This window comes from Cervus canadensis, chromosome 1, assembly GCF_019320065.1.
Source record: "Cervus canadensis isolate Bull #8, Minnesota chromosome 1, ASM1932006v1, whole genome shotgun sequence".
In the NCBI taxonomy this organism is placed as follows: domain Eukaryota; kingdom Metazoa; phylum Chordata; class Mammalia; order Artiodactyla; family Cervidae; genus Cervus; species Cervus canadensis.
This window is the reverse complement of record NC_057386.1, coordinates 71839854-71966105: the sequence shown is the minus strand read 5'-3', so window position 1 is coordinate 71966105 and position 126252 is coordinate 71839854. Positions and strand designations below refer to the sequence as shown.

Genomic DNA, 126252 nt, shown 5'->3' with positions numbered 1-126252 from the left:
TGCAACTTAACCTAATTTTACACCATAGCATCTTGAAGTCCAGTACCTTCTCTTGCCTACAAATTCAGTGTAGTTTGGTGTCTGACATGTAGTTTTGCCTACTGTATTGAAGGAATCAATCTACTCATCAGAGAAACTCTGTGTTTCTATAGGAAGACTAGGTAACTACTTACTTGGTTAAGTGATTTCACTCCCTCGTTAGTATTTCATGTACATATATGTCAAGCCCTCAACCCCACTGTCTGGTGAGATATGAGTACCACGTGGTTCTGAAGAGCGTTCTGGGTTGGAGGGTCAGAAAGGGCTACAATAGAGGCAGCTGCCAAGGAAATAGAACCTATAAAGATGCTAAAATAATCCACGTGAACCAGAAGACAATGTCAGATGTCGGGTATCAGCATGGGCACCCAAGAGCTTAGTGAGAGGAAAAGATAATGCAGGCAAGAGTGTAGTGAACTTTCAGTGCCTTCAAGATTTAAGGTAGAAGTTTTTACATGGTCTGAGTAGGAATAAATGAGAAAAGCAGTTGGAGAAACAGAATTATCAATCAGTTCAGCAGCTTATAATTCTTTAATTTTCATTTTATTATTGCTCACCAGTACCTCCTTCCTTGCCTAATTGGTAGGATAAGCAGTGTGCCCAGCTGCAGCCAGTGGATCGTAATTGGGCTAAGGCCATCATGACAGTTCTCTTCGTATATCCTAGTTGCTTGCAGCTCAGCATGCCATGTTGACCACTTCTAGCCAATAAGCTGAAAGAGAAGCCTCTTGGAGTTTCTGGAAGTCCTTTTGCTTTTCTAATAAGAGAGATGTATCTGGTGCACCTTTTTGTGGCTGTGTTGTGCCCACAAGGTGACGAAAGGGGACTGCTGAGAAAGTCACAAGGATCCTAGCCCTGCCGTCAAACACCACACAGTGCCAGCAGCCACATTCCTTCCAGATTTCTTAGAACAAATCCCTGAGTAAGCTGATAAAACTCACGGATTTCTCTTGAGGTCAGAACCTTGGCTCTGAGGTCTCTTCAAAGGCTTCCCATTTACTTGTGCCAGGGGACTGAATGACCAGCTCAGAACCACTTTTCATCTTAGCTTGCAGATTCCCGGACATCAAACCTAACTAAACAAGTATGACTACATTGTCAAGTGGGTTTTTGTTTTTTCCTTAAGAATCTGGAAACCAGGCAAGGAGAGGCTTGTCTATAGGAAATGTTTAGTTACCACTATTGCCCCTTTGACTGGGGTGCTCCTGGTGGTGGTGTAGCCAGTTGTGTCTGACTCCTGTGACCCCATGGATTGTAGTAACCGGCCAGGCTCTTCTGTCCATGGGATTCTCCAGGCAGGAATACTGGAGTGGGTTGCCATTTCCTTCTCCAGGGGTGCTCCTGATGTGAATGCAAATGTAGGAGTTCCAGCTCCCAACTGCACATGCCTTGAGTCTGCCTCCTGTATCTATACATCTTCACCTAATGAGACTGGCAACCATGTACATCTGTCCCCTCTTGGAGCAGAGCCTTGTGTCATTTCATGTCTGTACCTCTGGTTTCTAGTCTCCATTTTTGGCCCCCGACTTATGAACATATGAAAGTATAAAGGACTAAGTTACACTACTAGTAAGAGGTATATCCTAGGTAGGTACTAAAAACAGCATTACTTTCTTAGTCTAGCTGAAGGCATTTAATCCAAAGCCAAAGTTTTTCTTTTTAAAAAACTAGCTTACTACAAAGATTTTTTACTGGAATCCGTTAATAATTTCCTAGTTCAGTATTTATGTAACATTTGAAGAGATATGAGGCCCTAAGAACCACACTGTTTTCTGTACTTAATATCCCTAAGATTTTTTCTAAATGTGGAAAATAAATGTGATCATAGTAATGACATGTATTTTAGAAAGCTGATTTTTAAGCCTCAGTTTCATTAATGAACTCAAAGGATCAATCTAAAAAACTGACACTCATACCAACATCTGTAGCTTGACGATTCTGAGGAGTGCATGATTCACTTTTGGTAGAGCTTATCAATTAGTTAGGGTCTGTGAACAGAATTTGTACTTACTTCCTCTTTTGCAGTTTATTCACATTCTTGTATCATTCCCTAGAACTGCACTTAATTCAGTTAGGAGAAAAGTAGAAACTTGGGCTTCAAAGTAAGTATACTGGCTACATTTTCAAATAGAACTTTCAAACAATGCTTTATCTAACTTAAAAATTCATTTAACCTATAAATTATTCACAGATATTCTATACATTCCCATTTCATTTAATGACTGCTGAGAAAGAATAGGACTAGCTCTCAAACCAGTTGGTGCTAGGTTCAAACCTAAATTCTACCACTCCCTAGTCACATGACCCTAGCTTTATTATACATGTAATGTAAGGAAAAGAACAGTACTTACCCCAAAGATTATAAATCCCACGTGGTGTTTAATTGCACATACTATTTTCTGACTGGATTAAAAGTCATGTAAACTCTTAACTTCAGAATTTCACTTAAATTCCTCCTAAGATTTATATGCTATATTATATATTACTGCTTAAAACCCTAGAGCCAAAGAATCACAAGCAGAATCGAGAGACAAAATTTAATATATGCACACAGTTTTATATATAATGCAGCATCACACCATGTAGGGCATTTACTCTTATTTTATACATTCAGATATGTTTGAAACACTTCTTAAGGCTACAAAACAGAACATAGAAAAATAAACAGGAATATATTCAACACTTACAAAAAGTGATATGATAAAGAATATAAAGTACTATTTTCCTTTCAACACTTCAAAAGATGTATATATACTTTTTTTTTTTACAAGTAACATCACAAATAATCACATCTTCACATGCTTTAAGTATTATTTGTACTCAGTGTAAGGCTATTATCATTTTTCATACATAAATTTTTTTCTAGCTCTGTAACAATGCAATTTTTTATCCATTCAAGTAAATTCAACCCCAAAGTTGCTGTTTCCCAGCATTAAGACATGCACCCACCCCTCTTGTAGGATTTTCTAAAATTTGTATTTCAGGGGAGAAAAAAACCTAAATTAGTGGGAATTCCCAGTTAGTGGGAGAGTAAGTGGCTTACACTAACAGCAAAACCTTAGTTCTTTGAAACTGACATACTGGAACTGAGCCATTATTAAGATCTGAAACACAATAGCATTTAGACATTAAATAGGAAGCAAAATACAGTAAACAGAAATAGTGTAGCCAAATATGCATTCTTTTCAGCTACACTAAAATGGACCTTGCTTAGTACCCATAAGTGAAAGACTAAGGTAAAATAAATGAGGCATAAATAAATATTGCTAGTTCTAGGATGGCTGAATGTTTTCTAAACCAGAAATGGTTAGAAAGGAACTTTATTGCACCAAGTCAATCATAAGCAAGTTTGCAGTTCACAGGCATTATTCAACCTTGAGTCACAAAGGAAACGCACTGCAAGAATATAGAGTTGGCAGCAAATATGATGACATATCAGTAGGGAAAACCTACTCCGGCCAGGCCCCAGCAGGGTCTGAGCTTAGGTCAGCCGTGAAAACGCACACACAGGTTAACAGGGAACAACAGGATGAGAACTACCCAGATGCCAGCATCCTGCCGCCAAGGGGTATGTGGAACAAGAACTGAAGATCTATCTGAGAGGAGATGAAGAGAAGAAACACACACAATACTAAAAGGAAAGGGGCTGGAATCAAGTTTAGCAAAAGCCAACAAAAATGAGAAGTGAGCTTTGGTCATGCTAAACATTTGTTCTTCAAAATGTGTATGATCGTTAAGAGAGTAAGTTCCATAATTTCCAACTTGAAGTACAAATGATTCTCACTTCTAAGCTTTTGCTTTTCTCTGAAACATTTTTATCTTATGTCAACATACCATATAACTCAGTTAAAATGGAGGAGGACAAAGCTTGCTTGGCCCTAGTTTGACCTCAGCATAAGGCAAAACCCCTGGACTGATCCACCAAAATCAAACCCAAAGGAAAAACAGACCTTCCTGCAAAGACTGAGAATTTTAAAACCTAATAATCAAAAGTCAGAGTTCTTTCTTCTTATTCCAGAGGTCACTGACTAAAGTAGCAACTGCTCGAGTTCTCCCTCAGCACTGTTTCCACCACATCCTGGAGGTAAGGATGGCAAACAGGAAGCAACTCGGCATTTCCTTCAGGAACTACAGAGTATTCCATTACTCAACTGAGGTAAGACAGAATGACAGTGAAGAAACCAAACAGTATTCTTTCCTATCCAATTTTAAAACATTTCCAGAAGAAACTGAGATCAAATCCCAGTCAAGAAAACAAAGGACACAGGAACAGAATGAATTTTTTTTTTTTTTGGGACTCCTGAGATCAAACCTACACTGCCGAACTTTTAAATCTCGTCACTATAGCTAATGTAATTTTCATTAAAATGATCAGGTAAGCTAATCTTACATGTAAAAGCATGAGCTGAAAGTGGAGGACCCTCTCATCTTCTCATTCCATAACAAATGTTGATGGTGACCAAGAAAAAAAATTCTTAAGCAGTACCTTCCAGAGTTTTCTGGCTTAGAAGGTGACAACAGAAATTCCTTTCAACAGGTTCTCTCAAGAATCTTTTTCTTTTCCACACAACAATCCCAGTCTACAAATTTCTACCAAGCACCATCACAATAAAATGTTATCTTTCAAAGTGCTCTCTAAAATCCTATGTTACAAAATATCTACACACAAATCACTACTCAAATCAGCAGTTACACAGACATCAGGTAATTAAAACAAAGAGGTAAATAACCATTATTACAGTACAGCGGAGATTCACTGAGCCGAGCTGGCATCCAAACATTCCCGTAGGTTAGCAGAGAACCCAGAAAACTCATCTGCTTCAGCTTGTCAAATTCAAGTGAATTGTATCTGCTTTTAAAGTAATTTGCTTTTTAAAAAAAAAAAAAAATAAAGTAATTTGCTTTAAAAAAAAAAAACAAAACTACTTTTGGCTAGGTGTACTACACATGGCATGCAAAGAGAAATTAACTACATTATTTGCATAGCACTCAAACTTCCTGATCAAAGGAGAACATAAAAAAGGGTAGAATTTCACATTGATATGTACAAATAAGAAATACAAGCTACAGCAATTTTTTTACACAGTAACATAGATGAATGAATACTGTGTTAATTCAGAGACTCGAATCTCCCAATGGGAGCAGAGTGCACCATGCAGAGGGAACTTCTAAATGAATACTGCAGAGACAGGAAGGAAGTGGGATCAAGGACGTATTACCAAGGGGCAACAAGCTACACGATGCAAAGCAAATCCACAGTCTAGCAGCATCCTCTAGAAAAAGAACTCAAAGTCACAATCATCCTTTTTTGTACAATAGTTCCAGCCGAGACAAATTGAACATGCAAGTGTCAAGTGGTACGCATAAACTGATGGTGCAAAAGAGAAAAACGAAACACAGTAACTCTATAGAAACCTGTCAGGCTAAAAATTTTTTTAACATTTCTTCTCACAAAATATTTAAATCTGTCAGTGCATTAGTGTTAAAGTGGCATTAAAAAACTTCTGCAGTTTTAACAGATGCAGATTATTTTCAAAATGCATAGCATCTACATTTCTTTCGAGTAGGCACCATGATATTTACACCAGTGCTAAGAATTCTTGGTGGGAACAGCCATTTCATTAGATTTCCTATGATTTCTTAAACATCTATTCTTGTATGCAATCTCAAGTTCAACAAATACTCACCAAAATTCAAAAATATACCCTATGAATATTAAAAGAACTATATACAACATTTCTAAGACACAGGTTAATAGGCTGCCTTATGTGTAATATTAAAGAGAAGACATCATTCAAGTTTGACAGATATTGAGATGAAAGGCCTTTGGGTTGGAAGCGTTTCAAAAGACAACAGTGTTTTAGGCTAAGACCTGTTTGAGCCCAGTTTATGACTAAGGCATTGCATAATAAAATATACGTTTCTATTTGGTGCGATGTTATGTTTTGGAATCTATAGTGTGTCGAATGGTGTATTTTGTCACTTTAGTAAACACTACAAAGCACACGTTTCCAACATCTGAAATTAAACTTATATAAGGAAAAACAAAAATCAAACACTAAATCTATAATGGTTCATATTAAGCTGTTTATAAAAAATACTTTTACTTTTTATAGGGGCAGTCACCTGATAAATAGACAGGTTTTGAACACAGAAAAATGGCAACACCAGGAATTCACCTGCCCCCTGAACACATATCCAAAATCTCCTGTCCAGAATGAGAGTAAAGGTAAGGGGGGAGGGGAGGAGAGCGTTCCAATTTGGGTTTTTATTGGTTTTTTTTGTTTTTTTAAAGCCTTCAGACATTCCACCTAAGCAATGGCTTCCACTCTAAAGTACGGCAGCAACACATCAGGTGTGCTGTCCCCGATGGCCGTCCCCCATCCCCGACCTCCTCCTGTCCCCCCGGTAGGGCCGGCCGCGGACGTTCCGGTGGTACTGGTAGCCCTCGTCACGGCTCCTGCTCGGCTGCCCCTTCCAGGACTCCTCGCCTCGGGCGTGCGGGTACCCTCCGCGGCCCGAATAGCCCCAGTCGCTCTTGTACTTCCTCCCCCCGAAAGTCTGGTTATAGAACTGCTTGGATCGCCCGCTCCTCAGAATGTGCGACACCTCGTTTTCGTCCTCTGAGCTCTCTTCTTTTGGTCTCTGCACCCTGCTATCCACAGAGTTGGCCCCGCTGACCGCATCAGCAGCAGTCTTCGGCTCTTTCCCTTTTTCTGGTTTTTCTTTCAGACTTGGAATGGTCCTTTTGGGCTCCAGGCCCGCAGGCGCAGCTTCCCTCTCTCTGTTTAGAAGCTGAGTGGGGCCATGCGCCTCGCCCTCAGCGACAGGAGGCCCGGGAGCCGAGCCCGGCTCCGCCTTCGGTGTCTGCGAGGAGCGCTCGGCGCGGCCGGCAGGCTTGCTGGCGCCGGCTTCAGCGGGAGCATGGGGGTCCTCGCGCCCGGCCTCGGGAAACTCCTCTGCTGCTGGTACGGAAGCACACTCTTTAGAGAGATCGAGGTTTTCCAGGGGCAGATCCAATTCTCCTTTCTCATCAGAGGGCAGAACGATATTCTGCCTCATGACTGGATTCTCGATGAATCCCTGAAAAGGGTAGCCATACCAAACGTGAGGAAAGAAAGGCGGTGCGATGGGGACCGGGCCCAAGAACGGGTTCGGGCCAAAGGACGGCTGCGGGAACATGTTCTTGCCACTCAGCGACTCCTCATAGTCGGCGTGAAGGAGCTGCCCTGTGTTCTCCGATTGTAGGTCCGCCTGGTAGGACAACTGTCCGTGACTGTCAGACACCTGAGACGGAGGGATGACCAGGGGTGAGGAAAACGCGGGCGGGCCCATCTCTGCCTGTGGCATCTGGCCGTTCACGCTGCCCTCGGGCTCCATGGGGAAGTGTGCATCTGGACACGTACAATCACTCTCGTTCTGAGCAGAAGGAGCTTCTTGGAACCACGGGTTCTGAGGATACATAGGGACAGGGACCTTTGGGTACATCCTGCAGGCTGCCAGGTAGGCCTGATGCAGAGGGTACAGGTAAGAGTGTGGGGCCCACATAGGACAACTATATGCCTAGAAGAGACAAAAAAACACAAAAAACAGTAAGGTAAACTACATTGGGGGGTTGCGGGGGAAGAAGTTTGAGCGGGCTCAAGCGAAGTTTCTTGCGTCTGAAAAGACCATAAACTGCAGCCCAAAGACAAGACCCCTCTAACACACAACATGGAGAGGAATCATAAAATTAAGTCACTGCCAAGACTCCATTCCTTGTTCCTAGCCTGAAACCAACTCACAGCCCTGTTACAGAGGCTTGACAGGAGACAGTAATGAGCCTCCCTACAGACCATTGTGATCAATATTCCATCCTGTAGATCTAACTGCACAGAAGGAATCTGGGGTGACAGAGATCTCAAAAACCACCAGCAGCAATCAAGCCTCTAACTTCCAACATCTCAATCGCTGGCTGTTTGGAATGACCTCTGCTCATGTTCTGGCTCTACCACTAACTCAGTATACGACCCCGTTAGCCCACTAGCTACCTAGACTAGACAGGTTCTGTCATTAAAAATGCTGGCACAGAAGTAGGTGATCCCCAACATTTGGACACCATGGTTACAGAAGCCCCCAGAGCAATCCAATTGCAAGGATTAAATTTAGACCTCTAGTCAGGTAAGGCTAAATAATGAAATGAAATACTCCAAATTGTTGCCCCGCAAAAGGTTCAGCCTAAACAACAAAACAAAGAAAAATTTACCAGATTACTGGCTAATTAATCAGTTGTACAACCAACATTAACTAGAGAAATATAAACTAGGCAATGAATTAGTAGATGGAGAAATTAAATCAAGCCTGTTTTTATGAACTGGTCTGTAGGCCATGGTAACACTTGGTGTTTTAACAGTCCAGAACCCACAGAAACGAATCCGGACAGGAGACAACGCAACACTGACAAGAACAGAGCTCTCCAGCTCTTTCTAAGACAAGCCATCTCCAGGCTGACCACCTCCCGCAGGAAGCTCTGCTCTGCCAGGGAGCCCTGCCTTCCAAGGCTGGCCTCCTCTCAGCCTTTCAACAACGGAGGCAGGGAGAAGATCACCGCCCCGTTCCATGACCGGAAACAGGCAGTTTCCGACACACTCCGGAACTCGCCCAGGGCCCACAGTACAGACCTTTCACCCGACTCAAGGAGCACTTTACCAGGCTGTTCCCCTAAATAAACTCACAGGGTTAAATCACTGTCAATTAACAGGAAAAGCAGGCAAATGGTGGAGCCTCAATCACCACCAAAAACAAACTGTAAGGCACTGAAAATGCTAGTTCTTAAAATAAGATTAGCCTTAGGTTACTGACCAATAGGTTAGAATTAGTAATTTAAAACAGTATTAAAAAAAAAAAAAACAGTATTAACTTAAAATAACTTTAAAATGATAAAATGTAAATACCTTTACACCAAGATTGAAGAAGAATCGAAGAATGTTCTTATCTGAAAATAAGTAACATCAACACTAAAATTACACATTCACAAAAAGCTTTTTCTCATTACCCTCAAATGATACACAGTTCTAAGGACAATTTGGCCTACTTGAACTGTTTTCTCTAGCCTGTAATACAAAACATGGATTAAAAATTATAACATAACCAAAACCAGGTTCCATTACTGTAGGGTGATTCCGGGTTCAACACACTTTTTCTACTCTAACATCCAACTCCCAAAATGGCTTAAACTGAGATTTTTATGACTAAAAGCAAATCTGTACGAAGAAAACCCACATGTTCACTGCATTTTTTTTTTCAACTTCTCTGTGGGGTTTAAAACATTATAAAATGAAAAATTGGGGGATAAGAGTAAAAATCAACATAAAACTCAGGAATGAGATTAGCAGGACAATACTAGCTCAGGTATTCATTTAACATTAGCCAGTTACCCACAGACTCAAACATCAAACCGCTAATAAAATTATCTACAAATATCCAGGTAAAGAGCAGTCACTGCATTACTCTTTCAGTTTTACAGATAGGAAAGTTCACAAACATAAACTAAAATCTCTTCAGGACAAATTTAAAAGGAGCTCCTTTAAAATATATATACATATATGTATATACACGACAGCTATCACGTGTTATACTCATTTCTTTATAATCTTTTCACGGACATGAAAAGAGTAGTTCCAAACACCAAACCACTGGTATGAAAAACTCAGCAATGTTTAGTTGTGTGGTTAGTAACACTAGTAAAGCTTAATTCAAAATGGATTCAGGCTTTTTGCAGACATGACGGGGGATGCTACAGCTACTAAATGTATAAAAACATATCCCATCATAGAGAAGCTGAAACAAGAATGAGAGACGGACAGACAGCCGCACCTCTGTTGTCCTCCCCAAGCAAGTCCTCCAACTTACTCGGCAACCTGACCTCTGCCCTCTACTTACAATTCTCACTCAACTCCCAGCAGGACCTGATAAAATTAACCTGAACTTGGAGGAGGAGCTCACCTTTAGGCAGGTCCTCCCCCGTGTGACACAGTGAGTAAGGTGGTGCAATGGCTCGATCTCCCTTTTCGTTACAAGGAAACCCAGGATACAGTGGGTCCTGGTAAAGGCTCAATGTCTGAGGCAAAGGCATCAAGGGCTGGTTCACGGCCTGTATTGACACAGGAACTGGAGAGGGTGTCAAATGAGCTTGGGACACAGCAGAATCAGGTCCGGTAGTCAGAGTCTGTGTCACTGACAAGACAGGAATTTGGGCAGGGACACCTACAAAAGAAAGGGAAAGGAATCAGAAGCTCTGAAGAGGTAAAGATAATTCTCCTCCACAAATAAAAGGTAACATTAGGCTAAACAGTAAGGAATGCTATACATTACACAGCTGGGAAAACAGCGTGCGCTTAAGCAATCTAAAGTACTTATGTCAACCACGCACCCTCCTGGCCATGCAGGAGGAAACAAGGCCAAAAAACAGGCTCTAAGCCAGTGACAGCTCTTACAGACGCACGTAAGACACAGAGCCCGTGTCTCATGGGGCCGTAAAGAGCTGAGGGGGTTGCAGGGGACTGAAAACTGCACTGCCAGAGCCGGGCAACCAGAGCTCACACATCTTGCTCCCGAGACTGTGAGGGCGGATCTCAAATGAGCACCACGTGAACCTGGCCCTCCACCATGGGAAGCAGAGCAGTACAGAGGATCACAGAAGCTCTGAAGCTCCATGCACCTGACCCCGCTCTGAGGTCAAGCTCATACTCAAGAATGTCAAGACTTGGAGGACTTCTGCTGGTTGGTTCAATGAACTTTAAAAAATTTTATCTAACCTGTTGGTCCAAACGTTGTAGGTTCGCTCGGCCAGGCGGGCACAGTGGCTGGTAAGGAAGGCACCGCGGGAGTTAGATGTACCTCTGGAGAAACTAGAAGGGGAGCTGGATTTGACAGAGACACATGTTCTGCTGGCTTCTTCAAGAAGAAGGGGTGCAAAAAAGACAAGAGTTCATTGTGCTTAACACTAATTCAACCACCGAATGCATCATGAGTTACCTGCCTCTTACACAACTGCAGTTTCTACATAAATGGTCTGTCTTCTGGTCTTCGAAATGAAAGAAGAAACACAGGAGTTAAAAATCCCATACTAACAAATTCAATCCAGTGATTGCCCACCAAAAGTCACAGAAGTCACCAGTGGGGTTAGAAACAAACTATAAAGCAATTTGAACCATATGCTTTAAGGCAAAGAACCAAAGTCACTGAAATCACCCTGAAATTCACAAGTCTAGAACAGCTCCTCACACAAAGAGCTAACATAAAATCATACACTTTCTACCTGACATGAAGGATGTTAACTAAAAGACAAAGGATAAGAACTTTCTCTACTCCTGTATTAGACCAAGAAGCAAAACAATCTGCTAGAACTCAGGTTCTTTCATCATTACATCTGGAAGCTGGCAGTACTGCTCTTTAGACATACATCCTTTCTAATCTCTTCAATCATTACATTCCTTCTCTTCTATGAAACAATTGATAAGCATGCAGAGTTGTTCTGAAAGAAAACAAATTTCCTTTCAAAAATCTTATTTTCAAGTCAACTCATCACAAAGGCAACATAAAGTACCAGATAAAAACTTATTCAACTTCAATTCAGAAGAATGGTTTCTATGTCCAGAAAACATTCCATTGAGACCATTCCAGATTAACCAAGAACAGAATTAGAGAAAAATTGTAATTGCATTCCAAATTATGATCTATTAATAAATTCTCCCATTTCCTATTATTTTCTGTTTTTAAGTAGCATTCAATGTCAAATGCGACAATGTACTTACTTGCTCTGTAGGAGGTGGGCACTCTAATTTCTTTGATTTTGATGGTGATGAAATTCTTACACACTTATCATTGCTAATATTCTTTGGAAGCAAAAAGAAAAGGGGGGGGTCATTTTCTATTTCAAAGACCCACATTCTGGGATAACCGTGCTACTTTTATAGCTCACCTATCTGTATCTGACTGAATCCTCTAACAACTGAGTATTTTTTTCAATTATATCTGGCCTTTAACAGGTAGGTAATTTTGCCTGCATGTCTTAATCACATCAAACTATAGGGCAGTTTTTACTAGGGGCATGGTTCCAAAACAGCATTTTTCCCTTAAAAATCTCAATCTGTAACACTATGGAGTAATGGAAAGTAAAGGTCACCATAGCAGTTGAAGTACTGCACCCTAGAAGAAATGGTTATAATTTGTGAGTGCATCAATTTTCCTCAATTGTAACTTTCTCCCAATTTTCTTCTGCTTTTCTATTTCCATAACACTTTGTTACAGCTTCCCTGATGGCTCAGTAGTAGAGAATCTGCTTGTTGATATGGGTTCGACCCCTGGGTTTGGAAGATCCCCCAGAGAAGGAAACGGGAACCCACTCCAGTATTCTTGCCTGGAAAATCCCATGGACAGAGGAGCCTGGCAGGCTACAGTCCGTGGGGTCACAAAAGAGCTGGACACAACTTAGTGACTAAACACCACTTGTTATAAAATGCTGAAGTCATCTCCATCTTTTTCTGCACTACCACAGTGTTAAGGAAAAAGAAAAAGACGCGATTAGTATTCAAAACATTTACCTCCAATGTGCCTGGCTCAGGTTTTTTATCCAAGGGAGTATGTCCATGGACAGAGTCTATAACAGATCAAGATAAAAAAGCCAGCATCAGCCACTAGTCAGGTGTGAAGACAGAACAACAAAACATGAAGACAGAAAGCTGGAAGTACCATGTTAACCCTGCTCAGTCAGTGAGTAACAGTTTTCACAATTACACACCACGCTTTATTTAGCTTGAGTCAAGGCTTCTCTGCAACAGTGAGATGTGACAGTACATTGCTCAATCATTAAAAAGTAAGAGTTCTTCTCCCCATGGCTGACTTTAGGCCAGAAACAGATCTCTAGCATCTGCTTTCAAATGATTAAATAACACACCTTTATCTTTCCGTTCTTCAGTGTCCATTCTCCGCCTGCTTCCTTTTCGATCGCTTCCATGGGATGATTTTCTCTGGATGCCTGGGTTGCTACTCTGAGAAGCTGACTGGCTGACTGATGAACTCTTAAACAAAACCCAACACTTGGTGTTAAAAAATTTACTCACAAGTATATGAACAGAAGTCTTTTAATTAATCTTACTGTTCACACATCTGACTAAAAATCTCAAAATTCATCACCTTGTATCTGTAAACTTCCCAGCCTACAAAAAAAAATACAACCTAGGGTTCACATTAAATACTCTACAGTAACTGGCTTATTAATAAGCCAAAGGATGAGGCAATCAGACACTTAGCCTAGTAGTTAAGACTTCTTCATATGCCAACATTTCAAGAAGCCACTGTGACCGAACCTCTACTATGCAACTTACATTTCCATTCTTTGCACAGAGAATAGCACCCTTCATACCAACCTTCAAAAGCAGCCTCTGCAGAGCCACAGTCCTCTGGGGAAGTGGGAAGGCGGCCCCAAGGACAAGGGGCAGATACAGTCACTAGGACTCTTCCCACTAAAATACCACTGACTGTCAGCAAAGCCCCCCCAAGTTCTGCATGAGCTCCAGCTTCTAACTGGTGAAGCACGGGGACTGGAGTAAGTCTGGCTTTTCAGCTAAATGACCACTGAAGGCCTCTGCTCTCCTAGGATCTGTGAGGAAACGCTGCACACAGCTGAGAAGAGATCTCAGCCCTCAGTGGCAGGCCTTTTCTAGAAGACAAACCTGAGTCACTATCAAGTCCAAGACAGGCTCAAAAGCCTGTTTAAACACAATGAGTATGAAAACCTCATTTTAACAATCAAAACATTTCACTGTCTATTCCCACATTACAGTAGTAGTTTCTCACCATTCAATAACTGAAAAAAAGATAAAAAACTGTGAGTAGAAGCTTAAAAGATCAGTAGTTTTTTATTATCTAAATATTATGGAAAAATAACATATCACAGAGATAAACTACACTCAGAATAGAGACTATGCCTAATTCACACATGAATTTGGGCATGTCTTCCAACAATTCCTGAACTCCAATCCCTGGGCCAGCCTGAACTATACTACTCCAGGTGAGCTGGTCTCAGCTCAGCCTCTCCACCTCTTAAGAATTCCACAGAGGCCAGAAAACAATGTGTGGAGCTTTAATGTTTTATATTGATATACATACACATATACACATACATATATGTATTATAAGGTAGCTTCTGTAACATTGCATCCTGCCTATTCACTCCACTATTAAGAAAGTGTTCCGACCACCGCTCACGCCTCACAGGTGCTCACAGCTGCGTCACAAGCCATTTAGTGCCACTCACCGCAGGCTCAGGGAGCCCAGTGACCGCACTCGAGCAGCTACCCTGTCCCTGTGTGCCAATGACCCTCCTCACACAGCATTTACTGCTTCCCCGTCTGCCTCCCTCAAAAGAATTAAGACACTCAAAGGCAGAGAACGTTTGTCTCGTCCCATCAAGGCACACCCGTCACTGCTCAGCATCTGACACAGGGCAAGGGCAAAGCCCAGCCTGCACCCACCGCCGTCTCCAGCAGTGACTGCTCTGAACCACAGCTCCCGCTTGTATGTACCAGGTTTCTCTTAATAGGTCCTGGGTATGTTTGACAAGGAACACTGAAAAGAATGTCCCAATTTCACAGAAGTATCTTTTAACTAAATTGTACACCTCCACTGCTTAGGGTAAGTCACTGGCTCTGGCTAGCAAAAACAAGCTTCAGTTCAAAACAAAATACTCAACTTGAAGTTAGATAAACAATCAGCTCGCCTCAACTCTGCCACCAACTAGAAATATCTTTAGACCTCATTTGCCTCATGAACATGAAAAGGAGGGGCAGCTGCGTCATCCCCAAGGTAACCTTCGGTGTAAAAATGATTCGTCTGCCACTAGAATCAATGGTTGAGTACAAAAACCATATAAAGGGGAGACTTCTGAAGGGTAACTTTTCCAATTCCTTTTTATATACATACAGAAAGGGCTGGGAAAGCCTGTTCATCTCTGTTCTGAATCTCATAGAGCAAACGAGACTCTTCTATAGCTTGCTTCTCTCTGCGCTCTTCTGGAGAGAGGCCGAAATAGTTAGGTTCTCGAGTCGTGGCATCAAAATCCTCAGCTCTTTCACGATCAGGTTTTCTGTCAAATAAGACATTCTTGGATGAAAAAAAGACAATGTACTGCGTACCTAAACTAATCTAAAATAACACTTTCAGCAATACAAGTATTTGCTATCTTAGCTACACCTAAACTAATCTAAAATAACACTTTCAGCAATACAAGTATTTGCTATCTTAGCTACACTGTGACATTATAGAACTTTTAGCTGCCCGATTAACAAACGTTTAGCAAGAGGAAGCACCTGAATTATTGGGATTTCAGAGTCAAGACGACAAATTTACAATACAGGAAAAGAAAAATATAACTCACTTCCAAATGATACACATTATCACAGATTTTTCTTCTCATTGGAGCACAAATATAAGCATTCTATCTTTTCTTTATGCCATATTCCAATATTTTCATAAGACTTCTCTTTCAAAGGAAAGGGAAAGTTACTAGTTTAGGCCTCAAAAGCATTCTCATTGTCTATTCTAAGTAAAGGACAATGTTAGAAGAAACACCAGGACTACCTTCCTGCTTTTTAACAACACTATCAAGGGAACAAGAAAGCTGGGGGGGCGGAGGGTGGGGAAATGCACAAGGTGAGATACTAACTGTACTGCTGTCATCTCAACATAATTTTGGTCAAAGGAGGAGACAACAAAATTCATGAATAGAGTCAAGTAGCCCATAACATAACCCTAACATTTTATGTAACTATTACAGGCAATATGAGTACTATTTCTTCCATACCTAACAGTTTTACAACAGTGGGAAATGAAAATCCAAAGCCTGCAAGAAAAATATGTGAAGAGACACCATCTCCCTAAAAAGAGCGGGAAGGACACAACTGATATCATCTGATTCTTTTCCCTCTGAAAGAAAGAATGGCCGTTTCATGTCCTCAGTCCCACTTAAAACCACATCCTAACTCCAACGGGGTGGATGTCAACCCCGGAGTCTTAGGGGAAAGAAGACCCTCCATCTTAGACCGGTCCTTCTCAAACCCCTGTGGTGAAAGACTCTGAAGATAGCTCAGCAGCAGCCACGAGTCTCTGCACAATCAACACTTGCTAACCACCTGAAGGCGCCAGCCTACCCCGCCCACCAGCCACAGAGCACCAAACCCTTCCTGTCTGGGCTGAGCTGGAGGGGAGCGTCCAGCCCAGCAGGTCGGTCGCTCTCCGCATCTGCGAACTGAAGGACACCGGGCAATCCCGCTGGTTCTTGTTATTCTCCGTTATTTTCTCAGAAGGAAGAGACAATGTCCATGAGAAAGAGATTTCAGAAGAGTGAGAGGTCACAAGGTCTCACGCCCAACACCACTGATCTTTTATTCTATAACGAGAATCCCAAATTAATGTGCTAAATATTAGAAATAAAGCCAAGATGAATTCTATGAACATTAAATCAATTGAGTATTTAGCTAAAAAATTCTAAATTTTGACTATAATTTTTTAAAGTCTTACTTTATTCAATCATCTGCAGTCTCTAAATTTAATACATTAGCAGAATTTATTCTCACACCTACATCCCTGAAGCCTTACTCACTGCAAATACAAGTGGGTTCCTACGTCATCAATCACAATGTCAAAAATTCTCTGAAATTTCTTATCTATGCACTATCCACTGCCTTCTGCCATCAAGTGTTTTTATATACCAAGTAATATATGCCTAACACAAACAAGAAAACAACATCTATATGATCATTCAAATTCCTGTCAGACTGGAAAAACCACTAGAAGACACACTGGATAAAAATGTAGTTTGTGGGAAACAAAAGTGCATGTAAGTCAGCCATTTGGTCCTCTTAGGTATTCTGCCTATAGTGAGTAAGACTTCAGATGCTAGTGGAGTCTGGCCAGTGTCCGCATGTCAGACTTAAGCCACAACTAGGCGATTAAGGGCATCAGTTCCATCTTTTGGGGGAGGTAACCAACCCACCACGGGCCCCCATCGCCCCTGCCCACCATCACTGGATGTGCCAGGAACACAAGGCCCTGATTACTCTGTAATTAGGCCATTTCTCAGGGCTGTGTATGTACTGACCACCCTTGAGACATGAGGTAATTCTTTCTTATGATTGATTTTTAATCATTTATCATTAAAATTTCTGGACAGTTAGATTATGAATACATACATACTTTTTACACATGTTAAAATATCCCTGCCCTTAGGATACACAAGAATCTGTTAACATTGCCTCTGCAGAAAGAGAAGGAGAAGACTCTTAAGAGTCCCTAGGACTGCAAGAAGACCAAACCAGTCAATCCTAAAGGAGATCAACCCTGAATATTCATTGGAAGGACTGACGTTGAAGCTGAAACTCCAATACTCTGGCCACGCGATTCAAAGAACTGACTCACTGAAAAAGATCCTGATGCTGGCACAGAGTGAGGACAGGAGCAGCAGGGGACGACAGAAGATAAGATGGTTAGATGGCATCACCGACTCAACTGACATGAGTCTGAGCAAACTCCAGGAAATGGTGAAGGACACGGAAGCCTTGTGTGCCCAGTCCATGAGGTCACAAAGAGTTGGACACAACCTAGTGACTGAACAACAACTGCAGAAGGAAGCTAGACCATTTGGATTAATGGGGATGGCAAGGAGAATTATCAAACAAATTTTTGAGTGTTTTGGATTTTGAACGATGTCAATTTTCTATCCTAAATAGTTTGTTCAAGTAAAAAGAAGAATGTAATGGGTGTGAGGTGTCGGTGTGAGTTATGAATTGGAGCTGTCTCTCCCAAAAAGGCATGTTCAAGTCCCGCCCCTTGGGGCCTGTGCATGCGACTTTATAAACAGGGTCTCTGCAGCAAGAGTGATCACACCAAAATGAAGTCACTGTGGGGCAGGGTAGGCCCGAAACCCACTATAACCGGTTCCTTACCAGAAGAGAGACATCCAGGGAGAACACGTGATGATGGCGGCAGAGACTTACATCCACAAGCCAAGGACTGCCAAGGACTGTGGACACCACCAAAAGTAGGCGACACCTGGAACAGATTCTCCCCAGAACCTTCAGAGGGCAGGCCCTACCACACCGTGACTTCAGACTTCCAGCCTCCAGAACTGTAACTCATTCTGTGGTTTTAAGCCTGTCTGGGGTACCAGGCTACCAGAGTCTCAGAAAATGACACAGTATTGGCATCATGTCAGCCTAAGAACCTACAACTCTGTCTTAAAGATGGTACATGAACTATCTTCAATGACAAAGTGTTAAGGACGCTCCCAAGAAACGGGAATGCCCGAAAGCCAAAAATAAAGAAACTGAAGACCAGAGCCTGGCAAGAGCATAGCCAGCCCTACAGACGCTCAGGTAACTGGGGAGGTCGACCTCGGATGGGGAAGGTATCAGCCACAAGCACCCACAGGGGACACGGCCAAGGCTGCAGAAGAGGGCGGCCTCCACCTAAGACACACTTTCTCAAATGACGCTCCTCCGAAGAACATAAACTAACCTACTGCTCCATAAGCTACTCGGAGGAAAAGCAGGTTAGGGAAAATTTAAGATCAACACCACAGGAAACCATGACCCGGAAGCATATTCAGAAGCACGTGCCTCTGCACATTCAGTCAGAATGCTGGTATCTCATGGTCACAACAACCTGTTCAGTATTAGACACATGACCGCAAACAGTCGTAACCTACCAGAACAAAGCAAGCTGACTGTTTTGGCTGATTTAAGTTCATATGTAAAAGAAACTAACCTCACCCTGCAGGGAACTAGGAGTGCAAGCTAGAATTCAATGTTTAACACATTACAGACTACCAGAAAACTATGCAGCGCCAGGAAAAGATCTGTCTAGGATAAGATCTAAATCACTGAAAAAAAGTTATTCAAAAATAAAGATGTCTAATTTCTAATCCAATCCTGAGAATATAAAGAAATACTATATTGTTAAAAAAAAATTTAACATGATACAGTATTATTAACTATAGTACAGATTTTGTTCAAATTTCAGAAAATTTATGTTAGTGTCCATTATTTGTTTTCATACTTTATTCAAGATTCCACATTGTATATAGCTGCACTGAGCAGCTTCAGCTGCATGCAACCAATTCTGGTAAATTCTTTCCATTTTTATTCTGCTACAAATATTTTCTAATTTTCCTTCTTTTAGCTTCTTAGCTACACCCATCATTTGAAAGTGGACATTTAGTTTCCAAATACATGGGGCTTTAAAAGTGTCATTGAAATTGAGTTCTCATTCTGATATTAATTTTTCATTTAAATGCTTTCTTCTCTGCAATCACCCTCTGTGTTTTTCAGTCTTTTAACTCTACTGAGGCCTTCAATGGCTAAGTCAAAGATCTCTCATAGTAAATGTCACACTGCACTTGAAGTATGTGATGCCGTCAGTCACTAAGTTGTGTCCAACTTTGCAACCCCATGAACTGCAGCACACCAGGCTTCCCTGTTCTTCACGGTCTCCCAGAGCTTGCTCAAATTCACGCCCATTGTGTCAAGGATGCCATCCAACCATCCCATTCTCTGAAAATACGTGGGTTATTTTCAAACATCTTTTGATGTTGATTTCCAATAGAATTCCACCATGATAAGAGAACAGACTATGATTTCAATACCTTTAGACCATGACATTTCTGCACCTCACTGTATGTCCCCAGATATGTTCCCGTGACTCCTGGTTTACAATCTATGGTAACTCGAATACAATTTGTATCCTGCTGTCGTGTGAAAAATAAATCAAAATGTCTTAAACTACAAAATTACTTTGATTTGTGTGATGACAGTAATAAAGAACTGAAATTCTCACATTATTTTATCAACAATACTCTTACTATTAAGGCTTTAGACAAGTATATGAACAAAAAATTGTAATTTTCTAAGTGCATGTAACACAGCAAATAAGAAATGCTGGCTCACTTAACTTCCAGCTCTCTTGTATTCAGGAAGGTTACCTTATGATCTGTGAGGGTGTTCTGCTAAGATTTTTGTGCTCGCTGGAGGTTTTCTGAGACTGTGACGCAGCAGAATGACTGGAGAATGCATGCTGTCTCACTCCCGAAGGGTGCTGGAGGCGAGGAGGTAGAGCTGACGGGGCTTTTATTGGCTTGTTTGAGTTCTTTGGCCCTCTGTAATCCATGTCTATGACACGAAGCCAAAAATACTTCGTAACTCTCCTCCTATTGTCAACAACTCCAAGTACCATCCCCTCCCCCAAAGGAAGACTAACTTGATGAGCTCCTACCAGAATGGAAATTCTGTCCCGAAGGAGGTTTTTTCATCTTCTTCCCTGACACTGTGTTCCAGCTTTCTGAGGGAGGCGGTTTGAGGTTCTTCGGTGAGTATCTTTAAAGAGAAGAAAAAGACTTGAAGTAACCCGAAGTACTCTACTGAGACTGGGCATTAAGTAGTCTACATAAATCTTTTATGTTCAATTTACCTAAGAATCTCCAGTCTTAGTTCGTATAGTAAAAACACACTATAAAGTACAAAGCATTCAGCAATCCACATGTAATTACAATCAAATGACAAAGGTCAAAAACATATTTTCTAACCTAAAAGAACAGAAGATTGAGGGGTCTTAATCACAATCTAAGCAAAAGATTAGAGAAGGAAGGAAAGAAAACCATTCTGTGAGGTGTGATGACAGCACTGTAGCTAAGGATGGGGAATGGAGAAGCCTTTACTGTGTTAGAGACGCACACAGACACACAAGCATCTATGAGCAATGGTGTGACGTCTGGGATTGACTCCCGAATATTCAGATTCTGCTCCTTTCTTCTGCTTTAAGGGGTTAGGGAGAAGAGATCAGAAAAGATGCCCAACCTGCTGTTAGCTATGAAACTAGGGTGACAGTTATCTTGGGGTTCACTTGACTACCCTCCTCAGTTGTGTATGTTTGAAATTCTCCATGGTAAAGTCTAGATGGAGCTTACTACCTTTCCATCAAATAAAGGCTGCAGCAGCTGAAACAGAAGTTGTTTTAAAGTAACACTGTATCATAGCAAGTGTTTCACTCCACCAGCTAATCATTTACTGAAAACTACGCAAGGGAGCAATGAATGAAATCAGAAATGAATACTGTCCCTGTCCTCCAAAGCTTCAGTTACAATAGACTGAGTTTTCCAAACTGCCTTAGTGAAAAATGGCACATTTTAAACAGTAAGCAATGAAATAAATATCTTTTATTTAAAATACCTTAACACACAAACACTTAATTTGAACACAAACTATTTTTCTAAGAGATCTAAAAAACCCTATTTCTGTATACACCCGCAACACATTTAACTGAATTCGCAAATACACAGGGACATTTAGAAATGCTCATGATTACATCAGGCTAAGTGGAAGAGAAAGTGAATTAACACCTTAGCTGCGAACAGTACATACTTCTTTCCAAGTTCTTCGACCGAAACTGGCCCATTCTCAGAGTGAACCCCTTGAAAGTCTGCATGAGAAAATTTTCCATTGTGATCCAACCTAACCTGTTGAACAAATTTGCAAAGAAAAATCAATCACCTGATGCTTTAGCATCAATGATTCATTTTTAAACTGCCATTTCATTTTCAACTGAAGCATCGAGGAACACACATAGTTAAAAACAAAACTAGGTTCAAAAGAGTACACCATAATGCCTCTGATCTCCCAGACCTGTGCATCTCTTTCCAAAATACTTTCCTTTGCTTACTTTTCCGTTTTTTCTACACTGTCAAGGTTCTGAAGGCAGGGCTGTGGCACCACACACAAACCAGGATTCCAGGTCCCACTTTTCTACTCAGCAGCAACATGACCTCGGGCAAGTAACTTATCTTGTGCTTCACTGCGCTCATATGCAAGACGGGGCTAATTATAGTCTGGACATCACAGGCACCACGGAGGTGCAATGAGGTACACATGATACATATAAAGGACACCAGTCTGCACACAGCAACCGCTCAACAAAGGGGAGCACCTGTTATGAAAATTACATTATCTTCTCACTTTTCCAATATTTGAAACATTGTAATATGTAAATGTGACCTTTTTGCTCCCTAAAAATAGATGCATCGTCTCTTCTCTAACACACAGCTGGTTATTACACAACAGCACAACTCGACAGGAGTCAGCCTCTTGCTTTCCTTCTGTCAGAGGGCACCCCCAACCCTGCTCCAGCAGCCGGATGGACACAGCCCTGCTCACAGCCACCCCCTCCCGTGATCAGCACCACTGGCCCTCAGCATCCGCAGGGGGACGGGTCCAGAACTCGAGAACACCAGAACCCCTGAATGGGTACTAAAATGGCGCCCAACAGTCACCCTCCCCAGCCAGAGGCGGAGGGACAGCAGCCGCCCGTTCCCGTTCGTTCGAAGGCCTCAAGCTGAGGCTTCATTCTTTGGTCACAGCAGGATACTGCTTCCCTCTCTCCTCAAGAGTTTAACAATAAAAAAGATTTTCTGAAGCTAATTTTTATTTCAAATTGAAACTACATTTACATGTTTACTTGAGTAAATGAAAGTCATCTTTGAGTCAGAGACCCTCGTGGCTCAGACGGTAAAGAGTCCACCTGCCAATGCAGGAGACCTGGGCTTGATCCCTGGGTCGGGAAGATCCCCTGGAGGAGGAAATGGCGACCCACTCCAGTATTCCTGCCTGGAGAATCCCATGGACAGAGGAGCCTGGCAGGCTACAGTCAGTCCATGGGGTTGCAAAGAGTCAGACATAACTGAATGACTAACACTTTTTTATGGAACAAAATTTTAATTAAATTTTATCCAAGTGAAGTAAGTCAAGTAGTAGAAAAAGAAAATACTCTAAAAAGGAAAAAATTATAACAAGTACCTGCTTTTACCTTCTGCTTTATCAAGAGCATCTACTTTACGAAAGAAACCAAAATCTCAAATGAAATATGCTCGGTTTAAAATAATGACTAGAACAATTTTAGCGATAAGAGTACAAAATAAATACTTTCTCTTCGCTACTAAGAAGGATGAGGAGGGAGGGCCCTTGTCTCTTTTGTTCTCTGCCAAGTTCCCCAAATCACTATAGTAAGAGACTCCCAGACTCGGCTCTGTGCTTGGAGCACGTTTCTGACAACCCTCAAAGAGTCACATCCTCTTCCTCGACTTTAAAACACCCTCAAATCAGCACACTACTGAAAGTCCTTCAGGTGAAGTCTGTCACTGACACCCAGAAACAATCCTGGTCCCCCAGACAGCTTTCACAAACCACTTTATCATGAAGGAATGACTATTTCCTCCACAAGTCAAGAAGAAATGTCTGTCAATGGCTATTTCAAAATAGTTTTAATTTAAAAGGTAACACTTTTTGATGAGAATCATTCTTGATGACAATTATCTTCCAAATAACAGTATTTTTGGTGTATGGGGGCTGTTTTTGTTTTAGAGTCACATTTTTCCACAGAAGTGTCTCCAGCCTTGGCATTAGTAACACTGTGGACAAATGAGTCCTTGCTGTGTGTGTGCTGGGGGGCGGGGGGTGTCCTGTGTATTCTAGGATGTCTGGCACCATGCCTGGCCTCACTGCCCTCATACCTACCCACTAGGTATCAGTAGCACCTTCCCAGGTGTAATGACCAAAAGTGTCTGCAGACACTGCGAGAGGGGAGGCAGGGGTGCAGTATCACTCCATGTAAGAAACGCTGACATAACTCAACTTTCCCCTTTAACAGTCAGCTGCAGTTAAGCCCAGAGCAGTAGCTTATTCAAAGTAAAAGGCAAAACTTCTCTAACTGTTCCCTTTCTTTTCTCAATCCAACAAAAGAACTATGTGTTGTATCAAAATTTCTCAGGATGACTTTCATAAACCAAACTGACCTGTAGTGTCAAGTCTGAATCAATTTCAGTACATTATCTGCCAACTCTAACAAAAATATCTAAAATCTAAAATGTTACTGTTATGGCTTTGAAGTATGCTGCTAAGTTGCTTCAGTTGTGTCCAACTCTTTGCAACTCCATGGACTGTGGCTCGCCAGGCCCCTCTGCCCATGGGACTCTCCAGGCAAGAACACTGGAGTGGGTTGCCAAGCCCTTGTCCAGGGGATCTTCCCAACCCAAGGATCGAACCCAGATCTCTTAGGTCCCCTGTACTGGCAGGCGGGTTCTACCACCAGCGCCACCCAGGAAGCCCAGCTATAATGAAAATATCTAAAAATCTAAAATGTTACTGCTACATCTTTGCAGCAAGTACTATCAGAGACTGAACTGCTTTAAAGATCATGTGCAGGGTCGCACAGTTTTAGATATACATGACTTTGGTAATGTATTCAAAAGCTAAATATGTTTAACTATTAAAATGTAAACATGATAAAATATATTCTGAAATCTCAAATTAACAACACATCCAAACTTAGCTGTTTTTTAGTTCCTATTAGAATAAATAAGATTTCAAGTAAAATCTTTTCTTCCTCTACATAATCACTTACCTGGCATTTATCTCCAACTTCATACTGTAAGCCAGCAGCAATGGAATAATCATGCTTTTGTTGAGCTGTAAAGAATATCAGCATAATATCAAGTTGATGCAATTATTTTCAAGGGCCTGAAAGCAAATTTTTGGAAAATATAGATTTTTTTTTTTTAAACTCACCTTGTTTAGACTTTAGCCAAATTTCATATTCCACATTTCTATAGACTGCTGGACTGAGTGACTTAAGAACCTTTCTAGACAAAGGAAGGCTAGGAGAGTTTCCATTGCTTTTCGGGTGCTAAGTAAACAAAGCCAAGAAGCCCAATCAACACAGAAATGCTTTTAAAATGTGTCTGAGATATGTATAAGAGAAAAATCAAAAGAAGAAAGCTTTAAAAATTAGGAAGTCACCAAAAAAATGTCTTATGAGATGATCCTGACTCTACTGAAAATGTACCAGAAAAGACAAAAAAAATCAAGGCTATAAACTTGTAGGTTTTCTTATATTGAAGAAATAGTTAAAAAGCATTAAATAAAAATACCTGATCACCGGACAAAGTTTTAAATCCATTCACATCATGAACAGTGGTAGGTTTACTCCTACAAAGGAAGAAATACAGATATCATCAGGAGCACAAAAACATTCACACACAATCACTTACTCTAACCTCACAGAAAAATCTCAGCTATAGTCCACACAGTCAAAACTATATTCCAAGGAGCTCAAACAAACTGAAGTATGCATATGTATATGTAAACACATATGCAATATACATGCATGTGTCTGTGCATATAAGTCAAAGATTTTTTTTTTTAAGTTTACCAGTTTATTGCTACCAACCCATCTCCTCCACCCTCCTCATGCATGCATGCTCAGTCATATAACCCCAAGGACTGCAGCCTACCAGACTCCTCTGTCCATGGACTTTTCCAGGCAAGAATACTGGAGTGGGTTGCCATTTCCTTCTCCAGTCAAAGATTTTTATCAGTAATTCGTACTGACTTAATCAACAAGAGAAAAACAGAAATAAACTGTGAAATGTGGCATGATAGTGTAACTGAGTTTATAAGAATATTTAATGTAAAAACCTCCTTTCAAAAATATATCAATAGATATGTGTGTATGTAAGTGTGTGCACTCAGTCATGTCCAACTCTTTGTGATCCCATGGACTTGTGACAGTGTTCCTGGGGACTCTCTGGAGTTCCATCAAGGAAGTCAAGGCTCCTTTCGTGTTTGATGTGGAACACGGAATTGCTCTGCATGCAGCTTGCTAGACTATTCTCTGTCCATGGGATTTCCAGGCAAGAATACAGGGCTGGGTTGCCAGTTCCTTCTCCAGAGGACCTTTCAGACCCAGGGATCGAACCTGTGTCTCTTGTGTCTCCTGCACTGGCAGGTGGGTTCTTTACCTGTTGAGCCACCAGGAAAGTCCATCAACAGATGAGGCTCCATTAAACAAAATACTCCACTACAAGATATACAGTCTGGTGAAAGTAGATACAAGCTAAATAAGTAATTAGTAATCAGTAATGCTGGTAAGTGCTTTGGGGGAAAAAAAGGTAGAAAAACTACAGTGTTGAGGCCTAGCTCAAATAATAAAAAATGGGATAAAAAAAATATCTTTTTGAATAAAGAATTAAAGGTGATGAGAGAGCAAACGGTATGGCTGTTCAGTACTGCAGGCGGATGGGAAGCAAGTGCAAAGACCCTGGGGCAGCCAAGAGGCTGGTGAGGCTGGACAGAGTGAGGGCAGCTGACTGGGTGGTAAGGTGAGAAGCTACCTGTATTCTTCTGTCATACAATTCCTCCTCCTTAAGGAATCAATCTCTAGTCCTTAGGAGTCACAACCCTAAATGCAGCAATATTTAAGAGACTCCAACTATCTAGAGCCTGGATTAAAAAGCACCCTAATTTCTAATACTTCCAGATTCATCAATACGAATGTGAAAAGAATCCAGGCACAGAAATACAGTGACATCCTTGCTCTCTCCTCATTACCATACCATGCCTATCTATCTTGCCATGATTACGGAGCAGTCTCCCCTAAATGAACCTTTGTCTTCCCTAAGCCAGACATGACACTAGTAAAGGAAACCTTAATAACGCAACAAAAAATTAATCAGAAAGGTTTCCATGGTCCCAGGGCTACAGTAATGCAGTATAAAAAGGAAAACTGATCATGACAATGTATACACACCATCCCTGGTGAACTTCTACAAGCTTACTAGCCTCTATCCACACTTCACCTGCCAGGTGCCATCCCAGACCCAGTTCTGCTAAAGCCAGCAGCAGCACCAACCACAGGGCATGTGCTGAAGTCCCCCCACATCAACTCATGGTGAGAAGTGAAACAAGCGAGTCATTCATTCTCCAGCCCAACTTCCCGTATGTTCCATAACATGCCTTCATCATACTGGGCACCTGCAGAAAACCATGGAGCACAATTTCCATCTGTGCAAAGTCAATCAATTCTAGGATTAATTTACAATGGTAGACCCAGATTTTAATCTGACTCATTTCTTTCTTAAGTAGAAATAGTAGTCAATCAAACTTTCAATCAGGATCAACCATTTAATTTAAGAAATGCCTGGAGTCACAGATACAAGGAGATATATTTTCTAAGTCTTTAATAAAGAATTAGATATCCTGAGGCTTAATTTCATCTTCCTCTAGTTTCACAGTATGTAACATCACAGGATACTTTCATACTCTCATACAAAAAGAATAATACAACTTTCAGCTTCACTGAGGATGAAATCAGTTGGTTCTTAGAACATACAAAGTACATTCCTTAATATCACTGATAAAAACTCATACACATTGGACACTATACCTAGGAACTGGGCTGTGCATTGTACATGTACATCTCATTTAATTCTTATACATTATCTACTTTAAAGAAATACTGACATATCCTCATTTATATCTAAGGGATTGAGGCTTTAAGCAACTTGTCCTAAGTTCAGTTAGTTGGCAGGAACCCAGGAGTGAAACCAGGTCAGAATGTCCACAACCCAAGCTCTTAGCCATTACCCTGTATGTCTTAAGTGGAAAAGAAAAATAAGTTTCAGACTCTAAGTTAAAAGGTGTTTATTCACACCATAAACAAAGATAAATAAATAACACTACTATCCAGAGCTGTTCACATATACTTATATTCCAACTTGGGATTTGTATTATATAAAAAGAAGAGGAGGCATTATCTAAGAAAGAAAACAATAAAAGAAAGTCAAGGAAATCCAAATGGCCATTTTTCATCACTGGTTACTTAAGCAATTGACAGCCTAACCTGAAAACTTTAGAATATTCATACATAAGAAGTGAAAGTCGCTTAGTTGTGTCCAACTCTTGGCGACCCTGCAATTCTCTAGGCCAGAATACTGGAGTGGGTAGCCTTTCCCTTTTCCAGGGGATCTTCCCGACCCACGGATCAAACCCAGGTCTCCCACATTGCAGGCGGATTCTTTACCAACTGAGCTATGAGGGAAGCCCCCCCTCCCCACACACATAGGTAGAACCAAATCTACTTCAGAGATATACGCATCATGATTACACAGAAACAGATGCTTAGCAAAAACAAAGTTAAACAAACAAAAAATCAAATTCCGAAAGAAACAGTCCCATAATAGAAATGAGGTAATAGTAGTGGCAGGAAAAAAGAAACTTCTACTGCAGATTGCTGGACTTTAGAAATACCATTAATACCTCACTAAGTGAGGCAACTCCATACAAAAACATTTACCGCGCTGTTTCCTCGTATGGCACTACAAAGGTACTTTAGGACAAAGTCACTCTTACTTGCAACTGTCATCCTCGGAATCTGATATTTCACTGTTCTCTTCATCTGCTACTTCAGAGCTCTCCAGGCCCATCAAGATCTTACTGACGTCAGTTTTAAACACCTTCTCATATAGCAATTCATAAAGCAGAGCTGCAGTTAACGAGAAAGAGATGTTACACAGCGTTAATTTTACGTTCTAACATAAAACCAAGACACCCAGGCTTCTAAAACCTTAACTAAATACCTTGTAACACCTTATGACCAATAACACAATTTAATCAGAAAATTACCTAGAGAGCAGCTAGACTTGTCTTTGCAGTTAGTTAGTTCAAAATTATCGCTGCCTGTTGTCTGGATGATACTGAGGGAGATACAGATGGTGAGAAAGGGGGTCTCTTAGGGGCTCGTTTGAGGGGTAGACACCACTGTGATGAATTCTTAGTGCACTTGTTTTGGTAAGGTTTCCTAATTAAAACAAATGGGAGTCCTGAACTTCATGCAGAGGTTCTGAGCATTTGGCAACATATTTCTACGTTTTCTGGAGTGTGGGTCTGTTTTTGTTTTCCTCTTTCTGTAAAGCAGAAACGTTGTCTCAATATGCTTCCGTGGTTGCTGAGAATACATTTTACAAAGGTTTCTTTTTAGTCCATTATGAAAAGGCATCTTCTTTCTAGCAAACTTAGTGTTCCCTAAGTTTTCCATGCAAGCCTCTTCAGCCTGGGTAGGTTGTGTGACCGCTCCAGTTGTTTCCTCCTGTGTGCGGCTGGAATGAGGGCTGGAATGAGGGCACTTCGCTGTGCCAGGATGAAATATGAAAGCAGTATGCAGAGGCTGAGCACAGCGTGCGCCATAGCTGGTCACTGCTCGCTGTGTGTGTTTAATTTTATCAGCCTTGGCTCACAGCTGTGATACCTTTTTGTATTACTGTTAGCTTTAAATACGTCAATACATTAAATGCAAGTAATATAAAATTGTAAATTGATCTGTTTTGAGACGTGAAGTTTGGCTGTCTGCATCCTGGGCTATGTTCTCTGCCTCTCCCAGTCAATCAAAAGCTGGACATTCCAGCTTTGAAAAGGCAGGCATCATGTGCTGTCTTCACTGGGCCCCCTTAGCTAGAGAACAGGGGGAAAAGGCTGTCATATGCCCAGCACAGTGCTTCGTATGAGTCACATGCACTTTGTCAGAACAGATGATAAAGCAGATAAAGAAGGGAGGAAGGCGCTGCCACGGCAGTAATTCTCAACTGGGAGAGATGGAGAGGTTTTATCCTCCCAGGGAACACCTGGCGAAGTCTGGAGACATCTGTGGTTGTCACACGGGAGAGAGAGAGCTCTACTGGCACGGCAGAAGGTCAGGCACTTAGTTGTGTCCAGCTCTGCGACTTCACAGATGCCCCTTCCATGGAATTCTCTAGGCAAGAATACTGCAGTGTGTTGCTATTCCCTTCTCTAAGGGATCTTCCTGATCCAGGAATCAAACCCAGGTCTCCAGCATTGCAGGCAGATTCTTTACCATCTGAGCCACCAGGGAAGCCCCACTATTGGCATAATAGATGCTAAACTTTCTACAATGCGCACAACCACCCCCCAAACAATGAAGTATGTGCCCTAAGTATTAATAGTGCCAAGGTCAAGAAACCCTGGTCAAGTGACAAATACAATCAAATACTGATTTCCTAAATCATTTGGATTTTCAAGCTATGCACTAAAAGCTTTAAAAACATACAAATCTTTATTAACGATATTACCACAGGAAAATATAACTTAGTATTTACAAGCCAAACTCTAATCTACTAGCACCTTTTTTCTATTGAAACAAGTTTTTACTAGAGTATTAAGATTTTTGGTAACCTAAATATATTTTTAGGTTGTCAGAAATGTATTTTTACGCAACAAAACAGGGTATATCTGCCCTGAGTTGTTTGCTCAAGACCACAAAGCTTAGGAAGAAAATGTCTAAACCAACACGAGGGTGATACTTACACTGACACACAGCAGAGGTCTCTTTATACTTTATGGGGTAGACAATGTCATAATGATTTCCATTTGAAAAACACAGCAACACCTGAAAGGGGAAAACAGAATTCATCTTCCAGCCCTTCACATACAACATTTACACAGCTACTTACACCTTTAATATCTCTGAGTTACCAGTAAATAAATTTCCCAGTAGAATGTTTTAGAAGTAACCTAAAGCTGTAATGTGGTCATGATACATCCATATGTTGAAATGTTACAAAGCCAATGAATCAGAAATTCCTAATGACTTGGGGAAACGCTTACTGCATCACAAAAATCACACACAATCTGTAAGAACAAATGATTTCAACTATTGAAACAGAAGGGTTAGAAGACCGTAAGAAGAAGAAAAAAAAAAAAAAAGAAGACTGTAAGAAAATATTCTAAAACTTTAATAATACTTACCCCTAAGGAGCAGAATCAAAAGTACATTTTTTTTTTCTGCTTTACAGCTTTATGTACCTTCTAAATAATCGATCACTTATGCAAAGAGCAACACACATTGACTTTGCTTAGACTACATCATATTCCAAAAATTACACTGTAAAGGCCAGATCCAGAGCCAGGCACCTCGGACACCCACAAGTCCTTACAAAGGCATATTTACCCCAGTTCCTTCCCCCTGACACCATAAACGTGGTGACGAGACACTTCAACTTGGCCTGGATAACCCAATGCAGATCATGAAAACAAAACTCTCTAGTAATGAATCATGGTGCTTTTTTTCCCCGCTTTCTAGGCTTTACATCATTTTTCAGTTGTTTCTGCTTTGTGACTTAGCCAGTAAACTACCTCTGTAATGTAATGGGAAATATATCACAGTTAAGTATTTCTGGATGCAACAGTGGAACCTATTTTCACAAGTTATTTTTCTATCTAATATATATATTGATGTAAAACAGTATTAGTAGAGTTCATTGGAAGGACTGACGCTGAAGCTGAAACTCCAATCTTTGGCCACCTCATTCGAGGAGTTGATTCATTGGAAAAGACCCTGATGCTGGGAGGGACTGGGGGCAGGAGGAGAAGGGGACGATACAGGATGAGATGGCTGGATGGCCATGACCGACTCGATGGACATGAATTTGAGTAAACTCCGGGAGTTGGTGATGGACAGGGAGGCCTGGCGTGCTGCAATTCATGGGGTCACAAAGAGTCAGACATGACTGAGCGACTGAACTGAACTGAACTGAATGGGAAATATATCACAGTTAAGTGTTTCTGGATGCAACAGTAGAACCTATTTTCACAAGTCATTTTTCTATCTAATGTATATAGTGATGTAAAACAGTAATAGTCGAGTTAATCACATATACTGGCATATCAATTATTTTTCTCTAATAAAATGTCACAATAGAGTTCAACATTTGTGCAGAAAAACAAATACAAAATAATAAAACTTGTGAATGATTAATAAGAACTTTAAAAACTCCAAAAGTCACTTAAAAATTATAGCTCAGGCAGTCAAGATGGCAAGCGAGTGGTTCCTTTAATTAAATCCTTTAGAAAAACTTAGAACAATTCTTACCTTTTCAGGAAAATTATTTTCAGTTACTTGTGAAGGAGAAACATTTGGTTTCTGGTAAATTATAAAATCTTTCCTGAAAATAACATTTAGAAATTATTTCTGATGAAACACACTTCAGAAATTGAGATTTAACCATCCATTCATTCATTCACTCAAGAGTCAGGCACACCAAGCAACGTTCCAGGCACTGGAGAAAGAGCAGCGGACAAAAGGCAGTAAGGGATAACTAGGCTGTAACACACTTATGCAAAAAGTATCCTTTTAAAAAGCAAAATTTTAAATGCAATTTTACATATAACTTCAGATAGAATTCTAAAAGTAGACCTCAAAACCACAGAAGTCGTGGAGATGAAATCTATAAAGACATTTTGAAAAGAAAAAATAAAGTAGTCACCTGATCTGCTAACAGACAAGAAGTTGCAGAATTGACAATATGGTGCTTTGCCTTTCTTCTACTAGCCATTCAATGCTACCAGCCTTGAGAAAGTAGGAAATCGTTTCTCTAGAAGGTTTGTAAGTGATTTTGCTATTTTTAACAACTTCGTTACTATGGAACATGTTAATTTCCCACTGGCTTTATTTTTGTTTACCTGTTATTATAGGGCTTACCTGTACATAAGAGAAAGGGCACTTATTTCCACTTGTCCAACCCATTCCTGTATTGAAGAAAACAAGTTGGCCCGTAAGTGTCTACTTTTTACAATACCTTAATACACACCTTTATATAATATATCTAATTAGCTAGAGGAGCTCATTAATATTTTTTTAATTTATTTAATTTCAGGATAATTGCTTTACAATATTGTGTTGCTTTCTGCCATATGTCAACATGAATCAATCACAGGTATATTTATGTCCCCTCCCTCTTGAAACTCCCTCCCACCTCCCACCCCAGCCCACCCTTCTAAGTGGTGACAGAGCACCAGTCTGAGCTCCCTGCATCACACAGTAAATTCCCACTGGCTATCTACTTTACATACAGTAATAAAAATATGCTTCCACTCTACTCTCTCAATTCGTCCCACCCTCTCCTTTCCCCACTGTGTCCACAAATCTTTCGTCTCTGTCTGCATCTCCACTGCTGCCCTGCAAACAGGTTCATCAGTACCATCTTTCTAGGTTGCATATGTATGTATTAATATATGGTATTTGTTTCTCTCTTTCTGACTCACTTGGCTCTAGGTTCATCCTGGAACTGACTCAAATGCATTTTCTCTAATGGCCCGAAAAGCTCATTATTAGTACTACTGAGAATACTATAAAAATATTTTTATAAAACGAGCTATAATGTACACTAAAAAGCAGCCCAAGTCTTGGTAACAAATATCCTCAGTAATACGGCTGGAATAAGAATTCCTATTGGTGTGGCAGGACGACATAGTATCTCTAAGTTGAGAACTTATAGGAGGCAGAGATTCCAGCTGAGCACTCAGGACTGAGCCCACACACAGTATGTGCCCAGAAAGCAGGACCCTGACTAGAGGCAGCTCGAGGATCAGAAAGGGTGAGAAAGCGCAGGTCTGGTCTCTTCAGAATAATCGAAGGCACAAAAGAAAGCAGTGTACCAGGAGTCATTTTAACATGTGGGAGAAGTTCTCGTACTAAAGGAGTCACTTTAAGTCCTTAAGCTTTTCAGAAGCAAATGGCCAGTATATATCAAAAATTTAAATACTCTTTAAGCTAGCAATTCAACTTTCTATAAAACTATCCTAAAGAAATATTTCATATGGCCACAAGACTATATATAAACAAGGATAGCCACTACAGCTATCTGTAATAATTTAAAAAAATTTTTTTAAGATAGCCCGAAGATTCCACTAATAGATAAGGAACAATTAAATAATTTATCATTCACCCAAACTATGTATGGAAATATCATGCAATCACCAAAAAGAATGAGCTATACTCCTATGAAATGGCCAAGATCACTCAGACTGTTAAGTGGAAAAAGTCAGTCAGTAAAATAACCCTACTGTGCAAAACAAAATAAATATATATCGACACATACACATAGAAAGAGAACAAAGACACATCCTAAATTGACAGTGGAAACAGGAATTTAAAGATGAGGGGAAAGTAAGGATTTTCACTCTTCATTCTGTAATAAATCTTTGACCATGAGAATGTATTCCTAAACTATCTGTGAAATTAGTAATGACTTAATATCAAGAGGTACTAAAAATAAGAACTATAGTAAATGAATGCTGCCACTTTCACCTTCAAAGAAGAGAGATTTGAGATAAGGATTTTGGATGATGGTTTGAAATCCTCTAAGAGAAGGATCATCTTTCCCCACAGACTTTGCACCTCAATAAATCTTAAAAGTTGGCTCTGTTTTTCAAAATGAAATAGGTGCCATACATTAAAATAGATTTATTAAAATAGGCCTCTGCCTAACAATCACAGCCTCTCATAAACTCCACAAGCAATACCTTCTGGTATAGAGGAAATCCTTCCCTGAAACCATCTGCTGAGATCATAAACCCAAGCCTATTCCATTTTGTGCAGAATGATGGCATCACTTCTTGTGTCAACAAGACACTACATCTCAAATAAGGTACCATTTTGTAAGTATTTAATCTTCAGAATAAATTCTGTTGTAGTCTGGCTAAGTAGACAATGGCCATTATATTTTGCCTTCTCTAACAATTTTGATTTTTTTTTAAACTTATGTTCTATCATTGTCTTCTACCTGAAAGCTATGTATTTTACTTACTCAACACTCTGTATGTTTAGTCTACTTTCTCATTGTGGGTAAGAGCCCAGCATTTCTACAAAATCTATTTTAACTGAAGAACTATACTGTATCAAAAACACTAATTTAAATGTTCTTAGATAGTCATCAAAACCAAACTTTTGTTCCTCAAAAGACACTACTAAAAACACTAAAAGATAAGATACAAACAGGAAGAAAGTACTGGAAAATATATGCCCAGTACAGAATTTATTATACTTGGTATAAAATACTCTTATAATTGAACAAAAGCAAAATAATAAAGGACAGAATCTATGAGCAAGACATTTCACCAACAAAGAGATACGGACGGCAAATAAGCACATGGAAAGACTCTCAACATGACTAGAGAAATGCAAGTTAAGATCACAGCGAGACACCACCACACAGCCACTAACACAGGCCAACAATACTGAGCGTTGATGAAGATGCAGAGGGGCTGGAATTCTCACTCGCTGCTAATGACAAAGCAAAGCGGCCCAGCCACCTTGGGAAACAGATTAGCAATTTCTCACTAAGTGAAACGTGCATTGACCATATGACCCAGGAATTCCACTCTCAATAATATTAACAATATTAATTAAGAGAAAAGAAAACATACGTCCACAGAAAGACTTGCAACCAAATACTCTTAGCAGCTTTAATAACAGCAGCAAACTGGGAAGAAATCGTATATCCATCAACTTGTAAATTGCTAAAACAAGCTGCAGTACATCCATACAATGAATGGCCACTCCGCAATAAAAATGAACTATCACACAAAGGACAACATAGATGAATCTCAAAATGCTTCCATTATGCTAAGTGAAAGCAGCCAGACACATAAGACTACAAACCATATCATTCTATTTGTTCGAGTCTCGAAAAGGCAAAACTTCGCACATGGGTGGGTGCAGGGGGAGAGTCAAGACCAACTGCCAAAAGGTATGAGAGACTCTCTGGAGAGACGGAAATGCCCTGTGTGGTTTGTGGTGGGGATCACACAGCTGTATGATTCTGTCAGATTTCATCAAATTACAAACTTAAAACATCTATCATATGTCAACTTTACCTCTGTAAAGCTGACAAAAATATATTCTTCTTGAGGCATTTTTCAAAATGCTCCACTGATATTTTTAAGAAAAAAGGAGAAAGCTCTCTTTCTCTGAGAACTGGGTGACGCACTGGAGCTTATCAATTGATGACATTTCTCTTCATTTCATACATTCCATGTATCAGGGAGGAGGAGAACCAAGGCAGAAGCGTTTACTGCTAGTAAGAACAAGCACCTGTTCTGTCAGCAGGTACCGACAACATCTGGAGGAGGTCTGCCCAGACTGCGGAGGGGAGTGTCCTGGGAATAACACACCTGGCGGGCCCGCACCCTGGGAAGGAGACACCTGTTCCCAGGTGCTCAAAACTGCAGCAACCCGCCCGCCCCTCCCCTGCAGATCCCCAAACCAATCTCCAGTCCGTTCACACAGCTTCACTCCCCTCCCTGTCCCCTTCTCTCTCAGGAAGTCTCTTCTATCCTTTCTCAGACCCTCACAGCCCAAGAGCCTGAACTGTTCACAAAGATTACCATAAAGTCATATTGTGGGGTTTTTCTCTGACTAAAAATTAATAAATGCCCTTTGTTGTTCCCTTCATCTTCTACAAAGGAAATAAAAATCACCAGGAATAGCTGGAGAGAACTGTTAACGTTCTGGTGTTTAATCTTTCCTATCTGTGACGGAGGCCAATGCGGGAGACTCAGGTTCAATCCCTGGGTCAAGAAGACCCCCTGGAGAGAATGGCACCCCACTCCAGCGTTCCTGACTGGGAAATCCCACGGACAGAGAGGACTAGCGGGCTCACAGTCCGCAGGGTCACAAGAAGTCAGACTGTGACTGGAGTGACGGAACGGCAGCAGCACTGCAGCATCACACCTGTACCTCTCAGGACACATGCGCCTTCCCACTGGCACCGCACACCCCTCCCTGCTGCAGGGGCATTCCCGAGAAGGGCATCCAGAGCCCAGGGCCTCTGCGTCCCCGGGGCCCGGCCGTTCGCAGCCCACAACAAGCACTCAAATTAGGGTCAGGGAATCGAAGAGAACCCGCACGTTGGCAAAACACCTTCCTCCGGTTAGTATACCGTCTCCTCCCCAAGTGACTCCTCTTGGCGGCGTCTTTGTTGTCGTTTTAAATCTAACAGTGATCATCTCTGGGGATGAGGGAACATTCTACAGGCCATTCCGTTAACATCTGGATTTTTACACAAAGAGCATTAGGTTTCTCAGCAGGAGAAGAGAAAATAACAAACAGAAAACTTCTTTTAATTTCCAAGTGACTGAGAAAGTGCTGGCAATGGGAGTCGGTGGGGAAGGGCTGTCCTTCAACCCTCAGCAGTCTCTTCCCACTTCTCTCGCTGACCATGTTAAGGGGAATGGACCCTGTCTTGTCAGCTGCCTAAGGAAGCAATCGAATACTGCCCTGTCCACCAAGCCCCACGAACACACCAACACCACACTCTGGAAATCCTCGGCGGTGCTATTTCAGGTCTTTATACTACATTCACGAGTCGTCATGACAGATCAAGAAGGCATGACTCTGCCCCGAGTGAGGCAACGCTCATGGCACATACGCAGCGCCAGCTGTCTTCCAATTAAACGTGCACCGAAGACAGGAACTGTGCCTAAGGAAACCCCTCCAGACACTGTAATACTCACCTCACACTGTAATGAATTTGGAATACATTATTTAACATACAAAAAAAAAGAAGTATATTACAAGATTACTACATACCTGTGGATTTTCCAAACGTTTTAAATATTCTTCAAATGACCCTTCTATAAACTGCAAAAAGGGAAAAAGGCCTATTAGAAATCCATCAAAAGTTACTTTCTTCACTGTGAAGTACTGAATTCTTACACAAACCTTGGATACAACAGTAAGATATATATACATACACACACAAACACACAGAAAAAAATCTAATTACGAAAATATGTACAAATTATTAAGAAAACATTATAAAGGTCCAACAGAATTTTAAGAAGGAAACACGGCAGGCACCACTTCCTGGACAGGATCTGGGGGGGCGCTGGGACAGCACCCGTGAGGCGGCGGCAGTGGGGGGATCACCTGCACAGCAAGAGGGGGGCCGCTTCGCGGGGTGAGCACAGTGAGAGGGGAGCTCACCTGCTCACCTGCCTGTGCCAGGAGCAGGGGCAGGACTGTCAGACCGAGGGAGGAGGCAGGGCAAGGGACATCGACAGGGAATTCACGTGACTAAAGCAGCACTTAAAGACTAACTGGGTAATGGCCAGTGCTTGGAAGAGCGCTAAAGACAGATGCAAGAGCTAAGAAATATTAGTTCCCTAACAGACAGGAACAGTCATTGTCTCTTAGATCAGTTACACTAAAAACAAACAAGAACTAATAATGCTAAAGATATTTTGAAGAATCAACATTTTTCTAATCCAGCTTGTCTGTTATTTAAAAAAGAAAATCTGATTTGATTCAAGCTATATGATTACATTTTTTGCTTTTCTCATAGCAATTGCACTAATTTAATTAAGAAAACTCTAAAAGACACTCATCTGAAACACCAAATTCAATTTTATTTCAATTAAAGTCTCAGTTAATTTAGCAAAGTGATATACTTAAAAACATTAAAATATATTGCTTGGTCTATAAAAAACTTTTAAATGCCCTTTTTTTAAGACAGATTAATTCTTTTATTGATGAAATACTCTAATTTCCAAAAGTATCCTAAGTTTAAATACATACTTGCGCTGAAACAGCCAATTATTTGAAATATTCCACCAATCAGAGGCTACTTTTCTCTATTAGTTTATTATTCATAGAATTTAAAGAAATAAAACAACCCCACAGAACCATTCAAAGTTGCAAGAGACTTAAGCTGTGGTCTGACACAGCCTGCACCCAACTGATTCTTCTTAATAATCAGGAAGTACTTACCTAGGCCCTGACTTAACATTTTCAATAAAAAAGCACATCCCTCTACCCTAGACAGTCTTTCCCAATTCTGGTAAATAGAAACTGGTAGAGGTATTCACTGTAAAGAAAGTGAATTTCCCCCTCAGAATTTTCAGCCTCAGATCATACCCCCCAAGACTGTAAGAGCTGAGTGAATATATGCAAAGTGCTTAAAACAATGCCTGCTGACACAAACGCTCAACAAATGCTAGCAATTTCCATGACTGTCAACAGAACTTACCCTCTGGAGCCAATATTAACTAAATCACTTGTAGTTTCTTCAAACAGTTAAAGACCACCTCTCTACCCTACCTTCCTCTCCGCCATAACACCCTCTTATCTAGCCTCCACATAACCAGCTTTTTAAAATAAGACAAGTTTTCAAATCTTCTAATCAAGCACCTTCCTGGAATATATTACTGTTCATCTTAAAACATGGCATCCAGAAAAATGTCACCAGTAATAAAATTTTGCTTAAAAATAGCAATTCCAACCCAAGAGCACCTTTAAACACTATTTACCTATTAAGTCTTAGAATTGGGTTACATGCAAAGTGTCAATGTTCTTTTGGCAGTCAACGGGGAGAAAATACCACTGAAGGTTGTCAGATGATAATTCTACATCATAAAACCAATAACCAGTAAATCTTACAAGGCTTTCAATGTAAAATGAAAATAGGTCACTGTGGCATCTACTACAGCCTACTACTAAGAAAATTACAGTCAGTTGATAAGACATTCTGTTAGGTACTAATTAAACTATACTACATTCTATTAACTACTAATCATTATTTATATAATTACAACGTTCTGATATGTGGTTCATAATGATGAACCCTGTAAATTAAAAACCTATAAATACCTCCCGATAAAATCAGAGGCTCAACATTAGCTGTGCTCAGTGTATTTCTTATACGCCAAGGTCTGCGATTTTTTACAGTTCACAGGGGGTCACCAATCCCTGATCATGTCAGACACGGCTCACTAGTAATATGCTCAGGTCCCGCCCAAGTCACCCTTCCAGCCTCCACAGATGTGATCCATCTGTCACAGCAGCTGTCTCAATGTCTGAATAAATGAACACCACAAGATGGCCTTTAAAACAAACAAAAAAATCACAGCTGACTGTGGATCTGAATTCAAAAAAGCAGTTTGTCTTTATAAGGTTTATCTTCATAACCTACAATCAGATCCAACCTGTGAAATTCCCACTGGGCCACTCGAAAGGCTACCATGTACCTATAACAAGGCACCGTTACACGTTTAAAATGATCAGTCACCTCTTCAAACTTCTCTCGGTTCTCCCGAAGGTAATGGATGCAGGCCATCCTGACTTCGACGTGGCGAGACTGGGAGTGTAGCACCTGTGGAGGAAAGAGCAGCAGTCTCAAGCCCTGCTAGAGGCCGCCGTGAAGCTGTGACCGAGTGCCTTCCTTCTCACCCAGCGCACCCTCACCGCCAGCACGCGTCCGTCTCCATTTCCCTGTCATTTCTAACTCTGCGTTCACTCTCACCTCTTCCAGGAACCTGGGAGCTGACGTACCACATACCGTTGACAGCAGTACTTCTTAAGCCAGATGTCACTCGATGGACAGCCTGGTAGCATTTCTCCTGTAGGGCACTGAGACCATCCCTTTGGGGAAATTTTTGTAAACTTACACTTTCCTCTCCTGGCCACCCCTCTACTATTACTTTGCTCCTCACAAAGCAGAGCTGACAGAATCCCTGCTACGTAGTGCTCAGCTTCATCCTCAGCTTGTTGGAAAAGAGAATGAAGGGGTGACTTCAACAAAAAAATAAGTCTTTGAGGCTTTCTGCCCGTAATAGAGAAATTGCTTTTTCCCAGTAACTTTGAATTACTTGCCTTATGTATAAATGTTAGTCCACCGTGGTTTGAGGAAAAATTAAGGCACTCATTCTTAAATCCTCAGCTGTCAGGCTTACAGGATTCTGGAAAGAGCATCCAGGGAGCAGCACACAGGATGCAATCGTGTCTCTGTGTGTTATCATCCCAATGGCTTTCAGACGTGCTCTTCTGCCCCAAACCTTAAAGCACCACCTGAAATGAGCCATACTACGGAGATGATCCACACCCTCTCACCCTGCAGCCTCTTCTGTTTAACAACTAGTTCAACAAAAGAATAACTGACTGGCATTTCGTCTCTTAATAAAAGTCTAAACCCTTTGGCCAGTCCCTAATACTTTACCATGCTAAAAAAAGGAGATTAAAATTGTTTTGTACTACTAGGTGTCTCAAACAAAGGTGTTCCTGCTACCCTACAAGGTCAAGGTAGGAGGGGAAAAAACCAACATTTAAAATAACATCTCAAAACTACTATCAGGGGCTCTTGAGAATTTCTATTATTATAAAGTAGCTTTAAGAGTTAACAGTTTCAACTGAGTGAGTCTCCCTTATGTTCAGGGTGAGCAGAGAATTCAGGAAAAGGGAGGCTCCAGTTGCACCTGTTACAGGTCTCTCTGGCTAACAGCCAAGGCTCACTTATACCCATGGAACCAAGAGGCACAACCGCCTGGAGGGCTAGCAGGTCCCTTTTACATTCAGATACTCTGACGCTGCGCTAACTGAGGTTAGCAATGCGATGGTCTTCAGCATACTAGCTGCTTTTCAGCTTAACAAGTATGCGAACACTGCTGTCTTTAGGAACTACAGAAAAGCATCCATCCTTACATACTCTAAGCCTCCAGTACTGGAAGGACTATCCAAATGCAAAAATAACCACCACACAATTTTTTTGCCCATTCAACAAATGACATTTAGTAACGCTTCCTTCACAGAAGCTACGCTAGACGCTATTATGAATCAACATGTTAGTCTGAATAAACCAGTGTCATCCGATAGGGCATTTCTGCCATTAGCAGAGTGAAGCTAGTCTTATAGCCATTTACCTAGCAACAGGCGGCAGACATAAGTGAATAAAGCTTATGATTTTACATCAAACACAATGACAGGCATTTTTTTTCTCCTTTAACAAACATTTCATTAGCACATGAAATCTGAACCTGTTACTCAGAAGCAAAATTCTCAGTGCGAGGTGCCCAGGGTGCTGGGGCTTTACAGAGCAAAGGAATGTTAAGAGAAAGGAGGCTAAATCACAACTGTTGAAAAGCAAGTTCAAGGGCACTCAGGAAGAATTCAAATGGTATGACAAATATCTTTGCAAATCATTATATACATGAAAATAACCTAGAAATAGAAGGCTTTCCAACCTTAGGGCAGACAGAGATAAACACAGAGAAAGGCTGAGACACTCTGCTTTCACCAAGCCCTCTAAGAGGGCCCTATTTTTAGCTCCAGGGCCACAGAGCTGATTCAGGTCAGGCCTCCTGCAGGCCCCAGGCCAGAAGCGTAAAAAGGGAAGGGGTTATTTAAATCAGGTAATTTGGAGAGGAAGGCTCTGGCTAAATCAAGTCTCTCTCCCTGCATTTCCCCTGCCAAAGGCTGCCATTGAGATCACTTACTGTGACTCCCTGGTAGAAATGGTAGTTACTTTAATATTACTGGAGAAATTGTTGGCAAAAAGTAAGTCCTTTGTGCACATTATTAAAGGGCAGCCTGAGGATGCCGTTACTCCCCTCCCCACCACCAGCACACACGCCACCTTTGGCCATGAAGACACCACCTGTGGTCCATGTCTACCAAGAACAGAGTTTGCCCCAAGAGTCACCATAGCAAACTTTCTACAAGCTCAGGATACTAAAAGGCAGCGTCCCATAAATGGAAGGGACATTCCCTCATGCCTAATTTAAATCCCATCACAGTGAGATATAATAAAATGCATTAGCTACTGCTAGCAATGAGCTAGCTATTGTTCCTTTCTACTAAAAAGGAGTCTATACAATGAAGTCTGCCAATTATCTACAGCATGTAGTTCTGAAACCAGCCACACCTTTCTACTTCAATATAAATTAAGATGTGGATAATCCAACTCCAAACAAGCACCATACTTCTCGTATTTCTATTTGCTTCCACCTCTTTCCTTACCAAACTCTTGCTAGAGCCAATTAATATGTTTCAACAGGGGTTGAATTCACTTCCACATCTTCCCTCTGCTTCTGGAGGTGATGAGGAGACTCAGGAGGCTGAGACGGACGAAGCAGGACAGATGGTGATCCGGAAAACTCACGAATGGGACAGAGTGTTTACCTACTAATAGTTAAGACTGGGATCTGTTTGTGTGAACATCTCCCAAGGCAACATTAGAACATCTTAAAATTCTAAAAATAAGAGAAATCAATTGAACTGAAAAAGACACAGCTCAGTTTGGGGAGCTTTGTGAAAATGTGTGAATGACAATGCCAGCCACAAAATGCAAAGGTTTGGACCAGCTACATCAATTTCTTGTTTCCAAAAAAAAAAAAAAAAAAGGATCTTATGCTACTGATGTGAAAACAAGGGCCTTTGGAAAATAAGTGGCTGGCCTTTGGACTTCGGAAAAAAATAAGAATAGACTGGTCTATAGATATTTAGGAAAACATTTACTCACAAAAAGAAATTCCGAAAGCTACTTAGCATTAAAAAAGGTGAGAGAAAGACAAACAGAAAAACTCCAAAGGCAGGCAGGAGAGGGAAGGGGTAGATCTAAGACCAAAGGAAAGCAAACTGAACGGTAGGATATACACACCAGGACAGTAATGTGAAACTTATGTCCAACTAATTCAGCAGCTATTTTTCAATACAGGATGGGTCTGGGTGACTGCACACCTACCAACTACAGTGTTACATAATAGGGAAGAAGCTCTCTTACCAGAAAAATAAATCAGAAACATCCTCCCAAGAACTGTATTACAAAGTGATTTTAACCAGTAAGGGGGAAGAATTATGCCAAGAACCTAAAGGACCCCAGATACAGTCTTCCTTCCTACTACCAACTTTAAAACACTTTTTCTCAGTCAATTATTTTTTAGTTCACCTACACTGCCTTGCAGAGCATTAAAAGACGGTGGAATCCACTCAAAGACAATTCTGTGCAAACATTCTACATTTTCTGAAGTCTGGTTTTCCCAAACTGCATATTTCCCCCACTCCTGACTCAGGTGGACATCCGCGGGCTTGGCTACCCCACGTTCCAAAGTCCAGTAACTGGGGCGGGGAGGGAATCATGATCCCACGAGTCGAGTCTGGTGCACCACCTCCTCTAGTAAACATTCTGCTTACTGGTGTGAACGCTGAGCTTGTAAAGCCAAAAGGGGAGGCGAAAAACTGCATTTCGCCAAGTTCCCACCCCTCCAGCAAGGGTGCAGACTCTCCGGCAGGCCTCACGGGCTAGCTTCAACTCATTACCTCTTCGCCAGGAGGGACGACACCCAGATAATTTACAGGTTTTTAAGTTTCGATTCGGAGCTCCCAGTCCCAGGGCAGCGTCCGGTTCCGGGGCGACAATGGGCCGCTGTGACGCCTGCGGGGCCACGCGCAGCCCGGGTTGGGGGGAGGGGGGTGGGCAGCCCTGCCCGCCCGCCGTTTCCCACCCGGCCCCCCGCCGATCGCCCCCTCCGGCCCCCGCCCCGTTACCTGCTCCGCCACGGCTCGGAACAAGCACGACCCGTCCTTGGCGACCAGTTTCCGATACAAGCCCAGGGTCCGCAGATAGGCGTCCATGGGCGTCGCGTCCTCGCGGGGCGCCGCGCCGCCGCGGTCGCCGCCGTCGGGGGCGCCGACGGCCGCCTCCATGTTGCCGGTCGCGCAGCAGGCCCGGCGGGGCGCGGGCTAGCCCCACATGGCCGCGCCGCCGGCTCCTGGACGCCCCGGCCGGGGGCGGGCAGCGGCTGGGGCTCGGGCTCGGGCTCGGGCTCCGGCTCGCGCTGGGCGGGCGGCGGCAGGCGGCGGCGGCGGCCCGAGGCGGCGGTCCGCGCGCATAGGGAGCCCTGCCTAGTGCATGGCCGGGCGCACGCGGCCGCCTCCCGCGGGGCCACGCGCTCGGGGGGAACGAGGCGGGGAATTCACCAAAACCCGCAAGCGAGCAGTCACTTGACGCGGGCCTCGCCGCCCGGCTCAGCCACTGGGGCCCTGGGGTCCCGCCCCCCACACACAAGTTTCCTCGCCAGACCCGGCGGAGGCGAGGAAACCCCCGCAACCCGAGCGCGCCGGCCCGGACGCTTGATGAAAGCGAGGCCTGCGGGCCCCCACACCGGGAGCCGAGGAAGCCGAGAGAGAAAGGCGCGGCCTTAACGTCTCCCCACCTCGCAGGAGGGCGCCGGAGGGGCGGGGAGCGGGCGGGGGCGCCCGGCGGGAGGGCAGCACCCTCGCAGCCCAGAATGTGTTTTCGCTTTCGGCCCCGACCGCGGAGAGGACGGCGGGAGGTGTAGTTTGGGCAGCGGCAGGAAGTCGGCCTGCGGCGGGCGGGGACGCGCGGCCGGCCTACCCGGTGGGGGGAGGCGCGCGGACTACAAGTCCCTACAGCGCGGCCGCCGCCGCCTCCACCCAGAGCCGGCTTCTCGCTTCCCGGGCACCGCGCGTCCTCGAGCAGGCCGAGGGTCTCCGCCTGCAGACGCGCGGAGACCTGCGCGCGCCGCCCCGCCCGGCCGGCCGCCCGCCCTCCCTCTGCGCCGCGGGCCTGCGGGATGTGCGCGCGCCCTGCGTGCGTGGAGTTGCCAGGGACACGGAGGCCGCTGGGTCGGCCCTTTGTGTATTTCCAAACAGAGGGCGCACCTGTCTGCTCCCCTCCCCCCCGGCCCTTCCCCTGACGTTTCCATGGAGGTGGCTTTAACGGCTTAAGCAGAAAATAGACCTAATTGGCGAAGGCTCCTGGAACACTCATCGTGCGGGGCGATACTGGCTGTCCATAAATCAGCGGTGGACTGCTAATTCCTATTAGAGATTAGAAATACAGCTCTGGCGGTATATAGCAAGATGATGCCTTTGCCACAGACATTTTGGTTCACCCTGCCACTGTAGCTGCCCACCCCAGCACAAAGGGATGTCGCTGGTCGGAAAAACTTAAGATTTTTTTCTTTTTTTCCTTTTTAAAAAACCATCTTGTAATTGTCTGATAGCGTGCTGGACGTGCCCTGGTTTCCAGCGGTGCTTGCTGGAGAATTCCTGTTCTCCTTCCCACCCTGCGAAGTTGAATGACAGTGTATACCTTTAGAACCTAGAATTTATCCAGCCTGTTTTTGTGACACCAGAATTTTATTTTTATTCAAGTACAACAGCATCTGGTATCCCAATCTTTTAAATACACGGTTAATCATAAAATCTACTCTCCAAGCCATGGTGCGGCAGGGCGGGGCTGGGGAGACTGAAGAGTTACTGTAGGTTTAGACATGTGGTCAAACAGACTCTTTGGAATGGGGGGCAAGGCAGGCCAGATGGTGAGAGTCCAGTGCAAATTACTGAAAATTCTATTTGAGAAATCTGTTCTCAGTACTTGGTGCAAACAATGACTCGTGTGTTCACTCTCCTTGGAACGTTTAGATTTGATTTCTTAAGGTTTAAAGATTCAAATATCCAATAGTGCTGTTTTTAGAGAAGGCAAAAAAAGGATTCTGACTTAAATGAATTTTCTTGTCCCACTATTGAATTTTGTACATTTTGTAGAGAAATACACTTCACAATCCCTTCTAGAAAAATCTAGTTTCAAGTCAAACCTGTTGCTTTTCATTCTTTAAAAATACGTAATTTAAAATATGTGATTGCACTCATTCCACTCAAAAAGAACTGCCCAGTTTTGCCACTACTTACAATATGGCAGTTTCTTTTTATAAATATGACTTGCCTTTTAAACCCACAGAGGAATTGAAAGTAAAGTAATATCTAAACAATAGATTAAATATTGAATTCTTAAAATGAGTAGATTCTGTAGTATTAATAAGCAACAGACTTTCTTATATGCCAAAAGAAAAACATGCCTTTCCTAACATTTATGTAATTTAGAAATAAGTGTTCTGAAGCTAATCTCCAAATCAATAGGTATTTATGGAAAATCTACTGTGTCTAGCATGCTAGACAACTGCATTGCTAATTATCTTGAGAACATATTAGAAACATTTCCAGGGGCCTCACGTTTGAAAATTTATCAAAACTTATTTTGTAATTGAAATGTTCAAGACTACATTGTTTGTGATTACATTAATTTTTAGAAGTCATTAAAAAGCTTTGCTCACTTTTTATATGTGCAATAATTTCATTTTGAGTGGCTAATAGTGTTTCAAGCATATTTTTTATTTTAGGCCTTTATTTCAATCTTATTTGAATGTGCTTACATACATACATTTTTTAAAATGGAATATCACTATTTTTTAAAGCCCCCAGATTCCTTTGAAACACTTTGAAAAGGAAACCAAATACATCATTAACACTACCATGTCTTTATTTTCCATTACAAAAAATGTAATTCACTCACAAATGTACAAATAAATGAATACGATCATCTAAATAAGTAGTTGACACTACAGTTGACTTAATATTTTTTAAATGAATCATTAAATACTAAGAAAACAGAGGCTCTAATCCAAATTCATCACCATTCTATGTAATCTTATAAAAATGTGATTTGTTGTCAGAGTACTAGAAGAATAACGCATTTCTACACTTGATGTAGACATTTCTATACTTGATGTCCTGACAAAATTACTTCCTATCCTCATTCCTGCTAAATGGGTGTAGATCAGCCTCACTCTAAACTGCCTGTTTCTGCTTCCAAAATTAGAAGTAAAACACCTGTTGTATCTGACCAGGGGCCTGTTTAAGGAAATCCTTTAGGTATTTTGAGACCTGATCCAAGACAGACCCTCTGTATGCCAAATCCCCAAATATAGCTCCCTGTTTAGGCAACATTAAAGGATCCTATGACTTTAAACTGAACCAATGCTTATAGAAATTCACTTGCTAACATTAACCTCTGAAAGTTTTCAAGAAACTACATCTGACTGATCATGTTCACTCTGAGGAAGCCATTTCTGATTAGCAAAAGTGAAGAGCAGACATTTTAATCAAATATAATCTGAAGGATTCAGTGCTCCTGAGAAGTTAATGAAATTAGTCATCCCAGGCAAATGTGTCAACTGTTTTTCTTGTGCACAGTTAAATACCTCAAATCTGTTTGCCCTGGCAAACTTTGGAGCTAATAATTGTATCTGGTGGAATTTTGTTGTTTTAAAAATGATAGATTTTCTGCAGCTTTTTTCCCAATAAAAAGTTAGGTGTTATGGTGGTGGTGTTCAGTCACTCAGTTGTGTCCAACTCTGCAACCCATAGACTGTAGCCCACCAGGCTCCTTTGTCCATGAATGTATTTCCCAGGTAAGAATGCTTCAGTGGGTTGACATTTCCTTCTCCAAGTAGGCATTCTCCAGTATTCATTTACGGTAGGCATTCTCAAAGATGGCCCCCAATGATTCCTGCCTCCTGGTATTTACTCTCCTGTATAATCGTCTCCACTTTATAGCAGGATTGGTCTCTGTGATCAATAGACTAGAGCAAAAGTGATGACATTAATATATTGCTGCTGAGATCAGGTTGTAAGAGATGTTTTTGGTTGTTCTCTTATATTTCCTGACTGTGGGTGACTCACTCTCGCAAAAGCTGGCTGCTATGGGGAAAACTTAGACAGAAGTTCTGCTGGTGGGGAACTGGAGCCTCAGCCAACAGCCATGTAAGTCAGCTTTGAAGTGAGTTCTCCAACCCAGTCAAGCTTTCAGATGACTGCAACTCCATGAGAAATCCCTCATCCAGCCAAGGTCTGAGATTATTTTTTTCTTTGAATTCAACCCCCTCCCCACAACCAAGGAGCCAACCCAAGCCCTGCCAGTGAAAGCACAGAGTCCTAACCACTGGACCACCGGGGAATTCCCCAGGTCTGAGCTTCTTAATTCTAAGATTCTTGATCTCACAACCTATGTGAGTTAATACATTTTTCTTGTGTTAAACTCCTAAATGTTGGAATATCATTCCAAAAGTAAATAAGACAAACATAACACTCCATTCCACTGAAGTGTGTGTGTCACTTCAGTTGTGTCCAACTCTTTGTGACCCCATGGACTGTAACTCACCAGGCTCCTCTGTTCATGGGATTTCCCAGCAAGAATCCTGGGATGGGTTGCCATTCCCTTCTCCAGGAGATCTTCCCAACCCAGGAGTCAAACACATTGCAGGTAGATTCTTTACCCACTGAGCCACCTGGGAAGCCCCTTTTCTAGGTAGACATAGAATATATGTCAATAATTCATGAAAATAATCACTAACTTAATATCCTTTGTGCTAAGCAAAGTTGCCAGTAGTGGATTTTTTTTTTAATTCATAAAATCCTTTAAAAAAATACAAAATCATAAGAATGTCTGGGCTTTATTGCCACATAACATTTCGATTTGTTTTCTATAAAAATTCAAGTAATTAAATCCTACAAAAAAACCTGTTTTCAAAGAAAGAACTATTTCTCTCAGACCCTATGTGCTAGACTAATAACTGTCCTCCAGTTTACATTTTTTTTCCTCCTGAATATTACCTGCATGCACACATTTCCTACCTTGGAACTAAATGTGACCATGTCACTACTGTAGGCCAATGAGATGCGAACAGAATTGATGAGTTTACCTTTCAGTCTATTTGTGTTAGTTGCTCAGTCATGTCTGAGCATGTTTGTGACCCCATGTATTTGTAGCCCACCAGACTCCTCTATCCATGAGACTCTCCAGGCAAGAATACTGGAGTGGGTAGCCATTCCCTTCTCCAGGGGATCTTCCTGACCCAGGGACTGAACCCTGGTCTTCTGCATTGCAGGCAGATTCTTTACCAGCTGAGCCACCAGGGAAGCCCTTAACTTCTAGTTCATTTCCTTAAAGATGAAGCCTCCTGACCTCCACAGACTTTCCTGCTTTCCTTCTGCTCATTTGAAAACATGGTTGAAGCAAAGCCAGCACTAACTACAAAGACAATACTCTAAGAGAACAGATGAAGGAGCTGAAAGAAAAGAGAGTCCCTCAATGCTGCAAGGCCGGAAGGCGGGGACTGTTTTATGAGAGAAAAATAAGCTTACTTAATCAAGCATTTTTTGTTGTTGTTCTTGTTACAACTACTTAGCCTATGTATCCTGGCGTATTTTTCTTTCAATATTAAATAATGGTGAGTGAAAGTCACTCAGTCTTGTCTAACTCTTTGTGACCCCATGGACTATACAGTCCATGGAATTCTCCAGGCCAGAATACTGGAGTGGGTAGCCTTTCTCTTCTTCAGGGGATCTTCCCAACCCAGGGATCAAACCCAGGTCTCCCATATTACAGGCAATTCTTTGCCAGCTGAACCACCAGGGAAGCCCACGAATACTGGAGTGGGTAGCCTATCCCTTCTCCAGGGGATCTTCCTGACCCAGGAATTGAACCCAGGGTCTCCTGCTTTGCAAATTCTTTACCAGCTGAGCTATTTGGGGCCAAATAGAATTTATTTACAAGAGTTACTCCCTTAGTTGCACAGAACATTTTTTTTTTAGCAAGTTTGGAAATTTTTCTTTTTCTGAATATTTGGGAATCCCAAATGTTAAAGGACTTCCAAAAAGGTTTTCTGATGTTATTTCTTCATCACCAATCCATATTCTCCTTCAGACGCCACGTTGCCATTGTTGGCTACCTCCTCATTGTGAAACGGAATGAACTGAGTCAATTCCAAACCCCAGAGCTCAGACTGTAGTCCTGACACCCTATTTCCAGTGCGATTGGAGGAGTCAAAGTATGGTTTAGTTTCTCTAAGCAGCTGTCACTTCCTTATGAGGTCAGCACATTGCTATGCTCAAGTTGGGAAGACAAAAATCTCACAATAGACTGAGGCTCTTATACAAACAGCTAGTCTGAGTCCACCGCCTCTGTAAATAAACCCCACCTATTTTCAGACTTTCACCTCTCCTTTAACTCATCTCACAGCATGCGTGCTCAGTCGTGTCTGACTCTTTGTGACTCCATGGACAGTAGCTGCCAGGCTCCTCTGTCCATGGGATTCTCTAGGCAAGGATACTGGAGTGGGTCAATCTTCCCCACCCAGGGGTCATACCTGTGTCTCTTGTGTCTCCTGAATTGGCAGGTCACCACTGTACCACCTGGGAAGGCCCTCCTTTCACTCCTGCTTCTCAATTCTCACTCTTACCCAAGCAAATGTACATAGTCACCTTACAAGGAATTTACTATAGCTCCCCAGAGTGGGATTGTAAATTCTTGGTAGGCTTGCAGAATTTATGATTCTTTTGTATTTCCCACATGTCTAAGAGTATATTTGCTTTTATATATTCAGATCAGCAGTTTAATAAATATTCATTAAATATTTTCCTGTGTTTCCAATAAATCTCTCAATGAGAAAAACATTTTAAATGAAAGTGTAGGGATTTCTCTGGTGGTCCAGTGGTTCCATGCTCCCAATGCAGAGGGTCTGGGTTCAATCCCCAGTCAGGGAACCAGATCCCACATGCCACAACTAAAAATCACACATGCTGCAATGAAGATCAAAGATCCCGAGTGCCTCAATTAAGGTGGGTACAGACAAATAAATAAATAAATATTTTTTTTAAAGAAAAGAAAATGTATAATTCTGGAACCTGTAGTTGAGACCTAAGTATTTTGCCAAGACTGTGTGTTGTACATATTTTTCTTTATAAACAAAGAATTGAAGATAATCTAAATGTTAGACAATAGAAAATTGATTACATTTTAATATGCACAACTAGAATACTATTGAGCCTCTCAACTATGTGTGCAGGTCTATGTGTTGATCACAATCACCCAGAGAAATTCTGAAAAACAACAGATCAATGGTACTAAAGGGAGAAGGTGGGGATAAAGACTGGGTCATGGAGATAATTATTGTTGAAATTAAGTGACATGTGTATGGGTGTTCGTTATAGTATTCCTTCCACTCTGTACGTGTTTGAAATGTTCTATAATAAAAAGTGGCTAGGGACTTCCCTAGTGGTCCAGTGGCTAAGACTCCCACTCCCAATGCAGGGGGCCTGGGTTCAATCCCTGGTCAGGAAAGTAGATCCCACATGCTACAATGAAGAGCGAAGATCCTGCATGCCACAACTAAGAAGTAGCCCAGCCAAATAAATAAATAAATACATTTTTTAAAGGTTAATTTTGTGAATCCTACTCCAGGTTTCTTGAATCAGAATAGCAACACATAGGACAGAGGAATCTATGTTTTATGAATTTCCCCGGGTGATTCTGAAGATCATCCAGCATTTCGGGAACATCTGAAAATTCAGATGGCAGCAGAGAGGCAGTGACTATTACACTTGAAAAAGGAAATTATGGATCTTTAAATTAACAAGAGAGGAGGAAATAGACAGCTGACCTGTATTCAAGCCCACAATCCCTGTTCTAAATCACCACAAAACATTCTTAAAGATTCCAATCTTTAGGTTGTACTGCCTACTTATGTAGATAAATGGACCTCAGAGATATTGCGGGTTTGCTTCCAGACCTTCACCATAAAGTAAGTCACATGAATTTTTTGGCCTCCTAGTGCATATAAGTTATGCTTATACAATACAGTAGTTTATCAAGTGTGCAATAACATTATGTCTAAAAAAAAATCAATGTATGTACCTTAGTTTAAAAGTACTTTATTGCTAAAAACTGTTAACCATCATCTGTGCCTTTGGTCAGTGGTAATCTTTTTTGCTGGAGGGCCATGTCTCAAAAATGTTTGCAATATTGTGAGAACTGTGAAAATGTGACACAGAGACATGAAGTGAGCCACCGTTCTTGGAAAAATGATGCCAAAAGACTTGTTCAACATAGGGCTGCCATGAGTTTTTGATTTGTAAGAAACACAGTATCTGTAAAATGCAGTAAAGGAAAATACAATAAAATGAGGTATGCCTATCACACCATTAGACAAAGACATAGAAAAATAAAATTGTATTGCTTAAGATTATTGCAACATAAAAATACCAAGATGTTAAAATTAAAGTTATAATAAGGAATTATTCATAAAAATATAAAAGTGTACCATCATAATTAAAACTAGCAAAGATATGGAACATACTACTGCAAAAAGCAGTGTGAAAGTTAACTAAAATCATTTTAATAGCTTTCTTGAGAATGTAAATCACACAATAAAAAATATATATTTACAGTATACAATTCAAGAAGCCTTGATATATGTCTATATCTGTGAAGCCATCACCAAAATCCAGATAAAGAACATACCCATGACCCCACTGAGTATCCTAGCCCCCTGTGTAATCTGTTAACCCCAGCCTTTCCCAGTCCTCAGCTCTCCATACTACTCTGTTTTCTGTCGCTGCCTTAGTTTGCTGAAAGTGAAAAGTTAAAGTGTTAGTTGCTCAGTCCTTTCGGACTCTTGGCGACCCCATGGACTGTAGCCCACCAAGCTTCTCTGTCCATGGCAAGAATACCGGAGTAGCCATTCCCTTCTCCAAGGGATCTTTCCAACCCAGGGATTGAACCCCAGTTTCCTGCTTTGCAGGCAGATTTTCTAGGACTGCTATAATAAAATACCACAGACTGGGTGACTTAAGACAGGGTTTCCCAGGTGGTGCTAGTGGTAAGGAATCTACCTGCCAATACAGGTTAGACATAAGAGATGCAGGTTTGATCCCTGGGTGAGAAAGATTCCCTGGAGCAGGGCACGGCAACCCACTCCAGTATTCTCCCTCAGAGAATCCCGTGCACAGAGGAGCCTGGCAGGCTGCACTCCGCAGGGTCTCAGAGTCAGACGTGACTGAAGCAGCTTAACACACACAGCTGACTTAGAAATTTATTTTAGCACAATTCTGAAGGGGAGAAGTTTGAGATCCAAGTATTCTCAGAGTTGATTTGAGTACTGTTTCCTCAGCTTGTAGATGGACATTTTTTCCACGTGACTTCGCATGATTTTTTTCCTCTGCATCCATCCGGCTAAAAATGTCCTCTTAAAAGGATGCCAGTTAGATTGGATTAGAGCTAATTCAAATGGTCTCATTTTAAATGGGTCGAAAAGAGTTGACTCGACTGAGACACTGAACAACAACAAGCCCTTTAAAGTACTGAAAACGTTAGTCTCTGTCACGTCTGACTTCTTGGCAACCGCACGGACTGTAGTGACCCCACGGACTGCAGCCCACCAGGCTCCCCTGTCCCTGGGATTCTCCAGGCAAGAATACTGGAGTGGGTTACCATTGTCTTCTCCAGGGGATCTTCCCAACCCAGGGATCAAACCCGGGTCTCCTGCATTGCAGGCAGACCATCTGAGCCACCAGGGAAGCCCAAAATACTATCTCCTTAAATAGTTATATCCTGAGGTACTGAGTGTTAGAACTTCAACAGGTAAGTTTTTGGGTCCAGTTCCATTTATAACAGAAACTGTAGATTAGTTTGCAGTTTCTACAGTTTTATATGAATTAAACTCTTTCAAAATGAACCCTCTTTTTGCCTGACTTCATTTGCTAGGCAAATTCATCTTGAGATTGATCCATTCATGTATCAGTAGTTCATTTCTTTTCATTATTGAGTAATATTCCATTCTCTGAACACACTACACATTGTTTATCCATTCACCTGTTGATGGGCATTTGGGTTATTTCCAGTTTGAAGCTATTAAAAATAAAGCTGCTGTGAACTCTTTATTTCTCTTGGGCAAATTACCTAAGAATGTAGTGGCTAGGTCATTTGGTAGGCATGTATATAACCTCATAAGAAACTGCCAGTGAAATTGAGACTTATAATAAGAAATATATATATGGTCTTTGTTCCTCTCAGCTGCTGGAACAGAGCTCCTAAACTCGGAATTTCCTAAATGAAGAGATTGATAGAGGTGTCTTTGTTAACAGGCAGCTTTTATGGAAAAACCCTAGGTAACCTAAGGATGGGCTGGTTGCCTGGGGAACCAGTTATGAATAAAGGGTTGGGACTTTTAGTCCTACCCCAACTTCCTGGGAGGAGAGAAGAGCTGCAGGTTGAGTTCAATCACAGATGGCCAGTGATTTAATCAACTGTGCCTATGTACTCTAGCCTCCATAAAATCCCACAAGGACAAGATCTGGAGAGCCTCTGGGTTGATTAACACTTGAAGATTCAGGGAGAATGGAGCTCTCAGTGGAGGTCGGAACTCCACGCTCCACTTCCCATACCTTGTCTTTTGCAAGACTTTGCCTGGGTTCTCTCTGTGTGTGCAAGCGTACTCAGTCACGTCTGACTCCTGGCGACCCCATGGACTGTATCCCACCTGGCTCCTCTGTCCATGGCATTTCCCAAGCAAGAATACGGGAGCAGGTTGCCATGTCTTCCTCCAGGGGATCTTCCGGACCCAGGGATCAAACCCGACACTCCTGTGTTGGCAGGCGAATTCTTTACCAGTGAGCCACCTGGGAAGCAACCATGGCCTAAAACCTCTCTCCAGACATGAAGCTGGGGTGATCGCAGAACTCACAACATCTGTTTCTCATCTCTCAGCCATCACTGTCCTTTGTTTTCTAACATCCATTGTCTTGAAAACCATTGTTTCATATATTTCGCCTGCACTTTTGGTTATTTCAGGAAAGAAGGTAAATAAACTCCCTGTTATTCCCTCTTGAGTGGAATAACAGAAGTCTGAAGTAATGCTTTAAAAATAAATACAGAACAACATAATGATTGTTTTCACAGGTTTTTTTCAATTAGGGTCACAAAATAAGTCTAAATTTCTCTGATTTTGACTCCAGGGCTGCTGTACTATCTTGACTCCTGCTGGAGAGTCTTTGATCCAGTCAACTATGTATCTTTATCTCTCCTGTCTTACTGAGATGTTGTTCCTCAGCCACTAAGTCATGTCCGACTCTTTGTAACCCCATGGACTGCAGCACACCAAGCTTCCCTGTCCTTCACCATCTCCCGGAATTTGCTCAAATTCATGTCTATTGAGTCAGTGATGTCATCCAACTATCTCATCCTCTGCTGCCCCCTTCTCCTCCTGCCCTCAATCCTTCCCAGCATCAGGGTCTTTTCCAATGAATCGGCTCTTCGCATCAGATGGCCAAAGTAATGGAGCTTCAGCTTCAGCATCAGTCCTTCCAATGAATATTGATGATTAATTTCCTTTAGGATGGACTGGTTTGATCTCCTTGCTGTCCAAGGGACTCTCAAGAGTTTTCTCCAGCACCACAATTTGAAATTATCAATTATATGGTGCTCAGCCTTCTTCATGGACCAATCTCACATCCATATATGACTATTGGAAAAATCATATCTTTGACTAGATGGATTTTTGTCAACAAAGTAATGTCTCTGCTTTTTAATACTCTGTCTAGGTTTTTCATAGCTTTTCTTCCAAGGATCAAGCATCTTTTAATTTCATGGCTGCAGTCACCATCCAGAGTGATTTTGGAGCCCAAGAAAATAAAGTCTCTCACTGTTTTCACATTTTCCCCTTCTATTTGCCATGAAGTGATAGGACTGAATGGCACAATCTTGGTTTTTTGAATGTTGAGTTTTAAGCTTTTTCACTCTCCTCTTTCACTCTCATCAAGACATTCTTCAGTTCCTCTTTGCTTTCTGTCATCAGAGTGGTATCATCTGCATATCTGAGGTTGTTGATGCTTCTTCTGGCAATCTTGATTCCAGCTTGTGATTCATCTAGTCCAGCATTTCACATGAAGTGTTGTGCATGTAAGTTAAAGAAGCAGGGTGACAATATATAGCCTTGACATACTCCTTTCCCAATTTTGAACAAGTCTGCTGTTCCATGCCTCCTTCTAATTGTGATCTAGCTTTCAGAAGATGCCCTGTGCCTTCTTCCCACCATGTGGCAAGGGACAACCACAAACTGTTATACACAAAGATCATTCTTCATAAACAGCATAACTCTGAGAAATTGTTTATCTCATTACTTTTATATACTGATCTATGTTTGTGAATCTGCTTGTGTGGATATACTTTTATTTGAAAATGTGTTCAGCAAATCTTTGCAGTGGCTGAATTTACAAGCTACACAAATACAGCAGTACTATCAGAGGAGCAAGAGCTTAAACAAATTTGACAGTAGAATTATAAGTGAAGAGAAAGTTTTTCTAAAAGTAAAGGCAGTATATATATGTGACACATACCAGAGATATATTTTTACTCTGAAAAAATACAACAGAATTCACCAGAAAACTTTAAGAATTAAGAAACAATTCAGCAAGTTTGCAGGATACAAGATCAATAAAAAAAAATCAATTGTATTTCTGCACATTAGCAATGGACAATCTAAAAATGACATTAAGTAAACAACTCTATTTACAATGACATCAAAAAATAAAATCTTAGTAATAAATTAACAAAAGAAGCTCAAGAACTTGTGCAAAACTATATTGTTTGTTGAAAGAAATTAAAGACATAAATACACAGGAAAACATCACATATTTATCGATCAGAAAACTTAATATTGTTAAGAAGGCAATTCTCCTCAAATTGATCTACAGATTCAATACACCCTACTTGTTTCTCCAAAAAGATATACAAATGGCCAATAGGCACATGAAAAAAATGTTCTTTATTAATCATGGGTATGTAAATCATACCTATGCAATCATGTCCTGACTCAATGGACGTGAACTTGAGCAAACTCCTGAAGACAGTGGAAAACAGGGAAGCCTGGCATGCTACAATCCACTGGGTCACAAAGAGTTGGACACAACTTAGTGATTGAACAACAACACAAATCAAAAGAACAATGAGATGCTCAGTACAAACCCACTAGGATGGTTACAATTAAAGAGACAGACAACAAATTTTGGTGAGGATGTAAAGAAAGTGAGACCCTCACACACTGATGAAGGGACTGTAAAATAGTGCAGCCACTTTGGGAAAACAGTTTGCCAGTTTCTCAAAATGTTAAGCTTGGAGTTACCATATTATCTAGCAATTCCACTCTACTCTAAAGGTATATGCTCAAGAAAATCAAAAACACATGTCCACACAAAATCTTGTAGAACTAATGTTCAAAAACAAGCCAAAAGGTGGAAATAACTCAAATGATGGATGGGTAAATAAAATATGGTAGAGCCCTTTAATGGAATATCATTCAGCAATAAAAATGAAAAAAATACTGATATATGCTACAAAATAAATGAACCTTGAAAACATGCTAAATGAAAAAAGCCTGTCACAAAAGTGCACGTGTGTAATTCCATTCATATGAAATGTTCAGAATAAGCAAATCCATAGAGACAGAGAGCAGATTTATGGGTGCCACAGGCTGCAGTGGGGGAAAAAATGGGAGTAAAAAAAGTACAGTTCTTGAGAGATGGAGGTGTCTAAAATTAGATCATGGTAATGGTTTCAGAGATTTCTGACTATACTAAAAATCATGAAATTGTGCACTTTAAAAGGGTGAATTACACTTCAACGCAACTGAACCTTGTAGTTGATTTGAAGGCAAAGAGTAAAATGCATTTGTTTGGGGGTTTTTAAGTTTATTTTAGATACTTGCACTCCATTTTATTTAAATAAAAACAAATGCAGTTTACTCTTTGCCTTCAAATCAACCACAAGGTTCAGTTCTATAAAGTGAGGAACATTTTCTTGGGCCAAAATCTACTATGTGTTCAGTCAATTCAATTAGTGTCGGTTTCCTTTTCCTCAATTAGCAAAAGCAGTTGAAATACTTAGACTGAAAAGTTTGGTAATATAATAAGCTTATTGGGTATTATTTCTCTCAGAAAAATATCTGTAACTTTACTAATAACACGTTCAGTCTTCTAATTAGCCATTTTAAAGAAAATCTTATCCACAGTTAATCTAAGATGCAGAACAGGAATATAGAGTGCCAAGAAAAATTAAAACGTAATGCCAATAGAATGAGAAAAATGTAACAGGGTATGAACTTCCTACTTGTTTTAATATGTTTTCTTTCTTTGCAACAAACACATTCCAGGAAGAAGGTACTTTCACTGCCACTGCTGGGAACAAATAGAACACGGTATTTCCCTAATCTGTGAAAAAACTCATCAGAGGCCCACGGGCTATGGATCTAAGCATGGGGCTTTTTGTTGTTGTTGTTAAATATTTGATTTATTTATATGGCTGTGCGGGTCCATCTTGCGGCAGGCAGAATCTTAGTTGTGGCAGGTGGGATCTAATCTAGTTCCTTAACCAGGGATTGAACCCTGGCACCCTGCCTTGGCAGTATGGAATCCTAGCTGCTGGACCACCAGAGAAGTCCTCAAGCATGGGTTTTAACAGGTCATCAAGGTCTGCTGTGAAAGAAATTTAGGAAAAGGACATTTGATTTGTGTGACTATATAAGTAAATATATGTGGGTTTCCCGGATGGCTCAGCGGGTAAAGACCCCCCCACTTACCAATGCAGGAGACACAGGAGATGTGGGTTCAATCCCTAGGTCAGGAAGATCCCCTGGAGTAGGAAATGACAACCCACTCCAGTATTCTCACCGGAGAATCCCATGGACAGAGGAGCCTGGTGGGCTACAGTCTATAGCAACCCTATATCAGACACAACTGCGCATCTAAGCACATGGAAATAAATATATAGAGAAAGCTGAAAACATGTAGGGAGAGGTGAGATAGGGGCTGATTCTTGGGATACAAACATAGAAAAAAAAGTCATAGAAAGTAGGATTCTTCTGCCCAAAAATGCCAGATGAATGGACTAAGGATTCCTGGGAGGCCTTATGGCCAGCCAGCTCCCCAAGCCTTCAAAGAGGTAAACTTCAGGCCCCTACACACACAGATTCCCTTGGCAGGCATGCTGGCAGTACCCCAGCTTGACAGCTGACTACTAACTGCATGCAGAGGTTTCACTCCATGCGTAAGTTTTGTCAAGGTCCCAGTAGGGCCTTTGGCCACCACCCAGAGTAATGAGGGTGCTAGCTTAAGACAAAGCCACATTCCGTGCTCTACTCTGACATGTAGTGATGGCTACACTTTCCTTTCCCAAAACCTGAAAAGACAAAACAAAAAAGAAGAAAAAAAAATCTTAAATGATGCATTTTAGCTACCTTACTGGATTGACTACTTACCCATAGTCTCTCAATCCCAACCTGGCCCTTTCATAGCTTCTGTAACAATGCCAGGACTAGAACTTTGTGAATTCCATTTCCCAGACTCCTTTGCCAGCCGGCTGCTAAATTCTGCCAATAGGAGGCGCTAGAACGAGACTAGAAGGTGGGAGAAAGAAAAAGAGACTGCTTTCCTGACTTTTTTTCCCCTGTTCTTGGCTGTGTTGACCTAGCTTCTTTCAGCACCCTCAGCTTTACCATCCCCTCAAAGGTGGCCAGGCTTCCCAAGTGGCTCCGTGGTAAAGAAGCTGCCTGCCAATGCAGGAGACACAAGAGACGCGGGTTCAATCCCTGAGTTGGGAAGAGAAGGAAATGGCAACCTACTCCAGCATTCTTGCCTGGAGAACCCCATGGACAGAGGAGCTTGGCGGGCTGCAGTCTGTAGGGTCACAAAGAGCTGGACACGTGAGAGATTGCGTGTGCACACACACACACATTTACAGAGGTAGCCAGGTAGCATGCACTTCTCAGATGCTGGGTCCCCAGTCCTAGAGGGACCCTTTCTCCCGGGAGGTGAATGGTAACCCCAATAACCTCCCTTCTGTTTCCCCTGACCTATAGGCAGCTGCTGCTTCTACTGTCAGCTCTGGGTATCGCCCTCTGTTAAATTTCCTAGTGTTTTTCTTTCATCTTTCCCTGACTGGACTCTGACTGATACAATACCAAGCTCTGCTAGCTGGAACATGAAGAGCCACCCAAAGATATGGGAAGACTGAACTGAAAAAGAAAAGGAAAACTGGCGAGTTTCGTCCCTTCACTAGCTCAACCCACATCATCCTCCTCATTAAATGTTGAATTCATCTCAGTTTGAATGTGCCCTATTTGTTCTTTCAACATGTATACCACCTAAACAGCTTCCACTGCTAGTGAATGAATTCCCACATAAACATTTGAGCTTCTTTCCTTAGAGTACGTCACACATTCTTATAAAAAATAAAATGTACTTTAGCTGTACGTCATTTCCATTGCATCTGTAGAGCTAAAGGTCACTTAGTAATACATTTCCATGCGATTCCCCAGATCAAAGCAAGAGACTACCAAACTCTTATCATCAGTCATCTGTTCTAAACCAAAACAGCTCTTTTCATGGCAAGACTTTCAACCCTTCCTCTTACACTTTAGAGTAGTCTCCTTTCACCTGGAGACTTGGTAGAATTTCCTTGGGACATTATCTGCCCTCCTCCTTCTCTGGCTAAGGTGTACTGGAGAAGAGCAGAATAAAGCTGACGGAGAGTATTTCTTCAAAATTGGGGACCTAAGAAAATGCCGTAGATAGTTTGTGCCAGTCACAGATTCACTGCCTCTCAGCTCCAAATTCACACTTCACTGCTTGTGATCGGTCCTGTCCGACTCTTGGTAACCCCATGGACTGCAGCCCACCAGGCTCCTCTGTTCATGTGATTAACAGAGGCAAGGATGCTGGAGTGGGTTGTCATAGGCTCCTCTGTGATAAGGAAGCTGGACTTCCTCCTTTGTCAGCAGGGGGGGCTGGAAGAACACTGGCGCAGAAAAGAGTTTCTCTTGCTGGTTGCAGCACACTCACTCTTGTCCTCGGCCTCCCAAAGTGGTCATCAGCACCCAGGACCATTAGCATTTGGCACCTCCCGAGGAGCGGCTTCTCACGGTACCTCTTGGGTGACCTTGCAGCAGAGTACTGAAGGCAAGGAATTTCCCCATGAAGAAGTTCTCCTGGAAATTCCAGGGGTAGGTTTCTAACAAGTTTCACCACTGTGGCACTCTTGTTAACTTTGCCATCTGATGAGCAAAGGCCATGCCATTTCCCAAGAAGTCTGGATGTCAGTGGCTTCCGTGGTGGCTCAGCAGTGGAAAATCACCTGCCAATACAGGAGACGTCGGTTCCATCTCTGCATCAGGAAGATCCCCTGGAGAAGGAAACGGCAAACCACTCTAGTATTCTTGCCTGGGGAGTCCCGTGGGCAGTGGAGCCTGGTGGGCTACAGTCCATGCAAAGAGACAGACACAACTGAAGTGGCTGAGTATGCACACATATATATTAGAGGGGGGAGTGAAATGTTTAAAAGACTTGATTCATGTTAGTGTAGATTTTTAGCCATTGTCCTATCCCATTCCTGCTTCAACCTGACACAGACTTAGCTAGTTTTTTTGTTTTTTTTTTTTAATTTTTAAAAATCCCTAACCAGGGACCAAACCCACATCCCCTGCATTGGAAGGTAGATTCTTAATCACTGGACCGCTAGGGAGGTCCCTTTAGCTAGCATTTAAACACCAGCTTTTGTGCTGCACACTGCAGTTTTCTGTCTGTCCTGCCCTGCTGCTCTCTGCTATTGGAAAATTAAGTTATTTCTTTGGTGAGTCTGCTCCCTCCCATTTCTATCCACTGTTCTAAATGTATGATTCTAAGGAGGCAGGCAGTATCCACCCTGTTAGAGGACTGGGTACAGAACACAAACCAGAGACTTTGCTTAGTATTTTCCTGAATTAGAAGTTAAGGAAGAGGGACTTCCCTAGTGGTCCAGTGGTTAAGAGTCTGCCTGCCAATGCAGCAGACGCAGGATCGATCCCTAGTTGGGGAACTAAGATTCCCACATGCTGTGGGGCAACCAAGCCCGTTTATCACAACTATTGAGCATGTATGTCACCACTACTGAGCCCAAATTCTGCAACTAGCGAAGCCCATGTGCTGCAGTGAAGACTCGAAGCAGCCAAATAAATATTTAGGAAAGAAGCAGCAGCAGTTAGAGAAGAGAGTCACTTTCTCTTCGGCCAAGGTGGGAAGATGTAAACCGGTAGCTAGCGGTAACTGTGGGGCCAGCCTTATGGAAAAAGTCAGTCTGAGAAAATGAAGTTGATATACAGAAAAAAAAAAAACAACAATAGACAGAGAAAAAAATGTATTGGATTTTGAGTGCTTGGTTTTTGTATTATCAGAGGCACAAATGTGCCCATGTCCTTCCCGCCGTTCAGTTAGTTTTCCCTAAGCTATTTTGAGTTAGGTTTTTATCACTTATAATTGAGTTCTAAAGTACGATCTTTTCTTAAGACCTCTGATCACATTCTTACTTCCATTCCTTAATTCCTCAGTGCACTTTATCTGTACTATTTACTGTACTACCTTATATGGTGCTTTCCCCCTCACTACCCATATGGTACAACTTAATATTTAGCTCATAGTACATTAGACCCTATTTGTGTGTATATGTTCTACTCTGACCAGTTAGATGGTAATCTTCATGTGTTTTACAGTGCCATGCACACTGGTTTTCTAATTAGTTGATGGATGGGAATTCCCTGGAGCTATACATGCAGTTATGTGTTTCCCTTTGGGGATCTTGTTTAACTGCATATGTAACTGTATATGTACCATATGTAAATGGTCCCTGGTGGCTCAGATAGTAAGGAATCTGCCATTAGTGCAGGAGACTTGGGTTCGATCCCCAGGTCAGGAAGATTCCCTGGAGAAGGGAATGGCAACCCACTCCAGTATTCCTGCCTGGAGAATTCCATGGGCAGAGGAGTCTGGTGGGCTACAATCAATAGGGTTGCAAAGAGTCAGATATGACTGAACGACTAACACTTCCACTTTTCATGGTAAATGGTGCCTAGGATATATTCAGATAGCATACTGTGATAACAGTAATCTCTCGTTTATTTATTTTTTAAATTTACATATTTATATATATTTTTGAGATATAATTTATTTATGATATTAGCTTCAGGTGTACAATATATTGATTCAAAATTTTTATAGATTCTATTCCATTTACAGTTACAATAAAATATTGGCTATATTCCTTGTGTTGTACAATATATGCTTTTAGGTTATTTATTTTATACTAGTAGTTTTTACCTCTTAATCCTCTAGTGAGTTCATGCATGCATGCTAAGTCGCTTCGGTCATTCCCAACTCTTTACGACCCTATGAACTCTGGTCCACCAGGCTCCTCTGTCCATGGGATTCTCCAGGCAAAAATATTGCAGTGGGTTGCCATGCCCTCCTCCAAGGAATTTTCCCAACCCAGAGATCGAATCCGTGTCTCTTATGTCTCCTACACTGGCAGGCAGGTTCTTTATCACTAGTGCCATCTGGGAAGCCCTAATCCCTTCTCTACGGCATCTTCTAAAAGATGATCCTTAAAGATGATGCTGTGAAAGTCCTGCACTCAATATGCCAGCAAATTTGGAAAACTCAGCAGTAGCCACAGGACTGGAAAAGGTCAGTTTTCATTCCAATCCCTAAGAAAGGCAATCCCAAAGAATGCTCAAACTACTGCACAATTGCACTCATCTCACATGCTAGTAAAGTAATGCTCAAAATTCTCCAAGCCAGGCTTCAACAATATGTGAACCGTGAACTTCCAGTTGTTCAAACTGGTGTTAGAAAAGGCAGAGGAACCAGAGATCAAATTGCCAACATCCGTTGGATCATTGAAAAAGCAAGAGAGTTCTAGAAAAACATCTATTTCTGCTTTATTGACTATGCCAAAGCCTTTGACTGTCTGGATCACAATAAACTGTGGAAAATTCTGAAAGAGACAGTAATTCCAGACCACCTGACCTGCCTCTTGAGAAATCTGTATGCAGATTAGGAAGCAACGGTTAGAACTGGACATGGAACAACAGACTGCTTCCAAATAGGAAAAGGAGTATGTCAAGGCTGTATATTGTCACCCTGCTTATTTAACTTCTATGCAGAGTACATCATGAGAAATGCTGGGCTGGAGGAAGCACAAGCTGGAATCAAGATTGCCAGGAGAAATATCAATCACCTCAGATATGCAGATGACGCCACCCTCATGGCAGAAAGTGAAGAACTAAAGAGCCTCTCGATGAAAGTGAAAGAGGAGAGTGAAAAAGTTGGCTTAAAGCTCAACATTCAGAAAACTAAGATCATGGCATCCGGTCCCATCACTTCATGGCAAATAGATGGGGAAATAGTGGAAACAGTGGCAGACCTTATTTGGGGGGCTCCAAAATCACTGCAGATGCTGACTGCAGCCATGAAATTAAAAGACGCTTATTCCTTGGAAGGAAAGTTATGACCAATCTAGATAGCATATTAAAAAGCAGAGACATTACTTTGCCAACAAAGTTCCGTCTAGTCAAGGCTACCGTTTTTTCAGTAGTCATATATGTCTGTGAGAGTTGGACTATGAAGAAAGCTGAGCGCCGACGAACTGATGCTTTTGAACTGTGGTGTTGGAGAAGACTCGTGAGAGTCCCTTGGACTGCAAGGAGATCCAAGCAGTCCATCCTAAAGGAGATCAGTCCTGGGTGTTCATTGGAAGGACTGATGTTGAAGCTGAAACTCCAATACTTTGGCCACCTGATGCGGAGAGGTGACTCAATGGAAAAGACCCTGATGCTGGGAAAGATTGAGGGCAGGAGGAGAAGGGGGCAACAGAGGATGAGATGGTTGGATGGCATCACCAACTTGATGGACATGAGTTTGGGTAAACTCCGGGAGTTGGTGGTGGACAGGGAGGCCTGGCGTGCCGCAGCCCATGGGGTTGCAAAGAATCAGACACGACTGAGCAACTGAACTGAATTGAGGGGATCTTCCCGACCCAGGGATCAAACCCTGGTCCCCACGTTGCAGATGGAACCTTCACTGTCTGAGCCACCAGGGAAGCCAATCCCCTAGTATTTGTTATCAAATGAAATTTTGCCATTTGCAGCAACACAGATGGATCTGGAGAGTATCATGCATAGTGAAGTAAGTGAGACAGAGAAAGACAAGTGCATTATGTTAGCCTTTATTAAAGCTTTGTTATAGTATACAACTGCTTTGTAATGTGATCTCATTTAGTTGTAACAAGTTGAAGTATTATTTTTTCCATTTTAACTCTGAGAATGTTGAAGGTAAATTAACTTGACAGAATTTGAACCAAGACTTAACTGACTCCAAATTTCATCCATTCTGCTATGCTGCTTCACCTGTAATATACACAATCTTTTATTTTATGTATTGATACCATATTTTATTTTTTTTCAAAAAGTTCACTTTAATATGTGTATCATTTGGCCTGGCACCATGATGAATTGTCGACATAGCATGTTAGAGAACAGAGTCAGCAGCACCACATACCATGTGTTTCTTACTTTAAAAGAATCTTTTTTGGATATAGTTGATTTACAGTAGTGTGTTCGTTTCAGCGTACAGCAAAATGAGTCAGTTACACATAGACACATATCCACTGTTTTTAGATTCGATTCCCATAGAGGTCATTGCAGAGTATTGAATAGAGCTCCCTGTACCATTCAGTACATTATTATGTCTTTATTTTATGTATAGTAGGGGGTATATGTCTATTCCAGTCTCCCAATTTATGCCCCTCCCTTTCCCCCTGGTAACTTCAAGTCTGTCTTCTACGTCTGTGACTCAGCTTCTATTTTGTAAATAGGTTCATTGGTACCATTTCTTTTTTTTTTTTTTATGCATTTATTACTATAGTATAATGACATATAACATCATGTTAGTTTCAGGTGTGTATGTGTGTGTGCGCTCAGTTGCTCAGTTGTGTCCGAGTCTTTGTGACCCCATGGACGGTAGCCTGCCAGGTTCCTTGGTCCATGGGATTATCCTGGCAAGACTACTGGAGTGGGTTGCCATTTCCTTCTCCAGGAAACCTTCCCGATCCAGGGATTGAACCTGTGTCTCCTGCGCCTCCTGCATTGGAAGGCGAATTCTTTACCACTTGAGCCATCTAGGAAGCCCTAGTTTCAAGTATGTAACACAATTATTTAGTATTTGATATATGTTGTGATTTTGTGATATCATATGGCATTTGTTTTTCTCGATCTGACTTACTTCACTCAGTATAACAATCTTTAGGTCCATCCATGTCACTGAAAATGACTTTACTTCACTCTTTTTTATGGCTGAGTTATATTCCATGGTATATATGTACCACATCTTCTTTATGCGTTTCTCTTGATGGACATGTAGGTTGCTTCCATGCCCTGGCTATTGTAAATAGTGCTGCAACGAACACTAGGGCGCATGTATCCTTTCAAATTATGGTTTTCTCTGGATATAAGCCCAGGAGTGGGATTGCTGGATCATATGGTAACTCAAACTCTAGTTTTGTACGAATCTCCATACTGTTCTCCATAGCAGCTGCACCAACTTACGTTCCCACCAACAGTGGAGGAGGGTTCTCTTTCTCCATACCCTCTCCAGCATTTATTGTTTATAGATTTTTTTTTAACAATGGCCATTCTAACTAGTGTGAGGTGGTACCTCACTGCAATTTTGATTTGCATTTCTCTAATTATTAGTGATGTTGAGGACCTTTCCATGGGCCTCTTGCCTACCCGTATGTCTTCTTCAGAGAAATATCTCTTTAGATTTTCCATCTACATTTTAATTGGGTTGTTTTTGAGCTACATGAGTTACTTGCATATTTTAGAGATTAATCCTTCATCCATTGCTTCATATGCAAATATTTTCTCCCATTCTGGGGGTTTTCTTTTTGTTTTTTTGATGGTTTCCCTTGCTATGCAAAAGCTTTTAAGTTTAATTAGGTCCTCGATTTGTTTGTTTTTGTTTTTATTTTTATTACTCTCGGAAGTGCATCAAAAGATCTTGCTGTGATTTATATCAGAGAGTGTTCTGCCTATGTTTTTGGTTGTTTTTTTTTTTTTAATTTTATTTATTCATTTCTTCTCTGTTTGCTGTGGTAGGACTTCCAAACCTATGTTGATTAAAAGTGGAGAGAGTGGAATGATCTTAGAAGAAACGCTTTCTGTGTTACACTATATTTTAAAAGAAAGATCTTTAAAGGCATATTGAATATATTTTTACCTTTAGTTTTAGGAAATGGTTTAGGAAGAATAATGGTTTAGGTGGAGTTCAATGTACCAAATAATCATTACTAAACATTGGACAACATAAAGACAACTTTTATTTTTCCTTTAAAAGTTCCAAATCTACTCAAGACAGAGATTCTCTTTACTGGCCTATTTAATGACATATACATAATGAGATGGGGGCATTGTTAGGAATGTGGTCTTATCAGCCTGATTTGCCCTGAATGTTGCTCTGTTTTGCAGTAAAGAGAAGCCCTGATTACAGTCTTCAAATAATACTAGTGACCATTTAAAGCTAATTTTATTCTTCTGAGAAATATAAAACGGATACACACAAATAGACCTGTAGTTGGCCTAGTCTTAATATCCACTGATCAAATTGCCTTCTTTTATTTTTGTTTAAATTTTTCTTCATATATAGAAGGAGATCACTTCAAGTATAGAAAATGTATATACCTCAAATTTTATATCAAATTAAGTTTATACATTGACTAAGATAAACAGAGCAGCATTTTCTCATGTAATTAGCACATTTTTGGGGTGTGGGGTTATTAGAGTTTAAGTCATAAGTCAAAATTGCTTTCAATTTCAAGAATTTTTTTTTTTGGTGAGTTGACCCAGCTAATTCCCTTTTTTCCTAAGCTACTTTGAGTGATTATTCACAATAATGTATTAATACTTGCTGGAGTTTTTATTGCTAGTATTTTTTTTAAAGGACTATTGTTGATATAAATAAAGTAATTGCAATTCATTTGCTGTAGTTCACATTTCAGCTCTACATCTGTTGCCTGGGAGAAGCCTGAAAAGATTGGTGGAGCGGTATTGACTACTTGCAGTCAGAACATGTTTCAGTAGCTCTATTTACAATGTCAAAACAGAAGGAAAGCAAGACATTTGTTATATCAGTCACGTTTTTGTTCTCAAGTGTGGCTGGCAAATAACAACTTTGTGTTATTATCACACAATAGACTACGTTTTGCTTTTATTTTTCTCTTTTTTAACTGAAACTACAAGTCATCCAGAGTTCAGAGGCTAATTTTGTACCAATTAAGAAGCAGCAAGGATAAAAGTTTCCCTCTGAAAGGCATCATAAAGCTGGGTGGGTTAAATCAGGCCTCACTTAATACTGAATCTGACTTTAGAAACAACACGGTTAAAGGCAATTCTAGTGAAAGCGTAAAGTCTTAGAAGACTTTTGTTTCAGATACAATCCTATGGTTTGGCCTGTATGCAGAAGACGGTTCGTCTACAGACAGGCACACATTCGTGAATGGACTGCTCAGGGTTGCAAACACACACATTCAATCAAAACCTTTCTGCAAATGGGTAGATTTTCACATGTGAACTCCAAGTGACAGGAACACACACTTAACATGCCTCTCTGATGCTTCTGAAAGGACATTTTAAGGGACTTTTCCCCCGTGACTAATAACACTCAGGAATTGTACATGGGTTTCCTTCTGCCCTGTGAGATTTTCCAATGGCTCAAAAGTTGAATTCTTTTTTTTCCCGATCATTGCTGAAATTAAAAAGAAATTCAGATAAGCAGACAGACTTTTGTCCTTGAAAAACACTCTTTATTACAATCTTAACTCTTAAAAAGAAAAGTATTTAAGTCATGAGGGCCACACCAGAAAACAGAGAACTTTTCTGCTCAGAGGGCCTGAAAATTAAGGTCAAATCTCTAAGTTCCCCACTCCCACCTTCCATGTTCTGCCAATAAAGAAAACAAATCAGTCTCTTTCTCAAAAGCTGGAGGGCAGCACTGAAGAGAGCCTCAGAGAGCAGAAAAACACCTGCCAACAGACACTTAATGTCCAAAGTGAACAAATCCCCAGGCCTATGGAGCAGTGTGTGTTCTGCTGTTTCCTTACGTGGATGTTTCTTATCTCTTTCCTATTTAAAACATGGAGTGGGAAGACTGTTTTAATCGAGTTTTTACTGTTGTAACCTAGGAACAATAATTTGAGGTTTCTAAGTCTGTAAGTGTCACCATGGAGACAAAAGGAAACCTCTCTGAGATACACTCTGCCTGGAGCTTATCTCTTTAAAAAAAAAAAAGAAAGAAAGGACATCAAACTTGTGGACTGTTGAGCTAGGTGAACCTTTGATCTTTTACTAGTCCTGACGATGGATTTTTAGATTTTTATTTATTGAAGTAACACTGGTTTATGGGTTTCCCAGATGGCGCTAGTGGTAAAGAAGCTGCCTGCCAATGCAGGAGATGTAAGAGACACGGGTTCAGTCCCTGGGTGGGGAAGATCCCCTGAAGGAGGGCACTGAAACCCACTGCAGAATCCCATGGACAGAGGAACCCAGTGGTCCACAGGGCTGCAAGGAGTTGGACGTGACTAGAGTGACTTAGCACACACACAGCACACAACACTAGTTTATAATGAAAACAGATTTTTAAAAAATGTCCAGATACATTGTTAGTTGGTTACAAAGTGCTATAACCTCTATTGGGAACAATTTACAAATGATCCTCAAAATTACAATTACACATACTCTTCGACCCAGCAGGTCTTCTTCTAGGAATTTATCCTACAGATATATTATAGTATATACACATATGCTAAAAATGCATACATGAGGTTATTTATAGTGACATTATTTGTAATAGCAAAAGCCTGGAAACAGATGACATTCCTATTAATAGAGCACTGGTTAAAATAAAGTATGGAATACTATGCAGACATACTGATATGGAATCATATATAAGCTATACTGTGAAAGATTGAAAGCAAAAGGAGAAGGGGACAGCAGAGGATGAGATGATTAGATAGCATCACCAACTCAGTGGACATGAATTTGAGCAAACTCCGGGAGATGGTGAGGGACAAGGAAGCCTAGTGTGCTGTCGTCCACAGCATTGCAAGGAGCTGGACATGACTTAGCGACTGAACAACTATAACAACACACTATGAAGCAAAACTAGCAGGTACAGGGGATTTCCCTGGCGGCTAAGACTATGCTCCCAACATAGGCGGAGGCTTGGCTTAGATCCCTGGTCAGGGAATTGAAACCCACATGCTGCAACTAAGTTCACAAGCTGCAGCTGAATTCGAATGCCACAATTAAGACCCAGCACAGTCAAATAAACAAATATTTGAAAATAAACAAAAATAGCAAGTACAGTGTACAGTACATTACTGTTTATGTGTAGGGGAGGGATAACTTTGTTATTCGTTTGTACATGTATAACACATGTTTGTACAGATTCCCCAGAGAGTGCTAATATTGGTTTCCTCATGATGCATGGAGCTTAGCAACTGGGGGTGCAGGTACTGGGAGGGAGTCCCTCCACTTTATACCTTTTAGTACCTTTGAAATTTGAACCATGAAAAATGTACTATTTGAAAAAAAAGTAAATGTAAACTGGTGTGTGTGTGTTTGTAATTTTTACTTTATATAAAACAATAAATTTAAACAATGTGTATGTGTATGTCGCTTCAGTCGTGTCTGACTCTTTGCAGCCCTATGGACTGTAGCCCACCAGGCTCCTCTGTCCATGGGATTCTCCAGGCAATAACACCGGAGTGAACTGCTATGCCCTCCTCCAGGATCTCCCGACCCAGGGATCGAACCTGAGTCAGGTGAAACAAAACTGTTCGCTGACCTACAGAAGTTTCATTGGTTCTACCCACATTCAGAAATGTCTTAACATTTCTGTTTTTCATCTTGTATAAAAAGATTTTCTCTCGTGGAAAAAGTGTGTCTGGAAAATGTATTAAAATAGTCATAGCTAATTGAACATATGCTATGTGCCAGGCAGAGTACTCATCCCCTCACATATGTGTTCTCAATTTTCTCAACTCCATGAGACGGCCACCCTTCTTCCCTTCACATTACAGAAAAGGACATTGATACATCACAGCTGCAATTCACACCCAGTTCTTACTCACTCAAAAGCTTGTGTTTAGTCATTCTGCCATGCTATTGATGTTAACTTCTTTCAATATACTTAAATTCGTCAAGGACCTTTGGCTGTATATCAACTCACTAAAACTGGATAAGTAGAAAAAAATGTCTATGTATTATCTGGCAACTGGTTATCTCATTTGATCAGTAAAAAAAAGAAAAAAATTGTTCCAGAATAAGGCCAAATATGTTGGCTTCATTCTTGCATGCCGATGTGGTGTAATCTTGAGGCCATCTGGTCAAAATCTTAAGTCATTAAATATAATTTGTGATTAAATAGGAACTTTCAACAAGGATAGAACAAACCATTAAAAAAAAGAAACCACCCTTCTTTGGTGGCTTGGTATCAAGAGCCAGATGTGAAAACATCAGTTAGCTTTGGGTTGGTGCAGATTTAAAATTTCTTAGATTCACTGGACTTTAGTCTTGTGTGGTTCAAGTTTCACTTAGCATTGGAAGTATGCAATTTCCATCTTCAAAGGATAAAGATATTTGAAAAGCATCACAGGATTTCAAAAGTTTTATACTAAACAATGCTGATTACTTAAATATAAACTAATCAGTACCATCTGGATTATCTGCAACTTCACATACAATTTTAAAGGGAAAAAATTAAACACCTGGAAGAATACACCGAGGGCTTGGTCAAATGTAAAATTTGGGAGATAGATTTCTCTGGGTAGCTTTGTGGACTCTCCTCCACTCAAAAAATTATCTATATTCATTGTGTAAATCAGAAGACTAAAATTTAAAAGGTCATTTCTTTGCCATATAACAACAAAAAAAATTCAACAATATTCAAATGTTCATGTAAAAAAATAACACCACCTACCTTTAAGAGCTTTTTTGTTTACAAAAGGACAAAGCTTTTTTCTTTTACATGGATAACTGTGACTTTTGAAAGAGATCATTGTGATACATTTTCAAGTACTTAGATGGCACAATATCTTTTTTTAAACTCTTATTTACATCCCTAAAAGCTTGAGATAGTTTCTAATGAAATATATATATTGTTTCTATCAGAGTACAGGCAAGAAAACAGAAACCATTCAAAGTCTTTCACAGAGGGAATTTTAATTCAGCGAAAGACATGGTCACAAAAAAGTGATGGAAAAGCTGAGAAGGTAAGCATACAACACTGAGGCAACCCAGGTATGAGCACCACAGGACCCTATAACCACCCTAGATCAGGCAACCAGAGGAGGCAGATTGATCAAATCTAGAAAACAGGCTAGAGTGGGCAGCCCATCCCCACTGAACTGTCATTAGCCAGTGTCTGCCAGCCAGGAGGTGCTGCCTGGCAGAAACTGAAACCAAAAATGTGATACAGCCACTCCTGCAGGAGCTGCCGGAGGCAGAGTTGCAAATAACTTGCCTTCTCCTCTACTCCAGTCTTCTGCCAGTGCCTCTCATCAACTGAACCTACTTGGAAGCCAGGGAAAGAAGGAACTGGGAGAATAATTCCCTTTGATGTAGAGAAGCGCATAGGAAGGGCAGAGAACGGATCCCAGAGTTTAGCCTTTTTGCTATTCAGCATCCATTAGACCAACTCAAGAGCGACTTCCTGATTCTACCTAATGTGAGGGCACTTCCATCACGCAAGCAAGGATACTGACATCTTCAGGAGACCCAAAGTCCTAGCAGCCATTGTGTCCATCTCAAGGTTCTCGGGGTGATACATAATCCTCCCTGGGTGTTCTCGGGGTGATACGTAATCCTCCCTGGGTGTGGCTCCTTCTGGTCCTGGTGACCTATGAGCTCAATTGCAAAATTAAGCACTACCAACTCTCATTTGGGCTTCCCAGGTGGTGCCCGTAGTAAAAAACCTGCTGGCCAATGCAGGAGACGTGAGAGACTGGAGCTTGATCCCTGGGTCAGGAAGATCCCCTGGAGGAGGGCATGGCAACCCACTCCAGGGTTCTCGCCCGGAGAATCCCATGGACAGAGGAGCTTGGCGGGCTACAGTCCATGGGGTCAAAAAAACTGAAGCAACTTAGCACAAAACTCTCAATGTAATGGGGAAGAGAAAGGGGAAAAAATCTGAAAGATAGAGAAAATAGATGGTGTATGTATATACGAATTTTGTATACATAAATATAACTTAGGCGTGTGTGTGTGTATTTTTTAAAGGCATAGCTGCTACAGTCACTGTTTCTGTTAACTATTACAAGGTCAAGGGTGGTATTTATTGCTTCCTTCACCACCCATTTTATAATCCTCTTGTTCGCATCCCTCACTTTGACTGGTTGGGATTCTTGATTGGGGGACTAAAACCTTTATTCCGCGATAGTCCAGCCTTTATTGGGTTGTTTTGGCTTAGAGCTGTCTCCTCCTGGATCACACCTTGCTATTTCCTCCCTTGGGCATGATGACATCTGCTTCCAGTTATGGACCAGGAAGCAAAGCTAGATGAACGACAGGAAAAGACTGGTAATTAAGCCATGTAGCATGGCTGTTCCTTCTCCAGCTAACAGTTCCTCTCTTTGTTGCTGGAAGACTTGAGAGCAAGGTCTTAGGTCTTGTTTGGCTGTTTCCTCTACCCCTCAACTATAGCCACAACTGCTGGCCTTATTTTATATTCCACACCAGGCAATCCTAAAGGAAATCAACCCTCAATATTCATTGGAAGGACTGATACTGAAGCTAATGCTTCAATACTTTGGGCACTTGATGTGAAGAGCCGACTCATTGGAAAAGCCCCTGATGCTGGGAAAGATTGAGGGCAGGAGGAGAAGGGGATGACAGAGGATGAGATGGTTGGATGGCATCATCGACTCAATGGACATGAGTTTGAGCAAACGCCAGGAGATAGTGAAGGACAGAGAAGCCTGGTGTGCTGCAGTCCATGGGGTTGCAAAGAGTCGGAGATGACTCAGCAACTGGAAAACAACAACTGAACAACTAACTGGATCTGGTATGCCTCTCAGGCTATTCTCACAAACGACCTCCTCTTTCTACTTTGAGAACATATCACCTGTACACTGAGGTTCACACTAGGACATTTTAGTTACCTCAAGTGTCTCCTACAAAGTCAATGACCAGCCTTACTACCTCTGTGGCTGAGACAGAGTGTTGACAAAATGAAGCACGGAAGTCAAATTCGGGAAGCATAATTGTTGGCGGTAGGCACAAAGAGGCAAGGGTTAACCTGTAGAAGACAGATCCCCTTGCAGAACGGTCTTCCAGAAAGAGTTGGCTTTCTGCAAAGTTCCACTGAAACTGATTACAGTTTTTTCATAAAGACACTGGCTATTGACAAGTGTTGGACCCAGACTCCCTCATCCTGATCATACCACGGAATGGAATGGTGCTTCTTCAACAGTAAATGCAAAGGAGCTGAGTCATGCAACCAACTCACCACATTCAAGGCTTGAACTTTACTCCCCATTTCACGGCAGGAGATAAGGGAACTATGCTGAACTAGCAGGATAGAGCTAGAACTAAGTTTCATTTTGCTGTGTTATCCCAGGCTCTGATCATGCCCAGTGATTGAGTAAGAAGGTTGATGCATTTCTAATAATGCAGCTTGAAAGTTTCATAACCCAAGATGGGAGTCCATCTCCCACAGGCTAATTCAACTGGAAGTCTCTGTGCTGCCCGAGAACAGATGGGCTAAGAGAGGATCTGTAGTCCTAAGACTTCTGGTTTCTCAGCTCTTCCCTTGTAAATGCAACTATTTGTGTGTGCTGTGTGGTCAATTTCCTTGTTTGCTCCACACCCATCTGGAGGCCTCTGTTCTGATTTGCATATTGCTTCATTAGGGTTATTTCTCAAGTATTTTTCTCAGATTCAATACAGGAGTGATATACTCCTGGAATTTTTGATTATAACTTTCTTTCTCAGTTGGCTGATTTTTTTTTAATCTATGTAAAGTATTGCAGAATTTTAGTTCTTTTTATAATAATGGGTAGATGTTATTCTACTAATTTCTAGCTTTTGATATTTCAGATTTGAAGTCAGATAGCAGTTTGTCTTTCTTTGTAAGTAAAATCTTTCTTCTGGGCTTCCCTGGTGGCTCAGCAGTAAAGAATCTGCCTGCAATGCAGAAGAGGCAGGAGACATGGATTCGATCCCCGGGTAGGGAAGATGCCCTGGAGGAGGCCGTAGCAACCTAATCCAATATTCTTGCTTGGTGAATCCCATGGACAGAGGAGCCTGGTGGGCTATAGTCCGCAGTGTCGCAAAAAGTCAGACACGACTGAACATGCAGGCACATAAAATCTTTCTTCTACCTGGCAGCTTTTATGATTTTCTTAAAATCTTTGGAGTTTCATGTTTACCAAAATATGCCTAGGAGTGTATCTTTTCTTATTAAAACCATCTGGAATTCAACAAGCCAGTTCAGTTTGCAAGTTTTCGGCTCAAGGAAATTGTTCTCGTTAGGTTTAATTATTCCCTTTTTTCTCTTTACCCTGTTATTTCTTTTTATTCCACTATGGAATGCCTATTTTTCATAAACTGGGTCTTCTGGACCTAACTTTCAAATCTCTTATCATTTCCCTAATGATTTTCATCTCTTTTATTTTTGTTCTATGTTTTGAAATCTTTTCCTTGAACTTTAGACTAGTAGTTACTGTCGTCATTTGCTCAGTTGTGTCTGACTCTTTGTGACGCCATGAACTGCAGCACACCAGGTTTCCCTGTCCTTCACCATCTCTCCGAGTTTGCCCAAGTTTCTTTCCATTGAATCAGTGATGCCTTCCAACCACTGCATCCTCTGTTGCCCTCTTCTTCTTCCTTCAATCTTTCCCAGTATCAGGGTCTTTTCCAATGAGTTGGCTGTAGACCAGTAATTTGGGTCTTAACTGCAAACACTTTCTCTTTGTATTAGTGTGTTGATTCCCAGTTACTTTGTGCAGTTCATGAAACTCTTTTGAAGAGTTTTCATTATACTTTTAATTCTCTCCTGGTTCTCTTTGAATAAGGAATTATTCTGAGTATCCTGTTTATTCATCTTCTCTTTGGCTGCTGGACCTAGTTATATTGACCTTCTCCCCTTTAAGAATTGGAACTACAGATTTCAGATGCTAGCATCAGTATTCTCTAGTGCTGGGCTTTAACCTCTCATCTGGCTCAGAAAGGAGAAGGGCCTGAAGCCACACCCTCCCAACCAGAGGTTATGTTCATTATTGGCTCCATTCCTCCACTCCCCCCTATGTGACCTTGTCACATGGAGGTCGGAGAAGGAAATGGCCACTCACTCCAGTATTCTTGCCTAGAGAATCCTGTGAACAGAGGAGCCCGGTGGGCTGCCATCTATGGGGTTGCCCAGAGTCGGAAGCGACTGAAGCGACCTAGCAGCAGCAGCAGCAGCAACATGGTGGTACCGCTCCATCCTGGATGGGATTTTCTGCCTAAGTCATGTGACTTGATGTGACCAATGGGATGTTTGTAAGCAGAGGCTTGAAAAAGTACGAGCACATTTCCATTCGCTGTGTGTTTGCTTTGCCTTCACCGCAGGAATGCCTCTGGGCTAACCTGTAGAAGGATGAGACACACTAACAGAGTTATATCATCCAGTTGACCCTCCAAACACTGCCTCATCTCATTCTGGTCTGCTTATAAAACCCGAATAGGCTCATAAAGATAATGCTATCAAGGATATCTTTAAATTGTAAAAAATAAAATAATAGTTATTTATGTTTCCAGGCTTCACAGGCTTTTTTGTCCATTAGAAGTCAAAGTTCTTATAATGATATCCAAGGAGGCCTTAGACGAGTGTCTACTTTCTCCACCTCCCTGATCTGTGAAAATCTCTGATTTCCCTTCTTGTTCCTTCTGCTCCAGGCACACTGGCCTCCTTGCTTTTCTTCCTTGGGTGAGGGTGGGGGGTGGGGGTGCTCTCTTGCCTCAGGGCCTTTGCATGTGTCTGGAATGCCCTCCACCTTTTTACCCAAATAGCCAAATGCATGGCTTACTCTCTGACCTTCCTATCTCCTCTGAGGTCACCTTCCCTCATTGCCCATTGGTTCCCCCCACCCACCCCCCGCTCTCTATTTTTTTTCTGTTTATTTTTCTCCATAGCACTTGTCATAATCTAACATACACTATGTTTTACTTATTTTGGTGGTTTGCTCCCTTCCTCGCTAGATTGAGGGCAAGGATTTTTGTTTTGTTTTGTTCTCTGCCACATCTAATATCTAGGGAATGCTTAGTAAATACTCATTGAATTGAATAAAGCAATCAGTACTTTAAAACATTATCTTTGGGAACTTCCCTGGTGGTCCAGTGGCTAAGACCCCATGCTCCCAATACAGGGACTCTTGTCAAGGAACTAGATTCACATGCCACAACCAAAGATCCCACATGCTGCAACAATGAAGATTTAAGATTCTGTGTGTCACAACTAAAACCTGGTACATCCAAATAAAAATGAATACAAACCATTTCTTTTTAAAGAAAAGAAAAAGCAGTGGGTAAAATTAACAAAAATAAATAAATAAAACATTATCTTTGGCCTAGAGTCAAATGCTTATTTTTATTGTAACAGAACAAGCATTCTGTTAATCGAAAAGTGGCATCAAGTCATTTAAGTTCAAGCAAAATCTAATGGTGGCTGAAGAGAGATGGTCATTTTAGATACAATTTATTTAATCTATTAAGGGCCTATCACTGTTATCATTGTGGTAGATATGATATGAATTTTTAATAAATTTGAATGTCCAGATAATTTTTTTCTCTGAAATAAAGGACTAATTATGTTTCTACAAAAGCCTTAAAAATTCTTAAACACTCTCAACAGATTTCTCATCAAGTTAAAACAGAATATAGTTTGGTCATTAGTGAAATGTGACACGAGTTATGCAGAAGCTTGGCTTAGATAAGTGAAAGTCTCTCAGTCATGTCCAATTCTTTGCAACCCCATGGACTATACAGTCCATGGAATTCTCCAGGCCAGAATACTGGAATGGGTAGCTGTTCCCTTCTCCAGGGGATCTTCCCAATCCAGGGATCAAATCCAGGTCTCCCGCTTTGCAGGCAGATTCTTTACCAGCTGAACCACCAGGGAAGCTTAGATAAAATAACCTCATAATGTATTTCAAATAGAGAATTAATTCAGCTTTTCCATCTTCACAAACTGTTGACACACAGGCTTTTTCTCCAATAGTGAAAAATGCTTGTAATAGAATACTTATAAAATACACAAAAATAAATAAGAATCTCCCTTTTTCCATTTAATTCTGCATGTTATTATGTATTTTTCATAAATGTAGTTATAATTGCAACACCCCAATCTATATGCTGCTGCTGCTGCTGCTAAGTCACTTCAGTCGTGTCCGACTCTGTGCAACCCCATAGACGGCAGCCCACCAGGTTCCCCTGCCCCTGGGATTCTCCAGGCAAAAACACTGGAGTGGGTTGCCATTTCCTTCTCCAATGCATGAAAGTGAGAAGTGAAAGTGAAGTCGCTCAGTCGTGTCTGACTCTTCACGATCCCATAGACTGCAGCCTACCAGGCTCCTCCATCCATGGGATTTTCCAGGCAAGAGTACTGGAGTGGGTTGCCATTGCCTTCTCCGAAATCTATACGGGTCCTCCATAATTTATCTATTACTCTGTTATAGAATTTGTAAGCTGTTTCCTATTTTTCTTTATTATAAATAAAGCCTTGATGATCATCCTTGTACATAATTCTTTGAATGTATCTGTTACATGTATTTTGGATAAAGTCACAGATATAGAACTAATAAATCAACATTTAAAAATTTGTTGCTACATATTGTCTCATTATTTTCCAGAAATACTACATCACTTTTTACTTCCATCAGCAGTGTGTTAATGCATCTCATCCCTCTCCCACCAGCACTGAGTATTTTTCTATTGTGGTAAAATATATATAACATAAAATTGACCATTTCAACCATTTTTAAAGTGTACAGTTCTGTGGCAATCAATATTCTTACATTGCTATGCAAACATTACCACATTCCTTTTCAAAATTTTCATCTTCCCAAAATGAAATTCTGTACCAAATAAACAATAATTTCCTCTCTCCCCTCTGCTCAGCCCCTAGCCACCTCCATTCTATTTTCTATATCTCTGAATTTAACTACTCTAGGTACATCATATAAGTAAAATCACAGAATATTGTCCTAATGTGACTGGCTTATTTTGCTTAACATAATGTCCTCAAAGGTCATTCATGTTGTAGCATGCATCAGAATTTCCTTCATTTTTAAAGCTGAATAATATCCCATCGCAAAGCTCAGTTCAGTTCAGTTCAGTCGCTCAGTCGTGTCCGACTCTTTGCGACCCCATGAGTCGCAGCACGACAGGCCTCCCTGTCCATCACCAACTCCCGGAGTTTACTCAAACTCATGCCCATCGAGTTGGTGATGCCATCCAGCCATCTCATCTTCTGTTGTCCCCTTCTCCTCCTGCCCCCAATCCCTCCCAGCATCAGGGTCTTTTCCAATGAGTCAACTCTTCGCATGAGGTGGCCAAAGTACTGGAGTTTCAGCTTCAGCATCAGTCCTTTCAATGAACACCCAGGACGGATCTCCTTCAGGATGGACTGGTTGGATCTCCTTGCAGTCCAAGGGACTCTCAAGAGTCTTCTCCAACACCACAGTTCAAAAGCATCAATTTTTCAGTGCTCAGCTTTCTTTATAGTCCAACTCTCACATCCATACATGACCACTGGAAAAACCATAGCCTTGACCAGACGGACCTTTGTTGGCAAAGTAATGTCTCTGTTTTTAATATGTTATCTAGGTTGGTCATAACTTTCCTTCCAAGGAGTAATCGCAAAGCTAACCATGGATAAACATTATCCATTCATGTCAATGGATAGTTGGGTTCCTTCCATCTTTTGTCTATACAGCATTATATTTTAAAGACTTCTCCCTATGTAGTTTTAATTATATTTATTTACTTTATTGTGATGCTAAATGTCATACTCTGTGTGCAATTTGGAAAAGAATTTCCAGACATGAGGCAGAATAGAGTTTACTAGAGTGGGAGATGCTGTTAGCACTGCAGGCCAGGTAGTAGCCAATTTTGAGGAAGGTAAAACAGGAGAGTGAAAAAGCTGGCTTAAAACTCAACATTCAAAAAACTAAGACCATGGCTGGAGAAGGCAATGGCACCCCACTCCTGTACTCTTGCCTGGAAAATCCCATGGGTGGAGGAGCCTGGTGGGCTGCAGTCCATGGGGTTGCAAAGAGTCAGACACGACTGAGGTACTTCACTTTCACTTTTCACGAATTGGAGAAGGAAATGGCAGCCCACTCCAGCGTTCTTGCCTGGAGAATCCCAGGGACAGGGGAGCCTGATGGGCTGCCATCTATTGGGTCTCACAGAGTCGGACACGACTGAAGAGACTTAGCAGCAACAGCAGCAAGACCATGGCATCTGGTCCCATCACTTCAAGGCAAATAGATGGGAAAACAATGGAAACAGTGACAGACTTTATTTTCTTGGGCTACAAAAGAAATTTCGTGGTTGTCCATGAAATTAAAAGATGCTTGCTTCTTGGAAGGAAAGCTATGACAAACATAGACAGCGCATTAAAAAGCAGAGACATCATTTTGCCAACAAAGATCTATGTAGTAAAAGCTGTGGTTTTCCCAGTAGTCATGTATGGATGTGACAATTGGACCAAAAAGAAGGCTAAGCACCAAAAAATTGATGCTTTCGAATTGTGGTACTGGAGAAGACTCTTTAGAGTTTCTTGGACAGCAAGGAGATCAAACCAATCAATCCTAAAGGAAATCAACCCTGAATATTCTTTGGAAGGACTGATGCTGAAGCTCCATTATTTTGTCCACATGATGCAAAAAGCCTACTCGTTGAAAAAGACCCTGATGCTGGGAAAGACTGAGGGCAGGAGGAGAAGAGGGTGGCAAAGGATGAGATGGTTGGATGGCATCATCAACTCAATACACAAGAGTTTTGAGCAAACTCTGGGAGACGGTGAAGGACAGGGAAGCCTGTATGCTGCAGTCCATGGGGTCACACAGAGTCAGATATGACTTAGTGACAGAACAACAACAGCAGCCAATTTTTATAACCTCAAGAGAGAGAAAATTCCTTCTGGAAGGGTGGCATTAGGTGATTGATTAGGATGCTATAGAGTGGGTAACAGGGTGGGTATTTTACCCGGAGACAGGGCACTGGCCAGTTTAGATTCAGAGGCTCACAGCAACAGTTGCTATAGGGCTTGATTTGTTCCAGAGATTTTTGTCCTGTGACCTTGGTACGGGAGTCTGCTCTGAACACACAGACATTTTTTTTCCCCTCTTGATTAGTTTCCTGGATTTTAATTTTGCTTATGCTGGATTTTGGGGGAAGAGCTTCACGCACTTTAATAAGTATTACAAAAAATCAACACAGGAATATATTAAGTTAAGAACATCTCATGTATGTTTGTATCCAGAGTGAAAAGTTCTAATATTTAATCATGTGGGGTTTTTTGGTTTTTGTTTTGTTTTGTTTTGTTTTTTCTTTTTTTTGCAATTTGCCATAGCTGCCTTTAGATGGCATTAGATCCTTGGGGATGTGTTGTGGAGGTTTTTGGATACTGTACGGAAATGGGTATGTTTTGACAAGCATGATGGATTTTAAATCTGGCCCAAATGTTATTTGGGGCCTAGAATGCAGGAGAAATCAACAGAAGTTGGACATCCTGAGGCCATATTCTTGCTATATTCTAACCAAGTCCTGGCTTTTTGCTTTTTCCTAACAGCAGATTTGTCTAGGTCTTCGCCTTGGATTAGTTTTAGAACAAACATCTTAAAAATGTTTTAAACTTTTATTTTTTTCAATGTGAGTTCCCAAACAAAGCGGAGACTATCCTCTCTCCCACACATGGTACAAGTTTGGGCAGAAAGGGTTTTTTTTTTTTATACATGTAAGTGTTAGGGGAAGCACACTGACTGAAACCACGCTGGCCAGGGACCATAGTAACCATTTGCATGAATTGTTTGAGGACAGGAGATCCCGGTAAGGAACCAGGAACTAATAAGCCACCACCAACTGGAAGAGTTTGGGAAAGGTCAAAAGGAGACATCATGTGTCCGACCATCTCCCAGAATCCAGTTCACTGGCATCCATCTTGGCTGAGTGATGCATGCATCACCAGGAGGGACTCTGAGTCAGAATGACCGGTTAAAGACAACCCAGAAACTAATCCCATCACCATAAAACCCGAGAATGTGAGCCATGTGACAGAGCAGTTCTCCTGGGTTCCCTCACCCTCCTGCCCTCCACCTGGGTGCTTTGTCAGCACATGAGTCTCTTCAGACAATTCATTTCCAAATTCTGTTAGAATTCAGATTCAATTCTGTTACACAAGAGCCTGCTTTTGGGCCCTGGAAGGGGTCCCCCTTCTTGCAACAAAAGGAATCACTAACATTCATTTTTCTGAATCAGCACTTCAGACTATCAGAGGTTCTCCTTGGTAGAATAGGATCTTAAACCAAATACCTTGCAATGAAGGATGAAGGGAGCTGCCATGTCCATGATTCTGATTTTTTAGATTTGATATGATTAGATTAGATTTTGATATGAAATAATGATGTTTGTATTCCTACTTTCTGCTACTACTTTCAGAGCATGTTTTGCTGAAAGAGACTTTTTATTTTAATTTTCAAGTTGCTGTAGTTTCCTGAAAAGATGCTTTACTCTCAGCAAAAGGGAACCTGGCTGTAACATATTTCCCTTTTTTGGCATGGATTTGAAGAGCCAGTGGTAAAGAACCACCTGCCAATGCAGGAGACTAAGAGATGTGGGTTTGATCCCTGGGTCTGGAAGATCCCCTGGAGGAGGGCCTGGCAATTCACTCCAGTATTCTTGTCTGGAGAAAGAACCCCAAGAACAGAGGAGCCTGGCGGGCTATAGTTCATGGTGCCTCAGAGTTGGACACGACTGAGCGACTGAGCGTGCATGCATGCACACATGCACGAGATCAAGGGACTCATCCAGGGCCTCAGGTTGGTGGCTCTGTGGCAAGCCCTTCCTCCAGTGTGGAAACTGGCTGTCTCCAAGATCTTGGTTAGTAGAGCCCCTAAACCATACTATCTTCCAAATGAAACCAAAGTGCTGCTGAAAGCCGGAAGGAAACCTTTCAAACACACTAGATTGTTTGCACAAAGACTTATTTTAAGGCAAGGGGGTGAGTGGAGACAATAAGAACACGCAACAATATGCTGCTTTTTCGTAAGCAAGCACCATGGTTCATCTCTACCTCTTGAACCATTAGCTGATTCTTTAGTAAATTATCACTAATGACACAGGGCCTGTTTGTGTTATTAGCAACAACCTACATCATATATGTGATAGTACTTTGAACCCTTTTAAAGAAAAAGGGTATTTCCATTATAAATATGGTGGAAAGCTAACAAATTTTGAAAACCTATTATGTACCAAGTGCCTCATATTTCTTAGCTAAAATAATATGTACAATAACCCACAATAACTTCACAATAAGTATGATTGTCTCCATTTTATTAAAAAAGAACTGAAAGTCGGAGAGCTTAAAGAAAAAAATATGCTCACAGCCACTATGGAAAACACCACAGAGGTTCCTCAAAAAACTGGAAATAGAGTTGACATGTGATCCAGAAATTTCATTGTTGGGTATACACTCAGACAAGACTATAAAGCAAAAAGAGACATGCACCCTGATGTTCATAGCAGCACTGTTTACAATAACCAGGGCATGAAAGTGAATTAAATGTTCAATGAATGGATAAAGAAGATGTAGTACATATATACAATGGAATATTACTGAGCTATAAAAAGAATGGAATAATGCTATTTGCAGCAACATAGATAGACTAGAGATTATCATATTAAGTGAAGTAAGTCAGAAGGAGAAAGACAAATATCATTTGATATCACTTATATGTGAAATCTAAAATATGACACAAATGAAATTATCTATGGAACCATAAACAGACTCACAGTCAAAGAGAACAGATAAATGGTTGCTAAACAGAAGGAGAGGTAAGGAAGAGAAGGATTTGGGATTCAGTTCAGTCCAGTTCAGTCACTCAGTCGTGTCTGACTCTTTGCAACCCCATGGACTGCAGCACGCCAGGCTTCCCTATGCATCACCAACTCCTGGAGCTTACTTAAACTCATGTCCATTGAGTCAGTGATGCCATCCAACCATCTCATTCTCTGTGGTTCCCTTCTCCCACCTTCAATCTTTCCCCGCATCAGGGTCTTTTCAAATGAGTCAGTTCTTCACATCAGATGGCCAAATTATTGGAGTTTCAGCTTCAGCATCAGTCCTTCCAATGAATATTCAGGACTGATTTCCTTTAGGATGGACTGGTTGGATCTCCTTGCAGTCCAAGGGACTCTCAAGAGTCTTCTCCAAACAGCACAGTTCAAAAGCATCAATTCTTTGGCGCTCAGCTTTCTTTATAGTCCAACTCTCACATCCATACATGACTACTAGAAAAACCATAGCTTTGACTAGACGGACCTTTGTTGGCAAAGTAATGTCTCTGCTTTTTAATATGCTGTCTAGGTTGGTCATAGCTTTTCTTCCAAGGAGCAAGCATCTTTTAATTTCATGGCTGCAATCATCATCTGCAGTGATTTTGGAGCCCAAGAAAATAAAGTCTCTCACTGTTTCCATTGTTTCCCCATCTATTTGCCAGGAAGGGATGGGACCAGATGCCATGATCTCAGTGTTTTGAATGTTGAGTTTTAAGCCAACTTATTCACTCTCCTCTTTCACTTTCATCAAGAGGCTCAACTATACGTCAATAAAATTACAAAAAAAAACTTGCTCAAGTTCACATAACTATCAATGACAAAACCAAGATCATGGTTCACTCAGACTGAATATATGGTGGATACAGAAACAATTTATTTAAACTTGAAACATAATTGGCTGTGTCGACTGAAAAAAAATGCACAGCCTAAAAGTTGGGAATTATGTTTTATTCAGCAGACTTCCTGAGGACTATAGCCCAGGATGGCAGCCTCTCAGATATCTCTGAGGGACTGTTTCAGAGAGGTAAGGTAGGAGTCACGACATATAGAAGTTTTTGCAACAAAGACCAGACAGTTGGAACTTCAAAGAGTACTGTTAATTAAAGAGAACTAGACATCTCAAGTTAAGTAATTTAGTGCTTTTCTATCCATTGGAAGGTGCAAGAGTCTGGGCTCACTGACAGTATCCCTTTGATAAGCATCTTAACTATCTAGGGCCAGTATCCTGTTTTTTTTTTCCATCCTGAATTCCCCTCAGGGTGTACCGACAGGGGCCAGTACAGTGGCTGATGGCTTTATGGTCACAATATCCTTTGTTTACTGAAGCAGCGGTTGACATTTTTTGTCCACACCTGCTTAGCCCGAATTGACACCTTTTGAATCTTTGCAAAATTTTCATACCTTTTCTCTCTTTAATAATCTCTGATTATGATAAACTTTAGATGTATTTCACAATTCTTCTTTCTGTAGTTATATCTTAACCATAATTGACAGCATTTTACCTTTTATTCATTGAGTTTGTAGTTAGTCTGGTCGAGGTTTGAAAGATGTGGGGGCTGATCAAGGGAAAGGATGACCAAGACAGACAGCAACACACACGTTTTCCTGGATAGTGTTTGAATGAGGATCCAAGAGAGGGGACATTTATTGAAGCACGTGACCATCCAGAGGCTGACCACAAGGGGCCATCAGCTGGAAGAGGAAGGGTAGTTAGGAAAGGGGACTCCCAGGGAAGGGAGGGATGAAGGAAGGAGCTTACATGGAGCCTCTGGTGAGACAGCTTCAAGGGCAGCATCAGCTTTGGGTCTTTTTATTGCAAGGCTCCGACTTATCAATAGGTAACAAGAGTTGGGTGATGTTTTAGAGGTATATGTAAAGCAAGTAGGCACTGAGTTGCTAACATTTGAATTGTTTAGGCTATTTTAAAAATAACTGGGGACTTGCCTACTAGTACAGTGGGTAAGAATCCACCTGCTAATGTAGGAGACATGGGTTTGATCCCTGGTCTGCAAGATTCAACATGCCGCAGAGAAGCTAAGTCCATGTGCCACAACTACTGAAGTCTGTGCTCTGCAACAAGATAAGTCACCACAATGAGAAACCCACTCACCACAACAAAGAGCAGCCCCCGCTTGCTGCAACTAGAGAAAGTGCATGCACAGCAAACGAAGACCCAGCGCAACTAAGAATAAATAAAGAAAACAATTTTTTAAATAATTGGAAGTGTAAGAATTTGAGTTTGGTGCCAAAGGGCTTTTTTTTTTTTAAAGAAGTTTAATTAATTAATTTATTTGACTGGGCCAGGTCTTAGTTGTGGCATGCAGGATCTTTAGTTGCAGCATGCAAACTCCTAGTTGCCGCCTGCGGGATCTAGTTCCCTAACCAGGGATGGAACCCAGGTCCCCTGCATTGGGAGCCCAGAGTCCTGCCAATGGGCTTTTGAGCTAATGGAGCTCAGCGGGCAGGGAAGAAATAAAGAACTTGGGGGCCAGTTTGCAGAGGCCATCTTTGCTTTGTTTATGTAACAATCTATCCCAAGGCACCAGAAGCTCTTATTGTTCTGGGAACAGAGAATAGCTTCTTTTGATCATAGAAAGTATCTGATCCAACTAAACTAACAGTTTATGAGTTCAATGATATTACCTATGGCTTTATTTACCTATACTTGTATAGAGAAAAAACATTATTTGTGCTAAGTAAAGATAGGTGACTCTACCTTCAAATATGGTTGTACTTTGAATTTGAATTTCTTAAGATTACAAAGGACTTCCCTGGTGGCTCAAATGGTAAAGAATCTGCCTGCAGTGCAGGAGACCCAGGTTCGATCCCTGGGGGAAGATCCTCTGGAGAAGCAAATGGCTACCCACTCCAGTATTCTTGCCTGGAAAATTCCATGGACAGAGGAGCCTGGTGGGCTACAATCCATAGGATTGCAAAAAGTTGGGCACTCCTGAGCTTTCTTTCACTTTCTTTCACAATTACAAACTTTGGTATCACTTTGTAACATATTCAAACATTTCTGCCTCCAGCTAGAACCGCCTAAGGATTTATTTATGCTTAATTGCTTCTTATCCATATATATAAACTACATACACATGGATGAGCAGTCCAATGAAACCCTAAACTCCCCTTCCATCTTGTAGATGCATGTGTATTTATCTTTAGTTTGTAAGGCAGTTCTTATTCTGATATGTTACTAGCTTTACTGTATCTCAAAATATTTACAACTGGAGTATACATTGACTGCAGGTTTTCTCCTGTCTTACCTCTTGGCCTTGGCATTGCTGGCAGCTCCAGCCAGCCTCCTCTGCTCAAGTTCATTAAAAAGTATACACCTTAAAATATTCAATTTATCATAGGTCAATTATATCTATGATTGACCAGCACCAGCACCATTCTTTGCCCTCAACTCCAGGGGACACATGACGAGCCTTCCTAAGAATTCTTAGTCTCTATACGTTGTATCGAAGCCCTGGGTCTACGCAACTGCAGCACTATCTGCTCTCAAGATTTCCATGAAGGGAAATCTCAACAGAATCCCTAGGCTCTTAGTTGATGCTGGATGTTGGATGAGCTTAGTGATGTTGAACTAGACAGTTCCTTATTAGTGGCGAGCACCTTGTTTAGGACAACAGATCTTAATTGCGCCCTTTTCTGGGCTTCCCTGGTGGCTCAGTGGTAAAGAATCCAGTTGCCAATGCAGGAGATATGAATTTAATCCCTGACCAGGGCAGAGCCCACATGCCTCGGAGCAACTAAGCCTGTATCACACAACTACTGAGCCTGTACTCTGGAGCCCACATGCCGCAACTACTGAAGCCCAAGCTCCTAGAGCCCGTGCTCCACAACAAGAGAAGTCACCGCAACGAGAAGCCTGCACAACTCGAGAGGAGCTGCTCACCACTGCAACGAGAGGAAAGCCCACCCAGCAACAAAGACTCAGCACAGCCAAAAGACAAACACAAATAAACTACAAAAAATGGTGACTCCACTTCCTGTATATCCATACACATATGTTCAGTGAAAGCCATCAATCGCAAAGTTGTATGTCTTGCATTGTCTACATTTTTAAGCTGCTTTATTCAGATATAATTGACCTATGGTAAAATGCATATTTTAAGGTGCATACTTTGGTAAGTTTTAAAAATTTTTTTATTTTATATTGGAGTACAGTGGATTTACAATCTTGTATTAGTTTCAGACGTACAGCAAAGTGATTCAGTTATCCATATACATGAATCTCTTCTTTTTCAAATTCTTTTCCCATTTAGGTTTTACAGAATATTGAGCTGAGTTCCCTGTGCTATACAGTAGGTCCTTGTTGGTCATACTCTTTGATAAATTTTATACCTATGAACTCATCGCCACAATCAAGACAATGAAAATATCCATCACCTTCAAACGTTTCCCTGTATTCCATGATAATATTTCTCTTGCCTCTCTCTCCCACTCAATCACCGATCGGCTTTATGTCACTAGAGATTAGTTTATATTTTCTAGGGCTTTAAGAAAATCAAAACTTTTAATATATTCTCTTTTTGTCTGGCTTCTTTTACTCAGCATTTTATTCATCTCTGTTGTTGACTGTATCAGTAAATCATTCCTTTCTATTATTGAGTAGTATTGTTGTAGAGATACAGTACATTTTGTTTATCCATTCACTTCTTGATGGACATTTGGATTGCTTCCAGTTTTAGGTTATTAAAATAATCTTCTATGAACATCTGTCTTTGTTTGAACATGTGTTTTCATTTCTTTTGGGTAAACACTCAAGGGTGGAATGATTGGATCACAGGGCAGGTGTATGTTTAACTTTATAAGGAACTGTCAAATTGTTTTCCAAAGTGACTGTACCATTTTACATTCCATCAGAAGTCTATGAGAGTTTCAATTTTTTTATCATTTTTGGCCCACACTTTGCATGGTCAGCATTTTAATTTTAATCATTCTAGTAGGTATGTGGTAGTATCTCCTTAGTAGTTTTAATTTCCTTTTCCCTAATGACTAATGCTATTGAGCATCTTTTCATATGCTTGTTTGCCATCCATATCTGTTCAAATCTTTTGCTCATTAAAAAAAAATGTAGTACTTGTTTTTCAAAAATAAAAAGAAATAAAATAATATTGGTTAGAAGACTATTCCCTGAAGCAAAAAAGTAGATATCTGTGGATATCAGAATCAAAGGAAAATTTTAAAGTTATGCATTTCTGAAATTTTTTTTGTGGTGAACATGTATTACTTATTAGCAAAAATGATTTATCTTTCTTTCTTTTGCAAATGTACATTTAAGACAATCTTTATAGATTTGATCATTTGGTGAAGAGGATCCAGAGAATCACCTTGGAATAATGAGAACTGAGTTATATACAGCTGCTGTTACCTCCTCTCAGATAGCATTATAATGAACAGAGCATCTGGGAACAGCTGGTGGAAGAAGGGTATCACTAGAGACAGTGCTAGAAAGGAAGTGCTTTGATTAGTCTTTGTTTTGTTCTGCAAGCATGGGGGGATTGGGAAAGAGGCTGAGCTAAGCCTCTAGAAAGACAGGTGAGTTCTGGAGAAAGATGTGTGCTCAGATGTTCCGTCGCATCTGACTCTTTGGGAGGGTGAGCAGTCTGCCCCCAGGGAAGAACTTTGGGAAGAGATGTCAAAGGAGGAGTATTTAGGTGAAATTGTCCTGTGCAAGGGTGATATAACCTTCTTCTTCATCTGTCCAGGAAAACATCTTGCAAACCAACATTATTCATTAATGCTTTCTGGAGCTCAACTTATATTTTCTGGGGAGTCTCCAGGTTGATACAGAAAGAGAGCCGGGGTGGACTAAGGAGTGACGTTATGACATTCAGCTCACAAAACAGACTGAGAAGAGGAAGTGGTCCAAGAAAATAGAAATGGTGAACAAGTACAAATTAAGTCTTTTCTTTTTTAAGATTTATTTATTTTATTTTTGGCTGCACTGGATCTTCATTGTTGCACACGGGCTTTCTCTAGTTGCAGCAGGTGGGGCCTACTCTTCGTGGTGGGGCACAGGCTTCTCATTGTAGGCGGCTTCTCTTGTTGTGGAGCATGGGCTCTAGGGCCCAAGGGCTTCAGTAGTTACTGAAGCTCTGGAGTAACTATTGAGCACAGGCTCAATAGATGTGGTGCACAGGCTGAGTTGCTCTGAGGCAGGTGGGATCTTCCCAGACCAGGGATCAAAATGCTGTCACCTGAATTGGCACGTGGACTCTCAACCACTAGACCACCAGGAAAGCCCCACACGTTTAGTCTTAAATCACTTAAAATAACTTTTAAAAATTGTAAAGATAATTTTTAAGAGCAATCTTTGGTTGCTCTCAACAAAATTGAGAGGGAGGTACAGAGGTTTTCTACACACCCTTCTTGTCACCCATGCATGGCTTTCCCCTTTATCCACAGCGGTCACCAGAACGGTATAGATTTTTACCAAAGATGAACCTACACTGACACATCATTGTCACCCAAAGGTTATCATTTACTTTAGGGTTCACTCTTGGTATTGTCCTTTCTAAGCTGCTGCTGCTGCAAAGTCGCTTCAGTCGTGTCCGACTCTGTGCGACCCCATAGGCGGCAGCCCACCAGGCTCCTCCGTCCCTGGGATTCTCCAGGCAAGAACACTGGAGTGGGTTGCCATTTCCTTCTCCAATGCATGAAAGTGAAAAGGGAAAGTGAAGTCGCTCAGTCGTGTCCGACTCTTCGTGACCCCATGGACTGCAGCCTATCAGGCTCCTCCGTCCATGGGATTTTCCAGGCAAGAGTCCTGGAGTGGGGCGCCATCGCCTTCTCCCGTCCTTTCTATGAGTTTGGACAAATGCATAATGAAACGTATCTATCATTATAACACCATACACAGACTTTCACTGCCTTAGAACTTCTCTGCTCTGCTTATTCATCTCTTCCCTCTGCCCGCCCTGGCAACCACTAATAACTTCCGTTGCCTCCATAGCTTTGCCTTTTCCAGAGTGTCCTGTACTCGCAGTCATGCAGTATGTAGTCTTTTAGGACTGGCTTCTTTCCCTTAGGAATATGCATTTAAGGTCCTCATGTTACTTCATGGCTTGATAGCTACTTTTCTTTTTAGCACAGAAAAATATTCCATTTCCTGGATGTACCACAGTTTGTTTATCCATTCACCTGTTGAAGGACATCTTGGTTGTTTTCAAGTTTTGGCAATTATAAATAAAGCTGCTATAAACATCCATATACAAGTGTTTTATAGACATAAAATTTCAGCTCCTTTGAGTAAATACCAGGGAACATGATTGCTGGATCTTAAGAGTATGTTTAGTTTTGTATGAAGCTGCCAAGCTGTGTTCCTAAATAACTCTACCATTTTACTTTCCTACCAGCATTGTATGAATGTCTCAATTGGTCCACATTCTTGCCAGCATTTGGTGTTGTCAATGTTCTGAATTTTGGCCATTCTAATGAGCTTGTAGTGGTATTTCATTGTTGTTTTAAATTGCAATTCCCTGGTGACATATAATGTAGAGCATCTTTTCATATGCTTATTTACCATCTGTTTATCTTCTTTGGTGAAGTGTCTGTGAAAATCTTTGGGTCATTTTTAAATTGGTTCTCTTGCTGCTACTGAGTTTTAAGAATTCTTCGTATGTTTTAGTGGTCCAGTGATTAAGACTCCAGCACTCCTAATGCAGGGAGAACAGGTTTAATCCCTGGTCGGGGAACTAAGATCCTGCAGGCTGCCTGGTGCAGCCAAAAAAACCCACAAATCTTTGTGTATTTTGGATGTGTGTGTGTTAGTCAGTCGTGTCCGACTCTTTACGACCCCATGGACTATAGCCCACCAGGCTCCTCTGTCCATGCAATTCTTCAGGCAAGAATATTGGACTGGGTAGCCATTCCCTTCTCCAGGGGATCTTCCCAACCCAGGGATTGAACTTGGGTTTTCCACACTGCACGTGGATTCTCTACCATCTGAGCCACAATGGAAGCCCATATTTTGGATTACAGTCCTTTATCAGATGCCTTGCAAATATTGTCTTCCAGTCTTCCATTCTGTGACTTGTCTTCTCGTTTTCTTGACATTGTCTTCTGCAGAGCAAAAGTTTTAAATTTTAATGAAGTTCAATTTATTAATTATTTCCTTCATGAATTAGGTCTTTAGTGGTGAATCTCACTTAAAAAAAAAAAACACCCCATTTAGAAACTCATGCTCCCAATACAGGGAACCAGTGTTTGATCCCTGGTCAGGGAACTAGATTCCACACACAGAAACTAAGATCAGGCACAGCCAAATAAACAAATAATTTAAAGAAATAAACAAAGTCCTCTTGATTAGGTAAAGTGAAAGAAGAGAGGCAGCATGCATCCATCAGCGTTCTAACAGAAAACACAGTCATGAAGTCACTGAAAAGATTACAATGAAGACACTGCTTCCTGAGATGTGGTCAGGGTTACCGGAAATATGAGATGATGACTGAGTTTCCGGGAGCAGTTGCCAGTCATAGACCCAAAGGGGCTGCGGCAAGGGGCAGCTCCTAGATGCTGAAGGACAGGGGCTGCTGGACAGGAGTGTGGCCTTAAGTAGAGGAACCATCACGGAGCCAGAAAGCAGGGTAGCCGTGATGTATTCCGCACAGGTCAGGGGCCAGAGGTTCAAAGAAGAGCTGGGATGGACAGTGAAACTGGACGTGCACATCCTCACACAGAGTCCCAATGAAATCCCACTCTGTCCATCCATTCACTCCTTAACCCAGTCACTCCCAGCTAGAAAGTAAGAAAGAACAGTTTCAACCTAGAGACTGATGATTCCTAGTTCCTTTTGGTTCACAGACTCCAAAAAGCATATAAAAGCACATTCATAAATTTATATATTATACAATAGTTTTCCTCCTTACAGACAGGGAGTCTTTATTAAACAAGTAGATTTTTCCTACTGATATTCTTGCATGAAAAAAAATTGTGGCCAATATCTGACAATTTTTTTGAAATAAATCCAGATTGAATATTTAAAATTAGAATTCAATAGGAAATTTTTGCTCAAAAGGAAATTTCAAAAGTATGTGGCTTTTTTTTTTCTTTGCTTCAACAAGAATAATTTCCTTTGGAATGGTCACTGACATGCCGAAATGTCACATTTGACATGTTCACATGTCAATTCTGACAGCAGTAAGTTATGAAATCCCTGATAAGAAAGGTAAGTATTGCAGATGCAATGAAAATTCCCATTTCTTGCTTTGAAAGAGAAAAAAGTCAGAATTCTCAAACAAGCTGTGAGTTGGATTCCTTTTGTACCATTTCTTTGTCCTCCAATCTCAGAGATCATCTTTGCTTTTGTTTTTTTGGTCATGCAGCACAGCATTTGGGATCTTAGTTCCCTGACCAGAGAATGAATCCGTGCCCCCTGCAGTGGAAGCGCTGAGTCTTACCACTGGACCGCCAGGGAAATCCCCAGGTCATCTTTTTCAAGATCTGCTCCACTGATACTACCTGGTATTTTGAACAGAGGTAACATGCAGAGCTCTGCAGTGCTTCTCCGTTCTAGAGGTTTCTTCCTGAGGAGGACTTGACACCCTGTGTTCCAGCTGGCAGAAAAACAGTTTCCCAGATCTTTAAAGTTTCCTTAGCTGTCTACCTCCAGTCTTTACTTCCAGAGAGTAGTCTCATCCAGAGAGTAGGTAGTTTTCCAGAAATTTCCCTCATAATAAGGGGCTTTGATTAAGTGTGTGTGTCCCAAATTTAGACTGTTTGAAGCTTGGAACCACCCTTTGAAACCTTGGGGACTTAGGCAAGTGACTTGTTTCTGTATGCCTCAATTTCCCCATCAGTGGATAATAACAGTACCTATTTGATAAGACTGTTGTGAGGATTAGATTAACTTAGAAAAAGCTTTATAATAGGGGCAGCCACCATTTTGGTATTATTCTAATAGCCACATACCTTTGGAAAGTGAGTGTTAGTCACTTAGTCATGTCTGACTCTTTATGACCCTATGGACTGTAGCCCTCCAGGCTTCTCTGTTCATGAAATTCTCCAGGCCAAGAATATTGGAGTGAGTTGCCATGCTCTCCTCCAGGGGATTTTCCTAACCCGGATCAAACCCAGTCTCCTGCATCGCAGGCAGATTCTTTACCATCTGAGCCATACCTCTGGAAGGCTGTGGAAAAACTCTTCCCTGTACTCATTCTTCTGTTCATTCATTCATGTGTTTCTGAATATTTATTGAGATCAGCACTGTGCTCTGTGCTAGAGATATGATGATCAACTAAAACAGAATTAATCCCTGACCTCCTTGAACCCATAGTCTAGTAGGGAATGACCTATATGAATCAAAGAATCGTAACTGCAAATATAAAATTACTATAGAAGAAAGGTACATAGTTTTATGAGAACCAATAATAGAGAGATATGACTCTAAAGAAGTGTGATTTAATCTGAGATCGTAAGGCTAAGAAGGAGTTCTCTACCTTGAATTTAGTTAAGTGCTGCTAGATTTGCTTTTCAGACAGCTGAGATTTTCTGTACAGCAGAGGAGAACTTCATTCTGGTTTCCTAGCAAAACTTCAGAAAAGACAGAAATTCAAGGTTCTGACATTGGATAGGTCGATGACTTTTGGGGTAGTAAACAGTTTTAACCAGAGTTTGTCATTGACATGAATGCAAAACAGTCTACAATGGAATGAGTCTCGGTGATGTGTGGAATTTCTTTCTTCACCAAGCCAGAAAGCTCTATTCACAATAGACATGACATTGAAATATCCATTGACAGAGGAATAGATAAAGAAGGTATGATAAATACATATATGCATACATGTATAAAGAAAGCTGAGCACCGAAGAATTGATGCTTTTGAACTGTGGTATTGGAGAAGCCTCTTGAGGGTCCCAAGGAGACCCAACCAGTCCATCCTAAAGGAAATCAGTCCTGAATATTCATTGGAAGGACTGATGCTGTAGCTGAAACTCCAATACTTTAGCCACTTGATGCGAGGAACTGACTTATTGGAAAAGAACCTGATGCTGGGAAAGGTTGAAGGCAGGAGGAGAAGGGATGACAGAGGATGAGATGGTTGGATGGCATCACCAACTCAATGGACAGGAGTTTGAGTAAGCTCCGGGAGTTGGAGATGGACAGGGAAGCCTGGTGTGCTGCAGTCCATGGGGTTGCAAAGAGTCAGACACGACTGAGCGACTGAACTGAACTGAAACACATATACACATACACACATACATATATATATATATTAATCAGAGAAGGCAATGGCACCCCACTCCAGTACTCTTGCCTGGAAAATCCCATGGACAGAGGAGCCTGGTAGGCTGCAGTCCATTGGGTCGTGAAGAGTCGGACACGACTGAGCAACTTCACTTTCACTTTTCACTTTCATGCACTGGAGAAGGAAATGGCAACCCACTCCAGCGTTCTTGCCTGGAGAATCCCAGGGATGGGGGAGCCTGGTGGGCTGCCGTCTATGGGGTCGCACAGAGCCGGACACGACTGAAGCGACTTAGCAGCAGCAGCGTATATACTCATACATACGTACAATGGAATACTACTCAGCCACAAAAAGACTGAAATAATGTCATTTGCAGTAACAGGAATGGATCTAGAGATTATCATACTAAGTGAACTAAGTCAGAGAGAGAAAGATAACTAATATATGCTATCACTTATATGTGAAATCTTAAAAATGATGCAAATGAACTTACTTACAAAACAGAAACAGACTCACAGATACAGAAAAGAAACTTAGAGTTATTGAAGGGGTAAGATGGGGGGTATAAGTTAGTAGGAGTATGGGATTAACAGATACACACTACTATGTAAAAAATTGATAAACAACAAGGACCTACTGTCTAGCACAGGGAACTATATTCAATATCTTTTAGTAACCTTTAATGGAAAAGAGTCTGAAAAAATGTGGATAATACATATATATATATTTATGTGATATATAAAAAGAGAGGGAGAGAGAAAGGCAATTTCTCAATGATCTGCTCAAAATACTGAAATAGGTTTTAGTGATTCTGTAATGGATGAGAATATTTGACAGAGCATTGCCTGAGTTTAAATTTTCCTCCAAGGCGTAAATAAGCTTAACCATTTCCAAGACATATGCTTCATCAAAGTCCTTTGTCTGGTAACAGATAAAACTACAGTAAGCAGTTTTCTAGGATGGCTGAAGACAACATTCTTTGTGTTGCAGCAAATCCAATTTTGGTGAAATTTTAATGTTTTTCAATTGAGCCTGTCCCTTAGGCAAAAAAGCAGACTGGGTGATAAACTGTCAGGATGGAGTGGCCCACTTCGGCTCCGTGTTTCCCTCCTTCCATAGGCAAGCATCTCGCCACACAAGACATCTTCTGACTTCTGTGTGCACGTTCAGTTACTTCAGTTGTGTCTGACTCTTTGCAACCCTGGACTGTAGCCTGCCAGTCTCTTCTGTCCATGGGATTCTCCAGGCAAGAATACTGGAGTGGGTTGCCATGCCCTCCTTCAGGGGATCTTCCCGTCCCAGGGATTGAATCAGCATTTTTTGCATTGCAGGAGGATTCTTTACCACTGAGCCACTCGGAGAGCCCCAACTTTCATGTTCCACTGATATAAACAAACTGAACTATATATATGGTGATATTTCCTAGCCTAAGTTGGTATCAAGGTATATATAGACAGATAATAGATATTCGTAGTCATAATGACATGAAACATTTGCAATTCATATTAAAGGAAGGCCTGATATATATTATCACTGGTCAATGATGACAGTTATAAATGACCAAACAGTACTTTGCTGTAAACAGGTTTTCTTTTTACTTCAGTATGAAACAAATGTTTTAGTTAAAAAAAAAAAAAAAGCTATGCAAAAAATTTTGCTCCCATAACTATAACTTTAAGTATTAGAGAAGACATAAAAGAAAAATATATTTTCCTACAGGTTGAATCTTCGGTCAGAAAGCTCGGACTAACCTGAACTTTAAACCCCACCCGGGTGGTGTTTAATCTTACAGGACTAACCTCTCTCTGGTTTCTTTTCCTCTCTCTTTAATTTCAATTTCACCTTCACAGTATTTTATGTATCAGATGTAACTGTCTGAAGTGAGATACAGAATCATTTTAATAATTCAGAGCAGAGATTTACAAACTATGGCACAAATGTCACGGAAGCCCAGTGAGACACCTCCTCACTTCCCCCACCCTTGCCCAGTCTTCGCACTGTGAGAGTCCTTTTGCACCCCCTCCCCTCTCCTCAGACTTCTTTTAATCCCCATAAGTTTCTCAAGAGTTGTGGTTTTTTGTTTTTTTTGTTTTTTTTTTGTTTGTATAGCAGGACTGATTATGTGTGTGCATGTCTCAGAGAATAGTCTCTTCTCCTGGCAAGGTTTTTCGATCTATGTAGGATCTGAGAAGCCTTAGGGGATTCAGAGATGTCCTTTAAAGGGGTCTGGAACCAAAACCTCCACATTCATTACCCTATTTGGAGTTGCATGTATCACAATTCTTTTCTTCCTATGACTATTTTTTCTTAACTTCACTCTTAATTTTCTAGAAGACTCATTACTTTGGACCATCCATTCATCATCACTTTTTCTTGTATTTTTTTTCTTTCCTCATTCTATATCCTTATCCACTTAAGTTTCTGAATTTGCAACCTCCCAGTTACCCTAAATGTGGCCTTGTAGGGAGCACCCTTCACTTCATGTCCCCAGCAGGGGTCAGCCTAGTTCCTTCCCAGAGAGCCAGATAGTTCAATTACCCATTATCAAGTTCAAAAACACACTTTCCAGCCTTGGTAGAGTTCCAGTTTCCACATAACATTATATATACCTAAGAGTCAACGTTCACATTGTACTCTTCTCTATTCTTGAGAGTCCCTTGGACTGCAAGGAGATCCAAGCAGTCCATCCTAAAGGAGATCAGTCCTGGGTGTTCATTGGAAGGACTGATGTTGAAGCTGAAACTCCAATACTTTGGCCACCTCATGTGAAGAGCTGACTCATTGGAAAAGACCCTGATACTGGGAGAGATTGGGAGCAGGAGGAGAAGGGGACGACAGAGGATGAGATGGTTGGATGGCATCATCGACTCGATGGACATGAGTTTGGGTGGACTCCGGGAGTTGGTGATGGACAGGGAGGCCTGGCGTGCTGCGGTTCATGGGGTTGCAAAGAGTTGGACACGACTGAGCAACTAAACTGAACTATTCTTATTTAATACTGGCTGGTGCTTTAAGCCTGTTTTGAAGCTAGTACTTTTATTTTAGAATTGTATTTACTTATTTTTGCTATAATTCCTACAGGAAAGGCCAAATCATGCCTTAAGTATATTACAGAGTAAAATTATTGCACTTTTCTCTTTTTCTTCAATTCATGCTTTTATCCTAATAAACTGGGAATTTTTTTTTTATATGAATGAATGAATGAATTAGGCTGAGTCTTAGGTGCAGCACACGAGATCTTCAATTTTGTTGTGGCATGCAAACTCTTAGTTACAGCATGTGGGATATAGTTCCCTGACCAGAGATTGAACCATTGGGAGCTTGGAGTCTTAGCCACTGGACCACAAGTGAAGTCCCACTGGAGAGTTTTGTATGTATGTATTTGAAGCACTAAGCATCTAAACAATATAACAGAAATACAATTGAATTAGGATATATTTTTTTAATCAAGCATTCTCTTTAAAATTATTTTCTGTAATTATTTATGCCATTAAAAATGCATTGAGTTTATTATCTAAATAAAAAAGAATCAGGAAAAATTAGCAACATAATAGCTAGTTATGAAAACATAATAAAGTACCAATTAAAGTAATTATTAGAGTTGAGCTCAGGGAACAACTTGATTTAAACAGAAATATCACACCAGTGATTCTATCAATAACTTTTCATTCTTGCTTCATTAAATTAGATCATTCCCACAAGCATCAAACACGTTGTTGTTTTTCTCCTCTTAAAGCAAACATAAGCTTTTTTGAGCTTTCTTCTCTAGCCATTATCCCAATTTTCTGCTCTTAGAAACAAAACTACTTCGGAGTTGGTTGTATTTTCCGTCTTTCTCTCCTTTCATTCTGCCTTAAGTCCATTCAAGTCAGGCTTTCCCCAACACTCCTCTGAACTTGTCTTGTCCAGGTCACCAGTGACCTCGATGCTGCTAACTTTAATGGTCAAGTCCTGTTTCTCATCCTACTTGACCTAGGAGCAGCATTTAACAATCATGCTTCTTACTTCGCTTGCTCCCTGGACACCACAAAACCTGATTTTCCTGCTACCTTGCTGATCCTTCATCGCCAATCTCCTTTCCTAGATTCCCCGCCTCTTTCTATGGATACTGCAGTTCTATAGCTCTGGTCTGTTGCATACTCTTCTGGTCCATAACTTCATTCATTTCCTAGATTATCTCTTCCAGATTTATGGCTTTAAATTCCATCTGTTCCCTAACGAATCATGTTCCCCTGCTGATGATTGAGATTAATGACGATAGCTTACACCCAGAAGAGTTCACTCTCTCACCTACCAGGAGTCAGAAGGAGCCAAAAGGACCCAGTCCACAGCTGATGTGGCAGATCCACGAGGTCATCAGAGACTCAGGCTACTTCTAATTTTCTGCTCCATCATCCTAGCATGGGGCTTATGTTCTCAGGTCCACCTCATGATTTGAGATGGCTAAGTTAGCTCTAGGCATCATCTACACATACCAGGAGGAAGGAAAAGAGAAAGAGGAGGCACCCAGAAGACCAGCTCTTCTAAAGAAGACTTTTTTTGGAAGCCCCAGCCCCTAACACATATATACATTTGCAAGTTCAATGGCTAGGTTCAGTCATGTGCTTACCTCTCGCTACAAGGGAGACTGGTAGTTGTGGCCTTTATCCCACGTAGCAATATGCTCAGCTATAGTTGAAGTTCTGTACTAGGAGGAAGAGAAGAAAAAATATTTGATAAGCACCTAGTAATCTCTGCTGGGCTTCCCAGGTGGCTCAGTGGTGAAGAATCTGCCAACAATTCAGGAGACACAGGAGATGCAGTTTCGATCCCTGGGTCAGGAAGATCCCCTGGAGGAGGAAATGGCAACACTCCAGTGTTCTTGCCTGGAGAATCCCATGGACAGAGGAGCCTAGGGGTCTACAGTCCATGAGGCCACAAAGAGTTGGACATGATTGAGCATGCAACAACAATCTCTGCTATGATATCAATATGTTGAAGGGTCCCATGTAAATATCTCCAGCCCTGTACTGTTCTCTGAGCCTCAAGACTTCCTTGTTAGCTCTGCTTAGACTTCTGTGCAGCAACTCAACTTGAGCAAAGTATTCCCTCCACAATGCAGTCTCAGGCATGAATGCCTGGTTGGGATGGGTTGAGGAAAGGAGGAATGGGAAAGAAAAGAGCATGAATATGGAGAATCCTTTCATGGAATTTTGATGTTAAAAGGAGCAGAGGGGAAATAATTGCTGTAGTGAAGTCCTAAGAAGATAAGAGTGGGAATTCTCTGATGGTACTGTGATTAGCACCCTGAACTCTCACTGCTGAGGGCTCGCGTTTGACCCCTGATGGGAGAATTGCCACGTAGTACGGTCGAAAAAATAAATAAATAAAATAAAGAAGGCAGGGCGGATGAAATGCAGAGTGTAAGTGAGGAGACTGGCTTTTGATGGAAACAAGAGTTTACAGGCACAGCTTTTAGTCAAGACAGTTCACTAAACTGAAGTTTTGATAACCTACTCTGCACCAAATAAATGGCAATACTATGTCAAACCTAAAGAGAGAAAACAATCAATATAAATCCTGGTTAAAAAAAAATAAGACAAACATCCCGTAGGTGGAAATAGAGCAAAAATGTCAAAGCAAGGAGGCTGAAGCCACAAACTTCACAGGAAATCCAGAAAGCACAGAGCCCTGGCCGGAGGCATAGCGGACACTAAAACTGCTCCATGAGAAATCAGATTCAACTTTACAGCTTAAAAACTCCCTTCTCAGGAGTGAGAAAATATAAAAATTTTTTTATATATTTATATTAAGTAAAAATACTGAAAAAGATCAAAACTCTAGATAGCTTCCACTTGGAAAGGTGGCTTTTATAAAGCTACAGAACTAGGGAGATGGGGGTACCCAGATACAATAAAAAATTGAGCCAAGCTGCCTAATTGCCCTGTGACCAGATCTGCAGAATCTACAATATTACCTTGGGACAGGAATTCCAAGTTACTACTATAAGACTTGGCTTTTGATCAAGGGTCTGCTGACAGAGATGGGTGAACTCATGGTTGAAGGCATGGGGAGGGATAGAAAAATGTTAAAAGCTTTCAAATGCTTCAACATGAGCCCGTAACCTCAAATTCCAAAACATGTGGATGGGTTTAATGCTGAGAAAGAAGGCCAACAAAACCAAATTAGAATGTGAGTTGACTATAGATAAAATCAGTTTCATCTCTGGAGTAGTTTGATAAGATTTTAATATAAATATGATTGAAACAATCAAAGAATTAAAGGCATAACTTTTACCAAAAAGAATAAGAGATTATGGAATAAAAACGAAAAAAGATGAAACATGAAAGAGATGATCAAAAATTTGTACATAAAAAATACAGTTGTTGACTCCAAAAGGGAGGGGATATATGTATATGTATGGCTGATTCATTTTGCTGTACTATACAAGCTAACGCAACATTGTAAAGCAACTATACTTCAATTAACATTAATTAATAAAAAATACAGTCATTGGAGTACAAATGTATTAGATTTGAATTCCAATACAGTCAAAGGGAAAATTAGTGACTTGCAAGACTGTCAAAAGGGATAGCCCAGAACTCAGAAAAGAAAGCAAATAGAGAGGACAAGGTTATGGACAGGGGTAAGATGGTGTATTTGGTGGTGGGAGACCAGGCCGGTCTTTTTGTATTGCTTTTATTTTCTCAGTAAAATTAGAGGTGAGGTATTCAGCCCTGGAGAAGGAAATGGCAATCCACTCCAGTACTCTTGTCTGGAAAATCCCATGGACAGAGGAGCCTGGCAGGCTACAGTCCATGGGGTTGCAAAGAGTCGGACAAGACTGAGCGACTTCACTTTCACTTTCACTTTCATTCAGCTGAGGTGGAGGAGGATGTGCTGAATGTCAGAAGAGAAAGCATAACAAGTGACCGTCCTTGTAGAGATTGGGGAGTAAATTAAGGAAATACGGATGGATTGCCAGGAAGTACTGGTGGTCCTCTCCAGCCTGTGAGGAGTTTTAGGAGACCCCCTAAAAAAGATCTGTTGCCAATGGGACAAATTCTGGGCAAAGGGCAAGAAGTAAATTGAGTGGAAAGACAAATGTTAGGAATACATTGAATTCATTGTGATTATTTACCTTTCACACTTTTCATTGAGTGAAAAGGTGGATTCTGTCTATAAAAAGCCAGATTTTCAAATGAAAGTATAGAGAAAAGTGGAAATAGGTGACCTATGAGGAGAGAAGAGCAAAGGGAGAGAAAAAAGATAAGTCACAGTCACGTGTAGTATAAGCAGGTATAGTGACACACTATTACATATGAAATAGATGACCAATAGAGATAACCAACAGCACCAGGAACTAGCCTCAATATTTTCTAACCATTTCTAAGGGAAAAGAATCTGAAAAAGAGTGTATGTGTGTAGTGTATATATATTCATATATATATGAATTGGGCTTCGCTGGTGGCTCAGACAGTAAAAAATCTGCCTGCAGTGTGTGAGACCTGGGTTTGATCCCTGGGTCAGGAAGATCCACTGGAGAAGGGAATCACTACCCATCCCAGTATCCTTGCCTGGAGAATTCCATGGACAGAGGAGCCTGGCAGGCTACAGTCCACGGGGTCGCAAAGAGTTGGACATGACTGAGTGGCTAGCACTTTCATCCCATGGTATGGATAGATGCACCACTACATAAACAAGTCTCTGCGCTATACACCTGAAATTACAACACTGTGTATCAATTATACGTCATTTGTTACCCATGGTTGTTAATAAGCATCATAGAAATTGAAAGAAGAAATTAATGGACTTGTTGGTTATCTTAATAACTACACTAATCATTTCCTTGTTTTGATATAGACATCATTTCCTTTTACTTGTTGGTTATTAATATATCTAGGGATAACCACAAAGTACAAAGTAACTTCATTAGTTCATATTTGTATGAAGCATAGCTTTTCTTACACATTGAAAACAGAAGCTATTTCATTTTTTAATAGAACATTTCTTTTGGTCAGGAGTTTAAAATTCAGTTTCTAGCAGTCCCTTTCCAGTGAAAATGTAAATACTGTTCTTGCTTCATATCATTTTAGTCATTATCTTCCTCTTATCCTTTCTCTCTTCTGTTTCACACTGAAGATCTGTGAAATTTGTGATGTTTATTCTTTTGCCATGGTGTCATATGAAAATAAATTCTCAATATATTTTTTCTCAAATACTTATATTGTTATATGTTAAAGGTGGGAAGTTGCTGGCACTTTCTATGAAGTTATATTAAGCACTTGCCTAGAGCCTGGCGTTGTTATGGTTTGGCCGTTGTCAGCCTCCCTACACATTTGTTTATGAAGGCAGATCTGGAACGTCCCTGGTGGTCCAATGGATAGGACTCCAAGCTCCCAAAGCAGGGAGCCCAGGTTTGATCCCTGGTCAGGGAACTAGATCCCACAAGCTGCAACTAAGTGTTCTCATGCTGCAACTTAAAGACCCCACATTTCACAGCCAAGACCCTCTGTAGCCAAATAAGGAAAATAACTATTAAAAAAAGAAGGAAGGTCCTTGTCTGCTCAGGAAGATGGATGGGACCTTTGAAGTACTGGTGGAGACATGTGTCAAACCTCAGACCTATAGGAGCCTGGAAAGGAGGTGAATGAATCTACATAAGTACACAAGATGTCTCTCCTGAATAGGCAGGAGAGGGGGAAGAAAATTGTGGGGATAGCAGATGCCATGTGATGTGGGGCTGAGGAAACCCCGAGGTGTGTTATGTACAGTAAATTCTCTTAGCTGCTCCTTGAGAACACCTGTGAAGATCTACATTTCTCTTCAAGGCTCTTAGAGTTGAATTTGTACATATTTCAGATCTGTCACTGTGGATCCTAGGAGCACAGCAATATGATATTTGTTCTATACAACCATACAAAATTTAATTAAACACACATATATATGGCCCTGTTCTAGGTGCTTATGTAAGAAAAAAAGTGTGTTTTGATGACAACGCAGAAACGTTCAGAACCTGGACACTAAGGAGTTCCTTTTAAAGACCGACTGAACAGAATATGGACCAATTTTTAAAGATTATCTAGAAACTACTAAAACTTTGTTAGTAGTCTTGAAAACTAGACGAATGAGCTTCTCTGGAAAGATAATCAGTATTAGTGCTGGTATATGTCACAGACTACGGACTTTAGTTTAGAAATTTATTCACAAATATTCTTAGTCTTTCTGGAAATGAGATAGTAGCATTGTTTCAGAAGTTTTCCTGAATTGTCTATGTGGTTGGCTTTACTACCCTGTTTGCTAGGAAAAGTTGGTTTGTAGTTCTTCCAAGCTAGCAGAATCAGTGAAATTTGGTATAAAGTGTCATTTTTTCCAGTTAACCAATTTTACTGTCAAATGAGTGATTCTTTGCTGATTGACTCCACCACAGATTTATGATTTCCAGCCTCAACTGGGTCTTCAGTGCTGTTAGGCAATCATTCCTGTGGCAGAAATCATGGATGAGTTCTCCAAAATAATTCCCAATCCTGGACTCCCTTATCTTCATCTATAACTGGAGCTAGAAAACAAGAGTCCTCTATTTCCCAGACTCCTTTGCTGCTAAGAGGTGTCCACATAGCAAAGTTTTGGCCAATGAAGTAAAGGGTTTCCCTCTGCAAATAGGAAATGCTCTCGAGGACAACTGTTTTTTCCTTTAGACCATCTTTTCCTCCTTTCTTTTTTCTGCATTGAACTTGTATCAGATGCCTGGAAGTGCAGCAGCCATCTTTTGACCATGAGGTAATAATCATGAGAAGAGAAATCAAGTTCCAAAGAAAATCAGTAAGCCACCACACCAACAGTTGATGGACTCATTGTGTTTCATTGAATGAAATAAATACCACCGCCTCCCCTCCCTCCAACTGCTGTCCATTTGGTCCATGTTAGGCTTTTGTTGATTAATTACAGTTTGGACTAAAACATTCTTTAGACCCAGTTGGCACCTCTCTCTTTTCACAGTGGCAGTTCTTAGTGGTCCCTCCAAACATCCCACAAAATTCTAATTTTTTTTCCAGAATCTATGTGGTTTATGGGAAGCCATTCCCTTCCTGTATTTAGGGATGAAGCACTTAACCTAAGCTAAGCCAGTTGATACATTCCACATTCCAGCCATAATGTTTGGCTCAATTGATTATATGACCTAAGATAGTCCAATCAGAACGAGTTTCAGGACTTTTACTGGAAATTCTGAAACACAGGCCCTCTGTTTCTCCAGCAAACGTGGTGTGCAGAGGCAATGCCAGGAACTGCTGCAGTGATTCTGCTGCCACGTGGCAAGGCAGCCTGAGTACACAAGCGTCACACTGAGAAGGTCAGATCTTACACCCTCACAGATAGCCAGCCTCCTGATTGAGCCTGTCGCCTGTCCAGTAATTCCTCTTTATTGTTTCATCATCTCAGGTGAGCTGACGTCTCACCGATACACAGTTCTAGTGTGGCCTCTAACTCTTAGCAGGAAACTTCATGTACAGGCTATCTTCCATTTACTCCTCCAGATTCACTCTACCCCTTTGCTCCTCATTCTGTGCCTCATGAGGCCGAACTGTTTTGACCACATCAGTCGGTATCCTTACCTCTGACTTCCAGTTGGATTTGGCCAACAGGAAGTACCAGCAGGTGATCAGAGGTAAGCAGGGGGTGGATTAAAATCAAGGTATATAATTTCCTGGACCCCTCCTTGTGCGGTCACTGCAGGCTGGCTGAGCCCCTTGGCTGAAGGCCAGAGCTCTGGTCAACTGGTCTCTCTGCACAGCGTATTCTCTCTTCCTGTTTAATAACCACATCCTCCTCTTGCCTTTCAGTCTTATGTGGGTATGGGTCCTCAGTGATGCAAACTAGAGAACTGTCCCTTGTCTGCGGTTTCCCTGCACCCTGAGCAATTCAACCATGTCATCTGCTTCCTCCTGAGGCCCTGACTGGCACATCTTATTCTCTACTCTACCAACAAAAAAGAGGTCACACCTCCCCACATCTTCAGTCAGCACCTGGAGTACCCACACATACTTCAGCTCTGGGCTTCCGAGATGGCTAGGGACGATGCAACAGGTTCATGCCTCTTTTATTTCTCAGGGGCATAGCAATAATCATGCTTTTCCTGCATGTCTTACCAGGAATGTTCTAAGAATCAGATGGATGTAAATGTACTTAGAAGAGCTGAGTACTGTACATACATGAAGCATTGTTATCGTTACTGTTGCTGCTACAGAGATAGGTCAACCCAAGTTCTAACTGTAGTTCTAATGAAAGATGTTTGAATGCTCTCTCTCTCTCTCTCTCTTTCTCTTTCCCTCCGTTTAAGTGCTACTATCTAAGCACATATAGGCTTCCCTGGTGACTCTGCAGTAAAGAATCCACCTGCAAAGTAGGAGATGCAAGAGATAATGGGTTCGATCCCTGGGTCAGGAGGAGGGCATGGCAACACATTCTGGTATTCTTGCCTGGAGAACCTCATGGACAGAGACGCCTAGTGGGCTACAGTCCATGGAGTCACAAAAAGAGTCAGACACAACTGAGTGACTAAACATCAACAAATACATACATGTGTTTTAGCAACAGCTGCAGATATCTCTCATTCCTGGCCACATACTCCAATCAACCATCATTTTCGTACAAATCATACTTGTCCTTCATGTCCTTCCTTCCATGGCTGGTTATGTGATGGGATGAGCATGAACTTTGGAGCCTTCCATATTTAGCTTCAGGTTCTGTTCTATCACTTACTCATTCTTGGTTAGCAGGGGAATCACCTAGTCTCTCTGGACCTTAGTTTTTTGTCAATGAAATGATGATGATGGAAAGCCTGGATTATTAAAATAATGTCTACGGAGGGCCTGCACTGATGTTCTTCCCTCTTCCTTACCTGGTTCCAGGAAAAGATGTTGCGCAATGGTGCAGCTCATCTTTCTTGGACCTGAACCAGCAGGCTGTGGCTTATCTTATGTATGAGGGACAGGAAACTAGAATGCCAAGAGATGGACTTTGCGCTGATTGTGGCGAAAGGCCTGGGAGATGACAGCATGTTCAGGTCAGGGAGGGGACACTCCCTTTGATTGAGGCTTACTGGAAATCACACACTGTGGGTGGGACTAACTGCCCATGGGAACCCTTCCCAGAAGTAATCCATGTGATCTGAGGACATTTTACTGATGAGATTAAGATGCCATCATGAAGCAGCCAACCTAAAGCACAATTAATGTCTAACCAGCTATAAACTTGGAAACTGTAATATTCTGTGGATGCCGATGGAAGTGATAGTATTGAGATGATGGAAATACTAGTATTTTTGGAACATCTACATTGGGCCTGGCCCCTTATATATGTTGTCACATACATTATCACACTGATAATGTGTCTCATATTAAGTCTCATATTAATGAGACTTCATTCATACTGAACTCTCATATTAAGCTCATACAATGGGCATTAAGATGTTTATTCCATTCGACTGATGGGAAACTTGACATTCCAATAGCACATAGCATGTAAGTAGCTCTGGATCAACTTCTCAAACTCACAGGAGGCTGAAGTATACAATATGTTGGTGGGTGTGACTCTTGTTGTTGTTCAGTCACCAAGTGCTGGGCTGGAGCACTCCACGCCTCCCTGGCCCTCACCGTCTCCCAGAGTTTGCCCAAGTTCATGTCCATTGAATCAGTGATACCATCCAACTGTCTCATCCTCTGTTGCCCTCTACTACTTCTGCCTTCAGTCTTTCCCAGCATCAGGGTCTTTTCCAATGGAAAAAAAGAGTATGGCGCTAAGGCCAAAAATTTAGGTGCACAAAACACGTACCAACTTTATTCTTAAGTAACTTAGTTAAATTTCTATTCTGAGTCACCATTCCGTAAGGATGGCAGACTCTTAATCTCTGCTAGTTTGGACTCTTACCTCCTCCCTTACATGGCGTTTTACCTGAGTACTGACTTGATCTGGCCTATGTAATTTTATTGGTTATATCGATTATATGGTTCCAAAGCGTTGGTGGCAGCCATTATGGTTGAAAGAAATCCAGTCTCCACTGATGGGGGTCAGAGAGGAGTCTCTTCCCTAAATGGTCCATGCAGGTTGTCATGGAGACAACTTTTGTTTTCATCTCTTCAACCCATCAAATCTAGTGAGTTCCTCTCAACTAATCCTTTGCTTCCTTTGGATGCATGAGACTCAGTCTGTAGCTGCCCCATCACGATAGCTTAGACACTGAGGCTATCTGCCTGCATAGATCACAGAACTACTTAACCTCTGATATTATGGTACCTCCCCAGGATTCTGCCAGTTTCTTGGCCTCAGGTCTCTTCTGATTTTGGATTCCATAATCCCACCTGAGGGTTTGGCCCTGGCTCACATCCCAGGGCCCAACCTAGAGAACCAGGGAACAGACAACCACCTATCTTGGGTCACACTGCTGTCAAAGTCATCATTTCCCCTTTAGTTCTGTTCTTTCACCAGATGTAGTGAATCCTTTTTTTTTGGGGGGGGGGGGCGGGGCGGGCAGGCGGGATTCCCAGGAGGCGCTAGTGGTAAAGAACCCACCTGCCAACGCAGGAGATGTAAGAGACACAGGTTTCCTGGGTCGGGAAGATCCCCTGGAAGAGGAACTGGCAACCCACTCCAGTATTCTTGCTAGAGAATCCCATGGACAGAGGAGCCTGGCAGGCTACAGTCCATAGGGTCGCAAAGTCAGACACGACTGAAGTGATTGAGTACACACCCACGGTGAATCCTTTTTCAGTTGGTAAGAAAGGTGGTCAGAGAAGGCCTGTTCTTCACTGCTCTCAAACCTTGCCTTTGTCATTTTTTTTTTTTTTTTTATTCTAAGGAACTAGCTTTTGAAACACAAACCTAAAAGAGTTGCCATCTTTTTCCTGTTTCCTGCTATCACATATCTTCCCTGAGCTGATGAATTTCTAATGGTTCAGCTGCTTTCTGTGTTTTGTTTTGTTTTTTTTTTCTGTCTGTGCTGCTATGCTTTGTGGGATCCCCACCCGGGGATTGAACCTGGGCCTCCAGCAGTGAAAGACCTGGGTCTTAACAATTGAACCACCAGAGAATTCTCTAGCTGTCTTAATAGAAGGAAATGCTAGGAAACAAATGAAAACTCTTTCAAAACTATTATCTTGTCTCTGTACAAATGACTTCATATTTTAATGTGTTTAAATACAAGAAGAAATAGAACTGCAGCGTGGATCAGAATCACACCTTAGGCAATTTTCCCTCTGCTGACTGGGACCTGTTTTCTCTGTGGGCAAGACACATGGCAAGCCAAATGATCAGTAGATTGGCTGTCACAGTAATTAAGAGACAAGTGGAGAATGGGCTGAAATGCCTCCTTGAGAAAGACCTGAATGGGACAGAGACTTAAACACTGACCTTGGGAGCTGGCCCTCAGGTGGGGCTAAATTCTTGATTTCCAAGCCACCACACCCATCTCTCTTTCAGTTTTCCCATCACTCTTTCCTTGCCCCTCATTCTGGCCCTCAGGTCTCTCTAGGCAGGGCATAGTAGAGCTCTGTAGACCTTAATTTTCTGAAAGTTGTACATCTATTTCCTGCCTGCTAAAGAGAGACTGCATACAAGATAGCCTAGTTGAGCTTGAGTGTGCCCCAGACACCTGAGTCTTGCAATTCTGGGCAACCTTGTGTGTTCTTGGTGTGTTTTGAAATGAAAATATGTGCACGTGGTTAGCGCGCGTGCACACACACACACACACACACACACACACACGGAGAAAAAGAAGAGAGTATAGCAGAAAAGTCTATTCTTCACCTTTGATCTCCCCACTGAACAACTTAGTACTTCCCATTTCTCAGAAGCAATCATTCTTGTTTGTTTTGGTTTGGGGTTTTGTTTGCTTGTTTAATTTTTTAAACTGAAGTATAGTTGATTTAAACATTGTCCTAGTCTCTGCTGTACGGCAAAGTGACTCCGTTAGACACATACATTCTTTTTTTTTTTAGCATTCTTTTCTATTATAGGTTATCATAGGATATTCAAGATAGTTCCCTGTGCTATATCTTAGGACACTGCTGTTTATCCATTCTAAATGTAATACGTTGGCGTCTACAAACTTCAAACTCCCCCTCCAGCCCTTTCCCCTTCCCCTTCTCTCAGCAGCCACAGGTCTGCTCTCTCTTTTTCTGTTTCACAGATAGGTTCATTTGTGCCATGTTTTATTTTTATTTTTTTTGTGCCATATTTTAGATTCCACATATAAGTGATATTATATGATATACATATATATTTTTCTCTTTCTGACTTACTTCACTTACTATGATCATCTTTAGTTGCATCCATGTTGCTGCAAATGGCATTATTTCATTCTTTTTATGGCTGAATAGTATTCCGTTGTGTATAAGACTCCTTAAGAAAGAACTGAATCCCATATAAAATGGAACACTCAGTTTGTAAAGAACCTGCCTGCAATGCAGGAGACTTGGATTCGATCCCTGGCTCAGGAAGATTTCCCTGGAGAATGGAATGGCAACCTACTCCAGTATTCTTGCCTGGGAAACCCCACGGTCAGAGGAGCCTGGCGGGCTACAGTTCATATGGTCGCAAAGAGTCGGATATGACTGAGTGATTAACACTTTCATATACATACCACATCTCCTTTATCCATTCATCTGCTGATGGACATCTAGGTTGTTTTCACATTCAGACTATTGGGAATAGTACTCTATGAACATAGGGGTGCATGTACTTTTTTGAATTAGAGTTTTGACCAGGTATAATCCCAGGAATGGGTTTGCTGAATCATATAGTCATTCTGTTTTCAGTTTTCTGAGGAACCTCCATACTGTTCTCCATAGTGGCTGGAGCAACTTATATTCCCATCAACATGTAGAAGGGTTCTCTTTTCTCCTCATCCTCTCCAGTGTTTATTTGTAGATGATATTTGTTATTTCAATAATGGCCATTCTGACTGGTTTTAAGTAGTACCTCATTATAGCTTTGATATACATTTAATAATTAGTGATGTTGAGCATCATTTTATGTGTCTACTGGCCATTTGCATGTTTTATTTGGAGAAATGTCTATGAAGGTCTTCTGCTCAATTTTGAATTATAGTATTTTGGTTTTTTGTTGAGTGGTATGTATATTTTGGACATGGAGCCCTTGTCTATTGCATCATTTGCAAGTATTTTCTCCCATTTCATAGGCTGTTTTTTCAATTTTTGTTGGTTTTCTTTGCTGTGCAGAACTTGTAAGTTTGTGTAGGTCCCATTTGTTTATTTTTGTTTTTATTTCTATTGCCTTGGGAGACTGGCTGAAGAAAACATTGCTATGACTTGTATCAGAGAATGTTTTTCTTATACACAGAGGCAATCATTCTAACTGGTTTCTCGTGAGTCTTTCTAGAGACATTTATATCACACATGAGCTTCCCAAGTGGCACTAGGGGTAAAGAACTTGCCTGCCAATGCAGAAGACGTAAGAGTTGTGGGTTTGACCCCTGGGTTAGGAAGATCCCTTGGAGAAGGACATGGCAAACCCTTTCAGTATTCTTGCTTGGAGAGTCCTGTGGACAGAGAAGCCTGGAGGGTTACAGGTCATAGGGTCACAAAGAGTCGGACATGACTGAAGCGACTTAACAGCAGCAGCAAATCTTACACACGCGCCACAAATTGTAATATATTCTGTTCATTGCTCTGTCCCCTGCCTTTTTCACTTCACAGCATATCTACCCATTATGTTTTGAGTGTCTCACTCTCAGTCCTACTGTTTGAAACTACTCCACAATCACTACATATCTAATTGTCGCTCCTAACCTTCTCTTTACTCTCCATTCATCATTACATCCATCTTCAGAGGAAGTTATCTTCCTTCCTATTTGAAGTCACCATTGTTTAAGGACAAACCACTTGATAAATACCATTAACAAATCACTTGAAAAAGCTCCCAGAAACTTAACAGTAGCACAAACATGTGACTATTTACAAAGTATTTTCTTAATGATGAGCAGAGCATAAAGGCACTCATATCTCTTGAAAAGATGAGAGACCTATCTTTGTCTCATGTTTTTATTCCTGTGAAAAGTGAAAGTAAAAGTTGCTCAGTTGTGTCTGACTCTTTGCAACCCCATGGACTATACAGTCCATGGAATTCTCCAGGCCAGAATACTGGAGTGGGCAGCCTTTCCCTTCTCTAGGGGATCTTCCCAACCCAGGGATCGAACCCAGGTCTCCTGCATTGTAGGCAGATTCTTTGCCAGCTGGGCCACCAAGGAAGGCCAAGAATACTGGAGTGGATAGCCTATCCCTTCTCCAGCAGATCTTCCTGACCCAGGAATCAAACTGAGGTCTCCTGCATTGCAGGTGGATTCTTTACCCACTGAGCTACCAGGGAAGCCCTTTGATTCCTGTACCTATAATCTTTGACCATGTCTAAGACCAAAATAATGTTCTTTAATGTGCTATGACTACAAATTTGATAGTCCCAAGTTCTGAAAATGGATGCTGAAGTGGCTTACCCTTTATATTTGAACTGTTTCTACTCTAATAATATGAATTATTTGTAAACCTACACATCAAGATGGAAAACTTTGTTTAAAAAGAGACATTTCTTTTTAAGAAATATCATGGACTGTGCTTTATGGCATAGAAGGAAAGAGATCTGATTGTCTGGAAAGAAACTTTGCATTCCTGATTTCTCATGCTAGAGACACTGTGGGACGGGGTAGTCCTTGGGGGCAGGTTGTCTGGAATAGTTGCCATATCTCCTTGCCGAACAAGAGAACCCACTGCTCTGTGAGAACTTGGTACCTCGGTACCTCCTTAGCTATTGGTGAAAAAGCCAGGCTTTAAAGATTCTGCTCTGCTTCCGCAAATCTATGCACACTTTACATGAGAAAACCGTGTTCTTGAGAGCTTTCTGTGAAGATTGATTACTTCTTCCTTCATGTCCTGCTCTATTTCACTCTAAACCTGGCCTTTGGAGTCAGACAGACTTGGATTGGGATATCAGTTTTGCCACTGATAACTGTATAACTGCATAAACTCAGACATGTTACTCCACCTTTCCTAAGCTTGGTCAGAACATCCACGATAATGGGATTGATGGTATTGACCTCACAGGAAGTTTGTGAACACTGAATGAGATACTACACATACAATTATTGACAGACAGCATCAATACCTCCTCAGTGTTCAGGAGTTCTTCATTCAACACAAATTCGTTGAGAGGACAGTATGTGTCAGAAACATATTTCAGGAGGAAGCTGAACTTTGCATTATAAATAAAGGCTAGACACTGAAGGTGGATAACCAGGCCCCGGGAGCAGGGTGAGAAGTGTTCTTCCAAACAGCGGGAACGGTGAGTGCAGATTACAGAGCATGAGTGAGGGCTGCATTCTAGCAGTGGAAAGGGGACTAGGATGACTGGACCAAGAAATGCAAGACAGGAGATGGCCAGGGGTGAAGCTGGAGATCCTCACAGAGGATTTATAGGTCAGGCTAAGATAGCTCTATTTTATGTATGTAGTACATAATATTTATAATATATTTGACATACTGTCTTTGGCTGGCTGGGTCTTCACTGCAGTGCACGGGGTCTTTGTGGCCGTGTGTAGGCCCCTCTCATTGTGGCACATGGGCTGAGTCTCCCTGTGGCACGTGGCATCTTATTTCCCCGACACCAAGGATCAAATACATGGCCCCTGCACTGGAAAAAGAGATTCTTTTTTTTGTTGTTGTTCAGAAAGGCCACTTGATTGATGGAGATAAAACTGAAAGGTGTTCTCCACAGCCCTCCCTCACTCGGGTCAGCGCTTCACTGGGCATCAGACCAGCGTGGGCAGGCCCATCACCAGCCAGCCCGACGCTGCCTGCTCCACGTCAGGTGGCCACATAAAAGCACATCACAGTGCGAAAAAGAGATTCTTAACCATTGGACTGGCAGGGAAGGCCCTGTGTTGTCTACTAAAAGCTGTAGCTAACCTTTATTAAGCCTATCCTTCAAGTGGAGAAAGAGATCCAAAGAAGGAAAATATTTGCCTACAACAAAATAACAAGCGCATGGAACAGCACTGAAGTGTTTTCAGTAAAAAGTGTCATGATCAGATTCTGCGTTAGAAGTAACGTGAAGGCAGCAGAGTGGAGTCTGCGTGTGTGGAGGGCAGGGGTGGTGGGTAGGAAGGCTGAGAGGCAGGGAGGCTCTGGAAGTAACGTGCATGAAACACGATGAGATGAGACACTAGGATCAGAGAATGGGGGGCAGTCTGAAGCGTGCCTTCCTCCCCATGGGGCATGGCGATCCTGGACCCCGCGATGGTGACACATTCATCAGCGTCCCAGGCTTCAGGGACTTGGGCGTGGACTGATGGGTTCAAAGCAAGGGCAGGGCATGGGAGTGACGAGGTGAGGAGCGGGAAAGATGAAGCCAGATACCCCCTGAGGCAGGTCAAGCAGGAGATGGGAAAGAAGGGAAGGAACACATCAGATCCCAAACATGCGACCGTCTCCCTCAGGGGATGGGAAGCTGTTCTCAGGGGCCTGCGTACTTGTTTCACATACAGCCACGGAAAAGGAAGGTCAACTCTACCTGTCCGTACAGAGGCTAAGGAGAGGCCATTTAGTCTAGCTGCCTTGAGTTAGGGACTTGGGAGGTTGTATTTTTGTTTGTATTTGACCTTGGCCAGTCCCCTTATTTCACAGCTCTCAATTTTCTTATCTCCTCAATAAGTCTATTGAGTGCCTGTGTGTGCCAGATATTTCACAAGTGTCTATTCATTCACACAAAACACTGTAAGGAAGATATCATCTCCATTTTACAGAAAAAGGAAACTGTAAAATGTTTGTGGAGAGATTAGATGATTTTGATATGTATAATTATACCAGAAGAAGTTCTATTACTGTATTGCATTTGAGAAGACTTTCCTAAGCAAAATTAAAACCCACAAGCTTACAGATAACCAACAAGGACCTACTGTATAGCACAGCAAACTCTGCTCAATATTTATGTAACAATCTAAATGGAAAATGTATCCATTACAGCAAAATGAATCACTTTGCTATATACCTGAAACTATCACAACTTTGTTAATCAACTCCAATGCAAAATAAAAAGTTAAAACCCCACACACTTTTAAGAAAATAATTATAAATTACTCCCTATAAAAATTTTAATTGCTGATATTTGAAAGACACTAAGACAAGTTAAGTGTCAAGTGACAGGCTGAGAGAAATCATCTGCTCACATATATCAAGCAAAGTGCCAGTATACAAACAGTACTCACAAATCAATAAGAAAAATCACAAATGACTCAAGAGGAAAACATGAGCAAAAAATATAAACAGGTAGTTCAAAGAAAGGGAGTTATAAATAGTCAAAAAAAAAAAAACAACCATGAAAAGATGTTCAACATAACTAGCGGTCAAGGGAAAAATCTTATTTTTAATGTTAAAAATAGCTGTAATACTTTAAATTTAGATAATCACATTTTTAATTTCCAAGAACAGTAACTGATCTTTTTTCACAGCCACCTATTCTAATAGGTACAATACCTAGAACATTTCTCTGCTTCTAAATTAAATCAAGCTTCAAACTTAGGCCCACCTTTGAAAATGTTATCTCTAGGGAAGGCTTTTCCCTAAACCCTCTGGATTACATTAGATTTCTTCAGTATATAACTTTGTATTATGATTCAGTGGTTTGCTAAGTTTGCGTTCATAGTGGAGAATTATTTTAAGGTTTATTTTATATTTTATATTTATTTATTTGCTTATTTATTTAGCTGCATGAGGTCTTAGTTGCAGCATGTGGGGATCTAGTTCCCCAGAGATGGAACCCAGGACCCCTGCATTGGGAGCGCAGAGTCTTAGCCACTGGACCACCAGGGAAGCAGCAAGAATTTTTTTAAATGAGGTAATAGTGGAAGAAAATAATAAATTCCTTTTCAAAACAAGGAGACTCAAAACTCTGAAACTGCAATGGGCTGAGCTCAGCATTTTAGCCGGCACCTCCGTCATCACCTCATCGGCCTTGCTCACTTAGGCCTAAATGAGCTTCTCAAAGAGGCAGCAGTCTTACTGGAGACTGGAGGGCCTATCATGGGGTTGCCTTCTTATGGAAAAGGAAAGCTCACTTCTTGCCTCAGCAATTACTATTTCCTTTACTTAACTCTTCTATTTCATGGGGGGTGGGGGTGGGGGTGGGCAGGTAGGAAAAGCCTTTAGAGAAATGGTTAATACAAAACAGAAAAATACCGAAAAAATTACAAAAAACTAAACTGATCTTTCCCTACAGAATTTTGAGTAACTAAAATTGATGTTGCCTTTTTAATTATTTTTTAACTTTTTACACTTGAAGTATAATTTATTTACAATGTTGTGTTCATTTCTGCTGTACAATGATGTGAGTCAGCTGTGTGTATACATACATCCCGCCCTCCTGAGCCTTCCTCCCACCCCTACCCCATCCCACCCCACAGGGCATCACAGAGGACTGAGCTGAGATCCCTGTGCTGGATAGCAGTTTCCCACTAGCCATCTATTTTACACATGGTAGTTTGCGCCTTTTTAATTATAATTGGTAATTATTTTACTATCATGATCATACCTTGAACATCAGCATTAGGATTGAAGCTATTATTACTCATATAACATTGCTATTAGGATAAACCAATATCTATGTTACAGTGGGACCAAAGAAAGGATGCTTTCTCTCACATCAGTTAGGTTTGAGCTTTAGAAACTTGACCTTGGAAGACTTTCTCTGGCATGTAGAAACTTGAACAAATTATCTGAGTCACTAAGTTAAGAGTGCTGAGAGTCATTTAATGATACCTCACTTACCTTATGAAGAATCTCCAAGTATGAGCATAAAATGTCAGAAAATTTACTTGAAATGCATTGAAAGCATAGGTTTTGTGGTCCTCTGGATCAAATTGTACTTCCTGAGGTGGGGGGAGGGTTAAATTAGGAGTTTGGGATTAACAGATACACACAGCTATGAATAAGCATGAAGACCTACTATACAGCACAGGGACCTATACTCAATATTTTGTAATAACCTATAAGGAAAAATAATCTGGAAAAGTGTGTGTGTATGTGTGTGTATATATATATCGCAGATTTAGATTATATAAAGTGAATCATTTTGCAGTATGCCTAAAACTAACACAACACTGCATATCAACTATATTTCAATAAAAATTCTACCTCCTGTGTACATAGCAATATTGACCAAAATACTAAAATTATAGCCATTTCATATGACCAGTCATGAGCTAACTGCTATTTAGCTTTTACCAACACTTCAGTTGAAAAGCTTGTTATCTGAGAGTAACAATCAAAGGGGGGATGTATTAGCTTCTAATTCTCTTGTTCTCCAAGCTCTATCCCTGAGGAAAATTATATTCCCCAGGAAGCAATATAACTAGACTATATAATCTTAGCTTCCCACAGAAATAGCTTTCTGAGATACAATAATTTTACTCTCTCAACTTTTATAGAAGTTTGCTATACAAAGAACTTTTTTTTTATAAGACCCTAATGGTAAAACATAGTCTAGATTGTACCCTAATGTCCTTTATGAAAACATTTCTTTTTATATTTAGTGAAAAGAAATTTCTCTCTTTAATATACTTTTTTTGGTATATGAAAGTTTATTACTACCATGCTTGCATCATCAAAACTTTTCATCTTAGTCTTTTCTTTTTGCTTTTGCATAAGGCCAAGAGAGACACTGGCTACTTTGACAGCTTTAAAGAGGACCCCAGGAATGTCACCAAGAGCCTGCTGCTTTGCAATCAAATCCAGCAATGGAAACTTCACTGTTTTCTGCAGTAAAGGTCAAGCAATCATCACTGGATAAGGAACTGTTGAGTTTCTTCCTCTTCTTGATCAGTTGGCCCCAGAAATACTTCCCAAAGCCAGAATTTACCTGTTTGGCTCCAACTCTGACATTTTCTAGCAAAATTCCCTTGCATGTGAAGTGCCTCCAAAGGGGCTGATCTCCAGGGCTGGCCCAAATGGGCTTTCTTGTACATTTATCATGCCACTTCTGGTCCTGATGGTGGCTGCAGAGTTTCCTGACAATATGAAGATCTTGACCTTTGTGCATCCCATTGATGCTGCAGGCCCAAGGGAAAGATCTAATATACATTTTTTTCCCCCAATTGTAAAAGATATATAACATAAAATTTACCATCTTAACCATCTTAAAGTTTATTTATTTATTTTTTCCATCTTAAAGTTTAAAGTTCAGTAGTGGCAAGTGTATTCACATTGGTATGCAATCAATCTCCAGAATCTTTCATGCTACAAAACCAGAACTCTATACACACTGTGCCAGTATAGTATAGTATTTTATGTGTCAGCTTTTATGTGACGGTATTTTATGTGTCAACCTGACCAAGCACAGAGCCTGACTATGTGATCAAACATTATTCTGGATGTTTCTTTCAGGGTGTTTTTGGATGAGATTTACATTTAAATTGGTAGACTTTGCCCAAGCAGCCTGCTCTCCATAATGTGGGTGGGCCTCATCTAAACAGCTGAAGGGCTACATAGAACAAGATTGACCTCCCTCAAGAAAGAAGGAATACCTTCAGAAGACAGCATTCAGGTTTAAACTGCAATACTGGCTTCTCCCTTGGTCTCCAGCCTGATGGCCTACCCTGCAGATTTTGGACTTGCCAGCCTCCATAATCTCATGAGCCAATTCCTTCAAATAGATCTCTGTTATAAACATCATATTGGTTCTATTTCTCTGGAGAACCTAATATACCCATTTAACAACAACTACCCTGTTCTGCCTCCTCCTAGCTCCTGGCAACACCATTCTACTTTCTGTTACTATGAATTTGACTACTCCAGATACCTTATGTAAGTGGAATCATACAGTATTTTCCTTTTTGCAACTGGCTTATTTCACTTAGCATTATGCCCCCAAAGTTCATGTTTTTGCCATGTGCCAGAATTCCCTTCCTTTTTGATGCTGAATATTATTCCACTGTGTGTATATACCTCATTTTATCCATCTGTCAATGGACACTTTCACTACTTCCATCTTTTGGCTACTGTGAATAACACTACTATGAACATGGCTGTATAAATATCTCCTGGAGACTCTGCTTTCAATTCTTCTGGGTATATATATATATTCAGAAGTGGAATTGCTGGATCATATGATACTTCTATTTTTAATTTTTTGAGGAATCATCATACTGTTTGCATAGCGGCTGCATCATTTTACATTCCCACCAACAGTGTTCGAGGATTCCAATTTCTCCACATCCTTGCCAACCACTTGTTATTTCCAGCAATAATAATCCTCCAGGAACCCAAAATAACCCTCACTAGGGGTCATTTTTGTTACGGGATGGTATTTTGTATGTGTGTGTGGGGGGAATACTGATATAGATTTGATCTTAGAAACTATGATGTTAAGACTTGATTCCTACATAATTTAGGCAGAATCTGCATGATATGAAAACAAGTAGTTAGACGTGAAAAATTGTGTCAACAAGTTACTTTGCCCTTTGGTACTAAATGATCAAAATGGCAGGTTTTGTTGGTTGGGATTTGCGTTCAAGCAGCCTTACTCAAGGTTTTTCTTCAGAAAATGTACATAGATAATTATAAATGTCACCGAATCATTCTGAGTGGTAAGCATTTTTAAATTCAGAGAGAGTTTCTAATGTAAAGCAAGAAGGTGAGCCAAATCAGGCATGCAGACTTATTTGACTTGGCCTGCACATTTGTTGGCCCACACATTGTTTTCAAAAATTTTGAATTAGTTGACAACTTTTTAAATGGAGCGAGTTCAGGCAAGAAATCTTGATTCCTAGCTTCTTGGGAAAAAATGAGCTGAGCTGGCAAGATGGGGCCCTTCGTTCCCACACGGCAACAGTTGGCTGAGGTTGAGCAGCAGCTGCCCTTCCGCCTGGGCCTCTGCTCTCCAGTTCCGCACGGCCCCCACCCGCCCGAGACAGGAGTGCGTGGACACCCAGGCAGCAGATGGTCTGTTTTGTCAGGAAGCGCTCATAACTTCTGTAACGTCTAGTGGGACATGAGACCCCCGGTGGGTGCTCAGTAGTTGCTGGCTTATTCACTGAATCTGGTTCTTCATGTGCTAAAATTATTTAGGACCTTTTGCTTTCTCTCTTGGTGGAGAAAGAGACAGTAAGATGATGGCTTAAATAAATGGAATACAAAAGGAAAAGGACTTAGACAGTGAGAGACAGAGAAACATGTGAAAAGAAAATAATCACGCAAATGTAATTTTTCTACTAAGGAATTCGTCCCTGAATTCTCTTTCCCATGAAGAAAACGGCACCCAGGAAATGTTTCAGGCGAAGCCCTCTGTTTAATACAAGACAGAAACACGGGCAAAAGTTTACTCAGCTGCCTTACAGTGGCAGAATTCTGGAGTTAACATAAATAGAAAGAGATACAGAAAATGAGGACCATATGGCTGGCTAGATCAGCTTTTCTCAAGGCCACCCACTGAGAAAAATATCCAACTTATTGTGTCTTAGCACATTAACTCCTCCTTTTTAATTACTGAGACGCTTGTAGAAGTTCTTTTACACTTTAAGGTGATAGCAAATGAAAAACGTGTTAAGAAAAATGCAAGCAGCACTTATCTCTCTTTGATGATTGTGTTGACTGGGAGAAAATGAAAGTCTCATGGAAGATGGGCCTTAATCTCCAACTCAAAACATTGACCCAAGAAAACAGTTATTTAGGGCCTTTCCTGGCGGTTCAGTGGGTAAGACTTCATCTTCCAATGCAGGGGGTGAGTTTGATGCCTGGTCGGGGAGCTGAGATCCCACATGTTGCTGCTGTTGATTAGTCGTTAAGTCATGTCTGACTCTTTTGTGACCCCAAGGACTGTAGCCCACCAGGCTCCTCTGTCCATGGTATTTCCCAGGCAAGAATACTGGAGTGGGCTGCCATTTCCTCCTTCAAGGGATCTTCCTGACCAGGGGATCGAACTGCATCTCCTGCATTGGCAGGTGGATACTTTACCACGGAGCCACCAGGGAAGTCCAGATCCCATACGCCTTGTGGCTAAAACCCCAAACATAAAATAGAAGCAATATTGTACGAATTCAACAAAGACTTTAAAAAATGATCCACATAAAAAAATCTTAAAAAAAAAAGAAAATAATTATTTAAATTTCTACTTGCTATTATTCCACGGGCCAGCGTTAAGTCATACAGCCAACTCAGAGTTAGCCTGGAAAGGGACTATCGCAGGGTGTGGATTTAGCAGGGTGTGCATTCAAGACCAAGGACCTGTTCTAGAATGGATAAATAGAAGCTGGGTCAGCACCCAGTCTGAAAAAACATAGTAGTTGATCCTTATTAAAATTGAGTTTTCACATTTTTATCCTTTCTATTAAAGATCATGTTCACTTAAAACATGCAAGAAATATAGAAATTACCAAGAGGAAAGATAAAAATCACCCAAAGCCCACAGTCTAATTAAAATTATTCTTAAAATGTGGTGTGCATGACTCCAGTAACCTCTCTGCATATCTACCTCTCTATCTAGAAGTGGTTCTGACCCACTTACAAGCACCTCCAGAGACAGTAGAGAATAGTAGCCTGGACTGAACTTGAATCATCTTCTACTCTCCTAGAATAGTTTTTTCGTTTTTTAAAATTTTATTTATCTATTTATTAGATAATAACTAAACATCATTGAGCATTCTTTGGCATTGCCTTTCTTTGGGATTGGAATGAAAACTGACCTTTTCCAGTCCTGTGGCCACTGCAGAGTTTTCCAAATTTGCTGGCATATTGAGTGCAGCACTTTCACAGCATCATCTTTCAGGATTTGAAATAGCTCAACTAGAATTCCATCACCTCCACTAGCTTTGTTCGTAGTGATACTTCCTAAGGCCCACTTGACTTCACATTCCAGGTTGTCTGGCTCTAGGTGAGTGATCACACCATTGTGATTATCTGGGTCATGAATATCTTTTTTGTACAGTTCTTCTGTGTGTTCTTGCCATCTCTTCTTAATATCTTCTGCTTCTGTTAGGTCCATACCATTTCTGTCCTTTATTGAGCCCATCTTTGCATGAAATGTTCCCTTGGTATCTCTAATTTTCTTGAAGAGATCTCCAGTCTTTCCTATTCTATTGTTTTCCTCTATTTCTTTGCAATGATCACTGAGGAAGGCTTTCTTATCTCTCCTTGCTATTCTTTGGAACTCTGCATTCAAATGGGTATATCTTTCCTTTTCTCCTTTGCTTTTCACCTGTCTTCTTTTCACAGCTATTTGTAAGGTCTCCTCAACCATTTTGCTTTTTTGCATTTCTTTTCCATGGGGATGACCTTGATCCCTGTCTCCTGTACAATGTCACAGACCTCTGTCCATAGTTCATCAGGCATTCTGTCTATAAGATCTAGTCCCTTAAATCTATTTCTCACTTCCACTGTATAATCATAAAGGATTTGATTTAGGTCATACCTGAATGATCTAGTGGTTTTCCCCACTTTCTTCAATTTAAGTCTGAATCTGGCAATAAGGAGTTCATGATCTGAGCCACAGTCAGCTCCCAATCTTGTTTATGCTGATTGTATAGAGCTTCTCCATCTTTGGCTGCAAAGAATATAATCAATCTGATTTTGGTATTGACCATCTGGTGATGTCCATGTGTAGAGTCTTCTCTTGTGTTGTTGGAAGAGGGTGGTTGCTACAGCCAGTGCGTTCTCTTGGCAAAACTCTATTTAGCCTTTGCCCTGCTTCATTCTGTACTCCAAGGCCAAATTTGCCTGTTACTCCAGGTGTTTCTTGACTTCCTACTTTTGCATTCCAGTCCCCTTTCATGAAAAGGACATCCTTTTTGGGTGTTAGTTCTAAAAGGTCTTGTAGGTCTTCATAGAACCATTCAAATTCAGCTTCTTCAGCGTTACTGGTCGGGGCATAGGCTTAGATTACCATGATATTGAATGCTTTGTCTTGGAAATGAACAGAGATCATTGTGTTGTTTTTGAGATTGCATCCAAGTACTGCATTTTGGACTCTTCTGTTAACTATGATGGCTACTCCATTTCTTCTAAGGGATTCCTGCCCACAGTAGTAGATATAATGGTCATCTGAGTTAAATTTACCCATTCCAAAATGCTCAAACTACCACATAATTGCCCTCATCTCACACACTAGTAAAGTAATGCTCAAAAGTCTACAAGCCAGGCTTCAGCAGTACATGAACTGTGAACTTCCAGATGTTCAAGCTGCTTTTAGAAAAGGCAGAGGAACCATAGAGAAAATTGCCAACATTTGCTGGATCATCGAAAAAGCAAGAGAGTTCCAGAAAAACATCTGTTTCTGCTTTATGGACTATGCCAAAGCCTTTGACTGTCTGGATCACAATAAACTGTGGAAAATTCTGAAAGAGATGGGAATTACAGACCACCTGACTTGCCTCTTGAGAAACCTGCAGGTCAGGAAGCAACAGTTAGAACTGGACATGGAACAACAGACTGGTTCCAAATAGGAAAAGGAGTATGTCAAGGCTATATATTGTCACCCTGCTTAATTAACTTATATGCAGAATATGTCCTGAGAAATGCTGGGCTGGAGGAAGCATAAGCTGGAATCAAGATTGCTGGGAGAAATATCAATAGCCTCTGATATGCTGATGACACCACCCTTATGGCAGAAAGTGAAGAAGAACTAAAGAGCTTCTTGATGAAAGTGAAAGAGGAGAGTGAATAAGTTGGCTTAAAGCTCAACATTCAGAAAACTAAGATCATGGCATCTGGTCCCATCACTTCATGGCAAATAGATGGGGAAACAGTGGAAATAGTGGCTGCCTTTGTTTTTTGGGGCTCCAAAATCACTGCAGATGGTGAATGCAGCCATGAAATTAAAAGACACTTACTCCTCGGAAGGAAAGTTATGACCAACCTAGACAGCATATTAAAAAGCAAAGACATTACTTTGTCAACAAAGGTCCGTCTAGTCAAGGCTATGGTTTTTCCAGTGGTCATGTATGGATGTGAGAGTTGGACTATAAAGAAAGCTGAGCGCCGAAGAATTGATGCCTTTGAACTGTGGTGTTAGAGAAGACCCTTGAGAGTCCCTTGGACTGCAAGGAGATCCAAGCAGTCCATCCTAAAGGAGATCAGTCCTGGGTGTTCATTGGAAGGACTGATGCTGAAGCTGAAACTCCAATACTTTGGCCACCTGATGCAAGGAGCTGACTTGTTTGAAAAGACCCTGATGCTGGGAAGGATTGGGGGCAGGAGGAGAAGGGGACGACAGAGGATGAGATGGTTGGATGGCATCACCGACTTGATGGACATGGGTTTGGGTAAACTCCAATAGTTGGGATGGACAGGGGGGCCTGGCATGCTGGGTTTCATGGGGTCACAAAGCGTTGGACACGACTGAGCAATTGAACTGAACTGAAACATTATTGGGCTTCCCTGGAGGCTCAGACGGTAAAGAATCTGCCTACAATGCAGGAGACCCAGGTTCGATCCCTGGGTCCAAAAGATCCCCTGGAGAAGGGACTAGCTACCCACCTCCAGAATCCATGGACAGAGTTTGGTGGGCTACAGTCCATGGGGCTGCAAAGAATCAGACACGTTGAGCGACTCAGCACACACACAAACTTTATTGGTTCCTTCCTATAAGCCAGGAACTGGGCTAACAGCTTTCTGTATAGCAGCAGTTCACTAAACACTGACAATAATCATACTAGTCCATGTTTCTGTTAAGGGAATTGGAACTTAGGTTAAGAAGGTTGCCAGAGGTCGCACAGCTAGAGAGGGGCAGAGTCAGGATTTGCTGAACTCAAACAGCCGGACTCTAGATGTTGCACTATGTTGTACTGCCAGAGAGGAAACCAAAATTTTAATTTTAATTTTCAAAGAAATCCCTCCCTCCATCCTCTCTGGGTTTCAGCCACAGAGGCGTTCCTTTAAAACAGATTTTTCTTTTTTAATAAAAAAATTTTAATTGTCATACAGCTGATTTATATTATATTAATTTAATGTGTATAGCATAATGATTCAGTATTTCTACAGACTATACTCCATTAATAGTCATTACAAGAATGGCTATAATTCCCTGCTCTGTACAATACATCATTGTTGCTTGTCTACTGAGTCCTTTGAACTCTGTCGGCTTGTATTCCTTGGCTCGCCAGAGTTGGTGAACCTATGGAGAGAAGGGAAAGAGACAACCTATATCCGTTGAAAATGTCAGCAGTAAAGAAAAAGAGAAAAGAAAGGAACAACAAAAGCAGTCAAGGATGGAGAATCTGATACATCAGTGGAGATTCTGCGATGTAAGCAGGGCTAACTTAGCAAACAGGCACAGTACTGAGGGTTCTACGATACTTTTAGAGCCCATGAAAATCTTTTCATTCCTTTAATGTCAGAAGAAAAATAAACTCTTAGGTCAAGGAAAATAGTTCAACTTAAAATGTTAATATATTTATCATTGTATCAATGCAATCATAAAATATATCTTATAAATGTCTTTTTATAAAGGAAAGGGCCACGAAGGCAAATGTGCCTAGGGTCCAGACAAAAGCCACACACAACCCTGGATCCAGTGGCATGTCCCAACCTATTCAAATTTACTCAACATGTGTATGCCATGCATTCTAGGATTTTTTTTTTTTTGCCACTAATGATATTATTATTCCAATTATAGAAATGAAGATTTCAAAACCTGGGAAGAGGTCACGACACAGAAAGTGTGGAGTTGGGAACTGCTCCAGAAACCCTGATTTTCAGTTCAGGTCTCTTGTACAAATGTGCCATAGGAAGGAACAGATGTGGGGTAGAGATCAATATAGGAAAGAATGCAATAAAAGTTAAAAATACAAGAGGTTTTATCATTGGCCAAGTATTTCCCTAGGCATCAAACTTCCTTTCTGATGTGACATTTAGGTGC

General features: G+C 41.2%; 1 protein-coding gene across 2 annotated transcripts; it reads right to left on the bottom strand.

Moving 5' to 3' along the window:
• Positions 1-4945: 4945 nt before the first annotated feature.
• Positions 4946-44349, bottom strand: OTUD4 (OTU deubiquitinase 4). Of its 2 annotated transcripts, none has more exons than XM_043485302.1 (21): positions 44065-44349; positions 39815-39898; positions 37339-37389; positions 32449-32495; positions 31840-31912; positions 30276-30357; positions 28308-28440; positions 25049-25106; positions 24687-24804; positions 24523-24587; positions 21492-21586; positions 20347-20447; positions 20057-20243; positions 15004-15166; positions 12977-13100; positions 12624-12679; positions 11835-11915; positions 10836-10974; positions 10024-10284; positions 8973-9013; positions 4946-7602 (listed from the first exon to the last, which is right to left on the bottom strand). In XM_043485302.1, exons 1-21 carry the CDS (start codon positions 44221-44223, stop codon positions 6391-6393), a joined length of 3330 nt encoding a protein of 1109 aa, XP_043341237.1. In that variant the 5' UTR covers positions 44224-44349; the 3' UTR covers positions 4946-6390. The 2 variants fall into 2 exon arrangements, with proteins under 2 accessions (XP_043341237.1, XP_043341246.1); XM_043485311.1 differs by lacking the exon at positions 44065-44349 and adding an exon at positions 43837-43855.
• Positions 44350-126252: the final 81903 nt, after the last annotated feature.

Excerpts from the sequence above, each read along its gene's own strand:
- OTUD4 (XM_043485302.1), bottom strand. The coding sequence starts at position 44,223 with ATGGAGGCGGCCGTCGGCGCCCCCGACGGCGGCGACCGCGGCGGCGCG. Across the intron at positions 10,285-10,835 it reads TACAACGTTTGGACCAACAG|GTGTCCCTGCCCAAATTCCT; the intron begins GTTAGATAAAAT and ends TTTCTTTTGTAG. Across the intron at positions 7,603-8,972 it reads TCTTCAATCTTGGTGTAAAG|GCATATAGTTGTCCTATGTG; the intron begins GTATTTACATTT and ends TGTCTCTTCTAG.